A 115,064-nucleotide genomic window follows, 5' to 3' on the forward strand; every position below is an offset into this window, starting at 1 on the left:
GAGATTACAGTGAGGTTGAGGAAATGAGATACTGAGAAAGAGTAAGATCCACATATAGACCATGAGGGGCAAGAGACCCAGAAGTGGGGCTTGTCTGGGCTAACTTGGTCAGGCTCTTCAATCAAATGTGACCCTCGCAGTTATTATATTATCTGGGTGATGACCAGGGGAGGATTCTTAGACCTTGTCCTGATCCAGACACTAAATTTTATCATGAAATAAAGCACACTAATGGTCACATGTGGGGAGAAGGGGCAGAAATCCCAGCACTACTTCAGTCATTAAAAATTAGTAGGGGGCACCTGGATTTGAACCAGGGACCTCTTGATCTGCAGTCAAATGCTCTACCCCTGAGCTATACCCCCAGGCCAGGCTCTACATCTTAATTTCACCTTTACAACTGTGCAGCTGATGGCTGTTTCTGGACTCACAGTCACATTCCTGAGGGGTGTGGGGAGCCTGCCCATGGAAGCCAGGCTCTCACTGCCATCACTTACTCCCTGGTCTACCTGTGAACACCTACTGACCATATTTCATGTGCCAGGCATATCCTTACCTCTGCCACCCCTATTCCATCTGCCCTGCAGTGGGCAGTCACTGGCTGTCCCAGTTTAACAGAAGCCTGGTTTCCCTCCTGCCTTCCTGCACTAGGGTGCTGAGGAGCGGAGAAGTCTCTGCATAGAAAGACTAGCGGGTCTGAAATGAGACCTGGCCACAACCTTAAACCCTGAGACACAAGATGACCTATTGTCCCCCTTTCTACTGCATGAGTCAGATTGTGGGGTTGGTCCCCCACAATAGGCTAAATATTGTGGAGAAGTAAGGTGAACAGCTTCAGAATCCCTTTCAAGAAGAAAATTGATTGGGGTGCTGGGGAAACACTGTGGTCAGTAGCTGTGAGCCATGCAGAGTATGGAGGCTGGGTTTCAAGACTCATTTCAGAGGGCGGGTGGCTCTGCATGGGCAACAAGAATAGGGAGACAGCAGGGGTGGGAGCTTCCTCCTACCCGGACAGCTGGGTCCTGCATGGCGGGGCAGAGCCAAGAGAGACCCCACCACCACCGGTAGACAAGCCAAAAAAGGCTTTAACTCACCTATCAACCCTTCCCAATGCCTCACCCCATCCATCTTCTCTCCCATAGATACAGTCTCCAGTGAAGTCCACGAAGCTCACAAGGACTTTGGGTAAGTAGTGAATTTGTCCAGAAATACTGCGGAAGGTCCCCAACACCCATGGGCTGCTGGTACCAAGTTTGCCTGTCTCTCTGAAGTAATTTCATATTTACCATGCTTTTTTGTTTTCTCAAGGCCACTTCAACATGCCAGAATTGACCGTAGCCTCCCTCTGTTGGCCCAAGGTCGTGATATTTTCAACCAGCCAGCTCTGCTGAAGGAGCTGAAACTGGCCCCTTAGCTGAGTGTCCTGGGCCCCAACCCCTGCCTAGATGGAACCTCTCCCTCAACAGCCTTGCATGGGCACATTTCCCCTGTCAGTGAGGCCACTGGCTGACTCCTCCCCACACCTGAACCTGCAGCCCTCACTCTCCACTATGTCATCTCTTCCCACCCCTTATAACACTGAGTGGAGACTTATTGGAGTAACTCTGCCAGGAAATGTGCCTAAGGGCATGAAGTAGCCAAGGGTCTATGCCTCAGGCTCTATGGGACAGGAGCAGGGAAGGAGCTAACATCAGCCCAGACTGGGAAGACAAGGAAAGGTCACTTTTGTTAAAGGCCTTGTACCTTGATACATTTTGACTCACTACTACATTAAGTTTGGACACTTAGGTTATTTCCAATTCTTTACTATTTGGAGGATAGTAAATGAATTTGTTATGATGAACAATGAATTTGTCAAAGGGTCTTGCTATTGATGCTCTCCCACGTCTCTGTTCAGCAGTGGCCAGATGTGTGCTGGGAAGTAAGGCAGGAACTAGAACAATTTACTTGAGTCCTACCAGATAATATCTGCACATCATCACACTTGGCCCTGGACTTAGAGGACCTTTACCATTCAAAGAAGAGAGTGCAAGCCTGTTGGAGCTGCATATGCAGGACTGCAAAAACATGAGAGGCCAAGTAAACAGGGAGAGAGAATTGCCCCCTGGCACTGGCAAAATATTAACAAATATAGGCCATTAATAAGCTCAGTGAAGGCTGTTTCCATGGATCAGGTGAAAGGAAAACTGGACTGGAATGGGAGGAAGGATGTGAGGTCGGTGAGAACACTTGATTGATTTGAGTGGTTTTTCAGGAAAACAATAGCACAAAAACTGAGCAGGAACTGGAAGGTCACGGAATCAAGAGAAACTTTTAAAAGATGAATGATAGTAATGCATGTTATATGCTTATGATAATAATACCATAGAGAGGGAGCAAATGATACAGGAGAGTGAAGACATCATCATGGTGTGGTCCTTAAGGAAGCAAGGGGTGGAATTTAATTCACAAGTAATAGGTTGGCCTTGGGTAAGAATGGGAACCCTTCCTCATAACAGAGGGAAAGGCAAATTATATGAATACAGATGGAGACTGTTTGGTTGGAATTGACAGAAGAAAGATGGAAGTGATTCTCATCTTATTGCCTTTATTTTCTGATTATTCAAGGTATTTGTCAACTTAAGTAACAGAAAGTGAGACTTTGTAAAAGAAAATGATGTTTATTTGGGAGTAAGTATTGCAATGGGAATACGTGTGCCATAGTAAACTATTTGCATATTCGGGGAGGTAAAGGAAGACAAAGGTTATTAAAGGAAAAGTGAGGATTATATCATTGTTTTGAGATAATTCTTGGCTACAAGGATAAATAACAAAAGCAGCACCAGTGCAAGACTGGACAGGCAGTAACTGAACAGATGTCCCTGTAGAAGCATTTTTGTGTGTGTAAGTTTGCAATGGCCTTTGTGCAAAGTTATGGGTTTTGCAGAGTCTTTTGTGATGGTTCTTGTTATCAGGCATTCTTGCATAAGAACCCTCCCTTTCGCTGGGCATGGTGGTTCACACCTGTAATCCCAGCACTTTGGAAGGACAAGGCAAGAGGATCACTTAAGCCCAGGAGTTCAAGACTGGGCTGTGCAATATAGTGAGGCCTTGTCTCTAGAAAATATTTTTAAAATTAACTGGATGTGGTGGCATGTGCCTGTAGTTCCAGCTACTTGGAAAGCTAAGGCAAGAGGATTGCTTGAGCCTGGGAGACACAGGTTGCAGTGAGCCAAAATTGCACCACTGCACTCCAGACTGGGCAACAGAGCCATAAAATCTCAAAATTTTTAAAAAAGAACCCTCCCGAGTGGCATGGACCCGGGAGGCAGAGCTTGCAGTGAGCTGAGATCCGGCCACTGCACTCCAGCCTGGGCGACAGAGTGAGACTCCGTCTCAAAAAAAAAAAAAAAAAAAGAACTCTCCCTTCCTTTTTATGGCCTTCTCCAGCTCTATTTGTCAGTGTTTATTTATTTATGTATTTATTTAGAGATGGAGTCTCACTCTGTCACCTAGACTGGAGTACAGTGGTGTGATCTCGGCTCACTGTGACCTCCACTTCCTGGGTTTAAGAGATTCTCCTGCCTCAGCTTCCCAAGTAGCTGGGACTACAGGTGTGTGCCACCACACATGGCCAATTTTTTGTATTTTTAGTAGAGATGGGGTTTCTCTGTGTTAGCCAGGATGGTCTTGATCTTCTGACCTCATGATCTGCCCACCTTGGCCTCCCAAAGTGCTGGAATTACAGGTGTGAGCCATCGCACCTGGCCTGTCAGAGTTTTTGATACAAATATCTCCATTTTGATTCTGACAACTTCCACCTTTCCCCTTTTTGATCAAGATCTTTCTCTAAAAGCATTGCTGATCAAATCACTCCGTAGTTAGGATTTTGTTCCTTGGTGCTGAGATGGACCTGTTCCAAATTGCTGCTCTGATCCCATTTTGGAGGGAAATGATTGGCCACAGTGGTGTGAGCCACTGTGCCTGGCCTAAAGATTTTTATTTAGTTAATTGATATTAAAATTATTAGAAGTCCATATTTAAGTGTACTTGTTAGCGTCTCCTCCATGAATCTGATTCCAAATGCTTTTAGAGAACAATCAAAACAATAACTGTGGATGACAAAAACTTAAAATAATCATGTTTAAAAATCTCATATAAGTTCATTATCATCAGCAATTGACACAGAAATTTGGTTATTTTTGTGGCATACAACATAACCCAAATTATGTCTAGTGACATTGTATCTTTAGAAGTTTAACACAATTTTGGGACATTCAGGTCAATAACATATGACAAATGTGGTTGGGTGTGGTGACTCACACCTGTAACCCCAGCACTTTGGGAGGCCGAGGTGGGTGAATTAACTGAGGTCAGGAGTTTGAGACCAGCCTGGCCAACACAGTGAAACCCTGTCTCCAAAAAAAGTACAAAAATCAGCCAAGTGTGACGACACACACCTGTAATCCCGTCTACTCAGGAGGCTGAGGCAGGAGAATACCTTGAATCCAGGAGGCAGAGGTTGCAGTGAGCTGAGATCACACCACTGCACTCCAGCCTGGGCAACAGAGTAAGACTCCATCTCAAAATATAAAAATTAAAATAACATATCACAAATGTGACTGAAAAAAATCTAGCATCACTTATCATCTGGCAATGCATCCCATATAATTTGCCAAACTAGTCTAATCATTTACTATCTCTGTAAAATGAGAGATACATCTTTTGACGCTCTCCTGGGGCTCAACTGGAAAAATCGCAAAGCAAATTTCAGGTCAGAAAGACTTAATTTAGAATTTTTACACTGGGGAAGCCTGTCAAAGATGCCAAAAGTTTTTAAACACCTGATTAAAACAGGATCACAGGTCACTGTGAAATAATAGTCATTCATTTAACCATAGTGATAGTTAAAAAAATTCAAAAGCAATACAGAAAGTTACATGGATTTTTTTGTAGCCTTAAAGCTTTCAAAGCTCAGTTTTCCTAAGTAATCAAAAGCCTAATAAAGACAACATAGAAAATCATCTTGATAAAAGGTAAAATCTTTGTTTCTTAGAATAGTTACCAAAAAGATAAGACAAACATCCTGCAATGTGATTGCTTATTCTTACAGGAAGCTCACTTATATAACATGGAAGTTGAACCTGATGAAAAAGTTCTTTAAACTTAAAAAGACACAGAAAGATTGTGTGTCCAAGGTTATGAGTGTACAACACATTATAGAGGAATGTAAACAAAAAACTAGTACCCTGAGCAGCAGAATGTATGGCTCTTGGTAAAAGCATAGGAAGTTCCTGGTTACATGGAACAATTCAGAAACATCAAGAAATCAAGTTATATTAAACAAAAACATTTGTCTTCTAGACCTTCAAGATAAGCATTTCAGTGTCAGGCCATACCAGCTGAGTTAGAACTAGAGGACTGAGCTGATGAAAAAGTTAAAATTATCACCCCAGCCAGGCAAAATGATGAATACATTATTTTCAAATCACCTGCAGGGAGACACAGCCAAAGTTGAACTTGTGAGATATGAACCTGGGAAGTTGAATTTCTAAGATATGTACCTTGAGGTAGAGGAAAACTCTACCTCAAGAAATAAAATTACCATTCTAAATGATGAAGACAACATTTTCAACTGAAACTAGGGAAATGAAATACATCTCAGGATGAAATGTGACATAAATAGAAACTGTAAAACAGGAAGAGTCTGAAGTTTAGAATATGGCTGTTAAACATTTCATAATTAAAATCAAAACTTCTTGTAATTTTACTTCAAGAAAACCTTGTTCTAACATAAGATACCACATTTTTAGTTTTGTATTAGCATATTTTTAACATAAAACCTCAATATTTAGAAATAATTTTAATAATTACCTAATTATAGCCTACTTGATCACACACAAAAAAGTTCTTTCATAAATGCATCCTTCATAAATCTTTCACAACTTGCACAGACCTTCCATGACATGCTTAGACTTTCTGCTTTGTCCTATACTTTTTCTTTCCCAAATAAGAAGTCATTTTACTTTAGGCCAAAAATGTACCACACAAGATTATTTCTGATATAAAATTATTCTCTTTTCTTTTTAACCTTCCTTACCAAAAATACAGCTCCATACCTATTAGTTTCTTCATATCTCTCTTCTACTTACTGGTTACTTTCTATATTGTTTCTGTTTCATTCCTAAACACATATTTTGAAACAGCCTTTAAATAATCTCTGAATTAGACAAAATTACTGGTTTTCCTCAATAAAGAACACATTTTTAAAACCTTTCTTCTAATTTTTCTCATCAAAACACATGATTTTTGTGCATTTTATAGACAGAATCATATATATTAATTAGTATTTTTTAACTATTAGTAACCTTAAATTCTAGTGAAAACCTAGGAAGCAAAAAATATTGAACTGCCTATCACGTATTAGCATTTTATAGATGGAGAACTATGTTATAATTGTTAGAAATATGTTTCCCCATAACATAATTTTTATTATGTATTAGTAGACCCAAATTTATTTAGTCTTCCTATAAAATTTTAGAAGCCAAGAATAAGCTTATATTTATGTTTTAGTATTTTATCTTATTTAACAATAACCCAGACATTTAATATCACTTAACATACATAATGTTAAGATTTCAAATTGCATGAAAAGTTTAATAAATGTGAATCCCATTTATATTGATTTATTTTAAACAACTATACCCAGATTACTTATGAAAACTAAAATAGTAGACAAAACTAGTCATTATTTTATTTCCCTGTTAGCCCTTTTCTGTAGCCTGTGAATATCAGGTATTCACCTGAGTAACAACCTTAACTTTGCATATGTGGATGTTTTGCCAATACCTCAGAAGATACAACTGGTTTTACTAAATCAATAATGTTAAATTCACCTTATTTATCAAAGAATTACAAAAACAAAGATTATTCTGTTTGGGGGCAGGGCTTCTAGTTTTATTACCTTAAACCATTTAGCAGAGGCAAATATAATCCCATTTGGCCAGGCCGGGCACAGTGGTTCACACCTGTAATCCCAGCACTTTGGGAGGCTGAGGCAGGTGGATCACCTGAGGTCAGGAGGTCCAGACCAGCCTGGCCAACACGGCAAAATCCTGTCTCTACTAAATATACAAAAATTAGCTGGGTATGGTGGCGGACACCTGTAATCCCAGCTACTCAGAACACTGAGGCAGGAGAACTGCTTGAACATGGGAGGCAGAGGTTGCAGTGAGGCAAGATCATGCCACTGCACTCCAGCCTGGGAGACAGAGTAAGACACTGTCTAAAAAACTAATAACGGCCGGGCGCGGTGGCTCAAGCCTGTAATCCCAGCACTTTGGGAGGCCGAGACGGGTGGATCACGAGGTCAGGAGATCGAGACCATCCTGGCTAACACAGTGAAACCCTGTCTCTACTAAAAAAAAATACAAAAAAACTAGCCGGGCGACGTGGCAGGCACCTGTAGTCCCAGCTACTTGGGAGGCTGAGGCAGGAGAATGGCATAAACCCAGGAGGCGGGGCTTGCAGTGAGCTGAGATCCGGCCATTGCACTCCAGCCTGGGCGGCAGAGCGAGACTCCGTCTCAAAAAAAAAAAAAAAACTAATAACAAAATAATCTTATCTGACCAGCAAACCCAGGCAAAAGTATATGCTGACCATTTTGAAGGCATTTCTATTTTTATCAACAAATTAAAACTAGCTTATGTATCAAAGATTTATGTAAGTCACATAAACTAAAAGGTATTTGGGTTAATTATTATATATTTTCTGTGAGTGCTCATTTAATTGCTTTGCCCCTGTGTGGTAAAGCAATTTTTATGCTGGATGGAGACACTTTCCTGATATTATTACTCTGAGCTCAAGGTTTTGACTTGTTTGATCTGGTAGCCTAAGTTTTATAAATATGTAGTTATTTTCCTTTAGAATGTCAATCCTTTAATTAATTGTTCCATCACCTTGAGCAGTTGTTAGTTGGGCAAACCTAAATTTTCATTTCCAAAAGGTATCTAGGTTGTTAGTTGCCATGGAGCTATTGTAATATGTAAAGCTATTAATTTGAAAGCCCTTTAAGACTCCTTTTTAAATAATCTTGGCTGGGGGCTGGACATGGTGGCTCATACCTGTAATCCCAGCTGTGGGAGGCTGAGGCAGGAGGATGGCTTGAGGTCAGGAGTCCAAGACCATCCTGGGTAACATAGTGAGGACTCTGTCTCTACAAAGAAACAATAAAATTAGCTGGGTGTGATTGTACTCACATGTGGTCCTAGCTACTCAAGAGGCAGGAGGATCACTTGATCCCAGGAGCTGGAGGCTGCAGTGAGCTATGATCATGCCATTGCACTCTAGCCTAGGTGACAGAGTGTGACCCTATCTTTATTTATATATACACACACACTTACCTATATCTATCTATCTATCTATCTATCTATCTATCTATCTATCTATGTAGAGAGAGAGAGACAGGCTGGAATGCCATAACCAGTGAATTCATCCTAATGCCAAGAGAAAAGTCATCAGAGTCAAAATAAGCAGAAAAAAGTAGAGAGAGAACTTGGAAGGCTCTACATGTTAACCCTATAGTTGGTTGCAGTTTTCTTAGAGACTGTGAATAATGACCATTTGTGCTCTAAATTTTTATTGGTGTAATTTGCCCATCAGTTTTTAAATGTGCATGAGAATGAACTATAATACAGCTGACTGGAATCCCAAAGGAAGGTTTTTGTGGTATGCCTTTAGAATTTGATAATCACATTCTATTTCTTGTTAATCTCTCAAGGACAAAAAAAGAAAAATCATAGAAATCCTGTCAAAGAATGTCAGTAATTTGAACTGGCATGATAGATAGCAGTGACCACCTAGTAGCTTTTAATTGGTCATCTTATGCCCACCATTTAGAACGTTTTTTTTCCTCTCAGAACATGTTCAGAAACAAACAAGGGAGAAAAGAGCCAAATCACTTACAGATACACGTGACCTAACCAAAATGAAACCAAAAATAAGAGTGCTCATAAAAATTTTAAGCTAGGCATGCAGACTGATATGGTTTGGATCTGTGTCCCCACTCAAATCTCATGTCAAATTGTAATCCCCCATGTTGGAGCAGGGCCTAGTGGGAGGCAATTGGATCATGGGGGTGGTTTCTCATGAATGGTTTAGCACCATCCCCTTGGTGCTATTCTCATGATAGTGAGTGAGTGAGTTCTCTTGAGAACTGGTAATTTAAAAGTGTGTAGCACCTCCCCCACCCAGCTTGCTCCTGCTCCAGCCACATAAGAAGTGCCTACTTCCCCTTCGCCTTCCGTCATTGTTGAAAATTTCCTGAGGCCTCCCCAGAAGCCAAGCAGATGCCAGCATCATGCTTCCTGTACAGCTTAAAGAACCATGAGCTGCCGGGCGCGGTGGCTCAAGCCTGTAATCCCAGCACTTTGGGAGGCCGAGACGGGCGGATCACGAGGTCAGGAGATTGAGACCATCCTGGCTAACATGGTGAAACCCCGTCTCTACTAAAAAATACAAAAAACTAGCCAGGCGACGTGGCGGGCGCCTGTAGTCCCAGCTGCTTGGGAGGCTGAGGCAGGAGAATGGCATAAACCCAGGAGGCGGAGCTTGCAGTGAGCTGAGACCCGGCCACTGCACTCCAGCCTGGGCGGCAGAGCGAGACTCCGTCTCAAAAAAAAAAAAAAAAAGAACCATGAGCCAATCAAACCTCTTTTCTTTATAAATTATCCAGTCACAGGTATTTCTTTATAGCAATGCAAGAACAGACCAATGTACAGACAAAACGAAATGTTAAACTAGGCATGGAGAACCAGACAGAACATTGTCCTTATACTATTTCTGGTAGAAACCAGAGTACTGAAACCAGAAGAACATTGTCCTTATACTAGAAACGGTTTGCCAGAAAAACAAAGTCTTCTGTCATCCCAGGAGAGACGCAAAGTTCTTCATTGAGGAGGCCTTATAACCAAATCAGAACATGAATAAAATAAAAAAGAACTCACCAAAGAAAGGGAGTCCAAAAACTCAAGAGGAGATTCACCAGGGCAGAAAAGGTAACTGACAGAAGCAGAGTGCAAAGAGCTCAGGTGGTACCACACTTGATTCCGGAGCCACCAACCCATTCAAGCTGAGCTCACTTCAGTCCCACTCCTGAGACACCATTTTGTCAAACTAAGAAATACAGAAGGAGACTCTTTAAAAATTATGCTTATTTGGAAATAGAGCATTGCAATGGGAATATGTGTGCCATAGTAACTATGTGTGTATTCATGGTGGCAAAGAAAGACAAAAGTTTTTAATGAAAAAAGTGAGAATTATATAATTGCTTTGAGACAATTATCCTTGACACTAAGGATCAATAATAAGAGAGTGCCAGTCCAAGGTTAGCAGTTTCTGGACAGATATTCTCACAAAAGTATATTTTGTGTGTGTAAGGTTGCAATGACCTTTGTGGAACCTTGTGGGTTTTGCAGTCTTCTGTGATAGTCCTTGTTATCAGGCACTGGTGCAGAGAACCTTCCCTTCATGACCTTCCCCAACTCTAGTCGTAAGGGTTTTTTAACAGAAGTGATTCCATTTTGATTCTGACAACTTTTGCATATTCAACTACAATAGAAGATGATAAGGGCATGTTGAGGATTTGAGAAGAGAATAAAAGAGGTAAAAGAGCCATATCAGGAGGTGATAAGGCAAGTATATTACATAAACTAACAAGCTTGCCTGGCAATGTTAAGTGCCAAGTAGTGGTCACAGGTGAGTCTAGTCAACACAGTTGTATGACTTTTCCCCAGCAATGACCTGCTGTCTCAGATTCCTGGGATCTATAGACATGGCTGCAGCTGGTGCACTGTTCCAAGGAGGGAGGAGGGCGAATGGCCACTTCCATGCATCCAGAAGGGTACTTGCCACCCTGCTATGAGCTGCTGTTGAGACTGGGATGCAAGCACACTGCACTCCCCACAGCTTCTTGCTCACACTGCTTGTCTGGGTGGTGCCCCATTCTCTCTCTGGTCCTAGGCCCAAGATGCCATTTTGAGGGTTTAACACTGGGTTGGGCCCCACCTTCAGCCTGAATTTAAACTGATGGGGCCATCGCCATTGCCCAGTTGAGGGACAAAGAAGCCAGACTCTCCTATGCATACCTAGAACAATATCCAGTGCCCTGACACAGATTTCTGTGAGACTGACAGTCAAGCAAACCACACTCCCCACAGCTTTTTCCCATGCTTTCCTGAGAGGGGCTCCACCCGCTCCGGTCACAAGCTCACAGCTGGCACCATTTTGAGAGTTTAGAGACATTATTTGGCAACGTGGCAGCAGTGGCCATAACAGGCATTTTAGTCTCAAGTAGACATTGAAGCACTTGCTTTGGAATGGGGAAAAAGCCCTCCACAGCCCGAATTGAGCAGCAAATATGGAGATGCACAGCAGTAGGTGCAGGAATTAGGCTCTCTCCTGCTGCAGGCTGCAGCAGGAGAGCTGCTGAAGCCAAGATTTCTCCTGGATGGCAACACAGGGGCAGTTTTGTGACCTGGAACCAGTCTGCGTGTGTGATTTCTGGATGCCCCAGCCTACTCTCTTGGTCAGTTGGGGGACAGTGCCCCAGCAACATTTGAGAAGCTGGAGGGCAGCGCACTCCACTCCCATGGAAATCTAACTCTTGGCGTGGTCCCCTGTAAGAAGGTGGGGAGCACAGTATGTCAAAGCCACCCTCAGGTCAAAGGACATGCAAGCACCATGCTAGCTTCTGTAGAAGGCACACCAAAGACCAGAACAGACATCAAGGGGGGTCATCTCTTACCGCTGGTGCCCCTCCTCGGTGCACTGTTGCATACTCAGCAGTGGCTCCTCCTGTTGGGGTGGAAAGAGACAGTGTCTCCAGCTGCTCCACCCCACTGAAGATGAATGCATGCCTGAAGAGGGCGCCCTTTTCATTTCGACATTGCCTCTACCCCCATCCCCACCTGTCGGCTCTTACTCTTAAGCGCACCTGCTAGACAGAAGCCTGACTTACACCACCAAGCAAAATTACGTCCCTACTACAAGCAACATCTGAGAAAGCTACCTATCTGCATCCAAGGAACAATACAGAGCCATGGTATCCTGAAGGCTCCCAGAAACATAGCCAAGCAATCAATCACACACAATATACACCAGAGTCATACCCCTAAGGGATAAAAGAATAAAATGTCAAGAAACCGCACCCAAATGATAGCAAAAAAAAAAAAAAAGCATCAGCTCTCTCAGCTGAAAAGGAGCCAGCACAAGAACTCTGGCAATACAAAAAGCCAGGGTGTTTCATCACCTCCAAAGCATCCCACCAGCTTCTAAGCAATGGATCCCAACCAAAATGAAATGTCTGAAATGACAGATATAGAATTCAAAATATAGATGGCAAGAAAACTCAATGAGATCCAAGAGAAAGTTGAAATCCAACACAAAGAAGCCAGAAAAACCATCCAAGATTTGAAAGAAGACATAGCTATATTAAGAAAGAACCAAACAAAACTTCTGGAATTGAAAGACTTCCTACAGGAATTTCAAAATACAGTTGGAAGCCTTAACGACAGACTAGGCCAAGCAGAATAAAGAATTTCAGAGCTCAAAGACCACTCTTTTGACTCAACCCACACAAATTTTTAAGCATCCTTTTTAAATGAACAAAGCCTTCAAGAAATATGGGATTGTGTAAAGCAACCAAATCTATGACTTACTGGTATTCTTGAGAGAAAAGAAGAAAAAGTAAGCAACGTGGAAAATATATCTGAGGGTATAAATCAGGAAAACTTCCCCAATCTTGCTAGAGAAATTGACAGGCAGATATAAGAAATCTAGAGAACTCTTATGAGATACTACACAAGAAAGTCATCCCCAAGGCACAAAGTCACCAGACTATCCAAGGTCAAAGTGAAAGAAAAAAAAAAAAAATCTTAAAGGCAACTAGAGAAAAGTATTATATTACTTCTAAAGGAAAACCCATCAGACTAACAGTGGACTTCTCAGCATAAACCTTACAAGCCAGAAGAGATTGAGGGCCCATTTTTAGCATTCTTAAAGAAAAGGAATGCCAGCTAAGAATTTTATATCCCACCAAAGTAAGCTTCGTAAACAAAAGAGAAATAAAGTCTTTCTCACACAAGCAATTGTTAAGGGAATTTGTCACCACCAGACTGGCCTTACAAGGGATGCTTAACAGAGTTCTAAACATGGAAACAAAAGAACGAAATTTGCCTCCACAAAGGCACATGCAAGCACATAGCCCACAGACTCTATAAAGCAACTACACAATTGAAACTACAAAGCAACTAAATGGCAATGCTATGACAGGAACAAAACCTCACATATCAACATTAACCTTGAAAGCAAACTGCCTGTCAGGCGTGGTGGCTCACGCCTGTAATCCCAGCACTTTGGGAGGCCAAAGCAGGTAGATCACCAGGTCAGGAGATTGAGACCATCCTGGCTAACACGGTGAAACACGGTCTCTACTAAAAAAATACAAAAAATTAGCTGGGCGTGGTGGTGGACGCCTGTAGTCCCAGCTACTCGGGAGGCTGAGGCAGGACAATGGCGTGAACCCAGGAGGCGGAGCTTGCAGTGAGCCCAGATCACATCATTGCACTCCAGCCTGGGCGACAGAGCAAGACTCAGTCTCAAAAAAAAAAAAAAAAAGAAGAAGAAGAAGAAAAAAAAAAAGAAAGTAAACTGCCTAAACACTCCACTTAAAAGGCATAGAGTGGCAAATTAGATTTTTTTTAAAAGACCGTTCCTTCCGCTGTCTTCAAGACACCCATCTCACATGTAAAGACACCCACAGCCTTAAAGCAAAGGGATGGAGAAAGATCTATGATGCAAATGGAAAACAAAAAAAGAACAGAGATCACTATTCTTCTATCAGATAAAATCAATTTTATTGATTTTACATAAATCATAATGATAAAGGATTCAATTCAACAAGAAGACTTAACTATCCTGGCCCAGGCACGGTGCCTCACGCCTATAATCCCAGCACTTTGGGAGTCTGAGGCAGGTGGATTGCTTGAGGCCAGGAGTTCGAGACCAGCCTGGCCAACATGGTGAAACCCCATCTGTACTAAAAAATATAAAAATTAGCCGGGTATAGTGGCGCACGCCTGTAATCCCACCTACTCAGAAGGCTGAGGCAGGAGAATTGCTTGAACCCAGGAGGTGGAGGTAGCAGTGAGCCAAGATCACACCACCACACTGCAGCCTGGGCAACAGAGTGAGACTCCATCTCAGAAAAAAAAAAAAGACTTAACTATCCTAAGTATATACTCACCCAACATTGGAGCACCCAGATTTATAAAACAGTTACTTCCAGACCTAAGAAAAGATTTTGACAACCATATAATAATTGTGGTGACTTCAACACCCCACTGACAGAATTAGGTCAGGGAGGTAGAAAACTAACAGAGAAATTCCAGGCTTAAATTTGACACTTGGCCAATTAGATCTAATACATGTCTGCAGAACACTCCACCCAAATTATCACGGAATATACATTCTTCTCTTCTGCACATGAGACATACTCTAAGATTGACCACATGCTTGGTCATAGAGCAAGTCTCACAAAATTCTAAAAAATCAAAATTATACCGAGCATTTTCTCAGACCACAGTGGAATAAAAATAGAAATAAATATCCAGAGGACTCTCAAAACCACAAGAATATATACAAACTAAACAACTTGCTCCTGAATGACTCTTTTGTAAACAACAAAATTAAGGCAGAAATTTAAAAATTATCTGAAACAAAGAAAGTAGAGACACAACATACCAAAACCTCTGGGATGTGGCAAAAGCAGTATTAAATGCCTACATAAAGAAGATAGGAAGATCTTAAATTAAAAACTTAACCTTGGACCTAAAGGAACTAGAAAAACAAGAACAAACTACACCCAAAGCTAGCAGAAGAAAAGATAACCAAAATCAGAGCAAAACTAAATGAAATTGAGACCCCAGAAAACCATAGAAAGAAACAACAGAACCAAAAATTGGTAATTTGAAAGGATAAACAAGATTGATAGACTGCTAGCTAAAGTAACAAAAGAAAAAAGAGAAGATCCAAATAAGCACAATCAGAAATGACAAAGGAGATATCACAACTGATCTTACAGAAATACAAAAGGTTCTTAGAGACTACTATGAGCATCTTTTTGCACACAAACTAGAAAATCTAGAGGAAATGGATAAATTCCTGGAAACATACAACATCCCAAGAGTGAAACAGGAAGAAACAGAATTCCTGAACAGGACAATATCAAGTAATGCAATTAAATAAGTAATTAAAAACCTACCAAAAAATGCCCTGGACCAGATGGATTCACAGCCAAATTCCACTAGATGTACAAAGAAGAGCTAGTACCAATCCCAATGAAACAATTCCCAAAAATTGAGGAGGAGGGACTCCTCCCTAACTCATTCTATGAAAACAGTATCACCCTGATACCAAAATAAAGATACAATAAAAAAAAAACTATAGACCAATATTATTCCTGATGAACATAGACACAAAAATCCTCAACAAAATAATATCGTACTGAATTCAGCAACACATCCAAAAGCTAATTCACCACAATCAAGAGGGCTTTATTCATGGGATGCAAGAGTGGTACAACATATGCAGTCGATAAATGTGACTCAACACATAAACAGAATTAAAAACAAAAGCCATATGCTCCTCTCAATAGATGCAGAAAAAGGCATTTAATATAATCCAAAATCCCTTCATGACAAAAACCTTCAATACACTAGGCATCAAAGGAACATTCCTCAAAACAATGAGAGTCATCTCTGACAAACCCACGTCAATGTTATACTGACTGGGCAAACGCTGGAAGCATTCCCCCTAAGAATTGGAGCAAGACAAGGATGTTCATTATCACCTCTCCTATTTAACATAATACTGGAAGTCCTAGCCAAAGCAATCAGGCAAGAAAAGGCATCCAAATAGGAAAAGAGGATGTCAAATTATTTATCTTCACTGACAATATGATTCTATACCTAGAAAACCCTAAAGATTCTACCAAAAGACTCCTAGACCTGATAAACTACTTCAGTAAAGTTTCAGGACACAAAATCAACATGGAAAAATCAGTAGCTTTTCTATACACCAACGACATTCCAGCTAAGAGCCAAATCAGGAATACAATCCCATTTATAATAGTCACATATGCAAAAATACATCCAGCCAAGCAGTTGAAAGACCTCTACAAAGAGAACTGCAAAATACTGATAAAAGAAATCAGATGACACAAACAAATGGAAAAAATATTCCGTACTCATGGATTAGAAGAGTCAATATCATTAAAATGGCCATACTGCCCAAAGCAATCTATAGATTTAATGTTATTCCTATCAAATTACCAACATGATTTTTCACAGAATTAGAAAAAACTATTCTAAAATGTATATGGGGCCAGGTGTTGTGGCTCATGCTTATAATCCCAACACTTTGGGAGGCTGGGGTGGGTGGATTGTTTGAGTCCAGGAGTGTCAGGCCAGCCAGGGCAACATGGCAAAACCCCATCTCTACAAAAAAATACAAAAATTAGCTGGGCATGGTTGTGTGTACCTGTAGTCCCAGCTACTCAGGAGGCTGAGGTGCGAGGATCACTTCAGCCTGAGAGGTGGAGGTTGCAGTGAGCTAAAATTGTGCCACTGCCCTCCAGCCTGGGTGACAGAGCAACACCCTGTCTTAAAAATAAATAAATAAATAAATTTAACTTAATTCATATGGAACCATAAAAGAAACAAAAAAACAAATACCACATGTTCTCACTTATAAGTGGAAGCTAAATATTAGATACACATGGACAGAGAGATGGGAACAGTAAAGTAGCCAAAGCAATCCTAAGTAAAAAGAGCAAAGGTGGAGGCATCACATTACCCAACTTGAAACTGTACGACAGTCTACAGTAGCCAAAATGGCACAGTACTGGTACAAAAATAGACACATAGCCCAATGGAACAGAATAGAGACCACTGAAATAAAGCCACATCTATAACCAATTGATCTTCAGCAAAATCGATTTTTTTTAGTGGTGAAAGGATAGCCTGTTCAGTAAGTGGTGCTGGGAAAACTGGCTAACCATATGCAGAAGAATGAAACAGGACCCCTACCTCTCACCATAAATAAAAATTAACTCAAGATGGATTAAAGACTTAAATGTCTTATTCTAGAAGAAACCCTAGGAAATACTCTTCTAGACACTGACCTAGGCAAAGAGTTTATGACTAAGCCCTCAAAAGCAAATGCAACAAAAACAAAAAATTGACTAGTAGGACCTAATTAAACTAAAGAACTTCTACACAGCAAAAACCAAAAACAAAAACTATTAACAGAGTAGACATGCTACCAACTGGGGGAAAATATTTGCAAACTGTGCATCCAATAAGGGTCTAATATCCAGAATCTATGAGAAACATAAGCAAATCAATAAGAAAAAGACAAATAGCTGCATTAAAAAGTTGGCAAAGGACATGATCAGACACTTCTCAAAAGAAGACATACAAGTAGCCAACAAACATGCTTTTTAAATGTTCAACATTATTAATCATCAGAGAGATGCAAATAAAAACTACAATGAGATACCATCTCACACCAATCTGAATAGCTATTATTAAAATTTTTTTAAAATAACAGATATTGACAAGGTTGCAAAGAAAAATGAATGCTTATACACTATTGGTGGGAATGTAAATTAGTTCAGCCCCTGTAGAAAGCAATTTGGAGATTTCAAAGAACTACAAATAGAACTACCCTTCAACCCAGCAATCCTACACTGGGTATATACCCAAAGGAAAATAAATCGTTCTGCCAAAAATACACCTTCACTTGTATGTTTATCACAGGACTATTCACAATAGCAAAGACATGGAAAGCCGGGTGCAGTGGCTCATGCCTGTAATCCCAGCACTTTGGGAGGCCAAGGCAGGTGGATCACCTGATGTCAAGAGTTCAAGGCCAGCCTGGCCAACACGATGAAACCCTGTCTCTACTAAAAATACAATATTTAGCCGGACATGATGGCAGATGTCTGTAATCCCAGCTACTTGGGAGACTGAGGCTGGAGAATTGCTTGAACCTGGGAGGCAGAGGTTGCAGTAAGCCGAGATCATGCCACTGCACTCCAGCTTAGGGGACAGAGCAAGACTCTGTCTCAAGAAAAAAAAAAAAAAAAAAAAGACATGGAATCAATCCAGGTGCGCATCATCAGTAGATAGGATAAAGAGAATATGGGGCCAGGCATGGTGGCTCACGCCTATAATCCCACACTTTGGGTGGCCAAGGCAGGAGAATCTCTTGAGTCCAGGAGCTTGAGACCAGCCTGGTCAACATAGCGATACCCCCATCTCTACAAAATTTTTAAAAATAGCCAGGCATGGTGGTGCATGCCTGTAGTCCCAGCTACTCAGGAGGCTGAAGCAGGAGGATTGCTTGAGCCCAGGAGGTTGAGGATACAGAGACCCATGATTGCCATGTTTGCACCACCTGGGTGCAGCCTGGGTGACAAAGCAAGGCCTTGTCAAAAAAGAAAAAATGTGGTACATATATACCATGGAATACTACACAGTCACAAAAAAAAAAAGAATGAAATCACATCATTTGCAGCAACATGGATGCAGCTGGAGGCCGTTATCCTAAGTGAGTTAACACAGAAACAAAAAAACAAATACCACATGTTCTCACTTATAAGTGGGAGCTAAACATTAGATACACATGGACAGAGAGATGGGAACAATAAGCACTGAGGAATCCAAAAGGGGAGAGGGAGGGAGGGGGAGAAGGGTTGATAAACTACCTGTTTGGCAATGGGATCATTAGAAGCCCAAATATCAGCATTATTCAATATACCCATGTAACAAACCTGTACATGTACCCCTTGAGTTTAAAATTTAAAAATTTTTAAACAGGTCATAACTAGTTCATGTATTCAACAAACATTTATTGAGCTCCTACCTATTGCAATCTGTGTCATGTTCTCTGAACCCCTAGCTGATGAAGACTTTGTTTTGGCACTCAAGGAGCTCATGGGCCAGAGAACTGTTCCCATTGCAGATATATACAGAGTACCCAAGAGACAACATGATCATCATCCTAGTCTCAGGCCTCCAGGAGAGGTCTCTGCACCCCAGGCCAACAGCTCTTTTGGGCTTGAGCGTATGTGGAGACCAGCAAAGAAAAATTTTCTTGTGATATCCTTGTCCACAGAATGGGGGAAGGGAAAGAGAAGTATATTTGTTTGTTCTCACACTGCTGTAAAGACATACCTGAGACTGGGTAATTTATAAAGAAAATAGGTGTAATCGGCTCACAGTTCTGTGGGATGTACAGGCTTCTGCTTCTGGGAAGGCCTTAGGAAACTTACAATCATGACAGAAGGAGTATGAGAAGCAAGCACATATTCATATGGCCAGCAGGAAAGAAACAGAGTAAAGGGGGAAGTGCTACACACTCTCAAACAACCAGATCTCATGAGAAACCAATCGCTATCACAAGAACAGCAAGGGAAAAATCTGCCCCATGATCACCCCCCACTAGATCCCTACCCCAATATCGGGGATTACAATTCAACAAGAGATTTGGGTGACAATACAGAGCCAAACCATCTAAAGAGATTGCAAGGGCTTTGGGACTAGACCTCCAGTGAGGCTAATTGTTGAGAAGGAACAATACTCAATCCAGCTCTGTTCAGCACATCATTATTGCAGTAGCCTAGCATCTCTTCCTGTCTTCTCCTCCAACCCAGATATTGCTGCGCCAAACTAGATTTTTTTTTTCCAGATTTCAACCTGACCATATCACTCCCTCTGGTGGACAGTTGTTGATTCTTTTTACCCAGCATCCATTTCTTCATCTTCTTAACCTTTCATTGTTTCTCCTTCATCACCCTTTTTGTCTCAAATACTCTTTCCCAAAAGATGCATTCTAGAAGTGAAGAAAACTAGGGGGCACCTGGATTTGAACCAGGGACCTCTTGATCTGCAGTCAAATGCTCTACCACTGAGCTATACCCCCTGGTGACACTATAGTTTCTATTAATGTTATTTCAGCTTTGGAATCATGGTCTATTAACATGATGGTAAGTGGCAGAGATTAAATTTCAGCTGATAGAAAATCAAAGATAATGTAAATATCAGACAAGAAGCTGACTTCCAGGAACTCAAATGTTCTCAGGACTCTCTCTGTAGCTTTATTCTTTGGTTTCCTCTTAAGTTAGCTTTCATGTCTCAAACCCATCTCTCCACGCAGCTGAGACCCTGCCTCCAACATTTGTAGGTTCATAGCTCCACACCTGCCAGAGAGAGAAAGACTTGAGTCTAAAAAATTCTAGATAAGGCCGGGCGCAGTGGCTCATGCCTGTAATCCCAGCACTTTGGGAGGCCGAGGCGGGCCGATCACGAGGTCAGGAGATCCAGACTATCCTGGCTAACACGGTGAAACCCCGTCTCTACTAAAAATACAAAAAATTAGCCGGGCGTGGTGGCGGGCGCCTGTAGTCCCAGCTACTCGGGAGGCTGAGGCAAGAGAATGGCATGAACCCGGGAGGTGGAGCTTGCAGTGAGTGGAGATCGCGCCACTGCACTCCAGCCTGGGCGACAGAGCGAGACTCCACCTCAAAAAAAGAAAAAAAAATTTTTTTAGAGAAATTCTAGAGAAGGACTCTGGTTGGTTTGGCTTCAGTTCTGTGCCTATCCATGACCAGCCACTGCCACTAGGGGTTAAGGTACGTGAGTGGCATAACCATTTCAGGAGTAAGGTCTTCTAAGAGTATGTCTGCTTACACTCAGAATATATGTCTATAGTATGAGGAGGAAAGTGGTTCTCTAAAAGAAGTCAGGAGTAGCCAGGACATGGCCATGGGGGACCATCACTGCAGCCCTAGGGGTTTCTCAGCATTCTCAGTAGAGTGGAATATATTAAGAAAGACTAGCAACCTACTGCCTCTACTAAACAGAGCCATGGGAAGCCCTGCACAGCCAGATTCCTTGATGACTTTCATGCATTAATTCAACGAGCACTAGTAGGTGCCTCCTGTGTCCCAGATTCTAACAACCACACAATTCCTGGTCTCAGGAGCTAAACGTTTAGTGGAAATACCTGTCATGGCAATACATGATAATAGCTCTTGGAATACAGAGGAGGTGGTATAAATTACACACCTGTCCGAAACTAGGGTAATGGCACGTTCCCTATTCAAAATGGGCCTTGCATTCTGAAGGGCTTACTTAATAAACAAGGGAGGTGGGAAGGAATTCCATGTGAAAATGGTAGCAAGAGCAATGGATTCAGGTGCAGGCTTGACAAGAAAGTTCGAGGGTGGTGATGGCACAGTGTTGGGTGAGACGACGGGGGAGGATCCTGGAGAGGCATCGAGGCCCAAGGGCTACAGTACAGCAGGACCTCCTTGCAGAATTAATAATCAACATGGGCCCTGAGTGTGACCCCAGTGGAGAAAAGGGCCCATAAGACCTGCTGATGTGTTGGGGCCGCAGCTTAGGGCACTGGACTGTAGGTCAAGAAGTTGGGGTTCAAATCCAGGTGCCTTCTCCCTATTCTGGCTTTCGCACATGAGTATCTTCCCATATTTTTCATATTACAGCCCACTTAAGAGACAAACTCTGGTATTCAGGGGTGGTCTTCACTGTGCATGTTTGCCAAGAGACAAGGTCCCTGCTTTGGGTTGAATGGGTTGCCTAAAAAGATATGTTGAAGCCCTAAACTCTGGTACCTGTGAATGGGACCTTATTTGGAAACAGGTCTTTGCAGATATAATGAGCTCAAGATGAGGTCATTAGGGTGGGCTCTTATCCAATATCACTGGTGTCCGTGTAAGAAGAGGAAAGGAGACAGACGCAAACACAGAAAGAATGTCATGGGAAGATGGAGGCAGAGACTGGAGCGAATGTCTGTAAGCCAAAGCACCAAGGAGCGAGGCCACACCAGAAGCCGGGAGGAGGCAAGGAAGAGCTCTACCCAGCGTCTCCGAGGAAGCAGGCCTGACTGGTACCTCCACTTCTGACTTCTGGTCTCCAGAACTGTCCAAGAATAAACTGCTGTTGTTTCGAGCCACTCCATTTGCAATACGCTGTATGGCAGCCCTAGGGAATGAATACAGTGCCCATGCAGAGGGTTCCTTGGTCCCTACATCCAGGGCAGGGACTGCAGAGAAAAGAGTGAAGCTGCCCGACTGGGCCTGATCACCTCCAGGCTGTGAAATTCCAGCTTCTCCAGCCTGGCTGGCCTGCGCAGATGTGGGGGTCCCTGGTATTGTTAGGGCTGCAGCCTCTCTGGTCAGGAAATAAATAGCTTTCCTGGAGACCTTGGCTCCCCAAGGAAGAGGGAGGGCTGAGTAAGGGAAGGGAAGGAAATAGCCTAGATCAGGAGAAAATAAGTGGACCTCCCTGCACGTGGCGAAGTAGAGAACTGTTAGGAATGCTCGGTGAAGGCTGAGACACACACACCACACAAAACGCCATTTCTTACTTATGAAGCCAGGAGGCTGGCCCAGACCCTCATAGGTCCTATTCACCGCCTCTCACCTGCAGGAAGCAAGTGAGGAGGAGGCCACAGTGCTCTGGGAGCGGGACGGAAAGGGCTGCTCTGCAGTGGGATGGGAGTCCTTTGGTTCTCCTTCCTGATGGTCCAGCTGGAGCTGTTAGTGTGGCCGCCTCCTTCAGTGCTAACTGAGTCCTCTTTTCTCTTGAACCTGCCTAGGACTCTGTTTTACCATTTGTTAAATGGAGATGTAAAAGCCCTACAGCGGGACACGGTGGTTCACACCTGTAATTCCAGCACTTTGGGAAGCTCAGGCTGGAGGATTGCTTGAGCTCAGGAGTTTGAAACCAGCCTGGGCAACATGGCAAGACCCCAACTCTACAAAAAACATTTTTTTTAGATTAGCCGAGTGTGGTGGCACGTGCCTACGGTCCCGGCTACTTGGGAGGCTGAGGAGGGAGGAGTGCTCAAGCCTGGGAGGTTGAGGCTGCAGGGGCCCATCGTCACACCACTGCAGTCCAGCCTGGGCAACAGAACGAGACCCTATCTCAAAAAGAATAAAATGGAAAGTCCTGCAATTGTGAGGATTAAATGAGAACCTTCTTTTTTTTTTTTTAACTTTTATTTTAGGTTCAGGGGTACATGTGCATGTTTGTTATATGGGTAAATTGCATATCGTGGGCGTTGGGTGTACAGATTATCTTGTCACCAAATAATAAGCATAGTACTCAATAGGTAGTTTTCTGATGCTCACCCTCCTCCCTCCACCCTCCAGTAGGCTCTCGTATCTGTTCCCTTCTTTGTATCCGTGTGAAGATGTTTAGCTCCCACTTCTAAGTGAGAACATCCAGTGTTTAGTTTTCTGTTCTTTTGTTAGTTCACTTAGGAGAATAGTCTTCAGCCCCATCCATGTTGCTGCAAAGGACATGATCTCATTCTTTTTTATGGCTGTGTAGTATTCTAGGGTATACGTGTACCATATTTTCTTTATCCAGTCTAAATGAGAACCTCTACAGCAGGAATCAGCAAGCCATAGCCTGTCACAGGGTACAGCCCCACAGGCTAAGAATGGATCTTACCCTTCTCAATGGTTTGGTTGGAGGGATGGGAAATGGGACCTCATGGGACTTGGGGAAAAGTAAATGAGACAATTGGTTTTTTGTTTTTTTTTTTAATGGCACAGAGTAAGTGTTCAATAAATATTTGCTGTTGCTTTAAAAAAAATAGTTTGTGGCATTCAAGAATTATATGAAAATCAAATTTCAGTGTCCATAAATAAAGTTTCCTTGGAATACAGCCACTCTGGTTCATTTCTTCAACGTCTGTGGCTGCTTTCCTGTTAAAAAGGCAGAGCTGAGTGGTTACAACAAAGACTATTTTGCCTATAGAATAACAAACATGTACAATCTGGCCCTTTTCAGAACAAGAGTCTGACTCCAGGCTTACAGCCTTAGGGTGGTGCCTGACCCATAGCAAAAGTTGCATAAACGACGGCTAGTGGTGTTATTGCAGCAGAGAGTAAGCGCGGCTCACCGGAGAGCCTAGAGTTCCCTGCCTCCCACTCCAGTTTCCCTGACTTTCTGGCCTCATTCACAACAGCTGCAATCCCAGCTCCCCCTCCTCCCGCCGCCTCATTCTCCAAGACCTCCAGGTAAACTCCTTTAAGATGCTCAAGACTAAAAAGTCTGATAGCACACTAGGGATTCAGGGTGTGTGGGGAACAGACACGTTCCTGCGTTGTTGGTAGGAGTGTACACTGATACAACCTCTAAGGAGGCATCTGGCAAGAACTCTTGAAATGCTAAAAGCACATAACTTTGACCCAGGAATTACGCTTCTAGAAACTAAGAGGTCTATGAACACAATTGTGAAATGATGTCTGTGCGAGGTAATTCCATAGCCACATCATTGTTAATTATAAAACATCAGAAGCAACCTAATTGTCCATCATCTGGGGACTATTAAATAAATTACATACAGCTGTACAATGGAATGCTCGGCAACACTTTACAAATGGAGATGCTCTTCATGCACTGATACGGAAAGATTGCCAAGAAGAAACAGAAAAGCGAGCAAGGACAATGTGTTTCTGCCATAGCCTGCTACTGTTCGTAGATGGGAAGAAAAGGGGAGATGACATATTTGCATTTATGGCATGAAAAAACTCTAGAAAGATGTACAAGAAACTGGGAACATCAGTTGCTTGCAAGGAGGGGACATGGGTGGCTGGGGACAGGAGTGAGAGGAGATACCATTGTTTCTGTGCCACTGGAATTTTGAACCATGTAAATATATTATTGTGTCAGTATTTTCTTACCTTTCTAAAAAGGAAGAGAGTGTAACTAGAACAAAAACTCGCCGGAGCCTTCTCCTCTGCCCCCTTTCCATTGGGCCTCTATGTTCTCATACAAACATGTACCTTTTTTCCTAACAAAAAGTATATATAAAAGTTATTAAAACATCCACAATATTTTTTAAAAGTACTAGGAGTGGCCAGACACGGTGGCTCATGCCTGTAATCCCAGCACTTTGGGAGGCCAAGGCGGGCGGATCACCTGAGGTCAGGAGATCAAGACCAGCCTGGCCAACATGGTGAACCTCCGTCTCTACAAAAATATAAAAATTAGGCCGGGCGCGGTGGCTCAAGCCTGTAATCCCAGCACTTTGGGAGGCCGAGACGGGCGGATCACGAGGTCAGGAGATCGAGACCATCCTGGCTAATACGGTGAAACCCCGTCTCTACTAAAAATACAAAAACTAGCCGGGCGAGGTGGCGGGCGCCTGTAGTCCCAGCTGCTTGGGAGGCTGAGGCAGGAGAATGGCGGAAACCCGGGAGGCGGAGCTTGCAGTGAGCTGAGATCTGGCCACTGTACTCCAGTCCGGGCGACAGAGCGAGACTCCGCCTCAAAAAAAAAAAAAAATATATAAAAATTAGCCGGGCGTGATGCCAGGTGCCTGTAATCCTAGCAACTCGGGAGGCTGAGGTGGGAGAATCACTTGAACCCAGGAGGCAGAGTTAGCAGTGAGCCAAGATGGCACCACTGCACTCCAGCCTGAGTGATAGAGTGAGACTTTGTCACACACACACACACACAAAAAAACAGGAGTAATATGATTCCCAAACCCAGTTGTCTGTATATTATAATAAAATACAAATTAAAAAGGACACATGCTTGCGATGTCCAGGCACCCTAAGTTAGATTTCCCGAAACACTGGCTCTAGCATGAGTGTAGGGATTTGTTTCTTACAGGCATCCTCTAGCATGAGTGTAGGGATTTGTTTCTTACAGGCATCCTCTAGCATGAGTGTAGGGATTTGTTTCTTACAGGCATCCTCTAGCATGAGTGTAGGGATTTGTTTCTTACAGGCCTCCTCTAGCATGAGTGTAGGGATTTGTTTCTTACAGGCATCCTCTAGCATGAGTGTAGGGATTTGTTTCTTACAGGCATCCTCTAGCATGAGTGTAGGGATTTGTTTCTTACAGGCCTCCTCTAGCATGAGTGTAGGGATTTGTTTCTTACAGGCATCCTCTAGCATGAGTGTAGGGATTTGGTTCTTACAGGCCTCCTCTAGCATGAGTGTAAGGATTTGTTTCTTACAGGCCTCCTCTAGCATGAGTGTAGGGATTTGTTTCTTACAGGCCTCCCGCTGGGCTGAGCCTTGGGGACCCTTACCTTACTTGCCTTGTAGCCCCATCTCCTAACACATAGCACATGACTTGGGTTCAGTAAATATTTCTGGAATGATAAAGGCCAATCCAAGCCCCTGGAGGGACGCCTTCTCCAGCCAGCAAACAGAGTTAGCACCTCCTGGGGCCCACAGCCTTCAGGAAACCCCCAGGAGCACCCACAGAGAGAAGAATCCTGTGGGGTGGTGCCGGCAGCCTCCACCCAGCCCAAAGGAAGCTGCAGCTGGTTCACCCTGTCCTATGAGCTGTTCACTCTCCATACCATCAGCAATTGACCCACCGTGAATCCACTCAGGCTGCCATAACAAGATGCTACAGACTGGGTGGCTTCAACAACAGACATTGATTTTCTCACAGTCCTGGAGGCTGGAGGTCCAAGATCAAGGTGTCGGTGGTGCTGGTTTCTCCTGAGGCCTGTCTGTGGCGTGCAGGTGGTCACCTTCTCGCTGTGTCCTCAAACGCCTTTCCTCTATGTGTGCCCATCCTGGTGTCTCGTCCCCTTCTCATAAGGACGCCAGTCCTCTTAGATGGGGGCCCCACCCTAACAGCTTCTTTTTAGCTTCATCACCTCTCTAAAGATCTCATCTTCGAATACGGTTACATTATGAGGTACTGAGGTTTGGGACCCCAACATATAAATTTGTGGGGGTGGCAGGGCAGTGGCTCACACCTGTAATCCCAGCACTTTGGGAGGCTGAGACGGGGCGGATCACTTGAGGTTAGGAGTGGGAGACCAGCCTGGCCAACACAGTGAAACCCCGTCTCTACTAAAAATGCAAAAATTAGCTGGGCATGGTGGCGCCCACCTGTAGTCTCAGCTACTGGGGAGGCTGAGGCAGGAGAATCACTTCAGCCCAGGAGGCAGAGGTTGCAGTGAGTGGAGATTGTGCCGTTGCACTCCAGCCTGGGCGACAGAGCAAGACTCCATCTCAAAAAAAAAGAAAAAAGAAAAAAGGGGGGGAGGGGGAATAATTCAACCCATAATACACACAGCATGAATCTGCTCATGCTGTCACCCTCCAGAAACTTTTCTTGGTTAGTGTTACGGACTGAATGTATCCTCCAAAATTCATACGGTGAAGCCCTAATCCCCAAAGTGATGGTGTTTGAAGGTGGGGCTTTTGGGAGGTAATCAGGTGTAGATGAGGTCATGAGGGTGGGGCCCCAAGGTAGGGTTAGTGCCCTTACATGAAGAGAGACCCCATCTCCACATCTCTCTCTCTCTCTCTCTCTCTCTCTCCTCTCTCTCTCTCTCTCTCTTTTTCTCTTGCTCTCTCTCCCTCTCTCCCCAACATGTTGAGGATGTCTGCAAGCCAGAAGAAAAGCCCTAAGGAGAGCCAGGAAGGAACCTGCCCACATCTTGATCTTGGACTTGCAGCCTCCAGAACTGTGAGAAATAAATTTCTGTTATTCAAGCTGCCCAGTCCATGGTATTTTGTTTTAGCAGCCCAGGCTGACCAATACCGTCAACACAGTACTTTTTGTTGTTGTTTTGTTTGTTTCCGCTTGTTTGTTATCTAGCACTAACATTTTAAGATGACAAGTCTGGTAAAATGGGATTTTCCACATTTTCAATGCTCTCCAACCCTTTTCAAAAGCAATTTTGGCAATGTTGTATTTATTATATTGATTCAGTCGTGCTGCTTCTGGGAATCTATTTTAAAGAAATAAACACCCATGAAAAATAATAAACCTAAGAAGATTATCACTGTATTATTTTTAATTTAAAATTAGAAAAACTCTAAATGTCTAGTAGTAGGGGAATGGTGCACAGCATTCACTTAGTGGAATGTTATGCTGCCATTAGAAAAGATCATGTAACGTTTATGAAGCATCTCCTCTGTGCCAGGCTCGGTGCTAAACGGGATAGACGCAGAGATGAAGAACACGGTGCTTGCTTTCAAAGAATTGACATTTTAGTAGAAAGAGACACGAGGCCGGGTGCAGTGGCTCACACCTGTAATCCCAGCACTTCGGGAGGCCGAGGCGGGTGGATCATGAGGTCAGGAGATCAAGACCATCCTGTCTAACACGGTGAAAGCCCGTCTCTACAAAAAAAATAGAAAATAATTAGCCGGGCATGGTGTCAGGCACCCGTGGTCCCAACTACTTGGGATGCTGAGGCAGGAGAATGGCGTGAACCCGGGAGGCTGAGCTTGCAGTGAGCTGAAATCGTGCCACTGCACTCCAGCCTGGGTGACAAAGTGAGACTCCATCAAAAAAGAAAAGAAAAGAAAGAAGAGAAGAGAAGAGAAGAGAAGAGAAGAGAACACAAAACACTCATTCCATAATTCAAATATTTAGTAAGCACTTACTATGTGCCAGGCATTATTCTAGGTACAGGGCATACAGCAGGAACAAAACAAAATCCCCATACTCACGGAGTAGATAATAATCAAACAGTCAGGGCACAGTGGCTCACGCCTGTAATCCCAGCACTTTGGGAGGCCGAGGCAGGAGGATCATGTGAGTCCAGGAGTTCAAGACCAGCCTGGGCAACATGAGGGACCTCATCTCTACAAAAAATTTAAAAATTAGCCAGGCATGGTGGCATGTGCCTGTAGTCACAGCTACTTGACAGCTGGGGTGGGAGGACTGCTTGAGCCCAGGAGGTCGAGGCTGCAATGAGCTGTGTTTGTACTACTACACTCCAGGCTGGTGGCAGAGGGAGACCCAGTGTCAAAAAATAAATAATTTTTTAAAAAAGATAATAATCAAATAATTAATGTCAGATGCAAATCTGTGCTGTGAAGACACATACGGCAGAGTTGGGGGAAGAGAAGGGGTCCCAGCAGCAGGGGGGTGCTATTTTAGATGGAGCATTCAGGGGTGACATATGCAAGTGATTTGAAGGGAGCAGGGAGCAAGCCGTGTGGATGTCTGAAGGGAAGGGCTCTCAGGCAGAGGACCAGCGAGAGCAGAGGCCTGGAAGCATGGCCAGCGTGGCCAGGTAGGATGGGCCCTTTACCCTGGCCATGAGGGAGGCCCCCAGTGGGCAGTGCAGACTGCAGGGAGCCAGGGCAAGGCCTGGCTGTGAAGCATGATGTTCGAGGCAGGATGGTAGCAGAGGAGGTGGCAGAGGTGGGTGGCTGAGGACTTTGGACGGGATTCACGCCTTCGGGAGTCCCTGAAGACACTTATTCTTTGAGACCCAGCACAAGCGTCATGCTCCTGCAAGCTCATCCCTGACTCTCTTGACAGCCAGTCTCCGCCTCCCCCGGGTTCCCACATCAACGTGTAGTCTATTTCATTATTGCTGCTTTGTATTGGATTTGAGCCATTCAAGCCCTTCACACATCTAACACACGCACACTCACACACATCTCAGAGCATGGACTCTCACTGCAGATCCCACGGATTTGATATTTCTAATATACAGGACTTAGCATGGAAAATGCTACTGAATACATGAGTTATTGAATCCATAAACTCACATCCCCCAACTGCACTGTGATTTCATAGTAAAAGAGCAGGACTCTGTCTGGAACTGCTGCTCTATTCAGCAGTGCCTGGAACAGGCCATACTAGCACCTCCCAAGCACCACTTAGATCAGGAGCGCTTCATGGCATGAACCTGTGCAGTGGCACAGATCCCTGTGCTTAGAAAGACCCGAGTTTGCTATCATGCTCTGCTGTCGCCATCAGGAAACTCATAATCTTACCTTTGAACTTGTGTTTTACAGGTGAAATGCAACAGGACAATGAGCATGTCAGGAGCAGAGATGAGCACAGCATGTTCCTTGCAGCTCAGTTTGCATATAGAGTGCTTGTGGTGCCCCGTTGCATAGAATTCCGGAGGCCCACAATGCATGGAGTCCAGCAAGACCCAGTGGGATATATATAAGGTAAGCACATTCCATCTATGACTGAGAAAGTAGGGTGCTGACAGCCCAAGAGGTCCTACTTTCCTTTGGGACCAGAACTTGGCTCAAATACAGAAAGAATACCATGGTGTATTAGTCCATTTTCACACTGCTGCTAAAGGCATACCCAAGACTGGGCAATTTACAAAAGACAGAGGTTTAATGGACTTACAGTTCCACATGGCTGGGGAGGCCTCACAATCATGGCATAAGGCAAGAAGAAGCAAGTCACATCTTACATGGATTGCAGCAGGCAAAGAGAAAGCTTGTGCAGGGAAACTCCAGTTTTTAAAACCATCAGATTCAGATCTCATGAGACTTATTCACTGTCACTAGAACAGCATGGGAAAGACCGCCCCCATGATTCAATTACCTCTCACCAGGTTCCTCCCAAAACACATGGGAATTGTGGGAATTCCAATTCAAGATTGGGTGGGGACACAGCCAAACCATATCACATGGTGCTCTGAGAAACACAAGCAACCAAGGAAATGTATCAGACACTTTCTTCCCCATGCTACTCATATTATCATACATGTGCTAGCCAATCACTTACTCTGAAAATGTTGGGCTAGAAGGAAGAAGAGAGGGCAGCCCATGGCTCCTTTTCCCTTAGTCCTTCGCTCCTGGTTATACTGAAGATAGAGAGTGTTGGTAGAACGGGCATGGAGCAGGAAGTGAAATGAAAACAATGAAGTTAGTTTTGGGCAGTTTCCACGGTTCTTGTAAGAATGAAATGCATATGCATGTGTGAACTACAAATATTGTTTACTTGTGTGGAATCAAGTGATTCCAGTGGTTCTGCATCCCAGTAAATGTTTTTCTATTTGCATTTAAAACTATCATTTCATAATACAAAGATGAATGGTACATACACTCATAATGTTTTCAGTTATCGTGTTACATTAACAATTAATGCTTTAACTTTACTCAGAATGACATTAAAGAGCAAACAAAAAAACACCATGACAGGTCAAAAGAGATAGTGTGGAAGAAAGGAGACGCTTGGTATTCTAGTACCCTCCATGGTGGTTTCTTTCTGCCTTTGAATGAGGGCCCCACAGTTTGATTTTGCACTGGGCCCTGCAAATTACACAGCTGCCCAGAGTCGGCTCGAAGCTGCAGTTGCCAATGCCTGGTGTAGGGCAATGATAAAGATGAGGATGGTGGGGGTCTGGCTTCCATTCACAACATGAACACTTTGCATAAATGAAACAGCAGGCTCAGGATGCCAACCGCCGACTGAGACAAACTGAATACCAGGTCATTAAAGGCGCTTTGAAAGAGGCTCTCACATCCTGTAGTCACAGGGCAGTCTGCACAGAAGGCTGGAAGAAGACAAGGGACAGCAATGGGCTGCCCAGGTCAGAGTCAGAGTCCACATGGGACAGTGGGACATGGGGTCCAGGATGGGGAGATTTGGATAGACAAGCCTGAGAAATGGGGAGCCCACCCCCACCCAATCTCCCTGAATTTTCCAGATGGTAAAGCAGGGCTAAGGGCGGAAAAGCTATTCTGTTTTCTCCTTACTCCTGCCAGGAGAAAATGGAACAGCTGCCTCTCACCTGGAGAACAAGTAACAGCCTCTTCTGGAGCAGGGCCCAGCCTCGCCCTCCTCCTCAAAGCTGTGCCTCCACTGCCCCATTCATCTCAGCCCAGTGGGAAAGCACAGTCTCCACCCCAGGAGTGTCCTGGGGCCACTGAAACAAAGCACCACACCCTGAGGGCTTAAAACAATGGAAATGTATTCCCTCGCGCTTCCAGAGGCTGCAGGTGTGGTATCAATGTGCCAGGAAGGCCGTGCTCCCTCTGGAGGCTCCAAGGGAGAACCTGTTCCACATCCCTCTCCTCGTTTCTGGTGTCACCGGCAACCACCCTTCCTTGACGGCAGACACGTCCCTCCAAACTCACTCCACCATCACGTGATGTCCTTCTGCGTCTGTGCCCTTCACATGGCATTCTCCTCTTACACGGACACCAGCCATACTTGATTAAGGGGCCATCCTACTCCAGTGTGACCTCATCTTAACTTACATCTTAATTATATCTGCAAAACCCCTATTTCCAACCTAGGTCACACTTACAGGTACTGAAAATTAGGACTTGAGCATATCTTTGGGAGGACACAATTGAAACCACAACCCCAAGCCAGCTACCCTCAGAGCAACGTGGGGCTCTGGATCGTCAGGGACAGGATGGATATGAGCTGGAGAGGGTGCTGGTGTGGACACCTTCCCCCAGGACTCTGGATTGTGCTCTAGGAAGGAAACCCGGAACAGGTCCTAATCAATAAATTGGCTACATGAGATCAGAGGACCTAAAGGACCAGAGGCTCCTCCCTGCAATAGGTGCCTCACCTTATTAAGGTGAGCAAGGCTCAGGTGTCTCAGGGTGATTTGTCTGTAGCTGGGGTTGACCATGGGAGCTGCTGTCACAAAACTGAGCTCCCTGGTGCCAACAGAAATGATGTGATTCCAAATTCAAGAGCTGTCTAGGATATGATGTATTGGTAGCCCATCTTGATAGGACCCAATGCTGTTCTTGGTTCATTTGTACACTTCTAGGACCTTTGTTAAAAAGGAATCATTGAAAGTTAGCTGGATGTGGTGGCATGTGCCTGTAATCCCAGCTACTCAGGAGGCTGAGGCAGAATTGCTTGAACCCGGGAGGTGGAAGCTGCAGTGAGCTGAAACCACGCCACAGCACTCTAGCCTAGGCGACAAACAAGACTCCATCTCAGGACAAGAAAAAAAAGAATCATTTGGCTGGGCACAGTGGCTCACTCCTATAATCGCAGCACATTGGGAGGATGAGGTGAGCAAATTGCCTGAGCCCAGGAGTTCAAGACCAGCTTGGGCAACATGGTGAAACTGAGTCTCTACCAAAAAAAAAAAAAAAAAATTAGCCCGGCATGGTGGTGTGCACCTGTAGTCCCAGCTACTCGAGAGGCTGAAGTGGGAGGATCACCTGAGCCCTGAGAGGTCAAGGGTAAAGTGAGTCGTGACTGTGCCACTCCATTCCTTGTCTCAACAAAGAAATGAATCACTTGATCTGACATTGTCAAGAATAGTAACAGTGGCTCACACGTCACCACCTAGCTAGTTATCATCCCGTATTGAGAAGAGTCATGGTGAAATTGACACATTTTTTTCCCTTGCTTAGTGAGGTAGAAAATAGGGTGTGTCTTACAATCAATGGATCTTAGATTCAGTGAAATACTGGAAATGTATTAACAACTATTATTGAAGGCAGGAAATGGTAAAGATGTGTTGTTAAAATTTGCATTATCAGATCAATGACATTAAAACTGAGAAGCTTGCATCACTTATGAAAACATTTTTCTTCATTCATTCACAAACATAGGGGATTTCCATGTGCAGGGCACAGTGCTGGACACTGAGGCGTCTGCCCTCCAGGGGTTGACACTGAGGTGTCTGCCCTCCAGGTGTTGACACTGAGGCCTGTGCCCTCCAGGCGTTGACACTGAGGCCTCTGCCCTCCAGGCGTTGACACTGAGGCCTGTGCCCTCCAGGCATTGACACTGAGGCCTCTGCCCTCCAGGCGTTGACACTGAGGCCTGTGCCCTCCAGGCGTTGACACTGAGGCCTCTGCCCTCCAGGCGTTGACACTGAGGCCTGTGCCCTCCAGGCGTTGACACTGAGGCCTGTGCCCTCCAGGCGTTGATACTGAGGCCTCTGCCCTCCAGTGCCCATCCAGGCCTTGGTCCTCCAAGCCCACCTGAACTCTGCCTTTTTTTGGGACATTGTCTTGGACTTCAGTCCCTCCAGTACTTCTCTTTAGAGCTTCAGAATGGAAGCACAGGTGAAAATCGCTGTATTTCACCACTGATCATGGGCACCTAGAGTGGAATCTCATCACTGCATCATCACAGACAGGGGAAGATGGGCACCTAGAGTGGAATCTCATCACTGCAGCATCACAGACAGGGGAAGATGGGCACCTAGAGTGGAATCTCATCACTGCAGCATCACAGACAGGGGAAGATGGGCACCTAGAGTGGAATCTCATCACTGCAGCATCACAGACAGGGGAAGATGGGCACCTAGAGTGGAATCTCATCACTGCATCAAAACAAGGTCACAGACAGGGTAAGAAGGGGGAGAGAGGAAATTTCCAATTCCTCATAAATGGTTCCTTATTTACAGAGGTTGTAAGTGATTATGTAAATCACAGAGCTTCCAATAAAAACCAACTCAAGCTACAAACATAAAGTCCAAGGGGCAGTGCCAGAGCCACCTCACTTGCCCGAGTGCTGCTCTCCAGGGCTTGCTACCATCTGCTCGTGTGCCCCTTAATGCGAGGGCAGTGATAGAGACAGCACCGGCCTCTAGTCCTAGGAAGCACACATGCACTCATGTCAAGCACTGGGGGTTTCGTGGGGAGGTGGAGGGGGACACGGGATTATCTGACAGCTGAGAATCTAGAGGATCCTGGCAGAGTCTGGGTCACAGCTAGAGCCCAGTTGTGGCTGAGATCTCCAGTAGCTGAGGGGGAACTAATGTATCAAAATGGGAGGGTCCCAAACTGGCGGGCCACCATAAGGGCCTGCCTGAAAAGCCCTAGTGATTGGCCTAAATCTTCAGACGGTGGGGGGGCCACCAGGATCTCAGGGGGCTTCTCAGCTGCTGGCAGCCCACGTCCAGGTTTCCTACCTCCCTTCTGCTCAACCTTTAGGTGCTTCTGCAACATTTACTGCAGCCCTTGCTGCCTGCTGGTGTCTGTGTGTCCTCTGCCAGGTGCCACCATTGACGTCAGATACCCCTCCCAGCCCCACAGCTAGGAACCAGGCCTCAGTCTTCTTTGTATCCCAGTGACTGGCACAGGTTGGATCCTCAGAAAGCCCCCTTTGCCTGCCTGCTCCAACAACGGCCTGAAGGCAAATACTACACCAACTGGACAGTGCCCTGTGAGAGCCAAGATGGCTGGTCCTGAGCACTGGGCCACAGCCAGCCCAGGCCCTTCTGGGACACATGTCCCACAAAGCTGCCATTCCCAGGTAATGGGGGGCAAGGGGGAGGCAGAAGTCAGTGAAAGTTTCCATGAAACATTTTACAACTCACCAAGGCTATTGGATTCGCATCTGAGGGACGCTTGGGCTCAGCGTATTAAACAGGAGGCTGGGTCTGGCCTGGACTCCGTGCAAGGCCTCCTGCTACCACTGCCCACCCTAGGAAGCACTTTAGAATCTTCACAGTCAGCATCCAGGAAACCAACAGCTATGGCTAAGGGTGAGTACCTTGGATGTCCCTTCAAAGAACTGAGTAATCACATCTCCTAACTGGAACTTTTGTCTCTGAAAATCACTCCCCTAATAGAACAAGGCAAAGCCGGCCACTCCTGCCCACCCCACCTCCCAGCCCAGGCCTTGCCCTCAGTGAGGCTCAGGTGTTTGGGACTGGCCTCTATCCCAGCCACATTCCTGCCTCCCTGCATGCCTCCCTGCCTGGGAGAACAGCCCTCCCCTGGGAAGCCATAACCATGGCCAGAATACTTCGACCTGGCCAAAAAGTGACCCCCAGGAGAGGCCGCTTGGATTTAAGGGGCACCAACTGCCCCTGTGCCCTCAGAGCCCCTTTAGGGAGCTCTCTGGGGGCTACCCACATTCTCCATCTTCACACGAGAAAAAGAACTGTCCAAGGGACTCCCCCCAAGACCTTCCTGATCACCACTGCTCCGCTGCCTGTCCCCAGGGCACCTCCTGAGGCTCAGCTCTGTACCGGTGCCCTCAAATCTGAGTGCGGCAGAAGGATCACTAGTGGTGCTCCCCCGCACTGCATCCCTGAGGCCCGTGGGCGGCTCGTCGATCGAGGCGTCCCTCTCACAAACCAGGCAAAGTGAAGAAGCATGACCAGCATGGCTGTCCTGGTGACGCATGAGCCCGGAGGGACAGGTAAAGCTCTCGCCACACCGGCTGCAAGGATAGCGCTTCTCCTGCGAGTGGCCGCACAGATGGCGCAGGAAGCCGGCTTCTGCGCAAATCGCCTGTCGCACTGGGCGCACTGGAAGGCGCGCTCGCCCGAGTGCACCCTCTGGTGCACGGTCAGGTTGGCCAGGCGCGTGAAGCGCTTGTCGCACTACGCACACTGGAAGGGGCTTCTCGCTGATGTGTGTGTGCCGATGCTCCAGCAGCGTGGACAGGCAGCTGAAGCAGCAGCCACATTGCGCGCACTGGAAGGGCCGCTCTCCCGTGTGCGTGTGTCGGTGCTCCAGCAGCGTGGGCAGGCCGCCGAAGAGCTTGGCGCACTCGGCGCGCACTCGTAGGGCTTCTCCCGATGTGCGTGCGGTAGTGGGTGTGAGCGTTGACTGGTGGACGAAGGTCTTACTGCATCTGGCGCCGGTGCAGGTGCGCTGGGCCACATGCGCCTGGCGGTGGCTGGCGGGGGTGGCCCAATGCGAGAAGCTCTTGGGACACTGAGCACGAGCGAAAGGCCGTGGGGCATGATGCGCGCACTCGTGCTGCACGCTGAGCTCCTTCCAGCCGCAGCTCTGGCCCCACTGGGAGCAAGGTGGGCATTGCTCCATGCCCCTAGCAGCTGGCTCAGCCTGGCTCGGGGGGCCTGGAGGGAGGAAGGCCACCTCTCGCTCCCTGGAGTCAGGAAGCAGACCCCCACAGGTGCTTCCCCGAGACCCCTCCTTGCCAGGCCCCCCTCCAGCAGCCCAGGCTGGCTCGTGGCCCTCGGACCCTCCCTCCAGACTCCTCTTTGCGGCCCAGACAGGTCTCTGCAGGGAAGGGACACAGAAGGGTACAGCGAGTGAGGCCTCCCTGCCACAGGCTCTGCAGCCAGGCCACCCGCCCTTGGCTCTCCTGGAGTCTGAAGCCCGGGGCTCGAGCATCACTAAAGGCCCTGCTCTAGCCTAGCCTCCTTCAGCTCCCATTATCCTCTGCTGGGTTCCACCCTGTGATGTTCCACCTAAGGCTACCCCATTCATCCACCTCTGAGCCTCGGCCCGCGGGTCCTCTCCACCCAGAACACCTCTGGCCTCCTCTTTGCCTCTCACCCAGGCTCTAAGCCCCTCTCAAGTCCCACCTCTCTGTCACGGAGCCTCCCAAGACCAATGTGGTGACATTTTCCCCGGCAGCACCTTCATCTGGGCTGCCTGTGGCCACCAAGACACCCCTTTTACTACAGTTGAAAGAACACCTTCAGCTGTTTGCACATCGTAAGCACAGGTGCTTTTAGAATACTGGCCGTCTTTTGGGTCAGATTCTGAAAGGGCTCTCTGGCTGTAGACACAACAGTGCCCCTTCCCACTGTGTACTGTGTGTTCGTCTTCTCTCTCCTGAGTGGAATCTGTGTCTCACACATTAATGAGCCCCTGCGACGCCCAGCACCATGCTGCCTACAGACGAGTTCATGAAATGAACAGGAAACATGTTCAGGAATAAAAGAATGATTTCTTTTTTTTTTTTGAGACGGAGTCTCGCTTTGTCTCCCAGGCTGGAGTGCGGTGGCCCGATCTCGGCTCACTGCAAGCTCCGCCTCCCGGGTTCAGGCCATTCTCCTGCCTCGGCCTCCCGGTAGCTGGGACTACAGGCGCCCGCCACCTCGCCCGGCTAGTTTTTTGTATTTTTTAGTGGAGACGGGGTTTCACCAGGTTAGCCAGGATGGTGTCGATCTCCTGACCTTGTGATCCGCCCGTCTCAGCCTCCCAAAGTGCTGGGATTACAGGCGTGAGCCACCGCGCCCTGCCAAAAGAATGATTTCATGCAACTGCATGGGAGGACACCACGCAGCAAGCACACAAGATTCTGCAGAGACACAGCCAAGGCTGCGCACTGCCTTCCCTCAGGAGCCTCGCACAGGAGGAGGCCCTGCTAGAGGCGCTGTGAGGCCCCCCGGGGGATGCCATGTCTCCGAAGGCCCAGGGATACAGGCCTGGGGAGACACAGCCCAGCATGCCTTACCTGAGCACAGGTGTGCCACAGTGGTCTCCTGTGGGCCCTGCTGGCTTCTCCCACTTGCCCCTTCCTCTTGCTTGATCCAGGCCGGGACTCCTGGGAGTGTTTCCAGCTGGCCTGTGTCTAAGGGAAAGAGGAAGAGGCCCCGAGGGCAGCAAGTGTCATGGGGCATCTTTCCTCTCACAGCCTCTGTTGGGACCACGACCCCAAAGAGACTCCCAACAGAACTGTAGGTACCAGCAAAGGCACAGCACATCCTGGGGATGTGTGACATGGTAGCGAGGGGAGCTTGTGAATGATGGGCTGTGAGCTGTGACGGGGATGACCAGCCATCTTTCAACGCTATCCACCCCGCTTCAACACTAACAGAGCACTTGGTGTCTTGCTGGGCATGTGGCCACCTAGACCCCAGACTTGTTGCCAGGCCTCCCTGTAAGGAGATGTGCCCTGTGGCTGGTCTGACTAATGGATGTGAGGGCGCTGCCTCCTCCAGCTACGGGATCTTTGACACTGGATTCCGCTTCTCTGTGCCTCCGTTTCTTCATCTATGATATGAGGAAACTGAGAGTTGGAATAAGCTTAAATGGGTAATGTTTATAAAGTAAACATTGCACGGTAAGTACTAAATGTCCAAGAAACCAATGTGTTTGGTTAAAGGGAAAGGCATCAACTAAAAGGAAAAGGGAAAGGGCACCCCCCCCACCCCAGCCCATCCCCTTGCTTCCTTCAACAGGGCCACGGGCATGGTCGCGGGCCATCTCGGACCACCGTAACAAGGCCTGGCCCCAGGAAAGGTGGAGCGATAGGCTGGAAGGAGCCTGGGCCTGTGAGCTGCCAAACAGCTCTGTCGGGAGGGAGACCACCCCCTGCCACGTGGAAGCTGCGGTTTTGGTTTCGTTGTTTTCTTCCGTCTCTGTTACAGCAGCCAAACACAGATCCTACAGTGCCCTCAGGTGGGTGTCCTTCAAGGACTGGGCAACCTCACCAATCTGTGCCTACCTCTAAGGCCTGTCTTAGGATCAGGGAATAGTTACTGCTCCTCTTTCTGCTCCAGGCTTGACACAGGGTAGGCACATTTTTTGTTAAATAAATGGATGAATGGAGAACATTCCAAGACAGCCATATCTAACTGCTGTCCAGTTGCCCAATGCTGCCAGATTTTATAGCCAGGGCACAGCCCACTTCTTTCTGTCATATACAAGGCACTTCTGACACAGCCACTCTGAAGACACCAGCCCAGCCCGGCTGCCACACACCAGGCTGGCTTCACAATTAACCAGGGCCCTGGAAACCGTTTCAGAGAGGAAGTTGATCAAAATGTATCAACGCGAAAAGATCCTTAAGACATATTGTTGAGTGAAAACAATAAACTGCAGAAGATATGTAGACTATATCTGTGTGTTCTTAACCCTTGTGTTTTTCTACAGTACATACAAGTATGTATATGCATGAGAAAATAGCCTGAAAGGTTATGCAGCAAAATCATAACAGTGGCTACCCTGGGAGGGGCCTGGGGTTGGGCGGGTGGCCAGCAGGAGCCGCTTAGCTTTGCCCATGACCTCCACATTGCTTAGTAAGAACGTATTCGTGTAAGAATCTATTTGCATAATCAAAACACAGACACTTTCAACGGCCAGAGGCGGGGCCAGAGTGGGTCACTTTCTGTTCAGAGGGATCTCTGAGCCTTGATCCTCAAACTAACGACACCAGAATCACAGGAGGAAAGTGTTGAAAGTTCAGTGCCCAGACCCTGCTCGGACCTAATGAATGAGCAGCCCGTTTACACTGCTTCTAGAATTCTGGCAGGAACAGCCTGCCTATGGAAACATACAACAGATAAAGCAGTCATGCACCCACACCGTCTGGGGCCTGCAGGATGTCTCGCGCCCACACTGTCTGGGGCCTGCAGGATGTCTCACGCCCACACCGTCTGGGGCCTGCAAGATGTCTCGCGCCCACACCGTCTGGGGCCTGCAGGATGTCTCGCGCCCACACCGTCTGGGACTTGCAGGATTTCTCGTGCCCACACCATCTGGGGCCTGCAGGATGTCTTATGCCCACACCGTCTGGGGCCTGCAGGATGTCTTGCGCCCACACCGACTGGGGCCTGCAGGATGTCTTGTGGCCACACCGTCTGGGACCTGCACACAAAGGGTTTAGAAGCAGCTTTTAGGAGTGAGGCCTAGTCCTGGGAGGTAAACAAAGCTCTCTCCTGGAGAAATCTGGAAAAGCTTATGGAGAGTGGAAAACAAGAAGTAACTGCTAGAATGGCAAGGACTACCTAGATTTCAGGGCAACCCTAACCCCCCTGAGCAGCCCTCATTCCTCCACCCACCACACTTCCTTGAGCTGCCGTCAGGTGCAAGCCCAGCCTCATGGCAGAGTCGTGCCTGGGGCTCTTTGGCCAGGCCCTGCCTGCTGCTTTGCATCCCCCTAGGAGCTGCTCAGCCCTGGGGACTGTGGCACCGGCCACAGCCTCTGAACATACCCCAGTCCTGCCCACACCTGCTGTGGGGGACCAGCCCAAGAGCCGGGGTAGCTGCAGTGCCTGGGCCCAGCTCCCCTCCCTGCACCACAGGGGAGGAGCTGTTGGCCAGGCTGCTGCTGTAATAGCTCTCAGTGCTGTAGTAGCTCTCACAAGAGCCACACTCCGCCCAGTTGGCCTCTCGCTCAGGGCTCCCCAGCTCAGGCTATGTGACCTGCATCCTGCCACACCCCGCCCCTTACGCAACCCTGCTTTCTCTGTGGTGCCCCCATCCCCTGCAGGTGCCTGCAAATGCCACTTTTAGCCTTGGACCTACATGCCAGCCACTCAGTACCCTTGTCAACTCCCACCTTCTTCCCCACTCTAGGCTCACTGTGACTTAATTTACCTATTCAAAGAGTCTGCTTCACAGGGGAGCCTTCCTCCCCAAATCTAAGAATCTAGAAAGCAAGGAGCAGTGTCTTGGCATGACCCGCTGTGTTCTGAGCAACCAGCTCCAGGGTTCCTGTCCTTCAGCCAGAACAGTCCCACCATCCCCCATGTTATATGATTCTGGTTGTCACTGGAATAAAGCGTTCTCGCCTTAAAAAAATGAAAAATAAAAAATAAAAAACTGCATTCTGATCCAATGCTATTATTTGAAAAATGGAGAAAACTGAGCTCCTATTCTGGTTCACCATTCATTTAATAATTATTTATTATTTATAATCCCAGTACATGCCAGGCACTGTGTAAGGTGCCGGAGGAGGGGGATATTACGGCAAGACTCAGTCCCTTCACCCAAGGAGAGGAAGCAGGAATTAGGCTGCAAAGCGAGGAGGACCCGCACGCAGGCACCAAGGGCCCTGGGAGCAGACGCAGCATCAGGGCAGGTCTCACGGAGGCCACCAGCCTGTTGCTCCTCCCGGGACCCTGCACGCACCACGACAGCCTGCCTCAGGTTCCCTGGTATCTGCTATGCCCTCTGCCCTTCCCCTCAAGCCTCCAGAGCGGTCTCAGGCCAAGTGACGGCTCCAAAGGGACATGGAATGTGGGAAATGGCCCAGGTCCTCTGGGTGTCAGAACACCCAGGTCTGGCCCTGACCGCCAGCTGTGAGGCCCAGCAGTTCACTTCCCCCCACCTCTGCCTCTGTTTCGCCAGGGGGGCCTCCTGACACCAGATGCCCTTACCAGATGCACGTAGAGAGGTCCAGGTCCGCCCACACCCTAAGGGACTCACCAGGGCCCGGGCTCTGGCCCCTCTCTGCACTGGGCAGGCTGCAGCTGCCTGCCTGGTGTCCTTTCTCCACTGGCGCCAGAAGATCTGGCTTGGTGGTGGCCCGGCCTGTAGGGAGGAAAAAGGCAGTGGCAGGGCTGTCCTCTGCAGACCTAGAAAGGAGGGTTTTCTGCCAGGCTTGGAGCAGGACTCACTCCCTCTTCAAGGCATGTGTTGAGGGGCATGGAGAGTAGGGTGGGCAAAGCCTCTCAGTTTTCGTGGACTAGAAGTAAGTGCCATGAGACCAAGAGAAAGGGTTCCCATCCATTGCCCACACAGACAAGTCACCTAGTCCAGACAGACGAGGAAACTCAGGCCCAAAAATGGGGCTGGCCATTCCTGGCAGTCAGGCTCAGGCTTCCTGCTGCCCTTCCTTCCACATGCTTCTCCTTCCCCGCCTGAGGCCAGACAGCCTCGTCACCCTGCCTCCCACAGCACACTGGGACCCTCTTCTGAAGGAGGAACCTCTACAGCCAGGCAAAGAGAGGGAAGGCACTGTGTTCTGGGCCTCAGCCTCCCAACAAGGGGAGAGAGTGGACAAAAAGCCAACTGCTCACCTGCCCAAAGCAGTGAGAATTCCAGGTGCATGCAGGGGAGCTTGGGAGTAGGGTAGCTACAAAAACCCATGTCTGATCAAGTCTCACATGAAGACACACACCTGCCTGAAGGACCGAACTTCCCAGGGCTGGCCCTCGTTTTCTGGACCTGGGACATCTTTAAAAGTAGGCCAGGGCCTGGCGCGGTGGCTCACGCCTGTAATCCTGGCACTTTGGGAGGCCAAGGCGGGCAGATCACGAGGTCAGGAGATCGAGACCATCCTGGCTAACACAGTGAAACCCTGTCTGTACTAAAAATGCAAAAAATTAGCTGGGCGTGGCGGCGGGCGCCTGTAGTCCCAGCTACTTGAGAGGCTGAGGCAGGAGAATGGCGTGAACCCGGGAAGCGGAGTTTGCAGTGAGCTGAGATCTCGCCACTGCACTTCAACCTGGGCGACTGAGCAAGACTCTGCCTCAAAAAAACAAAAAAAAGCAGGCCTGGCCGAGCATGGTGGCTCACGCAGCACGTTGGGAGGCCAAGGCGGGCGGAACACCTGAGGTTGGGAGGTCGTGGCCAGCCTGACCAACATATATAAACCCCATCTCCACTAAAAATACGAAATGAGCCGGGCCTAGTGGTACATGCCTGTAATCCCAGCTACTCGGGAGGCTGAGGCAGGAGAATCACTTGAACCTGGGAGGCGGAGGTTGTGGTGAGCTAAGATCACACCATTGCACTACAGCCTGAGCAACAAGAAGGAAACTCCATCTCAAAAAAAAAAAAAGCAGGCCTACAGTCCATCCGTCTTTGCTCAGCAGGAATCACCTGAGAACTCAGTGTGCACAGTGCAGCTTGGGAGTCCTAGGGATGCAGATGTAAACCAGGGGAGGCCCCAGCTCCCCAGGAGCAGACAGGCTGGCAAGCCACAGGTGTGCACGCAGGAGCAGCCTCTGGCACCATGCAAAGGGCAGGACAGCAAGGAGCAGATTCCAGTTCACTTACTCCATGAGACCTGGGGCAAGTCACATAACCTCTGCATTTCATCACATAAAACCTCAAAATGAGAATGACGGATACCTTCTACCTGCCTGAAGACAGAGGGCTGAACAAATGATCTCTACATGCTTCCTGCTCTCAGATTCAGAAGTCTCGTGTGATTGAGTAAAGGAGTAAAACCAAGGTGTGGAGGCCCCCAGAGACCAGCCTCTTACCCAGGGAGCTCAGGGTCTCGCAGCTCCCCTTCACAACACGTTTGTAGAGCTCCTTCTATGAGTCCTCCAGGCCGCCACCCTGCTGCTCTGAGAAATACCCGACCGTGTCTTCAGGAGTCACGGGCACCTGGAAGTACAGGTTGCCTGCACCAACCATGAGTAACAACCATTTCAGGGAGCAGCCAAAACCAACTCCAGTCTCCTCTCCCTTCCCCCGAAGCAGTGGGCATCGCAGGCCAAACTACTAAGCAAATGCAAACTCAACTCCATCACAACGCCTTCGGCTAAAGGGCAGAACCAGTGACTAATGGGATTCATGATCGGGACTCCTGGGTTCTCTTCCCCTCTCCCAGGCACACATATCTCCTACTTGTACCAGTCCTCACTCTTAGAGATCATGTACAACCACTGCTGCACAACCATGTCTCTCCCAACAAACCCCATTCCATCTTCCAAAGCAGACATTTTTCTGTGTCACAATTTCTTCTGACATTTTTCAAGCCCTTGAAAGTCAACTGGTGACTGCCTTGGATGCCCAGAGGTCAGGCTTTGGGAGCCAAGGGGCTCCCTCCGCTATGCATATGGTGACCCTACAGAATCCAGGCAGGGCCTCTCCACCCACACCCAGCTCCTATACCTTGGGGGCCTCCCCCTTGCTGCCCAGGGGCAGCCGCAGGATCCAGAAGTTTCTGTTGCACAGCAGGTTCTCCAGCTGCCTCTGCAGCAGCCCATACTTCTGCAGCAGAGTCCCCAACATGGCCCACTTGCCCTCCAGCCTGAGCAACAGTTTGGTTCCCAAACTTCACAGCCACCTTCTCGCAGTCAGCCAGCTTCTTCTCGGCTGTCCGTGTGCGTCCCTCTAGGCTCTGTAGCCAGGCAGCCTGGGGTTCCATCTTCTCCACCACCTGAACAGCAGCCACCATAGCCAGAAGGTAGACCTCTGCAGATCGGATCTGGGCCTCTCCCTGGAGGTCAGTCTGCATATACCAGTCCTGTAACCAGACACAAGTTGGTGAGTCAGCCACCAGAAGGACAGCAGCCCAGAGCCGTTATCAGACACAGGAAGGTCAGGATTCTCCAGAATGGGGGAGACGTCTTCTGAATGCCAGAGGGCCTTACTGGTCAGACCCGCAAACAGACCCCACCTAATAGTCAAAGAGCAGACACTGGACCCCACAAAGCCCCCATGAGAAGAATCCTGAACCAAGACTCAGGGGCAATGGAAAATGACATAACCAACATTACTATCATAAATGAATAGAGTGGATCCCAGCTCTACCACTCACTGCCTCTATTAGCTCAGCCCATTACTCAACCAACTAGGGAACATGGCCAGAAGCAGGAGCCAAGAAATGGTGAGAAGCCCAAGTCCAGAACACCTGCCAGGGGACCTGGGGTCCAATGCACACCTAAGCAGCAATCTGAGTCCTCAACTTCTTCTAGAACAAGTCCACACACCTTAGTGGGCTCAAGGGGAGAAAGGCCTGTTGTTCTGCCTTGGCGATCTCTAAGGCCCATCCACCCTGACATCTACTGGTGTGACTTCCTGCCCTGCCTGATACCACATCCCCATGATCCAGGTGCCTTGTCAACCAGCCCCAGGAACGTCTCCACCCTCCTAGCTGCCAGGCAACAGGGGCCAGAGAAAGTTGAAAGCAGAAAAGAAAAGAACAAGGAAACATGACAAGGAATACCCTGTTCACAGGAGGCGGAAAATGTATTGTGTATTGCTGGAAATAAAATTTTAAATCCAGGAATGCCTCAGTGGGGAACAGTTGAGGTATAAAGGGAGCACTCCTGGAAATGGAACTCACCTAGAACTTGACTCAGTGCCTCTCCTGCCATCTGAATCCTGCACAACCTGAGGTCAAGCCGCATAACTTATCCAAGGTTCTATGTCCTCACTCACAGGGATATCCTAACTTCCTTCACTCCTAAGGTGTCTGTGTGGATGACACACACTGAAGATATGAAAAAGCACTCAGGGTGTATGACATTAGCACGTTATATGCTTTTTTTTTTTCCTTTAAATTGCATTTATTTTAATGCTGAATTTACTCCCGTGCCATAAGTTTTTGTTTCTTCAGTTTCTTCTGGGATATCTTTTTCTTCTGGGCAACCTCCTCTTCTGGTTTAGGAACAATCTGTTCCTTTTCAGTAAGGATCATCTCAATGTGGCAGGGAGAGCTCATGTATGGGTTAATCCGACCATGAGCTCTGTAGGTCCGTCGGCGCATTTTAGGTGCTTTGTTCACTTGGATATGCTCGATGACCAGAGAATCTACATCTAAACCCTTAAGTTCAGCATTACTCTCTGCGTTTTTAAGCATGTGCAGCAAAAATTCAGCACTCTTTTTGGGCCATCGACCTTGTGTCCAGCCCCACTGCTTGGCCTGGGCACACCTGCCAACTCCACCATTGTAACGTCGGAATGGTACGCACTGTTTCTGTAAAGTGACATCTTTCAGATACTTCGTGGCTTTTTGAATATGCATACCCTTGATGGCCTGGGCAGTTTCACGAGTGTTCTTAAAGTGAACACGAAGATTGGAACCTCTTGATTTGCATGATTTTGTGGGGTTCTCCGGGTCAAGTGAATAGCGAACCATTTTCACAGATTACCTCAGGCCGCTTAGGGAAAGAGAGCACGTTATATTCTTAAAAACAAATATAAAGGCTATGGACCAGCGATCTGAATGTGTTAAGAACCAGAGACTGATTAATCTAATTCTGTGCAACTGAGTTTCTCAGAGACCTCTCCAATAAACATACTCAGCAAAGTGTCCCACACATACAAGTACCAGACACCAGATACCTGGCCTTTTCCTTCCTCTCACACCATAGCTCGCCATCCTCAAGTCTGGCCTCTGTCTGATACAATGAAGTGGAGCCCAGAGGAGGCAGCACCGTCTTCAAATTAGGGGCTAACATCCTCACCTCCCTGCAATGCCCCGCCACAAATGTGCCACCCAGGAATGGATCCAAAACCACTGCAAAGCTATTTATACTAGGAGATGGCCCCTCTACCTTTAAAGACCTATGAAAATCTCAGCAGTTCTTATGCAGGCCAGCAATGGCCTAGGTCAAGCCTGAGCCTGAAGCCCCTAACCAAAAGTCCTCACAATGCAGATCCCTTCAGCAGCAGCCAGAAGGACTTGTCAGGGAATTTTGGAAAGAGTGGGCAGGCATCAGAATCCTCCTGACTGGAATCAGAGCTCAAGTCTAGAGTTCACCTCACAGTCAGGAGCCAGACTCTGGCTTCACCAGACTGCAGCGGACATCCCTCCCCAGGCCATGGCATTGGTCTCAGCTTGGCAGGAGGGGTGGATCTTTGAGATGGTCGACTGGGGGGTGGGGCGGGGTGGGGGCAAGTGCCAAAAGGCGGGTCCTGAAAGAGGAACCTTGGAGAGTCTGGAATGAAGATGTCCACAGTCCACCGTGCTCTCAGAGCTGGGTCCAGTGGATATCAGGGCAGGAGGGACCTCCAAATCTTGTGTTTAGGGCCATTCGCCTTATTCTACAGGCAAGGAAATGAAGAGCGAGAAGGGAGTTTATCGTGTGGCCTTAGGAGTCCTTGTCCTCCTCCTGCCACCCAGGCTGAGCCCTCCCCAGTTCAGGAGGTGGCAGGGGATGGAGGGGTTGGGACATCCTCCTGGCGAATTCAGGACTCGGCTCCACGTCCCCACGCCTCCATGAGAGTCGCCTCTACCGGAGGCGCAGCCGCCTCGGCCATGGCCCTGTGCTGGCCTGCCTGGGCAGGGAGTCGCTGCTGCCATTGTACATGGCCCCACACAAGCCTGGCTGCACAGTTCTCTCCGCAGACGGCGTCAGCCCTGCTTTCCCCGCACGGATCGAGCTCGCGGGGCCACCGGGACACGGTACACACGGAGAACGTGCCCGGGAGGCAGCTGTGCCCCAGGCCCAGCGAACTGCGACCCGATGGGCCCCGCGTGGGCCCCGCCCCGCATCCCGAAGCCAGATCCCGGTTGGCCAGTGCTGGAGGCTCTGCCCCCGCTTGGCTGGCACCTGCGACCCAGTGCCGGCTTTTCATTGGCCAGCCCGGGAGGCCCCGCCCTCACAGCGTGCTCCGAGGTTTTGTCCGTGCCCGACAGGTGTGAGCGCCCGCCCCAGGCTGGTGCCCAACAGCCCGCATGTATCGCCAGCTGCCACTGCCCCGCACGGTCACTCACCTCCCAGAGAGCAGAAACCAGATCACGCGCACGCACTCGTTCATGTCAACAAGTTTATTGAGCACCAATTAGGGCAAGGGACTACCACCTTCACAGTTTTCTTGGGCTTATTAACGTCGTAGCCCACCCGTTTACTTCACAAATGAGGAAGACGAGGACCCTGCTGGGGGAGTTTGGAGCCCAACCAGGGCTCCCATCAAGTCTGGGGCACCCTCAGTTCCTGCACCACAAAGCTTCGGTTGACTCGTTTCAATGTAAAGAACGTTACTTAAACACGTCCGAGTGCTAGGCAAACTCACAAGACCTACCTCAAAGTTGCGCACATTGCTATGAAAATAAGAAAAAAGGAGAATCAGCACCTTCTGATACTTACGCAGGGGCATTTGGCATTAGAAAAATAAGCCCAGAAACTGGGCAAAATTCTTAGCCTGAGGCATCCCCAGAACACCTGAGACTAGCTCCTGCAGCTGAGGGTTAAACTCGCGCCCCTGCACTTGCACACATCCTGTCTGAGCTCTTGCTGACAGCCTGTCTCTGATTTGTGAAGCTCCTGGCAAGGGTTGGGGGACCCCAAAGCAAACATGCAGGATCCACAGCACAGAAGGGCGGTGCCTCTTCCCAAACCCAAGGGAGCCTGGCCAAACTGTCACTGACTTGTATACTCACCCTCCTCCCAGAGATGACAGCAATGCTACCACTGGCCCCCAACTCTGCTCAAGACTTTGGAAGTAGTGTGAGGGTCAGAAGGGCAAGGAAATGGCACATCCAGGAACCAAAGCCCCCAGAAGCAGCCCTGAAGGGCGGCCACTTCTCAGTGCCAGACAAGGCGGTAAAAAACAAGGTTAGCTGGGGTCCCATCACTCCAGCTTCAGAGTCACCCACACCAAGGCTGCTCTACAGACAGCACCTGCAGTGGTGTGATGGGATATCAGAAGCCAGCTGACCTCCAGACTTCTCCATGAGGCCTGATATTATTGCCTGAACTTCTACAGTCTGAATCTCATGTTTTGGTAGGAATTTGTTCACCGAAATACAAAGGACTCCTGGGGAACAAAGCCCCGTGGGCGAGTCTTTCACTGAACCCAGGGGAGCTGCCACGACTCACTCTACAAGATCAAGGTCCTTCCTGAGGGATTCTGACAGGGAAAAAAAGGCTGGAATGAGTAGAAAGGAGGCCCTGAATTTGAAAGGAAGCACAAAGCTAGGCTTCATATTTGTCCCAGTGCCTCTTAATTTGATCCTGACAACTCTGAGGTAGGACACACTGGGGCCATGACCCCCTTTGACAGAAGAGGAACATGAGACTAGCCGTGACTGAAGGATTCCCCCAGATCTCCTGGCCCAACTCTGCCCCAGATCCCGAAGTGCTCAAGGGATACCTCCTTTGAGAGACGGCCTCCCCTTTAATGTGAACAGCAGGCCTGGAGGCCCAGGGTAGAGGTGGCCCTCAGCCAGACCAAGGGCCTCCTCTAGGGGAGGGGCTTCCTAGGCTCTCTCCGCACTGCCCCTCAGGGTGCTTTCTGGGGTCCAGTCACTGGATCTTACACACCCACGAACACTGAGCTCTTGGGGAGAAGTGTCTCCCACTCCAGGCTTCGGTTTCCCCTCCCAGCTGACAGACAAAAGTAAATAATGGATGTGCCTATCCTGTGGGGTAAGGACTAGGAATACTAGGAGTCACTCTGGGCCAAGAAACACACACCTAGGGAGACACTGTGCTTCCGAGACGGCAGCCAAGACATCCCCGTCAAAACCCACCGGCTGGGCCAGGAGTGGGGGCTCACGCCTGTAATCCCAGCACTTCAGGAGGCCGAGGCAGGCGGGTCACCTGAGGTCAGGAGTTCGAGACCAGTCTGGATAACATGATGAAACCCCGTCTCTACTAAAAATGCAAAAATTAGCCAGCAGTGGTGGCACACCTCTGTAATCCCAGCTACTCAGAAAGCTGAAACAGGAGAATCACTTGAACCCGAGAGGCAGAGGTTGCAGTGAGCAACCTCTGGAGATTGCACCATTGCGCTCCAGCCTGGGCAACAAGAGTGAAACTCCATCTTAAAAAAAAAAAAAAAGACCCACAAGCTGGTGGAGGTAGTTCCCCTTCCAGTTCTGCGAGCCCCACATGGAAAAGCCGGCTCTTTCCACTTTGCAAAAGGCGAAGTTCCATTAGCAACTACACACATTTACAAAAGCACTTGAGTCTCTATAACAAGGGAAAAAAAGTTTCAAAATAGCAAAGTAGAAAACTTTCCAGGACCCTTTCTTCAGGCCAACCATCCACTCCCCTGTCTCATGGTGACAGCAGGCAGGAGACCTCTGCACAGAACAAAAATCCCAGGTCCCTGATGTCTCTATCGCCCCCACACTGGAAGGCCATGATCTCTGGTCCTCTTGGCTGTGGTACCTACCAGAGGCCCCATCAAAAATAAGGCATCCCTTAAGCCTTAAGGAATCTTTTACAAGTCAGGAATGCAGAAAAGGCAGCAAAGAGTGCAAACAGGAAACAGAAGGCACCCGGTCACACACACTGCCACCAGAAGGGCGGTGGGCTTCCCATTTGAATGGGTAAAAACAACAAACCTCTCTCCATCCCAGGAAGAGGAGGAACCCGTGTCAGGCACAAGGGAGAGGCCCTGCCAGGAGTCCCCTGTGGCCTACTGCCTGGTCAGCCCTCTTCCGTGCGGCTGGGCCAGGGCAGCGGGGGGCTCCCGTGGCGGGCAGGGGCGGCAGGCAAGTGTGGGCCAGCCTGGCCTCGGGCGTGGGTCTGCATGTGCACAGCCAGGTGGTGGTTCCGGTTGAAGGTCCGGCCACACTGGGGGCACTGGTAAGGCCGCTCACCAGTGTGGATGCGCTGGTGCCGGAAGAGGTCCGAGGGCCTGCGGAAGGCCTTGCCGCAGTAGGGGCAGGCGGGCCAGCCCTGGCCACTGCCAGTGTGCAGGCGCTGGTGCAGCAGCAGGCTCTTGCGCTGCTGGAAGAAGCGCAGGCACTCGCTGCAGTGGTACATCTTGCTGGCCGCAGGCCGCCGCCCCACCAATGCACGGCCCCCCGCCACAGAGTGGCGGCCCTCAGGCTCCTCAGGGAGCCAGCGGATGACAGGGCCAGGCACCACCACCTCCCCCGGCTCCAGCGTGGTCTGGCTGTCCCCGCAGGTGGTAGGCGAGCGGCCGGTGGCCTCCCGCCGCCCCTCCTCCACGTGGGTCCGCTGATGAATCGTCAGGTTGATCTTCAGGCGGAAGCTCTGCCCGCAGTCGGGGCAGGTGAATGCCCGCTGCCGCCGGCGGGAGAGGACTCGGGGCGTCTCCCCGCCCACCCCCGGTGGCCGTGGCTCCCCTGCCCGCACCCTGGGCACGCCCTGGGCCTGATGACGGCTGGGGCCCCCAGGCCTGTTCCTGGGCCCTGGGGGGATTCTGCATTCGGTCTGGCCTCGGGACACCCCCAGAAAGAGCCGCTCAGGCGTCATCTCATCTTCAGACTGTGCCTCTGTCTTGATGGCCACACCACCACCTGGCAAAAGGAGTCTACGTTGGTTTCCAAGTGGACCTCACCACCCTGTCCCCCAGGTCACTCTGCCCAGTCTTGGCTTCCAGCTTCAGCCGCCCTCTCTCCCCACAGTGCTCACCGCACATTGCAGGGGTCCTGCTCACTGAGCCCCGCCACACAGGCACTGCCTCGCACGGCCACTCAGTCCTCATTGTTGTCATCAGCCTCATTCCTGGAGGCCAAGCTAAGGATGTCAGGGGTGGGGAGATCAAGCTGCAAGGCCAGGAGCCAGGGAGCCCGGAGGTCAGGGGTCAGCTGGCGTGGGACACAGAAGCAGAGACCCTGGGCACAGCAGAGAGGGTGGCAGGACCCCACCCCCAAGAGTTCTAGTGACACCAGTTACCATCTGTGAAAGACAATGAGCCCCAGCGGCCCTCGCTGCCCCCAGACCACCCTAAGAGGCCTCTGCGGACTAGGGGTGGTGAGTGCTGCACCCATGCTCAGCTGCTCATCCACATGACAAATCCGCACAGAGCATCCATGACCTGCCTGCCACTACACTCACTGGTGACAGGAGGCGCTAGGACCTGAGATTCTTGCCTGGGTCTGTGTGAGTCTCACTCAACTTCCAGGTTGGGTGGAGCCAAGGAGCTGCTGAACAGCAGTGACAAGGACAACCAAGGCAGTGGTAGGTGGTCACAGCAATGTGCTGGAGACCTGAGACCCCAGGTCTCAGCACCCAGCTCTCAGGGGTCCCTAATGTGAGGGAGGAAGGGTCCTGGCACCACACCCTCTCAGGGAAGCAGAGTCTCTGGGCAGAGGGACACAGACTGTTGACATGGGGGCTAGGAGCCCGGCCACGCCAAGACCACATGAACAGCTTTTCCATCATCATCAGACCACATGCCTGGGATCTGATGCCTGGGTTTTCATGCAGTGCCTTTCCAGCCAGGCCAGACCAGACCACAATGGGGAAAGACCAGGAAGGACCCCAGACTGATCTGGGTCCCCACAGTCCCCAGGGAGATAGCAGCTGGAGAGGGAGGGAGGGAACCCTCAGGAGGAAGCCCCTCACCATGTCCCACCACCCAACCCCAACCCCACCCCACTCCCAAAAGGCCCCCACGCTCCTGTGGGGCTCTGCTGCAGCCACAGGTGCCTCCGCCCTTCTTCCCCTGGCCCCATGCCTGGCAGGATGTCCCTGGTGGAGGAGTTTGGAGACTCCCCATCTAGACTCTCCTTTCGACTTAATCAAGGATAAAATGCTGGTGCTGGCTGGGGGCAGTGTGAGAAAGACTCCGCAAGGGCCTCTCCCAACACCAGCTGCAGGACACCCACGGCTTGCAGCGTGCATAGTCATCTCCCTAGCAGCCCTGGGCATACGCAAGTCCCTGCCAGGGACAGGAGGCCTAGGGCTTCTCTCCGGAGGGCTTCAGAGGTGGGACAAGAGTTACGAAGGCCACGTCCCCAACACTCCTGCAGGCCAGTGCTAATGACCTGTCCCTCAGCATCTGTCACCCTGATGAGCCTCAAAAGAACAGAGGGTTGGGAGGCTCCAGGACACCGTTCCAGGTCTGCAATGGGGCAGGAACACTGCTTTCCTGCCTAAGAGGGCCCCATCTCCCCAACTCCATGAGCAGAGCCCAGACTTACACACTGGCTGGAAAGAGAAACCCAGGGAATGGAGGAAGATCCAGTGGGGAAGACACCCAGAAATCACCGCAGAGAAAGCAACCAGAGACTGCAAGTCGGGCCAGCGGCAGAACCAGGCGGAGGAGCCAGCCCCGCAGAGGAACACTCAACAGAGAACAGAGCTCTGGACTGTTTGCCAAGTGTTCTGCTAAATGGCCTGATACATATTTTTGTGAAAGGACAGGCAGGGACTGCCTTTAAATAAAAGCAGATAAAGAAGTCTGGAAGGATGGCTAAAGCCAGAGCTCCCAGCAGGTCTTCAGAAAGAGGGCGTTTACTGAGAAACACCACGCTGGCACTGCGCTAGGCACAGGATACACACTGCCCTGTGGATGGGACCCTCATAAGAACCCTAGGGAGGCACAACACACCCATCTACCCCCTCCCCTCACTCTGCTGGACCCGTGTGCCCAGGCCCCCAGCACGTGGAGAAACCCACCCGTCTATACAGACTGTTTTCTCATGCTGAAAATGCCAAAACCTACCTTCTTTCAGGCCTGTCTCAGGGGCCCCTTTCCCAGAAAGCCTGTCCAACCCAGCCCAACTAGTCTCCCAGCCATCTCTCCCAGCCCCACGCTTCCAGTGCTTTTCCTCAGCACCGTCGCGTGGTAACCGCGTGCTGCCTCGGGACACTGTTCATCCTGCCGCCTCGCTGTTCTCACTCACCTGCTCCTGGCCCGACTGGGGCCGCTCTCACCTCTGAGTCCTGCTGCTGCTTGGGGGCCTGCCCTTCTTTCAGCTCCTCCTGGGCAGGGCTGAGTGGGCTGGTGAGGTGCTCTGGATATGGAGGGAGGCCTGGAGAATGCAAATCAGTGACACTGAGCACAACACGGAGGTCTCCTGCCCAGATGACCAGGGACCCTCTGGGGAAAGGCAGAGTCACTGGGATCCTGGGGCCTCAGCTGCAGCACAGGGCATGACAGTGAGGTGGACCCCACCGAATACCTGGCAGCTAGATTCCAGTCTAAAGCCTCATGTCCCAGAGAAGGAAACTGCAGCACAGGAATTCAGCAGACAGGAATTCGTGGTAATGATCACCAGGCAGGTCATGACAGACTCCGGCATTTTAAGGCAGGAAAGAGAAACACCATGCCTGTCCCAGCAGCCAATGGGGTGGCCACCACCTCCCACGCTCGGGCCTCCTCCTCCTCCTCCAAGCTGCTCTTACGACATAAGGGACCCAAGGCAGGGCAGAAACACAACTGAAGACATGGCGTTAGGAGCATCAAGGTTTCCCCCTCAGAAGTCTTCTTTCAAAATAACTCCATCCCTACACCTACTTCTTAGAACCGAGTCCATTCACGTTTAATCAGCGCCCGCCTCCCAGAGTGATCGTAACCAACCCAGCTGTCAGCAAGACTTTCAAACGGTAAAGCCCCGAAATGAGCACGTGTCCTCTCACACAAGAAATGAAACTCTGATTTTTTTTTTTTCTTTTTTGAGGCGGAGTCTCACTCTGCTGCCCAGGCTGGAGTGCAGTGGCGTGATCTCGGCTCACTGCAAGCTCCGCCTCCCGGGTTCAAGCAATTCTCTGCCTCAGCCTCCCGAGTAGCAGGGACTACAGGCGCCCGCCACCATGCCCGGCTAATTTTTGTATTTTTTTAGTAGAGACGGGGTTCCACCATCTTGGCCAGGCTGGTCTTGAACTCCTGACCTCGTGATGCATCCTCTCGGCCTCCCAAAGTGCTGGGATTACAAGAGTGAGCTACTGCGCCCAGCTGAAGCTCTGATTTTTTAAGCAAAAAAAGATGATGAGAAAAAAACTATGATGAGCAAAAGGCTGACAGTAAGAGAGCTGACAGAATGCTATCATCAGAGATGAAATCAGCAAATGGCTCACATCGTTTGTCCACTTGATGCTAAGAGGAATTTGAAATTGGATGGGCATCAGATCAGAAGGGAACAGACAAGAAACCCAGAATCATGGGAAAAGTGGCTCTACCTCCAAACCTGAGTTTGAATTTACCACGTTGGATCTTCCTAAACTTAAAACTCCAGAGAACAATGCCTTGTCAAGAGATAAAAGAACAACCAAAAGTGTGGTGGCACATGACTGTAGTCCCTGCTAGTTGGGTGGCTGAGGCAGGAGGATGGCTTGAGTCCACGATGAGGCTGCAGTGAGCCATGACTGTGCCACTTGCATTCCAACCTGGGCTATGCGGCCAGACCCAGTCTCAAATAAATAAATAAATAAATAAATAGTAACCCAAGTGGGGTCCTGTCCACTCTACCTCAACTGAAGTTCTCTTCTAAGAGAAGAGGTAAAACCAGCCAGAAGGTTATCAAAGGGTGAAATACTGGTGAAAAATAATAATCCAGCGGAGTCTATGCCTGCTAACACTACTACCAATTCCCCTTTATGTATGGGAGAGTTATAAACCAACGGGTTTTACTGCCCCTAAAAATGTTCCTTTCATGATAAGCCTAAAGACGGTTGCTTCATCAGCAGATCCTGAAAATTTCAGTGGATCATCCTCTGAAGTTTGATCTTTGGATCCTTTCTACAACAAAGAGATACACATCATCCATCCTACTAAACAGCCCCAAGCATCACAAGGTGGTGATTGAGCAAGAGGAAGCCTCAAAAAAGAATGAGAAACAGAACGGTCTAAGTGAAAATGTGAATCCTGACTGTTCATGAGCCACTAATAATTGAAAATAAGGCCGGGCACAGTGGCTCACGCCTGTAATCCCAACACTCTGGGAGGCCAAGGTGGAAGAATTACTTGAGCTCAGGAGTTTGAGACCAGTATAGGCAACATGGTGAAACCTGCCTCTACAAAAAAATACAAAAATTAGCTGGGTGTGGTAGCATGTGCCTGTAGTTCCAGCTACTCAGGGGGCTGAGGTGGGAGGATCACTTGAGCCCAGGAAGTTGAGTCTGCAGTAAACTATGATTGCACCACTCCAGACTGAGCGACAGAGCAAAACCATGCCAAAAAAAAAAAAAAAAATTTAAGAATAATTTTTAAATATTTGAAAGAAGAGCCAGATTCTGCTGCAGTTGGATTTGGGGGATGGCACTGGCAAAGGAGCAGCACCCCCAGGATAGAGCAGCCTACAAGCCAGCAGTGCTTCTAGTTGGGGCAGTCACAGGCCTCTCCAAAAATGCCACTTCCATCAGTTCCATCAGGTGAAGACCCACGCAGCCCCTTGGCCTCCAGTGCCCCCAGATGAATAAAGGGAAGCACAGGTCAAGAAGGCAACCTCATTGGAGATGATTTTGAATGGCAGGACAGGGCCAGGCGCGGTGGCTCACACCTGCAATCCCAGCACTTTGAGAGGCTGAGGCTGATGGATCACGAGGTCAGGAGATCGAGACCATCCTGGCTAACACAGTCAAACCCAGTCTCTACTACAAATACAAAAAATTGGCCGGGCAGCGTTGTGGTGGGCACCTGTAGTCTCAGCTACTCGGGAAGCTGAGGCAGGAGAATGGCATGAACCTGGGAGATGGAGCTTGCAGTGAGCTGAGATTGCGCCACTGCACTTCAGCCTGGGTGACAAAGTGAGACTCTGTCTCAAAAAAAAAAAAAACCAAGAAAGAAAGAAAGAATGGCAGAAGAGACAGCAGCACCGTCTCCCAGAAAATGCCATGAGCTCACCTGTTACAAGTGACGACACACAAGAGTATGCCACTCAGAATAAAAAATAAATAAATAAATAATTTTAAAGTTTATCTGTAAAATTGGAATTTAAAAAATAAAAGAGTAGACCGTGATGGTGGCAACCAGTGCCTCGAGTAGGCAGGTATCAGCTACAGAGGGATGAAAGAACTGGACTCCCAGAAACAGGCCGGGCACGGTGGCTCATGCCTGTAATCCCAGTACTTTGGAAGGCTGAGGTAGGTGGATCACTTGAGGTCAGGAGTTCAAGACCAGCCTGACCAACATGGCAAAACCCTGTCTCTACTAAAAATACAAAACAAAATTAGCCAGGCATGGTGGCGTGCACCTATAATCCTAGCTACTTGGGAGGCTGAGGCAGAAGAATCACTTGAACCCGGGAGGTGGAGGTTGCAGTGAGCCAAGATCGAGCCATTGCACTCTAACCTGGGCAATAAGAGAGAAACTCCAACTCCAGGAAAAAAAAAAAAAAAAAACTGGACTCACAGAAACAATACATGCCAAAGTTTCCAGGTTTCAGCTTGATAATCTACAAATCTTTTATTTCTTTTTAAGTGGACACATTCTGAATACAGGTTTCGTTATGGAGGCTAAGAGAACAAATGTTTACTTTCATATTTTCTCTGTAAGTAAAAGAGCTGATATATTTTGAATATAGAGTGACTAAAAAAAGGGCGGGGGGGGAAGCTGGGGACAGTGGCTCACGCCTGTAATCCCAGCACTTTGGGAGGCCAAGGCAGGCGGGTCACCTGGGGTCAGGAGTTCAAGACCAGCCTGGCCAACATGATGAAACCCCATCTCTACTAAAAATATGAAAATTAACCGGGCATGGTGGTGCATGCCTGTAATCCCAGCTACTCAGGAGACTGAGACAGTAGAATCGCTTGAACCTGGGAGGTGGAGGTTGCAGTGAGCTGAGATTGTGCCACTACACTCCAGCCTAGGAAACAGAGTGAGACTCAGTCACACACACACACACACACACACACACACACACACCCCTCACTCTTTAGGGACTCGTGGCTCAGAACACTACAATGGGGGCTCCCAAACCCAAATCCTGTACTAGGTTAGTATAGCAGCATCCCCTGGGGAGCACCCCTGGGAGTCTCATCAGTAGGTTTGGGGTAGGCCTAGGAAATATGCATTTTTTAAAAGATTCCTAGAGCAAGTAACATAAATAATTCACAGAATAATAAATTTAAATGGCCCTTAAACATATAAAAAATAGGGCCAGGTGCAGTGGCTCATGCCTGTAATCCTGCCACTTTGGAAGGCCAAGGCAGGAGGATTGTTGGAGGTCAGGAGTTTGAGATCAGCCTGGGCAACACAGCAAGACCCTGTCTCTACAAAAATTTTAAAACCTGCCAGGCATAGTGGCACATGCCTGTAGTCCTAGTTACTCAGGAGGCTGAGGTGGGAAGACACTTGAGCCTAAGAGTTCAAGGCTGCAGTGAGCCATGATTATATGACTGCACTCCAGACTGGATGACAGAGTAACATCTTGCCTCAAAAAAAAAAAAAAGGGAGAGGGGGAACAAGATGGTCGAACACAACCGTCCAGCGATTATCTCCCCACAGAAACACCAAAGTCACTACTATTTACACAAGAAAGCACCTTAAAAAAAACCAAAACCCAGATGAGCAGTCACGGTACCTAGCTGTAACATCATAAGAAGGAAAGAAGCACTGAAGAGGGTGGGAAAGATAGTCTTGAATTGCTCATACCAACCCTCCTCCATACCCCCGCAGCAGCCATGCAGCTCCAGAGAGAGAATGTGTGCGCTTGGGGGAAGGAGAGTGCAGTGATTGTAGGACTTTGCATCGGAACTCAGTGCTGCCCTGTCACAGCAGAAAGCAACACCAGGCAGAACCTAGCTAGCACCCACCCACAGAGGGAGCATTTAGAACAGCCCTAGCCATGGACAGGCATGGTGGCTCATGCCTATAATCCCAGCACTTTGGGAGGCCGAGGCAGATGGATCAACTTGAGGCCAGGAGTTTGAGACTGGCCTGGCCAACATGGCGAAACTTCATCTCTACTAAAAGTACAAAAATTAGCCGGGTGCGGTGGCAAGCACCTGTAATCCCAGTTACTAGGGAGACTGAGGCGGGAGAATCACTTGAGCCCGGGAAGCGGAGTTTGCAGTGAGCCAAGATCACGCCACTACACTCCAGCCTGGGCACCAGAGCAAAACTCTGTATCCAAAAAAACAAAAAACACAAAGTTTACTCAAACATGATAACAGAGTATTTTCCAAACCTAAAGATATACCAATATTCAAGTACAAGAAGGTTAGCAAACACCAAGCAGAGTTAACCAAAATAAGACTACCTCAAGGCATTTAGTAATCAGATTCCCAGAGGTCAAGGATATTAAAAAAGGATCCTAAAAGCAGCAAAAGAAAAGACACAAATGACCTACAATAGAGCTCCAATACGTCTGGCAGCAGACTTTGCAGTGGAAACCTGACAAGTTTTCAAGAGAGTGGCACAACATATTGAAAGTCCTGAAGGGCAGGCAAGTGGCACATGCCTGTAATCCTAGCACTTTGGAAGGCTGAGGTGGGCAGACTGCCAGAGCTCAGGAGTTTGAGACCAGCTTGGCCAATATGGTAAAACCCCGTCTCTACTAAAAATACAAAAAATTAGGCAGATATGGTGGCACATGCCAGTAATCACAGCTACTTGGAAGGCTGAGGCACAAGAATCACTTGAACCTGGGAGGCAGAGGTTCAGTGAGCCAAGATTGTGCCACTTCACTCCAGTCTGGGCACCAGAGGGACTCTGTCTCCAAAAAACTAAAAATAAAAGTGCTGAAGGCGCCCTGCGCGGTGGCTCAAGCCTGTAGTCCCAGCACTTTGGGAGGCCGAGATGGGCGGATCACGAGGTCAGGAGATCGAGACCATCCTGGCCAACACGGTGAAACCCCATCTCTACTAAAAAATACAAAAAACTAGCCGGGCGAGGTGGCGGGCGCCTGTAGTCCCAGCTACTCGGGAGGCTGAGGCAGGAGAATGGCATAAACCCGGGAGGCGGAGCTTGCAGTGAGCTGAGATCCGGTTACTGCACCCAGCGAGACTCCCTCTCAAAAAAAAAAAAAAGAAAAAGTGCTGAAGGCAAAAAGCTTTTATCCTAGAATAATATATCCAGCAAAAATACCCTTCAAACATAAAGGAAAAATAAAGATTTTCTCAGACAAACAAAAGCTGAGAGATTTCATCAACACCAGTCCTGTCCTACAAGAAATGCTAAAGGGAGTACTTCAATCAAAAAGAAAAGGACATTAATAAGGAATAAAAAAAAAAATCGGAAGGTACAAAACCCACTGGTAACAGCACGTACACAACACAGAGTATGATAATACTGTAATTGTACTGTGTAAGCTACTCATATCTTGAGTAAAAGTCTAAAGATGAACCAATTTTTTTTTTTTGAGACAAAGTCCCGCTCTTGTTGCCCAAAGAAATGCCTAAAGACACATGTGCACTATGGGACAGAAAAACTACTGTATGCAAATGGAAACCAAAAAAGAGTAGGAGTAACTAGACTTAGAGCAGACCAAATAGATTTTCAGACAAAACTATAAAAAGAGACAAAGAAGTTCATTATATAATGCTAAAGGGGTAAATTTAGCAAGAGGATATATTAATAGCATAATAAATACATATGCACCCAACTCTGGAGCACCTAGATGTATAAAGCAAATACTGTTAGAGCTAAAGAGAGAAATAGACCCCAATACAGTAATAACTGGCATCTCTGACACCGCACTTTCAGCACCGGACAGATCATTCAGAAAGAAAACCAACAGAGAAACACTGGACTTAATCTGAACTATAGACTAAAGATATTCACAGAACATTTCATCCAACGGCTGCAGAATACACTTTTTTCTTCTCAGCACATGGATCATTCTCATGGACAGACCATATGTTAGGCCACAAAACAAGTTCTTAAAAATTCAAAAAACTGAAATCATACCAGGTATCTTCCCTGACTACAATGGAATAAAGCGAGAAATCAATAACAAGCGGAACTTTGGAAACTATATAAACACATGGAAATTAAATAATATGTTCCTGAATGGCCAATGGGTCAACAAAGAAATTAAGGAGGATATTAAGACATTTTTTGAGGCCAGCTATAATCCCAGCACTTTGGGAGGGCAAGGTGGGGAAACCATTTGCATCCAGGAGTTTGAGATTACCCTAGGCAACATAGCAAGAACCCATCTCTACAAAAAATCAAAAATTAGCCAGGTATGGTGGCACACACCTTTAGTCCCAGTTATTTGGGAGGCTAAGGTAGGAGGACTGCTTGAGCCTAGGAGGCCCAGGCTGCAGTAAGCTGTGATCACACCACTGCACTCAGCCTGGGCAACAGAGCAAGACCCTGTCTGAAAAAAAAAAAAAAAAAGAGGAAGAAAGAAAGAAATTTTTTGAAAGAAATGAAAATAGAGGCCGGGTGCGGTGGCTCAAGCCTGTAATCCCAGCACTTTGGGAGGCCGAGACAGGCGGATCACGAGGTCAGGAGATCAAGACCATCCTGGCTAACACGGTGAAACCCCGTCTCTACTAAAAAATACAAAAAACTAGCCGGGCGCGGTGGCGGGCGCCTGTAGTCCCAGCTACTCGGGAAGCTGAGGCAGGAGAATGGCGTAAACCCAGGAGGCGGAGCTTGCAGTGAGCTGAGATCCGGCCACTGCACTCCAGCCTGGGCGACAGAGCCAGACTCCATCTCAAAAAAAAAAAAAAAAAGGAAATGAAAATAGAAACATGACATATCAAATTAACCTATGGTACTTGTGAGATACAGCAAAGCAATACTAAGATATAAGTTTACAGCAATAAGTGCCTCTATTAAAAAAGTAAAAAAACTTCAAATAACGTAATCATGCATGCTAGAAAACCAGAAAAGAGCAAACCAAACTCCAAATTAGTGTAAAAACAATAACGATCAGAACATAAATAAATAAAATTGAAACAAAAAACAATACAAAAGATCAATGAAATGAAAAGGTGGTTTTCTGAAAAGATAAAATCGACAAATCTTTAGCCAGACTAAGATAAAGAGGACCCAAATAAATCAGAGATAAAAAAGAGATATTACAACTAATACTGCAGAAAATCAAAGGATCATGAGACTATTATGAACAACTATACGCCAATAAATTGAAAAACCTAGAAGAAATGGATAAATTTCTAGACATATACAATCTACCAAGATTCAACCATGAAGAAATCCAAACCTCAACAGACCAATAACAAGTAATGAGATCAAAGTTGCAATAAAAAGTCTCGCAGCAAAGAAAAGCCAGGGACGTAACGGTTTCACTGCTGAATTTTACCAAACATTTAAAGAGGAATTCACACCAATGCTATTCAAACTATTCTGAAAAATAAAGGAGGAGGGAATACCTCCAAACTCATTCTATGAGGCCAGTATTACCCTGACACCAAAACCAAACAAAGACATATCTAAAAAAGAAAGCTACACGCCAATATCCTGATGAACACTGAAGCAAAAATCTTTAACAAAATACTAGCACACCAAATTCAACGACACATTAAAAAGATCTTTCATCATGACCAAGTGGGATTTATCCCAGGCAGGGTGGAAGAATCGTTCAACCTCTGCAAATCAATGAATGTGATACATCTTATCAACAGAACGAAGGACAAAAACCACAGGATTTCAACTGATGCTATAAAAAGCATTTGATAAAATTCAACATACTTTCATGATTTTAAAAAATCCAAAAAATGGGTACAGAAGGAATATACTTCAACACCATAAAAGCCATATACAACAGATGCACAGCCAGTTTCCCCTGATACTGAACAGGGGAAAAACTGAAAGCCTTTCCTCTAAGATCGGGAACAAGATAAGGATGAACAAGATAAGGATGCACTTTCACCACTGTTATTCAACATAATCCTGGAAGTCCTAGCTAGAGCAGACAAGAGAAAGAAATAAAGAGCATCCACATTGGAAAGGAAGAAGTTAAATTATCCTTGTTTGCAGATGATCTTATATTTAGAAAAACCCAAAGACTCCACCAAAAAAAACCTATTAGAACTGATAAATTCAGCAAAGTTGCAGCATACGGAATCAACTACAAAATCAGTAGCCTTTTTATATGCCAACAGTGAACAATCTGAAAAAGAAATCAAGAAAATAATCCCATTTACAATAGCTATACATAAAATACCTAGGAAAAAACTTAACGAAAGAAGTAAAAGATGGCTAGAACGAAAATTATGAAACATTAATGCAAGAAATTGAAGAGGACACCAAACAATGGAAAGATATTCCATGCTCAGAATTAGTTATAATTCCCACACCACACAAAGCAATCTACAGACTCAATGCAATTCCTATCAAAATATCAAGGACATTCTTCACAGAAATAGAAAAAATAATCCTAAAGTATATACAGAACCATGAAAAACCTGAAATAGCCAAAGCCATCTTAAGCAAAAAGAACAAAACTGGAGGAATCTATTACCTGACTTCAAATTAAACTACAGATCTATAGTAACCAAAACAGCATGGCAATGGCATAAAAACAGACAAATAGACCAAAAGAACAGAATAGGGAACCCAAAAATAAACCCATACATCTACAGCAAACTCATTTTTACTGGAGGAATCTATTACCTGACTTCAAATTAAACTACAGATCTAGAGTAACCAAAATAGCATGGTAATGGCATAAAAACAGACAAACAGACCAAAGGAACAGAATAGGGAACCCAGAAAGAAACCCACACATCTACAGCAAACTCATTTTTGATAAAGGTGTCAAGAACATATATTAGGCCAGGCGTGGTGGCTCACGCCTGTAATCCCAACACTTTGGGAGGCCAAGGCTGGCGGATCACCTGAGGTCAGGAGTTCAAACCCAGCCTGACCAATATGGTGAAACCCCATCTCTACTAAAAATACAAAAATTAGCCAGCAGTGGTGGCAGGCGCCTGTAGTCCCAGCTACTCAGGAGGCTGAGACAGGAGAACTGCTCGAACCCACGAGGCGGAGGTTGCAGTGAGCCAAGATTGTGCCACAGCACTCCAGTCTGGGTGACAGAGTGAGACTCTGTCACAAAAAAGAAAAAAAAAGAACATATATTGGAATAAGGACAGTCATTTCCATAAATTGTGCCAGGAAAACTGAATATCCATATGCAGAAAAATAAAACTAAACTCCTATCTCTCATCATATAAAAATATCAAATCAAAATAGATTAAAAACTTAAATATAAGACCTCAAACTATCAAACTACTACAAGAAAACATTGGGGATACTGGTCTGGGCAAAGATTTGAGTAATACCCTAAAGCACAGACAACCAAAGCAAAAGATGAACAAATGGGATCACATCAAGTTAAAAACCTTCTGCACAGCAAAGGAATCAATCAACAAAGTGAAAAGACACCCCATAGAATGGGAAAGAATATTCGCAAATTATCCATCTGACACAGGATTCATAACCAGAATATCTAAGGGGCTCAAACAAATCTATAGGAAAAAATCCAAATACCCAATTCAAAAACAATCTGATTAAAAATGGGCAAAAGATCTGAATAGACATTCCTCAAAAGATGGCATACAGGTTGGGCATGGTGGCTCATGCCTGTAATCTCAGTGCTTTGGGAGGCTGTGGCAGGAAGATTGCTTGAGTCCAGGAGTTCAAGACCAGCCTGGGCAACAAGGCAAAACTCCATCTGTACAAGAAATACAAAAATTAGCTGGGTGTGGTGACACATGCCTCTAGTCCCAGCTACTTGGGAGGATGAGGTGGGAGAATGGCTTGAACCCAGGAAACTGGTTGCAGTGAGCTCTGATTATGCCACTGCACTCCTGTCATACCTGGGCAACAGAGTGAGACCCTGTCTCAAAAAAAAAAAAAAAAAAAAATGTGGCTGGCCACGGTGGCTCATGCCTGTAATCCCAGGACTTTGGGATGCCAAGGCAGGCGGATCATGAGGTCAGGAGATGGAGACCATCCTGGCTAACATGGTGAAACCTCATCTCTACTAAAAATATAAAAAATTAGCCAGGCATGGTAAAGGGTGCCTGTAGTCCCAGCTACTTGGGAGGCTGAGGCAGGAGAATGGCGTGAACCCGGGAGACGGAGTTTGCAGTGAATCAAGATGCGCCACCGCACTCCAGCCTGGGTGACAGAGTGAGAATCCATCTCAAAAAAAAAAAATGTACAAATGGCAAACAGATATATGAAAAGGTGCTCAACATAATCAATCATCAGAGAAATGCAAATCAAAACGACAATGACTTATCATCTCATCCCAGTTAAGACAGGCAATAACACACACTGGCAAGGATGTGAAGAAAAGGGAACCGCGAACACTGTTGGTGGGAATGTAAATTAGTGCAACCACTATGGAGAACAGTATAGAGGTGCCTCAAAAAAACTAAAAGCAGAACTACCACATGACCCAGCAACCCCACTGCTAAGTATACACCCAAAAGAAAGGAAATCAGTGTATCTATCTGCACTCCTGAGCAACACGGTCATGTTTATTGCAGCATCATTCACAATCGTCAAGATTTGGAAGCAACCTAAGTGTCTATCACCAGACAAATGGACAAAGAAAATGTGGTACATATACACACAGAGTAATATTCAGCTATAAAAAAGAATGAGATCCTGTCATTTGCAACAACATGGGTGGAACTGGAGGACATTATGTTAAGTGAAATAAGCCAGGCACAGAAAGACAAACTTTGTATGTTCTCATTCATTTTGGGAGCCAAAAAGTAAAACAGTTGAACTCATGGAGACAGAGAAGTTGAACGATGGTTACCTAAGGCTAGGAAGGGTTGGGGGAAGGTGCGAGGGGGGAAGTAGAGATGGTTAACGGGTAAAAAATACAGTTAAATAGAATGAATAAGATCTAGTATGTGATAGCATAACAGAGTGATTACAGTCAACAATAATTTAATTGTACATTTTGTAATAACTAAAAGAGTATAATTGGAATGTTTATAACACAAAGAAATAAGAAACGCTTGAGGTAATGAATATCCCATTTACTCTGATGTCATTATTACACATTGTATGCCTGTATCAAAATATCTCATGTACCCCATAAATATGCACACCTACTATGTACCATAAAAATTAGAAATTAATAGAAAGAGTTCTAAAGGAAAAAAAAAAAAACTCATCCACACTCAGTAAGAGAGGTGCTATTAAAACTACACTGACATACTTCTTACTATTACACTGAAAAGAATCTTACAAGTTTGTCCACATCCTCTGTTGGCAAGAGAACCTTCTTCACAACACAGATGGGAATGTAAATGATTCCCCTGTCCAGGGGAATGTGGAGATAAATTCTCCCCAAATAACATATTTATTTACCTTTTGGCCCAGCAATCCAACCTCCAGGATTACATCTCAAAGACACATTGGGGCCAGGCACAGTGGCTCATATGTAATCTCAACACTTTGGGAGGCTGAGGAAGGTGGATCACTTGAGGTCAGGAGTTAGAGACCAGCCTGGCCAACATGATGAAACCCCGTCTCTGCTAATACAAAAATTAGCCAGGCGTGGTGGCGCATACCTGTGGTCCCAGTCAGTCCAGAGGCTGAGGCTCGAGAATCATTTGAACCCAGGAGTCAGGGATTACAGTGAGACGAGATCGTGCCACTGCACTCCAGCCTGGGCAACACAGTGAGTGAGACTCCTTCTCACAAAAAATAAATTTTAAAAAAAGATACAGTGGCTCAAGCCTGCAATCCCAGCACTTTGGGAGGCCGAGACGGGTGGATCACGAGGTCAGGAGATCGAGACTATCCTGGCTAACACGGTGAAACCCCATCTCTACTGAAAAGTACAAAAAACTAGCCGGGCGTGGTGGCGGGCGCCTGTGGTCCCAGCTACTCGGGAGGCTGAGGCAGGAGAATGGCGTGAACCTGGGAGGCGGAGCTTGCAGTGAGCTGAAGTGAGCTGAGATCCGGCCACTGCACTCCAGCCCTGGCGGCAGAGCGAGACTCTATCTCAAAAAAAAAAAAAAAAAAAAAGATACATTGGCAAAAACATGAACTGATTTATGCACAAAGTACTCCCTGCAGCATTATTTATATCAGCAAAATGCTGGAAACTCTAAATGTCCAAGGTATAGGCTGTTAAATAAACTATCACACCACAGAACATTCTGAATCCACTGAGGAAGACCTGTACGTAATCATATGAGGTGATCTCCACAACCTACTGAATAAGACAGGGGTGGGAATACAAATATATCTGTGTTACTGATATTTCCAAAAGAAACATGGTAGTATAAACAAGAAACGAATAAACATGATTATCTATAGGGAGAGGGCACAAGGATGGAAACGAGATTTCCTTGAATGTACCATGTTAAATCATTTTGACTTTGCAAATATAAAATATCTTAACGTATTCAAAAATTACGTTACATCAAAACCCAAAAAGAATAATCTATAAAAAAAAAATCTAAAAATAAACAAATGAATGCAACTGTATATCAAGTTGGTGGCATAAGTACATACAGAAAATATTTCAAGTGACTTTAAAAGGCATTATTTTGCCCCTAAGTCCTGCACAGAATGTATACAGAGGACAAAAAGAGCTGCAAAAAAATCCTGTATTTCAATGGAAGTCTAATTGTGAGTCATATTATTGCTTCACTGTTTTGAAATTGTAAGACAAATTATAGGATAACGAAGTGCTAGGATTGGATATAAGATCATTGAAGAAATTATGCAAATTTAGTTGAGAATTTAAGATTTCCACGTAAAAGGAAAGTGATAAACAACATAAAATCAAAGAACCAGGCCAGGCGCCATGGCTCACGCCTGTAATCCCAGCACTTTGAAAGCCCAAGGCACGGTGGCATGTGCCCGTAGTCCCAGCTGCTCGGGAAGCTGAGATGGAAGGATCACATGAGCCCAGGAGGTCAAAGCTGCAGTGAGCTGAGATCATGACACTGTACTCCAGCCTGGGCAACAGAGTGAGACCCTGTCTCAAAATAAATAAATAAATAAATGGGGGGGCACAGGGCGAATTTATCAACTGATAAAGGAATAAACAATATGTGGCATATCTTTACAATGCAGTGTCACTCAGCCACAAAAAGGAATGAAGTACTCATACATACTACAATCAATGTGGATGAACCTTCAAAACATTATGCTCAATGAAAGAAGGCAGGCACAAATGCCACATAATATATGATTCCATTTTTTTTTTTTTTTTGAGACGGAGTCTCACTCTGTTGCCCAGGCTGGAGTGCAGTGGTGCAATCTTGGCTCACTGCAACCTCCACCTCCCAGGTTCAAGCAATTCTCCTGCCTCAGCCTCCTGAGTAGCTGGGATTACAGTTGCACACCACCACACCCAGCTAATTTTTTGTATTTTTAGTAGAAACGGGGTTTCACTGTGTTGACCAGAATTGTCCTGATCTCCTGACCTCATGATCCGCCCACCTCAGGCTCCCAAAGTGCTGGGATTACAGGCGTGTGCCATTGCACCCGGTCGTACGATTCCGTTTATATGAAGTTTCCAGATGGATAAATGCATAGACACAGAAAGCAGATCAGAGGCTGCCTAGGGCAGTGGAACAGGTGGGCAGAGGAACAGGCAGTAACTACTAATGGGTATGGGGTTTCTTTTTGATGGAACAAGAAAGGTCTAAAATTGGATTGTGGCGATGGCTGCACAACTTTGTGAATATACTAAAAAACACTCAACTATAGGACGTCCTAGCCAGAGTAATAAGGCAAGAGAAACAAACGGCATCCAAATAGGAAAAGAAGTTAAACTATCTCTCTTTCCTGACAATGATTCTGTACCTAGAAAACCTTAAAAACTCTGCCAAAAGGCTACTGGAACTGATCAACAATTTTAGTTAGGTTTCAGGATACAAAATTAGTGTACAAAAATCAGTAGCATTCCTACACAAGAATAACATCAGCCTGAGAGTGTATAATCAAGAATACAGTCCCATTTACAATAGCTACAAAAAAAAAAAAAAGAAAGAAAGAAATACCCAGGAATACAGCTAACCACAGAGGTGAAAGACTCTACAAGGAGAACTATGAAATACTGTTGAAAGAAATCAGAGATAACACAGATACATTTAAAAACATCCCATGCTCATGGATGGAAAGAATCAATATTGTTAAAATGGCCATACTGCCCAAAGCAATTTACAGACTCAATGCTATTCTTTTCAAACTACTCGTATCATTCTTTACAGAATAAGAAAAAACAATTCTAAAATTCATATGAAACCAAAAAAAAAGCCAGAATAGCCAAAGCAATCCTAAACAAAAAGAACAAAGTCAAAGGTGTCACACTACCCAACTTCAAACTATACTAGAAGGCTGTAGTCACCAAAATAGCATGGTACTGGTACAAAAACAGACACATAGACCAATGGAACAGAATAGGAAACTCAGAAATAAAGTCACACACTTACAATAATCTGATCTTGGACAAGGCTGACCAAAAAAAAAAGCAATGGTGAAAAGACTCCCTATTCAATAAATGTTGCTGGGGTAACTAGCTAGACATGTGCAGAAGAATGAAGCTAGACCCCTACCTTTCACCATATACAAAAAGTAACTCAAGATGGATCAAAGATTTAAATGTAAGACCTCAAATTATAAAATTCTAGAATAAAACCTAGGAAATACCCTCCTCGATATTGCCCTTGGCAAAGAATTTTTGGCTAAGTCGTCAAAAGCAACTGCAACAAAAACAAAAATTGACAAGTGGGACCTAATTAAACTAAAGAGCTTCTACACAGCAAAAGAAACTACCAACAGAGTAAACTGACAACTTACAGAATGGGAGAAAATATATGCAAACTATGCATCTGACAAAGGTCTAACATCCAGCATCTACAAGGAACTTAAACCAACAAGCAAAAAATGAGCAGAGGACATGAACAGACATTCCTTAAAAAAAGACATGCAAGCGGCCAAACACACATGAAAAAATGCTCACCATCACTAATCATCAGAGAAACACAAATCAAAACCATAATGAGTACCATCTCACACCAGTCAGAATGACCATTATCAAAAACTCAAAAACCATCAGATGCTGGCGAGGCTGCAGAGAAAAGGGAATGCCTATACACGGTTGATGGGAGTGTAAGTTAGTCCAGCCACTGTGGAAAGCAGTTTGAAGATTTCTCAAGGGACTTAAAACAGAGCTACCATCTGACCCAGCAATCCTGTTACTGGGTATATACCCAAAGGAAAATAGATCATTATACCAAAAATATACATGCACACATATGTTCATCACAATGTTATTCACAGTGGCAAAGACATGGAATCAACCCGGGTGTCCATCAGTGGTGGGCTGAATAAAGAAAATGTGGTATATATACACCATGGAATACCACATAGCCATAAAAAAGAATGAAATCATGTGCTTTGCAGCAACATGAAGGTGAAGGCCATAATCCTAAGTGAACTAATGGAAGAACAGAAAACCAAATATTGCATGTTCTCACTTATAACTGGGACCTAAACTATGAGCATACATTGACATAAATCTGGGAAAAACACACACTGTGGACTCCTAGGGGGGAAGGGAAAGAGGGGAGCATGGATTGAAAACTTGGGTACTATACTCACTACCTGGGCACAATACACCCATGTAACAAACCTGCATGTGTACACCTACATCCAAAGTAAAAGTTGCAATTGTTTTTTTTTTTTTTTTTTTGAGACCGAGTCTCGCTGTTGCCCGGGCTGGAGTGCAGTGGCCGGATCTCAGCTCACTGCAAGCTCCGCCTCCCGGGTTCACGCCATTCTCCTGCCTCAGCCTCCCGAGTAGCTGGGACTACAGGCGCCCGCCACCTCGCCGGCTAGTTTTTTGTATTTTTTAGTAGAGACGGGGTTTCACCGTGTTAGCCAGGATGGTCTCGAACTCCTGACCTCGTGATCCGCCTGTCTCGGCCTCCCAAAGTGCTGGGATTACAGGCTTGAACCACCGCGCCCAGCCTGAAATTTTTTTAAGAAGTACTCAATTGTACACTTTAATAGGTAAATTATATAGTATATGAATTATATCTCAATAAAGCTGTTGAAAAAGACTGGGGAGATTTTCATAAGTTTGTTTTTATAGACTTTAGAGACACAAACCAAATGTAAAATGTGGACTTGGGTGTATTACAATTAGGATCCAAAGACCTATAGAAAACATTTTTGAGACAACTGGGGAAAACAAAACAAAGGCTAGGTATTAGATGGCATTAGATGATATTCTGATATTCTGTGGGTATGACCATGGTATTGTGGTTACGTTCAGGAAAAGGGAAAAAACAGATGAAGCGAGTGTGGCAAAACCCAGCGGAGTGCTGAGTCTGGGTGATATCACTTGCGGAGATTCACTGTGTTATTCTACTTTATTAACATTTAATTTAAAAAAAAGCCCCCCAGAGGATTGTGATGTGCAGTCCCCTTTGGAACCACTGTCCTGAATACCAGCTACAAGGACAGGGCATGCCTGGCCCTCCTACCGAGGGCCATGTACACAAATGGAAGCCAGCACACGACAGGCCTTCCTGCCACAGGCTGGGGCTGTGAGACTGCGACGGGGGCACAAGCAATAGCAGGGACATGGACATGCCTGAAGACTCCAGGAGGCAGCAGTGCTGCTGGTAGAGGTATTACTAAGTCCCCACTATATATATATACACACACACACACACACACACACACACACACACACACATATTCTGAGACAAAATCTCGCTCTGTCGCCCAGGCTGGAGTGCAGTGGCGCTATCTCAGCTCACTGCAAGCTCCGCCGCCTGGGTTTACGCCATTCTCCTGCCTCAGCCTCCCGAGTAGCTGGGACTACAGGTGCCCACCACCACGCCCGGCTAATTTTTTGTATTTTTAGTAGAGACGGGGTTTCACCATGTTAACCAGGATGGTCTCAATCTCCTGACCTCATGATCCACCCGCCTCAGCCTCCCAAAGTGCTGGGATTACAGGCGTGAGCCACCGCGCCCGGCCAGTCCCCACTATTACAAAGTGATCAGCATGTACATGCTTAATATTTGTCACTCGGTCATCACAGCCATGTAAGGTGAGTATGATGGTCCACATCGGACAGATACAGAAACCCTATGGCTCTAAGTCTGCCACCCACTCCTGCCCAGGGTGATCTTGTACTGAGTGGTCCCACTTTGGGTTAATGGCCTATGCTCCCTTTCTGGCCTCCCTGATTGTCTGGGAAGCCCAAGAGGGTGGGCGATGGTGCAGCTAGCCCCTGGCACTCCCCCCATGCCACCACATCTCGCTCCTTTACTTACCAGTGCCCAACATCCTTGGATGCCCCACCTCTACTTCATTCTGCTTCTCCTGGCCCCACCCATCAAGACAAGGTTCCTCTCCCCTCTCTATCCGGGTGAGGATGTCCGGTTTGGAGATGGCATAATCTGTGCACAGAACAAGAAATGGGGAAGAGCTGGACCCGAGATGCCCACAAAGATGCAGAGGTGCCCAAAGTACCAAAAGCCGAAACAAAGAAACAGACTGTCCACAGCCAACCCGCGGACAGAGGCCCAGATCCTCCCTCCATGGCCTTACCCAGGGAGACCAGGGTCTCGTAGTTGCCCCTCATCACGTGCTTGTAGAGCTCCTTCTGCCAGTCCTCCAGCTTGCCCCACTCCAGCTCAGAGAAATACACGGCCACATCATCAAACGTCACAGGCACCTGGAACCACAAGTATTGCACTCACTCACCCACACGCTCACAGGCTCGGCCCCTCGAGCTCTCCCACCCGCAGGGTGTCCCACCGCTACCTGGGGGGCCTCCCCCTTGCTGCCCGGGGGCAGCCGCAGGATCCAGAAGTTCCTGTTGCGCAGCAGGTTCTCCACGTTCTCCAGCCGCCTCTGCAGCAGCCCGTACTCCTGCAGCAGGGTCCCCAGCACGGCCCACTTGCCCTCCAGCTGGTTCCCGAACTCCACAGCTGTCTTCTCGCAGTCGGCCAGCTTCTTCTCGGCTGTCCCTGTGCGCCCCTCCAGAGTCAGCAAGCGGGCCAGGCAGGAATCCACCTTCTTTTCCAAGGCCTGAATGGCAGCCACCACCGTCCACAGTGTGATTTCCGTGGAGTAGAGGTACGAGTTCTTCTCAGCAGCTGGCTGGGGCAAGGGTGTGGAAGGACTCTGGTCCCCTGTGTGCTTGTCTGTCTCGGGGACCTGCTCACAAGAAGAGAAAAGAGAGGTATTATGAGAATTATACAATCAAACCTTCCATCTCAAAAACACACCTCAGAAATGACACCTGCAATGGTAAAGCCCCATCTGGGATCCTGAGTTAGCGGCAGCCTTGCGGGAGATGGAGAGGCTAGGGTGTCAGTCCGTCTGCAAACCAGGAAAAGAGCCCTGCCGGGAACCAAGTAAGGCAGCCTGAGCAGACTGAGACAATGACGGTGATTATGGTGATGGTGATGGTTCTGGCTCAGGGCTATGGTATAAATAGTTCATACGGCCTTTTTTTTACCTCCACCTCTTTTATTCCGTTGTCCTTCAGTGCCTTGGAAAAAGCTTCTCAAGTGCCTCAACTTACCCTGATATCTGATTCACAAGCCGTCATTGTGCATGTGCAATGGGCACAGTCCTGGTTGGTGCTGCTAAAAGCCTCGTTGGAGAGACAAATCGACATCTCACCCCTCAATTTCATTCATCCTTCATGGTTAAATCACCACGGAGTACTAACTCCCAAAATTACCTCAAATGCATCCATGTTTCTCCTTCTCCACTGCCAGTGTCTAGTCCAAGTCCCCATCACCTTGCTTGGCCTCAGCCACTGCAGTCCTGCCTACCTGATTTCCCCACTTCCAGCCTTCTCCCCCACTTCCAGCCTTCTCCACGACAATACACTTTCCACAGAGTAACTGGTAATCTTTTTTTATTTTTTGAGACAGAGTCTTGCTCTGTCGCCCAGGCTGGGGTACAGTGACGCAATCTCAGCTCACTGCAACCTCCACCTCCCGAGTTCAAGCGATTCTCCTGACTCAGCCTCCTGAGTAGCTGGGACTACAGACACCCGCCACCACACCTGGCTGGTTTTGATATTTTCAGTAGAGACGGGCTTTCACCATATTGGCCAGGCTGGTCTCAAACTCCTGACCTTGTGATCCGCCTTTCTCAGCCTCCCAAAGGGCTGGGATTACAGGCATGAGACACCGCTCCCGGCCTGGTAATCTTTTAAAAACACAAATAGATCATTTCAGTCCCCTGCTTAAAACTCTTCAGTAGCTTCCCAGTGTACCTGGCATAAGATCTAGACTTCTTCATGGCCCAGCCCACCTCTCTTGACCTTGAGCCATCCAGCTGCTGCCGTGCTCCAGCCATGCCGGCCTCCTGTGGATTCCGAGGACCCAACCGGCCCTCCTCCACCTTCGTGTCAGCTCTCAATATGCATCCTCTGTATGCCTGAGTCCCTCTGGTCTTTAAGAGTCTTGCTTAGACAACGCATCCTAGAGACTTTCACTGTTCCCTCCTTCTTAGCACTAAAAATCTATAATTGCTTCATTCATTCAACAACAATTACTGAACACCTATCATAGTAAACGAACAATGAAGATGAAAAAAAAAACTGATGGGGTTCTTCCTTCTCCAGGAGAAAAATTCTGTATAGGAATACTTATAAATAACAACAGTGTGATAGGATGGGCTAACAAGTTCAGGGCAAATCTGTCCCTTTTGGGAAGTTTCTTGGGATCTCAAGTGCTGCAAGAAGGCATTGGGAAAGGAACAGGTGGACAGGAGTGAACTGAAAGGTAGTAAAGCTGTGAGCTCCAGGCTAGGGGGAGTGGATGATGTCACCTCCTAGGGCCCCCTCTTCCCAGGCAACAGGACTGTAAACCTGCAGAATCCCCAATGTTTTTTCTCTCCCTTGCACTCAGGGAACCCAAAAAGAAGCTCACCACACTCACTAAGAGGAGGGAGAGGAAGTTCTACTTTAATAAAAGCATCCAGAAAAATCAAGGTTTCAAAACCTTCACTGAGGTGTATTAATAACAGTAGGTATCATCTACTGAGCTCTTTACAAGCGTTTTCCAGTATGTCAAAAATGGCCAAAGGATCATAATCTCCCAATTGGACAAACTGCACAATATCAAACCAACATTCTAAAATCTGTTAAACTGGCCTAGTTTATATAGATGAAGATGCAGAAAAAACTGATGTGATTCTTCCCTTCTCCAGGAGAAAAATTCTGTATAGGAATACTTATAAATATAGTTTATTCTTATGAACAAACTTATTCATATAGATATGTATCTAGATAGATAGACAGATAGACAGATATAAACGAGACAGGCACCTGCGCCTGTAATCCCAGCTACTTGGGATTGGGAGGCTGAGGTAGGAGAATCGCTTGAACCCGGGAGGCAGAGGCAGAGGTTGCAGTGAGATGAGATCCCACCACTGCACTCCAGCTTGGCTGAGAGACTCTGTCTAAAAAAAAAAAAAAAAAATACATATATATATATATAAACATTTTTTAATTAAAAAAATTTTAAATGGCCGGGTGCAGTGGCTCTTAACTGTAATGCCAGCACTTTGGGAGGCCGGGGCGGGCAGATCACAAGGTCTGGGGTTCAAGACCAGCCTGGCCGACATAGTGAAACCCCGTCTCTACCAAAAATAGAAAAAGTAGCCAGGCGTGGTAGCAGGCGCCTGTAGTCCCAGCTACAGGGAGAGTCCCAGTTCAAGGAGAATCCCTTGAACCTGGGAGGCGGAGCTTGCAGTGAGCCGAGATCGTGCCGCTGCACTCCAGCATGCACAACAGAGCGAGACGCCCTCTAAAAAAAAATTTAAATAAAATCTGCTACATGGATTTTTTTTTTTAATCTACAATCTCTCTTGTAAACGACACTTAAATCTTTCTCTTTGGCAAAAGTAGAATATGAGGCGTTTTAAAGTGTCTAATCCAAAGTCCCTGCCCCAGCGTGAGGCTCCCGCCTCTAACAGATGCGTGACCCTGGGCCAGTCCCTTCCCATCTCAGCCTCCGCGACTGTCCCGTGGGGCCTGCTGCCCCTGCCCGCCCAGCCTGCTGTGGGGGGCGCTGCGGGGCCTCAAATGGAACAATGCTTCCAAGGTGCGGCCTCCTAGTCGCGGAGCGTGACTCTCAGGGCCCGGGCTGGCAGAGGCCGCAGAAGGGCCAGATCGTCCGTCGCTGACGTCGGGGCCCCGCCCGCCGGGCCTGGAGTTTGGGCCGCCCGGTCAACGCCTTCGACGATGCCCAACGCCGGGCGATGGGCCGGGGGCGGCGAGCGCGGAGGCTGCGCGCAGGGCCCTCTCGCCGGGCGGCCCCGCGCGGCCAGAGTCCCTCGCGCGGGCTCACGCAGCGGCGGCCTGGGCCTTCCCGGCGTCTGCGGGGCCCAGGGCGCTTACCCGGGCAGGCGCCGCTTCGGCCATGGCTACCCGCGTCCCTCGCTGGGTTGCAGTCCCTGGACCCGGCCTCTCGGGCCCGGGGCGGCGCGGCGGCGACAGCGGAGGCGGAGCGGGACCCGCCTAGCCTGGGAGCTACTGCCGGGCGGCCGCGAACTGCGTCCCGAGCCACGTGCCCAGCTGGCCCTTTTAAAAAGAGCTGCGCTCGGCGGCCGAGCCTGAGGGCGCGCACAGCGCCCCCTGCAGCCCGTAGGACCGCACGCCTGCGGCCGCCGCGCCGCGCCGCGCCCACCCGAGGCCTTCAGCGCCCGCGGCGTCGGGGACCCAGGCGCGGCCGCCCACCCACACCCGGGGCGCGGGAGTCGACGCCGGGGCGGGCGTGCCACGGTCTCCATCTGGGCTCCGTCAGGCATAAGCCACTCGCGGGCCAGCGCGGCACCCAACTCCTCTCTGCGTCCCACGCGGGAGCCGGGAGGGCTGGGGGAAGGAGCCGCGCTGGAAAGTGCGAAACCTCGCGAGGGAAAGCTGCGTGGGGAACCGGGGCGTCCCTCGCCGCGGCTTCAGTCCGGACGGAGAGTGTTGCAGCGCCTCCCACGCACCACAGAACTGAGTTGGGGAAAGTAAAAAGGGTATGTGTGTACCCAGGGAGAAGCCAGGGAAACTTACATGAACGTTTTTAAACTATTTTCTGTTTTACAGCACAAAGGTGAAGACTGTAGGATTTTTTTTTTTTTCTCCTAAGCCTGCCCTCCACTCCTGGGGACGCTGGGGTCCCTTCCTCCTCCTGGGGCCCACTCGGGGAAAGTCCTCAGCCACCCACTAGGACCCTTCTGTAGCTTTGGTCCAGGCTGCGGATCACAGCAAGTGTGAATCAGTCCATCCTTCATTTAGGCCCTGAGGCATCTTGAATAAACCGCAGGACCCATTTTCCTCGGCCTGTGCTGAGGCACATTGAACTAAATGTGCTGTATGCAGTTGAAGCTTTGTTTTCTGTCTTTTCTGCATTTCCCATTCATCTCACAGTATTTGTCCAACAAGCTGGCAAACTCTTCCCGCTAGAAATCTGCAGTTTTGTTTCTTTCTGTGTTTGGTTTTGTTTGGGGTTTTTTGGTTTTGGTTTTAGTTTTAGTTTTTTCTTTTTTTTGCGGGGGTGAGGAATTATTTTCACCAATATTTGAGCCAAGCAAAAGCGTGGTCAACTATCAGAAAAAAACACAATCTGATACCCTAAGTAAGGTGCACCCCTAGAGTTTGCGGAAAGGTTAGGACGTGTTACTTTAAGGTAACAAGTCAAATCAATATTTGGCATTATTCATTTTGGAAATGCTTGTTGAACTATCCCAACCTAAGACACAAACTGCAAATATCCACTAAAGACATTAAGAGCATCCCTAGGATCTTATCAGAGATCAGTACAATCTATTAAGGATTATAAAATACCGGTAAGTGGTGACGTTATAGAGTAACAGTTAAGGCCCAATGCAAACAGAAAGGGTCAGGAAAATGGGCCAGGAGCCGTGGCTCACACCTGTAATCCCAGCAGTCTGGGAGGCTGAGGCGATGGATCACCTGAGGTCAGGAGTTTGAGACCAGCCTGGCCAACATGATGAAACCCCATCTCTACCAAAAATACAAAAAATTAACTGGGTGTGGTGGTGAGCTACTCTGGAAGCTGAGGCAGGATCATCGCTTGAACCCGGGGAGGCAGAGGTTGCAGTGAGCCGAGATGGTGCCATTGCACTCCAGCCTGAGCAACAAGAGCAAAACCCTGTATCAAAAAGAAAAAAAAAAGAAAAAAAGGGTCAGGAAAATGGGCTGGAGACAAAAATGCTAGAATTTAATGAGCTCTGTTGAGGAAAGAGTGCTATAATGTTTGACAGCTAGTCTTTGTTTTTTTAGAAAAAAAAGTTTAAGTCAGAGGTACTCAAACTTGAGCGTGCATCATGTTCACTGAGGGTCCTTGTTAAAAACACAGAATGCTAGGCACAAACCTCAGCATTTCTAGGTCTGAAGCAGGAAGGGATGAAAGTGAGGCGAATTTGCAATTCTAACTAGTTCCCAAGAAATGCTGGTTCTATTGGTCTGGTGACCACAGTTCGAAAACCTTGGCACTGTTTATCAGGGTCCCGCAGCTACCTCCCATTCCCATGCTCAGATTCTATAAATATATTTAATAAATGAACACTTTGCACCATAATGTGGTTTCTGAGCAGACCAGCCAGCGTGTCAAGTCAGCTCTGATATAAATTAAAATTACATGGTTTTTTTGTTTGTTTGTTTTAAGACGGAGTTTCGCTCGTTGCCCAAGCTGGAGTGCAATGATACGATCTCGGTTCACTACAACCTCCACCTCCCGGGTTCAAGTGATTCTTCTGCCTCAGGCTCCTGAGTAGCTGGGATTACAGGTGCCCACCACCATGGCAGGCTAATTTTTGGTATTTTTAGTAGAGACGGGGTTTCACCTTGTTGGCCAGGCTGGTCTCAAACTCCTGACCTCAGGCAATCCACCCACCTCGGCCTCCAAAAGTGCTGGGATTACAGGCATGAGCCACCACGCTCAGCCTACATTCATCTTTAATCTGTCTCTTGTGAGTTTGCTTTTTTGGTGATCAGATTTTCAGGACCTGATTATCTCTGGGTGGACTGACAACATCCAGTCCGTGGAGTAACAAGGGTGACTCCACCTCCAGAAGGTGGGGTTGTCACAGTTTGAGGGCCACCAAAGTAGCACCTAGGGTCACTCAAGAGGTCAGCACACTCAAGTGCCACTGTCCCCACCAGAACATCCTCAGCCAAGAGATAGGAGCAGGTCAGAGACAGAATTCCTGTGGCTCCCTCATCGTCCAAACCAGGAATGTAATTCAGATTAGGAGGTGGACCCACACAGAATTATAAAGATGTTAGGAACGGAAGCATTAGTAGAGGGAGACCAGAAGTACAACCAACTCTCCCTTCTTCCATAGAAGGCTTTCCTATTTCAGACACCAAGCTCCCTATTCTGTGAACATCCATTATACTTTCTCATTCAGCAAACATTTGCTGAACACCTATGTGCCAAGTAACTGTGCTGAGAGCTGTGGAGGCTGACAGGATTAAGACATGGTCCCTCCTGAGGCCGGGCGAGGTGGCTCACGCCTGCCTGTAATCCCAGCACTTTGGGAGGCCGAGGTGGGCGGATCATGAGGTCAGGAGATGGAGACCATCCTGGCTAGCACAGTGAAACCCCATCTTTACTAAAAATACAAAAAATTAGCCGGGCATGGTGGCAGGCACCTGTAGTCCCAGCTACTTGGGAGACTGAGGCAGGAGAATGGCCTGAACCCAGGAGGTGGACCTTGCAGTGAGCTGAGATCGCGCCACTGCACTCCAGCCTGGGCAACAGAACAGGACTCCGTCTCAAAAAAAAAAAAAAAAAAAAAAAGACATGGTCCCTTCTTCCCCACAGCATCACATCCTGTGACTGTGTCTTGGTCTTACCTATTGCTCCCTTCCCACTGCAGCTGCACCCGATCAGGTAAGCCCTCACTGACTCTTCCTTGGTCTCACTCGAAACCTAGCATATCCCACACCCCACCCCAACCCCCAAAAAGCACAATATAGTTCTTTTTTTTTGAGACGGAGTCTCGCTCTGTCCCCCAGGCTGGAATGCAGTGGTGCGATCTCCACTCACTGCAAGCTCTGCCTCCCGGGTTCACGCCATTCTCCTGCCTCAGCCTCCTGTGTAGCTGGGACTACAGGCGCCCGCCACCGTGCCCGGCTAATTTTTGTATTTTTAGTAGAGACGGGGTTTCACCATGTTAGCCAGGGTGGTCTCGACCTCCTGACCTTGATCATCCACCCGTCTCAGCCTCCCAAAGTGCTGGGATTACAGGCATGAGCCACCTGGCTAATTCTTATTAGTATTCCCAAATCACAGCTAGAATCGGGTCACTCTTTTGCTCAAAATGCTTCAGCTCCCCATTAGCAACTGAATAAAATCCAGATTCCTTGAAGCCTGACCCAACTCTAACACCCACTACTCTCCTTCTCACACTCCACCCTCCCCAAATTGGATGAACTCCTCTTCTGTACATGCCCCATAATGTCTCCTCACTTGGTCATGTCACCTCCATTTAGAATGTCCTTCCTGCCATCCTTAAAAGGCCAGTTCAGATACCACCTATGGCAAAGTCTACCAGTGTCTCATATCTAAAATGATTGTTCTCTGAATGCTTACAGCCTTTTACCCTCACTTATCTGAAGACATTACTATTCTCTTATATCCCCTTAGCAGCCTGTAAGTCCGAGAGCAAGATTTATCCTTGTACCCCTCTGTAGAATTCTGCACAGGGAGGATACTCAGATATTTGTGAGTGAACAAAACTCCAAGGCAGAACGGAATACTGTCCTCACCTAGGAAAGGGCTGTGCAAAGGTGCAGTAAAGGAAGAAAACTGATTTTGAAAGAATATAAACTCAATAAGGGCAAAGATCTTCATTTTGTTCATTGATGTGTATTTAAAACAGTGCCTAGATAACAAGGGCTCAATATGTATTTGGTCAATGAAAGAAATGGATGAGGGAAGCTTTCACAGAAGGGGCTTATAAACCAAAACAATGAAAAATAGTGTTCGGTTCAGAGAAGGACATTGCAGAGAGAGGGAAAGAGCACAGCTTATTCAGTAAGACAGGAGGCCAGACGTGGTGGTTCACAGCTGTAATCCTAGCACTTTGGGAGGCTGAGGCAGGAGGATTGCTTGAGCCTAGGAGTTCGATACCAGCCTGGGCAACATAGTGGGACCCTGTCTCTACAAAAGGTACAAAAATCAGCTGGGTGTGGTTGGTGCACACCTGTAGTCCCCACTACTCAGGAGGCTGTGATGGAAGGATCTATTGAGCCCAAGAGGTCAAGGCTGCAGTGAGCTGTGATGGCACACTCAGCCTGGGCAACAGAGGCCCTGTCTCAAAAAATTTTTTTTTTTTTTTTTTTTTTTTTGAGACGGAGTCTCGCTCTCCCGGGCTGGAGTGCAGTGGCCGGATCTCAGCTCACTGCAAGCTGCGCCTCCCGGGTTTACGCCATTCTCCTGCCTCAGCCTCCCGAGTAGCTGGGACTACAGGCGCCCGCCACCTCGCCCGGCTAGATTTTTGTATTATTTTAGTAGAGACGGGGTTTCACTGTGTTAGCCAGGATGGTCTCGATCTCCTGACCTCGTGATCCGCCCGTCTCGGCCTCCCAAAGTGCTGGGATTACAGGCTTGAGCCACCGCGCCCGGCCAAAAAATTTTTTAAAAAATGAATGAATGGGCCGGCGCGGTGGCTCAAGCCTGTAATCCCAGCACTTTGGGAGGCCGAGACGGGCGGATCACGAGGTCAGGAGATCGAGACCATCCTGGCTAACACGGTGAAACCCCGTCTCTACTAAAAATACAAAAAAACTAGCCGGGCGTGGTGGCGGGCGCCTGTAGTCCCAGCTACTCCGGAGGCTGAGGCGGGAGAATGGCGTAAACCCGGGAGGCGGAGCTTGCAGTGAGCTGAGATCCGGCCACTGCACTCCAGCCCGGGCGACAGAGCGAGACTCCGTCTCAAAAAAAAAAAAAAAAAAAAATGAATGAATGAATGAATGACAGGAAGCCCAATGTGGCAGCATCATAGAGTGAAAAGAAAAAAATGCAGGGTGACGCACGTTGTCAGAGTCTTGAGTTCTATACTAAAAAGACTGCTCATTATCAGTAGCTGCTGAAAGCCATTGCAAGGTTTTGAGGAAAGTCTACATCCAGTCATGTACAAGGACACTAACTCTGGAATCAAAACGGATGTGACTAAGAGCAGAAGACCTACTGGTTACTGAAAAGCTCAGGTGAATGATGACTAGGACGTTAACTTTGGGAACAAGAAGGGTAGAAAAGGCAGGATAGATGAGTCACTAACATTTGGCATTTAATTCTTCCCTGTTGACTTCAATCTTCCTAACTTCATCACCCCTGTCCTCTGACAGTCCATTTCCTGTTTTCTTCTCAGCACCTGGCAGAACAGGCTTTCAATGAAGGAAGGCGGAAACAGGCAAGAAGAGGCGAGTCTTTCCTATCCCATAAGACAGTGCCTCTGCATGCACAGAACCACCTGGAGAGCTTGTTGAGACGCAGATTCTGATTTGGGGGCCTAGGTGGAGCCTGAGTCTGCACCATTTCACGCTCCTAGGGGATGCTGCTGCTGCCAGCTGAGAGCCCACACTTCAGGGGTTCTTAACCCCTGAGTGACACTGAGTTCTTAACTACAGAAGCAATACCACCCCACAGCCAAGTGTGCAGCTCTGAAGCAAGATGGTCTGGGTTTCCATCACCTCTGCCATCTTACTTCACTTCTCAGGCCTCCTCCCACATCTCATATGGAAAATTAGGTAAAATCATACTCACCACCCAAAACTATGAGGACTTGTTTTCATGGAAATAAATAGTGCCTAGCACACAAGTATTCAACAAGTGTCAGCAGGAGTCCAATTGCTTGATACAATTATTTCCCAGCCTCAAGGAAAACTTAACTTTATTGGAGAAGTAGGACCATATTCTGTGCTTCACTTTTCCCCACAATGCAAGGCCCAAGGCTGGTCACATTAGAATGCTCAACAATTGGGAAGTAAGAGTAACTAAGGACAGGACAGAGGGGCTATCTATAAGGCAAAGGCTTGAGGGTAAGAAAAGACTGCAGAAGAAACTCAGAAACTCCAAAGGTTTTCCTGACGAAGCTACTGCCCACCTCGCACGGTGCCAGCCCTACAAGGATTCCCTCCATGTTCAGTTTCTGTAACAAGACAATCCTATACCTTATAGCAGGGGGCCCCAACCCCTGGGTTGTGGATCAATACTGGTCCATGGCCTGTTAGGAACCAGACCACACAGCAAGTGAGCTCTGCCTCCTGTCAGATCAGTGGCTGCATTAAATTCTCATAGAATGAACCCTATTGTGAACTGCGCATGAGAGGGATCTAGGTTGTGCGCTCCTTATGAGAATCTAATGCCTGGTGATCTGAGGTGGAACGGTTTCATTCCAAAACCATCCCATCTCCCACCACTGTCTGTGGAAAAACTGTCTTCCATGAAACCAGTCCTGGTGCCAAAAAGGTTGGGGACTCTGCCTTACAGCAACTCAAGTTTCCTTCTATCTATTTGTTCACTCTCCCCACGGAAAACTGTAACGTCTTCAACGTGTCTCCGTTGGTCCCAAGTGTCTTACAAAATGTATTGTGTGCATGCATTTTTAATTTATATAAATGGTGTTATATTACAGATCTCAATTTCTTTTTTTTTTTTTTTTTTTTTTTTTTTTTTTTTTGTTGAGACGGAGTCTTGCTCTGTCGCCCAGGCTGGAGTGCAGTGGCCGGATCTCAGCTCACTGCAAGCTCCGCCTCCCGGGTTTACGCCATTCTCCTGCCTCAGCCTCCCGAGTAGCTGGGACTACAGGCGCCCGCCACCTCGCCCGGCTAGTTTTTTGTATTTTTAGTAGAGACGGGGTTTCACTGTGTTCGCCAGGATGGTCTCGATCTCCTGACCTCGTGATCCGCCCGTCTCGGCCTCCCAAAGTGCTGGGATTACAGGCTTGAGCCACCGCGCCCGGCCACAGATCTCAATTTCTTACCTTTTCTCCTCAGCATTGTGTTTAAGATGGATCTAGATGGCTAGGCATATATCTAAGCCAATGCTCCTAACAGCTGCCTGGCACTCCCTGGGGTATCCACATTTCACCTACTCTTTCTACCTCCCGATAGCCATCACCCAGACTGTCTCCAGGTCCCCTGAATATTCTCACCCATGCCACATCTTGTTTTCTGTCCTAGGTTTAAGTGGAAGTGCAGGTCAGGCTGTGCCATCAGTCCTTCCCTGTCATCACTCCAGGTCAGGTGCCTTCTCCTCCACCTTGGCCCCAGGAGAGTGTTCTTGACAGATGGAGAAAAACATCCAGTATGGACTTTTTTTTTTTTTGCTAGTAGCAAGTTTTATTCTAGGCAACTGCAAATCATCCAAGGGGATGTTCACATATGACCCCAGAGCCCACTCCCATCCCCCCAGACAGCAGCGGGGCACACATTCAACACTCCTGAGACAAGCATCTGTGTGCTTTTTCTCTACCCTCTCTGGAATAGGCAATCTCAGAATGCATTTGGAAACTGTAATCTGAACCACCTCAAGTAATGATTGGTGTAATAGGAACAAACTCAAATAACCACTAGTACAAGGTGAACAACCTTAAGTAACAAAGTAGTCTTCTACTCTGGGAGGCTGCAGAACACAGCCAGGAGGAGGTGGGAAGAGGATGGGGCATGCTGAGACACCACAAGCCCCAGACCACAGCCATCCATCAGCAACTTCACTGGAATCTTTCTTCTCAACAGAGGCTGCAGGGTCTACCCCTCCAACTCTTTTCCTCTTGGTCCTTTTCAGACAATTTGAGAGCACCAAGCACCACACGAGGGAACCTAGCACCGTGTCCCCTGCTCTCTGGCCTAAGTAAGCGTCAGTGGGCTAAAAGAGCCTCATTAACAATTCCCTCCTAGAGGGCAGGTCCAGTCCCCAAGTGAGGAACAACTTCTACAACTCTTAAAATGTAAAAAACAAGTGTTGGGCTGTATTCTTTAAAAAATTAACTAAAATCTAATTCCAAAAAAGGTTCTTCAGAGTAGGGTTAAGCAGTTCATTTAAATTATTTCTTCTACTTGTTATTAAACGAGATTACAAAACAAGAAAAAATGGAGGGTTACACTTCCCAGAACTCTTCCAGGCAGCTGCTCACCCCTATGGCCCAACTCAACCCCGTGGGAAGACATGAAATGCCAGGACGAGCCCTGGAACCTGCCACCAGTCCCTGTGGGGTCAGAACGCCAACCCCAGCCCACAAGCATTGGCATGAATAAGAAAACCAGAGACCTGAAGGTGCCAAGAAACAGCAACCTTGGCAGCAGGGTAAAGACCTGGCCTGGACTCTTCTTCCACAGGGTTTTCAGGACAGCCTTTGGGCTTGGCTTGGTACTGGGACAAGGGAAGGCAAATCAGAAACAACTGCCCTCAGGAAGAACTCAGTCCCTGACTGCAGTGTCTCTTTGGGGGAACCAATGCCACCCCCCTCCGCCCCCAAGACGGGCGAGGGGCTGCACACTTAAAGCAGGCCATTGGGCCTTCCGGGCTCCAGGGCCAGCCCGCCCCGCTCCCGCTGGTGGATCTTCTGGTGCTGCAGGAGGTGTTGCTTCTGGACAAAGCTCTTCTCACACTCGGTGCAGCTGTAGGGCCGCTCGCCCGTGTGGATGCGCTGGTGCCGCACCAAGTCAGATGGGTGACTGAAGCTCTTGCCACAGTAACCACAGATGAGGGAACTCCGGCTTTTCCTCCAAGGGATGTGGCCAGGCAGGGCAACCAGGCTGTTGGGTGAGAACCTCTCCTGGACATGGTGGCCGGCACTGGGCCCCTCCTGCAGGTGGCAACGCTGATGGGTCACCAGGCTCACCTTGCAGCTGAAGCTCCTCAGGCACACATCACACTGATGTCGCTTGGCCTTTCTGGTCTGTGGTTTCAGCCGTGGCCTGGGCCTAAGGCTCTCCTCTGGCTCCTCAGGTGTAAAAGACTCCCACCCAGAGTGGCTGCTCAGATGTGTGGCCAGCTGCTGCTTATAGCGGAAGGTGATCTCACACTCAGAACATTCATAGGGACGGGAAGCGTCCTTTTTCAGCTTCAGGCCCTGCCCACATTCCTGGCCCAGTTGTACCTGCCTATGAGATTTTTGCTTCGGGCAGCCCACAGTTCTGCTGCTGCTAGGATCTCTACTACCAACAGGCTCCTGTAGAGTCGAGTCCCCAGGACCTGTTTCCAGGAGGACAGAACTGCCCTGACCGCCCCAGAGCTCAGTCTGCTCCGGGCTCAGGAAAGCCTGCTCTTCAGCAATGCATGAGAACTCTCCAGGAAGATCCGCAGGGCCTTCCTGTGTATACTGTAGCTCCTGTTTGATCATGACCCCACCTGCTGCAAAGTGGAAGAAGACCAACAAAAAAGATCACATTCTAGTACCTTTGGTTTCTTCAGGACCAAACATCTGTCAATTTCAGAAGCACCCCAGGAATAAGTGAATTAGGACAACATAGAGGAGGATGACACTGGCTAGGTTCCAAGACTTGTATAAAACTATATTCATGTATAGTTTTTCCAATGTTGATTGGAAATATGAATGTATGACTCTTATAAAATACTGTAAACTATAGTTCTCCAAGCTTGTCTACAAATTTATATTTAATCTCTGTGAAAAATGACAGAATACACTGTAACAACTATACTAAATTAAAAGTGTTAAAATAACAAATCTGAATGATTAAAGACAAACTAAACCTACAGCTTAAAAATTCATGTCCAGCTCTGTTCTTCCTCCAAAACCTCCCAGATGACCTAGTGACAAGTGCTTTTCCTGCACTGCCTTCCCTCCTGAAGCTCTGACGTGCCCACACTCAATCTCCGGCAGGTTTTGACTACCGCCTAGTATGGTACTGTACTCTGTAGGGCATGAAGAAGAGTGATTGATGTGGCCGTTAGTCTTAAAGACCCCACAGGATGGTAGGAGTTGAGGCACATGTAACAGCTGAACTAACAACAATCATAAAGGAGTCCAGAACAAGCAAAGCCAGATGAGGTTACCAAGTCAGCACCTGGCAGTTCAGCCATGGGAAAGCTCACCCTAGGCTGCAGAGGGCTATGGAAGGGAACAGAATATTCCAGAGCCACTCACCTGGGTGGGCACCACCAGGACCTTCCTCTTCCAAGTCACCCAGCATCTCTGTACCCAACTCTGCTTCTCCCTCTGTCTGGCCAAGGACCTCTGGGTGGGGAAACAGCACGGTGTGAGTCCAGGGGAGAGCAAAAGCTCACTGCACACTGATCAGCTGCCAATGACCACGGTGAACAATGGCAGGGAGGAAATACTAAAGCTTCAACAGATTCAAAGGCTACTGCTCGTGTCCGTTTCCCCTAGCAGTTTGGGACAATTATAAAATTCTGGCCAATCCTAACAACTGACTTGGCTAGCTGCTGCCTCCAGTGCTCCTCCATTAGAGGGCCTGTGGCTCAGGCAGGCAGGTTACAGAGCCACCACTGCTCTTGATGGCACCACCACCCACCTCTGCCTCTCCATGTGTGTGCAGTTTAAGTCTTGCCAATGCTTCCTTTTGGGGGATCTAATTTCATCCTTGCTAAGGCACTGCAAGGTAAGATGGACACCGGGACAAACAAGGAAACAGTCCCAATGAGAGCATGTGACCCAACCAAGCTTACAAGGTCACTTTTCTGGCCCATTTTCTATTTTCTTTACCTCTTACTCTGCTCCAGGCACTTGACACTCCTCTAAGTACCTAGGTTTTAAAAGACTTTGTCTACCAAACAAAACGCATTTATTATGTAATCGGTAACCTTTTGCATATAAAGACTTATACCTATTAAGTAGTACTTCTAATCAACAAGCAAAAATCACTGAGACCACAATGACCAGCTATAATTCTGGCCAAACACCAAGAAAATGCTTTTGGTCAGCCTGTGCTACCTGCCTCATCCAAGGTAACATAGGGTTGTCAAATCATCTTTTTTCTTTTCTTTTAAGCAACAGAGATTTCACTATGTTGCCCAGGCTGGTTTCGAACTCCTAGCCTCAAGCTATCCTCCCACCTTGGATTCCCAGTGTTGGGATTACAGATCTGAGCTACCATACCCATCTCAAATAGTCTTAAATATTTTTTTTTTTTTTTTTGAGACGGAGTCTCGCTCTGTCACCCAGGCTGGAGTGCAGTGGCCAGATCTCAGCTCACTGCAAGCTCCGCCTCCCGGGTTCACGCCATTCTCCTGCCTCAGCCTCCCGAGTAGCTGGGACTACAGGCGCCGCCACTTCGCCCGGCTAGTTTTTTGTATTTTTAGTAGAGACGGGGTTTCACCGTGTTAGCCAGGGTGGTCTCGATCTCCTGACCTCGTGATCCGCCCGTCTCGGCCTCCCAAAGTGCTGGGATTACAGGCTTGAGCCACCGCGCCCGGCCAAATAGTCTTAAATATTAAAAACAGCATGTGAGGCCACGTGCGGAGGCTCACGCCGGTAATCCCTTTGGGAGGCCGATGCAGGTGGATCACTTGAGCCCAAGAGTTCAAGACCAACCTGGGCAATGTAGTAAGACCCACGTCTCTAAATAAAATTTAAAAATTAGCCAGGCGCAGTGGTGTGTGCCTGTAATCCCAGCTACTCGGAAAACTGAGGTGGGAGAATCATTTGAGCCCGAGCTGTCAAGGCTGCAGTGAACTGACATCATACCACTGCACTCCAGCCTAGGTGACAGAGTCTCAAGAAAAAAAAAAAAAAAAAAAAAAAGATAAAACAGGCCTGGCGCAGAGGCTTACACCTGTAATACCAGCACTTTGCAGGGCCGAGGCGGGCAGATCATGACGTCAGGAGTTCAAGAGCACCCTGGCCAACACGGTAAAACCCTGTTTCTACTAAAAATACAAAAATTAACTGGGCATGGTGGTGGGCACCTGTAATCTCAGCTACTTGGGACGCTGAAGCAGGAGGAATCACTTGAACCCGGGACACAGTGAGCCAAGATCGCGCCACTGCACTCCAGCCTGGGCAACACAGCTAGACTCTACCTCAAAAAAAAAAAAAAGATAAAACAAATCAAAAAACAACATGAGGAATCCTAGCCATATCACACTGTAGGGTATATGACATTTTATTTATTAGAAAATACTATCAAGAACAGACTATGTGACCACAGAAAAGAAACACGAAAGGCACAACGCTGAGAGCTTTCCAAAAGTCTCTGTAAATGGGAGGACCTAGAGACTTGCATTTCTCCACCCGTGCAAGCCAACAGAGGAGCCATAGCCACAAGAGCCACAGGTGTAGTCTGAATTACAAGCTACCGGCCAGGAACTGTAGTATGTCTGAGACAGAATTCTAGGGAGAAAACTGCTACTCACTCAGAGAGACCAGTGTCTCATAGTTACTCTCCATCACATTTCTGTAGAGCTCCTTCTGCCAATCCTCCAGATTCTCCCATTCCTGCTCGGTGAAACAGACGCCATCATTCTCCAGTGACCTGGACACCTGGAATCACCAATGGCACACCGTGAGTGCCTTTACTCACAGCTATGACAGAAAAGCCAGCAACTGAGGTGCTTACATATTAAAGGGCTGGCTCCCCCTTCTCTTCTAACTTTTAATCCTCAATGAGACTACCTTGGGGGCCTCCCCCTTGCTGCCCGGGGGCAGCCGCAGGATCCAGAAGTTCCTGTTACGCAGCAGGTTCTCCACGTTCTCCAGCCGCCTCTGCAGCAGCCCGTACTCCTGCAGCAGGGTCCCCAGCACGGCCCACTTGCCCTCCAGCTGGTTCCCGAACTCCACAGCCATCTTCTCACAGTCAGCCAGCTTCTTCTCAGCTGTCCCCGTGCGTCCCTCCAGGCTCTGTAGCCGGGCAGCCTGGGACTCCATCTTCTTCTCCACAGCCTGAATAGCAGCCACCACCGTCCAGAGTGAGATCTCGGTGGTCTGAAAATAGGAGCTTTTCTCTGTTGCTTGTGAAGGAAGTGTGGAGGAAGTTAAAGGTGTGGAGCGTCGTTTTCTCCTGTGCTGAAAGATCAAAGACACAGAGTCAGAAAATGTCACTTCCAAACATCAAGTAAAGAAAGCAATGTTCAAGTCTATTGGTGCTCAGGGTTACCTAGTTTCTTTTAATTAAAAAAAAAAAGCATATGTGGGCCGGGCGCGGCGGCTCTCGCCTGTAATCCCAGCACTTTGGGAGGCTGAGGCAGGCGGATCACGAGGTCAGCAAATGGAGACCATCCTGGCTAACACGGTGAAATCCCGTCTCTACGGGCAGATCACGAGGTCAGGAGATCGAGACCATCCTGGCTAACACGGTGAAACCCCGTCTCCACTAAAAAATACAAAAAACTAGCCGGGCGAGGTGGCGGGCGCCTGTAGTCCCAGCTACTCGGGAGGCTGAGGCAGGAGAATGGCGTAAACCCGGGAGGCGGAGCTTGCAGTGAGCTGAGATCCGGCCACTGCACTCCAGCCTGGGCGACAGAGCGAGACTCCATCTCAAAAAAAAAAAAAAAAAAAAGAAATCCCGTCTCTACTAAAAATACAAAACAATTAGCCGGGAGTTGTGGCGGGCACCTGTAGCCCCAGCTACTCAGGAGACTGAAGCAGGAGAATGGCATGAGCCCGGGAGGCAGAGTTTGCAGTGCACAGAGATCACGCCACTGCACTCCAGCCTGGATGATAGAGCGAGACCCCGTCTCAAAAAAAAAAAAAAAAAGCATGTCTTTTATTGATACTAAAAATTATATGTAGATATTGCATTAATAATGTTGAGAAATGCTGAAGAATAGAAAGAAAATATTACACAAAATATTCTCACACAGAAATAAGCTGTTAGGGCTGGCCGCAGTGGCTCACAACTGTAATCCCAACACTTTGGGAGGCCAAGGCAGCTGAATCACTTTAGCTCAGGAGTTTGACACCAGCCTGGCCAACAAGGCAAACCCTGTCTCTAAGAAAAAGTTCAAAAAATTGGCCGGGTATGGGCCAGGAGCAGGCCGGGCGCGGTGGCTCATGCCTGTAATCCCAGCACTTTGGGAGGCCGAGGCAGGCAGATCACAAGGTCAGGAGATCAAGATCATCCCGGCTAACAAGGTGAAACCCTGTCTCTACTAAAAATACAAAAAATTAGCCGGGCATGGTGGCAGGTGCCTATAGTCCCAGCTACTCGGGAGGCTGAGGCATGAGAATGGCATGAACCCAGGAGGCAGAACTTGCAGCTTGCAGTGAGCTAACATCGTGCCACTGCACTCCAGCCTGGGCAACAGAGCAAGACTTCGTCTCAAAAAAAAAAAAAATTAGCCAGGCATGGTGGATGCATGCCTATAGTCCCAGGTACTTGGGGCACTGAGGTGGGAGGACGGCTTGAGCCCAGGAGGTTGAGGCTACAGTGAGCCAAGATCATGCCACTGCACTCCAGCCTGAGTAACAGAGTGAGACCCTGTCTCAAAACAGGAAGGAAAGAAGGGAGAGAGAGAGAAAGGGAGGGAAGGAAGCTGTTTGAATTTTGGTGTATTTCCTATAGGCTTTTTTTCATCTTTTATTTTTTTCAACAAAAGTGAAATTACAGTGTGCATGTTTTGTTACCTATGTTTTATGCTTAGCATATTCTCTGAGACTCCTGTATCGGTGTTCATTTTAAACCTATTTTTATTTAACGTTTTGGACTATATGATAAAAGATGTCATTTACATCTTATCTTGCCTCCACATCCCTGCCAGACTTCACAGTTGATCATGTCACCCTTGTTTGAAAACTTTCAATGGCTCCCCACAGTAAAGACAAAATTCCTTAGCAGGACCTACGAGATCTAATCCATTCATCTTTGCACTCTAGCAGCTGGGATGGTGAATAAATCCTTAAAAAATATTTACTGAAATGATGTGACTAAGTCTACTGACATTTTCCTTATAATTTTCACTTTAATGAGCTGTCTCTGACAGTAGGAAAATCGCTGTCGTAGAAGCTAAAAGTAATGAAATCAACATTCGGGAAGTCTTCCCCAAGCTGTCCCCCTACTGTCTCCCTGCACGTTCGCTTCAGTCCTAACTCCCTCTGCAAACTTCATGTTCTTTCATGGCACACACACTATTCATGGCTTGCTTTTCAAACCACAGTGAGGCCACCAAGACCAAGACACTGAGAGGAAATATCTTGGAAAGAACTGCTGGGGCCAGGGGTCGTGGTCCGGAGAACATGGGACAAAAGGAAACTGACTGGTGCAGAACTGAACATTTAAGTTTGGCCATGACCTACTCTAGTTACTCAAGTCAGTTAATTCATCATGGAACACATGAGACAAAAGCTTAAATACATCCTCCCGCAAAAGATTAAAAGAAAAGTTCAATGTAAAAACAAATACAAGTGAAACAAAACAAAATATTAAACTAGATATATACATGCCATCATGTTTGTTTTGCTTCTACTTTAAGTCTGTGAGTCTCCTCTTTCTGTGGCCCAGCATTCTGTGCTTAGTAGCACGTTTTCCAGACAGGAACGTAGGTGAGAATCTGTGCAAAGGAATACGCCCCCTCCTCTTCCACATAGTAAGAGGTTGAAAAGAATGATTAAACTAAGTTTCTTCTTGTCTTCTGTTTTGAATTATCTAACATGATGGGAACAATTCACATGTTCACGAACCAGTGAATAGATGAAAAAATTGTGATCCATCCAATGTCATGGGTTGAACTGTGTCTCCTCAAAATAATACAGTAAAGCCCTAATCCTCAGCACCTCAGGATGTGATCTTACTTGGAAATAAGGTATTTCCAAGGGTAATCAGATTAAAATGAAGTCATTAGGATGGGCCTTAATCCAATGACTGATGTCCTTAAAACAGAGGACCTTTAGACACAGAGAGACACACACACAGGGAGAAGATGTCTACTATGGTTTGTCCTCACCAAAACCCATGCTGAAATTTTATTCCCAGTGAGGCAGTGTTGGGAGGTGAAGTCTCATGGGAGGTGTTTGGATCATGAGGGCATATCCCTCATAAATAAATTAATGCGCTCCCACAGGGGTGAGGTGTCATTGGCAGGAATGGATTAGTTCCTACTAGAGTGGGTTGTTAAACAGTCTGACTTCTTCGGTCTCTCCCTTGCCTCCGTCACCATGTGATCTCTACACACATCTGCTGCCCTTCCACTTTCTGCCACGAGTTCAAGCAGCTTGAAGCCCAGCTGCCCAGTCTTGAACTTTCCAGCCACCAGAATTATGAGCCAACTAAACGTCTTTTCTTCATGAATTACCTAACTTCATGTATTCTGTTACACCAATACATAATGGGCCATGTCAAGATTAAGGCAGAGACTGAAGTTATGCTGCCACAAACCAAGAAAATACATGGTACCACCAGAAGCCAGGAGAGAAACACAAACCTCATAAGGAACCAACCCTGCAAACATCTTGATTTCAGACTCGTAACCTCCAGAACTGTGAGACAACACATTTCTGTTATTTAAGCTTCCCAGTTTGTTATACCAGCCCTAGGAAACAAATACACTACATAAGACACTTCATGATATACCATATTAGATATTTCGTGTATTTTTCCTATATAGCTTAGTAGACTACTAAGCCTGCTACTTAGTAGTAGACTACCACTTCGACTACTAAGTCTACTACTATGTAAGAAAAAGGAACCAAAATCACTGACATGTGTAACAACATGCTGAGTGATGGGAATCAGACACAGGTCAGGCATGGTGGCTCATACCTACAATCCCAACACTTTGGGAGGCTAAGGTGGCTCACTTGAGCCCAGGAGTTCGAGATCAGCCTGGGCAACAAAGCGAGACCCCCCCCCTCCACAAATTTTTTTAAATGACCAGGCGTGGTGGCATGTGCCTGTACTCCCAGCTACTTGGGAGGCTGAGGATGGGAGGATCACTTGAGTCCTGGAGTTCAAGGTTGTAGTGAACCATGATTGCACTACTGCACTGCAACCTGAGTGGCAGAGTGAGACCACCTAAAAAAAAAAAAAAAAAAAGAAGGGCCGGGCGCCGTGGCTCACACCTATAATCCCAACACTTTGAGAGGCCGAAGCAGCCGGATCACCTGAGGTTGGAAGTTTGAGACCAGCCTGACCAACATGGAGAAACCCTATGTCTACTAAAAATACAAAATGACCCAGGCAGGGTGGCACATGCCTATAATCCCAGCTACTCGGGAGGCTGAGGCAGGAGAGTCACTTGAACCTGGGAGGTGGAGGTTACGGTGAGTCGAGATCGCACCTTTGCACTCCAGCCTGGGCAACAAGAACAAAACTCCAAAAAAAAAAAAAAAGAATTCAGACACAAAAGGCTACATTTGTTTCATTTACATGTTTGGAAAAAAGCAAACTATAAGGACAGAAATCAGATCAGTGGTTGCCAAGGGCTAAGGATTGTAGCCTGTTAGAATGTCAAAGCAGGAGAATATTATATGAATATTTCCATCATCCAAGAACGTTCTCTCATATCCCTTTATAATCAGTCTTTTTTTTTTTTTTGAGATGGAGTCTCGCTGTCACCCAGGCTGGAGAGCAGTGGCGCTATCTCGGCTCACTGCAAGCTCCGCCTCCCGGGTTCATGCCACTATCCTGCCTCAGCCTGCTGAGTAGCTGGGACTACAGGTGCCCGCCAACACGCCTGGCTAATTTTTTGTATTTTTAGTAGAGATGCGGTTTCACCGTGTTAGCCAGGATGGTCTCGATCTGCTGACCTCGTGATCTGCCCAACTCAGCCTCTCAAAGTGCTGGGATTACAGGCGTGAGCCACTGCACCCGGCCAATGAATTTCAATTCATAAACACAGTATGCAAATCCTTTTTTTTTTTTTTTCTGAGATGGAGTCTCTCGCTCTGTCACCCAGGCTGCAGGCTGGAGTGCAGTGGCATGATCTCAGCTTACTGCAACCTCCGTCTCAGGTTCAAGTGATTCTCCTGCCTCAGCCTCCCAAGTAGCTGGGATTACAGGTGTGTACCACCACACCTGGTTAATTTTTCTGTATTTTTAGTAGAGACAGGGTTTCACCATGTTGCCCAGGCTAGTCTCGAGCTCCTGACCTCAAATGATCCACCCGCCTCAGCCTCCCAAAGTGGTAGGATTATAGGAATGGGCCACCATGCCCAGTCTTTTGAGACTCCATTTTTAATATCTTTCAATGTTTTAACATATTCCCTAGGTATCTATTCCAATCATCAACTCCTGTATGAAAAATAATCCCCAAATTTAGTGGCTTAAGACATCATCTACTTTACACGTGAATCTGCAACTAAAGGAGGTTGGCACATGATGTTTGTCTCTGCTCCACTCTCTGTCTGGTGGGGCAAATCACAGGCAGCCAGGTGCTAGAATCCCTTGAGAAATCCTAAGCCACTTGAAGAGGGTCCATGAAGTGTTCTGTTCCACGGCCTCACCTGCGATCTCACTCTACACACCAGCATCAACCAACAGACACGGAATGCACACATTTTCATTCCCAATAGGTTTTTATTTTTGCCTCCTCTCTTTTGTTTTGTCTCTACACTTTGATATTATATACTGATAGATACATGGATAAAAAATTAATCATTTCTGGCCAGGCACAGTGGCTCACACCTGTAATTCCAGCCTCTTGGGAGGCCGAGGTGGGCAGATCACGGTCAGGAGATGGAGACCATCCTGGCTAACATGGTGAAACCCCATCTCTACTAAAAATACAAAAAAATTAGCCAGGTGTGGTGGTGGGCGCCTGTAGTCCCAGCTACTTGGGAGGCTGAGGCAGGAGAATGGCGTGAACCCGGGAGGTGGAGCTTGCAGTGAGCCAAGATCACACCACTGCACTCCAGCCTGGGAAATAGAGTGAGGCTCTGTCTCAGAAAAAAGGTAAAAATAATCATTTCTGTACCTGTGCTTCCAATATAATAGCCACTAGTCACACGTGGCTGGTTAAAATTAAATAAAATTAGCCGGAGACAGTGCCTCATGACTGTAACTCCAACCCTTTGGGAAGCCAAAACAGCCAGATGACTTGAGGTCAGGAGTTCGAGACCAGCCTGGCCAATATGATGAAACCCTGTCTCTACTAAAAATATAAAAATTAGCCGAGTGTGGTGGCACATAACTGTAATCTCAGCTACTTGGGAGGCTGAGGCAGAAGAATCACTTGAACCTGGGAGGCAGAGGTTGCCGTGAGCCGAGATCGTGCCACTCTACTCCTGCCTGGGTGAGAGTGAGTCTGTATCAAAAAAAAAAAAATTAAATTAATAAATAAAATTTAAAACTCAGTTCCTCAATCATACTAGTTAACATTTCAAGTGCTCAAAAGCCACATGTGACTAGTGGCTACTGTATTAAACAGTGCAGAACAGAACATTTCTATCATCTTGGAAAGTTCTACTGGATGCACTACACCTTTATAATTCTTTTCTATTTGATAAAATACTAAGGTTGTATTAAAATCTCCTATTATAACAGTGAATCTTTCTTGTAGTTCTGTCAGTTTTGTTTTACATATTTTTAGGCTATGTAATTAGGTGCATACAGGTTTAGAAATTTTGCATCTAGCTGGTACATTGAGTCTTTTACCATTACAAAACTAGTAGTAGCCTTCTATCTCTAGAGATACTAAATATATTTAACTTTTTTTTTTTTTTTTTTTTTTTTTTTTGAGACGGAGTCTCGCTCTGTCGCCCAGGCTGGAGTGCAGTGGCCGGATCTCAGCTCACTGCAAGCTCCGCCTCCCGGGTTTACGCCATTCTCTCGCCTCAGCCTCCCGAGTAGCTGGGACTACAGGCGCCCGCCATCTCGCCCGGCTAATTTTTTGTATATTTTAGTAGAGACGGGGTTTCACCGTGTTAGCCAGGATGGTCTCGATCTCCTGACCTCGTGATCCGCCCGTCTCGGCCTCCCAAAGTGCTGGGATTACAGGCTTGAGCCACCGCGCCCGGCCTTTTTTTTTTTTTTTTTTTTTTTTTTGAGACAGAGTTTCGCTCTTGTTGCCCAGGCTGGAGTGCAATGGCAAGATCTCGGCTCACCGCAACCTCTGCCTCCCGGGTTCAAGCAATTCTCCTGCCTCAGCCTCCTGAGGAGCTGGGATTACAGGCACCCACCACCACGCCCGGCTAATTTTTGGTATTTTTAGTAGAGATGGGATTTCACTGTGTTAACCAGGATGGTCTCAATCTCCTGATCTCATGATCCACCCACCTCGGCCTCCCAAAGTGCTGGGATTACAGGCGTGAGCCATCGTGCACGGCCAGTTGTATCTCTTTTAAACCATCTAGTTGGATTCTTCCCCCATCCTGACAATCTATGCCTTTTAACTTGAACATTTCATTCATTTACATTTATTGTAATTGTTCATTAGTTTTTATTTATTTTTATCTTTTTTGTGCTATTTATCCCATCTTTCTTCTCTATTTTCTTGTCTTCTTTTAATTTTTTCTTATTCTATTATCCCTCTTTCTAATCTGTAAATTATACAACCAATTTCTAGTTGTTTAGCAAGTATCCTAGAAATTATGGGAAATATACATAGAAGGCCCTTTAACAAAGCCCTTTAAACAGTTTAATTCTGATCATCTCTTCCTCATATTTACAACAATCCCATCATGTATTTTAATTGTTTTTAACACAACAAGAAATTGTTACTGTTTTATTAAGTCATTATTTGTTTAGATTTAACCATTTCCATGCATCATCACATCTTCTTACATTTTCAGACTTTCTATTTGGGATAATTTTCATTTTACCTGAGGTACGTATTTTAGAATTTCCTTTACTAAGAGTGTACTGGTAGCAAATTGTCATTTTTAATTTGTCTGAAAATGTCTTCATTCTATCTTTGTTTCTGAAACATATTTTTGCTGCATATAAAACTATGGGATTATAGTTACTTTCTTTCAGCCTACTGACAACATCATTTTACTGTTGTCTGGCTTCCATGGTTGCTGTTGAGAAGCTGGCCCCCATTAGTTTTGCTGTACTTCTCATTTCAAGGTAGTCTTTTTTTTTTTTTTTTTTTTTGTTGTTGTTGCTTTTAAGAAATCCCTCTGCCTTAGGCTGGGTGCAGTGGCTCATGCCTGTAATCCCAGCACTTTGGGAGGCTAAGGCAGGTGGATCACCTGAAGTCAGGAGTTCAGAGACCAGCCTGGCCAACATGGTGAAACCCCATCTCTATAAAAATACAAAATTAGCCAGGCATGGTGACGCCTGCCGTAATCCTAGCTACTCTGGAGCCTGAGGCAGGAAAATCGCTTAGAACCTGGGAGGCAGAGGTTTCAGGGAGCTGAGATTGCTCCACTGCACGCCAGCCAGAGCAAGAGAGCAAGACTCTCTCAAAAAAAAAAAAAAAGAAAAAGAAAAAAAGAAAAGAAACTACGGCCGGGCATGGTGGCTCACGCCTGTAACCTCAGTGCCAAGGTTTAACAATTTCCTTTGCAATCATCTGAAGGGCAGACCTTACTTTCGGTTCACCCTCACACAGAATGTTGCCCTTTGAAGTCTCTGTTTCATGGGACTGGGTTAGGGAGCTTCTTAGACTTTCCATCTTAGGCTCTGAGATTTGTGTTCCATTTTGCAGGTCCCTTGAATCATAAACACCAAAGATGATTGTTCAGCCAATGCCCTCAAAGTTGGCTTCAGAACTCTTACCACTTTCGATTTCCCTCTTTCGCTTAAGTTTTGGGGCTCCAAGTATTCTTTACTAAAATACATTTCAAATGCATTTATGTGCAGGGTTTCCCAGCATTTTTAGTTGTTTCATCAGGGCACCTATAATTGGTGTGTCAAACGAGAGACACAGAATCCTCACCTGAAGAGATGTCTGAGAAGAGAAACAGGCTCAAGAACAATTTGAGGCCGGGCGCAGCGGCTCACGCCTGTAATCCCAGCACTTTGGGAAGCCGAGGTGGGCGGATCACGAGGTCAGGAGATCGAGACCATCCTGGCTAACATAGTGAAACCTCATCTCTACTAAAAATACAAAAAAAAATTAGCCGGGCGTAGCGGCGGGCGCCTATAGTCCCAGCTACTCTGGAGGCTGAGGCAGGAGAATGGCGTGAACCCGGGAGGCGGAGCTTGCAGTGAGCCGAGATCGCGCCACTGCACTCCAGCCTGGGGGCAGAGCAAGACTCCGTCTCAAAAAAAAAAAAAAAAAGAACAATTTGAATAAGTTCTACAACGACAAATTCATGTTATTTAAGTCATAGTTTCGGATTATGGTGGATTTTTTTTTTTTTTTTGAGACGCAGTCTCCCTCTGTCACCCAGGCTGGAATACAGTGGCACGATCTCCGCTCACTGCAAGCTCCGCTCCCGCGGTTCCCGCCATTCTCGTGCCTCAGCCTCCCGAGTAACTGGGACTACAGGCGCCCGCCACCACGCCCGGCTAATTTTTTGTGTTTTTAGTGGAGACGGGATTTCACCATGTGAGCCAGGATGGTCTGGATCTCCTGACCTCGTGATCCACCCGCCTCGGCCTCCCAAAGTGCTGGGATTACAGGCGTGAGCCACTGTGCCCGGCCTTTTTTTTTTGAGACAGAGTCTCGCTCTGTCACCCAGGTTGCAGTGCAGTAGCACGATCTCAGCTCACTGCAACCTCCACGCCTCCCGGGTTCAAGCGATTCTTCTGCCTCAGCCTCCCAAGTAGCTGGGTCCACTGGCACACACCACCACACCCGGCTAATTTTTGTATTTTTAGTACAGACAAGGTTTCACCCTATTGGCCAGGCCGGTCTTGAACTCCTGACCTCTTGATCCTCCCGCCTCGGCCTCCCGAAGTGCTGGGATGACAGGCGTGAGCCACTGTGCCTGGCCTGTGGTTTCTTTAAGGCTTCTTCCTAACAATGTCGACTGATGACATGTAAGTAACTGTGGAGTGACCTGGCAGAAAGAACTGTGGCAGAGTCCTCTTGCCAGACTCAAACACTAACTAGATCTTGTGGAAAAGCCAAGTCTTTGACTGGCTCAGCCTAGCTTACAGAAGTCAGATGAGGTTAATAACGTAAACATTTGTGTCTTGTCTTCCCAATTCAACTGTTAACTTCCTTGAAAGCAAATACTGTGTTCTCTAAGTCTCCCAATCCCTCCCTTCTTCGTTCTTAACGCACTTTCTACAAGGATCAGATACAGTGCACCCTGCTCAGGATCCAATTTTCCCACAGAATCTCCTTAGCCCTCCGTTCTCACAAAGATCTCACATGATTCTCAAAGTGTTTCTGGACCAAGCAACACTTCATTAAAAATCAATTCAATTCCAGCTGCCCTTTCCGTTGCAAACCCTCCGGTGTTGTTAAATTAACCACTACTCTGGAATAGTATGAGAATGTCGGAGCTGGAAGGAACCTTAGAGCCTTAGAGATTATCTAGCAACTACTCCTACACTCTCGATTTACAGTTAAGAAAACGAAAGAGACCCAGAGAGGCGAACACAGTTGCCTAAAATCACCCAAATGGATAGCTGAGAGCTGAGTTACGGCTGAACTCGTTTCGTGACTCCACACACATAGGATTTTCCTCACACCAAGCTCCGTATCTTGACATTCCCAGAATGGCGATGGTCGATGGGGGTCGATGCGGGCCAGGGTGGGGGCGGTGAAGGAGAGAGTTTGGACAACTCTACAGCTCTACAAACAAAATACAAAATGCAGCAACTACACTGTAGATAACACCTGTTCCCAAGGAGAAGCAGCCCAGGCTGACTTCAACCTGTGGCTGCAACCCCAAGACAGAAATCTGCAGCACGGGAGAAACGGACAACACACAGGACCAAGGAGGAGGTGGTCGCAGACAGGAAAGTCCTGGGGTCTCCAGGGCAGCGGGAGAGCTCACTCGTAGCGACGGAGACAGTTTCCATCCTGCGTCACCGCTCCAACCTGGAAACGGGCTCTTTTGGCACGAAAGAGAAAATGTGTGGGCAGGGTCACACATCCACCAACCTAAAACAAGCTTCGGAGAAGTTTCTAGGCAAGGGCGCACGGCGCCGAGGCTCCGACCCCGCTGCAAAAGGAAGCGGAGGGAAAAAAGGGCAGAGCACTGGGGTCGCGAGGAGGAGGGTTCCCGTTCACCCGCGCCAGTTGCAGCCCCGGGAAACCAAGACCCCGGCGGCGTCCAAACCGCGAAGCCCCGCCCCGGGCAGGGGACTCCGCCATCCCCAACGCGCCCTCGAGACCGCGCGCCGGGGCCTCTTACCCGAGCAGGCGCCGACTCCGCCATGGCTCCAGTCGCCCCTCAACACCTGGACCAAGCCTCAGAGCCCCCGGCTGCGTTCCTGTCTGCACAGAGCCCCGGAGCCTGCTGGAAACCGCCGCCGCCGCCGCCGTGTTGATGCCAGGTGCATTCTGGGAGCGTCGACCTCCCCGGCGTAAGACAGGCTCCAGCCGCTCTTCCTCACTGCGCAGGCTTTCCATAGTGCCCCCGTGCGGCGGGAGGGAGAACGCCGCTTGGCACTCTCGGCCAGAGTGTGGGCACCAGGAGGGCTCAGTTACTCAAAAGTCAAGACCGGGTTCCGCGTTTCAGGCAAAGCCACGGGACCCTGCTGTCTTCTGTATGTCCAGCTCTCTGCTAAATGCTTTGAGGGAGTCAAAAATGTGTAAAAGTCAGACTTTTTGCTGAGGAAAGAACATGTAACGTTGTTGGAGAAAAGAAATATGGTTCAAAAAGGCAAGTGATTTTATTCCAAAAGTTCACCTGTTATTTGGCTTTTTAGAAACTGAGAACAGTTTCCACAGCAACAGTGTGGAGTGTGGAGGCAGGCCCAGGCCAGCCCTCTGTAGCCTGTTAATTATGGTAATCATGTGCCTTGGAAAGTCCAAGACAACCCTGATTTCAAATATTTTCAGTCCTCATGCTACATGTAAGACGATGTGTTCGGAATTTTTGTTGGAAAGCACAGCCATATTACCATTTCATCGCCATGTACGTTATCGCCAATACCAGCAACACTACTGCAACCATACCTGCCTCATTTATACCATTGTCTCTCCGGAGACAAGCAATGAACTTCCACTTCACGTGATAGGCGTGAATTTGTTTCCTCTGAGAACGAAACTTTTTTTTGAGATGGAGTTTCGCTCTTGTTGCCCAGGCTGGAGTGCAATGGCACAATCTCGGCTCACTGCAACCTCCACCTCCCAAGTTCAAGCAATTCTCCTGCCTCAGCTTCCTGAGTAGCTGGGATTGCAGGCATGTGCCACCAAGCCTAGCTAATTTTGTATTTTTAGTAGAGACAGGGTTTCTCCATGTTGGCCAGGCTGGTCTCGAACTCCCGACCTCAGGTGATCCGCCCACCTCAGCCTCCCAAAGCGCTGGGATTACAGGTGTGAGCCACCACACCCAGCGGAGAATGAAACTTTTAAGATCATGACTGGCTCCTTCCTCACATGCAGGGTTCAGTTCAGATTCTACATCCTCAGAGAGACATCCCCAGACCCCCCTTTCTCCAGCCCCACGCCATCCTCCATCTCAATACTCAGTCTCATTTCCCTGCTGGAAATTTTTCATACTATTTATCACCATCTGAAGTAATCTCATTTTTTCACTCGTTTACATATTAATTATCTATATCTCTTCCACTGAAATGTCTCTCTACTATATCCTCCATTTGTTGTAGATAGAAGTAGTCATATTTGTAAATGATTGAATGATGAATCAGAGTGGAAGGATATGAAACGTCATCTCAAACACAGGCATTATTTCCAGGGCAACTAGATCGACAGGCACTTCATTGGATCATTAATAAATCTAGAGAAAGCATGGGCCAGGCTGCAGAAACCAATCAGTCAGGGAGATTCTGTCCAGAGGGTCTGACCTGATCTCTCAGACCAACAAACTCTTGGTGTCAGATACAGAAAAAAAAAATGTGTCATGAGTGAGGTGGCTCATGCCTGTAATCCCAGCATTTTGGGAGGCCGAGGCAGGAGGATCACTGGAGTTTGAGACCAACCTGAGCAACATAGGCAGACCCTGTCTCTACAAAATTAAAATTAAAATTAAAATGAGCCAGGAGTAGTGGTACACACCTGCAGTCGCAGCTACTCAAGAGGCTGAGGTGGAAGGATCGTTTGAACCCAGTAGTTCGAGGCTGCAGTGAACCATGATTGCACCACCGCACTCCAGCGTGGGCAACAGACCAAGACCTTGTCTTTAAAAATAAAATAAAAATGTTGTCCTCCACAGGCACAACATCAGGACATAGGACGCTCAGGTCATTAAACAGTTCAGTCGTAGAACTCATTCCCTCTACTCTGTTTCTGTACTCACGAGGCAACCTTCTGACAATGCATGTTGCCAGGTAGCTTCTGGGAGGCAAGACGCAGGTGAGGCTAATGCTTATGTCCACACTGTGGCTTATATGTCAGTCTCTTGAAAATGAGCATGATTCAGCATCCCAGACTCTGAGCCTGCAAGTCTGGAGAAAGGTTCAGTTCAAATTTACAGCCTGCAAAGGAGGCAGCACCAGGCACCAGGGTTGCAGTGCCCTGGGCTGGTGGAGATAGTGTGGCGCCTGCAGTCCCCTGGGCTGGTGAAGACAGTGGGGTAGAGCAATTTGCTAAGTGGGGCTGGGGAGTGAGACCGTCTGGGTCCCTAGCCCAGCACTGCCACTATATTAGGGTTCTCTAGAGAGACTAATAGGATATATATATATAAAATATTTTATAAAGGGGAGTTTATTAAGTATTAACTCACATGCTCACAAGGCTCCACAATAGACCGTCTGGAAGCTGAGGAGCAAGGAGAGCCAGTCCGAGTCCCAAAACTGAAGAACCTGGAGTCTGATGTTTGTTGATGTTTGAGGGTGGGAAGGGTCCAGCACTGGAGAAAGATGTAGGCTGGGAGCCTAGGCCAGTCTAGTCTTTTTACATTTTTCTGCCTACTTTATATTCTAGCTGTGCTGGCAGCTGATTAGATGGTGCCCACCCAGATTAAGGATGGGTCTGCCTTTCCCAGCCCATGGACTCAAATGTTAATCTCCTTTGGCAACACCGTCACAGACACCCAGGATCAATGCTTTGCATCCTTCAGTATGATCAAGTTGATTCAGTATTCACCATCACAGCCACTTACTAGATCTGAACTTTGGTCAGGTCTTTAACTTCTTAGTACTTGTTTCCTCATTATTACTGGTGAATAGAAAACAATACTTAGGGCCGGGTGCGGTGGCTCACGCCTGTAATCCTAGCACTTTGGGAGGCCGAGGCGGGTGGATCACGAGATCAGGAGATCAAGACCATCCCGGCTAACACAGTGAAACCCCGTCTCTACTAAAAATATAAAAAACTAGCCGGGCGAGGTGGCGGGCGCCTGTAATCCCAGCTACTCAGGAGGCTGAGGCAGGAGAATGGCATAAACCCGGGAGGCGGAGCTTGCAGTGAGCCGAGATCAAGCCATCGCACTCCAGCCTGGGCGACAGAGTGAGACTCTGTCTCAAAAAAAAAAAAAAAGAAAAAACAAAAAAAAAGAAAACAGTACTTAGCTCACAGAGTTGTGTGAATTAAATGAGTGAATTCAAGTCAAGTACTTAGAACAGTACCTGGCACAGAGGAAGAGATCGAGAAGTACTCATGATCGTTATTGTTGTTTAGTCCCAGATCCTTCATTTACTAAGTGCTGCGGCTTATGCTCACTCTGCCCTAGTATCCTTGTCTTCTGCTGAGAATGTGAACACCTCATCCTAAGGCTGTTGATGGAACAACAACCTTGTTATGTAAGGTGCTTATGTAGTCAAGTGCCCGGCATACAGCAAGCACTTGATAACAGGCAATTTCTTCTCTCTGCTTTACTTTTGCAAGGCCCAAGCCTTGTATTGCAATGAATTCAGCAGGATAAATGTGGCTTTGTTGTGTCTCTTAGAAGCTACCCGTTTGTTTTTTCCCACTGACATTCAAACCTTGACATATGCTGTTTTAAAAAACTTTTTTGAGACGGAATCTTGCTCTCTCGCCGAGGCTAGAGTGTAGTGCCGCAATCTCGACTCACTGCAACCTCCGCCTCCCAGGTCCAATCAATTCTCTTGCCTCAGCCTCCCAAGTAGCCAGGATTACAGGTGTGTGCCACCACACCAAGCTAATTTTTGTATTTTTAGTAGAGAAGGGGTTTCATCATGTTGGCCAGGCTGGTCTCGAACTCCTGACCTCAAGTGATCCTCCCACCTTGGCCTCCCAAAGTGCTGGGATTACAGGTGTGAGCCACTGCACCCAGTCCGTTTTTAAAAACCGTGTGTGTGGGTGTGTGTGTGTGTGTGTGTTTTGAAAGTCTCGCTCTGTTACCCAGGCTGGAGTGCAGTGGCACAATCTCAGCTCACTGCAAGCTCCGCCTCCTGGGTTCACGCCATTCTCCTGCCTCAGACTCTTGAGTAGCTGGGACTACAGGCACCTGCCACCACGCCCAGCTAAGTTTTTTTGGTTTTGGTTTTGTTTTTGTTTTGTATTTTTAGTAGAGATAGGGTTTCACCGTGTTAGCCCGGATGGTCTTGATCTCCTGACCTCATGACCCACCCGCCTCAGCCTCCCAAAGTGCTGGGATTACAGGTGTGAGCCACCGCGCCCTGCTTAAAAAACTTTTAAATGAAGTTCACAGTTATTCCCATTAGTGGCAGTGGTATCTCAAGAATCAAGAAAACAGACATTTAGTACTTGTAGCCTACCATCTCTACATTTGTAGAATATGAATACAATATGCAGAGCTGAAAATTACCTTAGACATCATCTCACCCCCAGACCCTCATTTTTAGTGAAAGAAAAAAGTATTATTTGAACAAATAACATACATTGTTAAAATAATGTTTTAATAATATTTATCTTGGCCAGCTGCAGTGGCTCATGCCTGTAATCCCAGCACTTTGGAAGGCTGAGGTGGGAGGATTGCTTGAAGCCAGGAGTTGGAGACCAGCCTGGGCAACATAATGGGACCCTATCTCTACAAAAAATTTTTAAAAAAATAGCTAGGCATGGTGGCATGTGCCTGCAGTCCCAGCTACTCTGGAGGCTGAGGTAAGAGCATCACTTGAGCCCAGGAGGTCGAGGTTGCAGTCAGTTGTGATCACGTCACTGCATTCCAGCCTGAGTGACAGCATGAGGTTCTGTTTCACAAAAAAAAAAAAAAAATTATCTTATCCTTTAAATTTGTATCATGTGTATGATTTATAGCATACATATTAGCCTATATAAATACATATATGTATGCCTGTTTTTTTCTCAAAAAAGTTTATAATCCATGGCTTCATTCCACTCATTAAGACTCTTTCTGGGCCGGGCATGGTGACTCATGCCTGTAATCCCAGCACTTTGGGAGGCCGAGACGGGCGGATCATGAGGTCAGGAGATCAAGACCATCCTGGCTAACACGGTGAAACTCCATCTCTACTAAAAATACAAAACAATTAGCCGGGTGTGGTGGTGGGCGCCTGTAGTCCCAGCTACTAGGGAGGCAAAGGCAGGAGAATGGTGTGAACCCAGGAGGCGGAGCTTGCAGTGAGCCAAGATCGGGCCACTGCACCTCCAGCCTGGGCAACAAAGCAAGACTCTGTCTCAAAAAAAATAAAAAGGATCTTTCTGTCCCACTGCCATTACTATCCTGCAAGTCCGTACATGGCATGAACCATGTTTTTTTTTTTTTTTTTTTTTTTTGAGACTGAGTCTCGCTGTGTTGCCTGGACTGGAATGCAGTGGTGCAATCTCGGCTCACTGCAACCTCTGCCTCCAGGGTTCAAGCAATTCTCCTGTCTCAGCCTCCCGAGTAGCTGGGGTTACAGGCATGCGCCACCACACCTGGCTAATTTTTGTATTTTTAGTAGAGACAGGGTTTCACCATGTGGGCCAGGCTGGTCACGAACTCCTGACCTCAAGTGGTCCAACCGCCTCAGCCTCCCAAAGTGCTGGGATTACAGGCGTGAGCCACCGCGCCCGGCCGAACCATGTCTTTTGTATTCCTTCCCTCATACTAATAATCCTATGGAGAGCATGCCCTGCTAGACTGCAGGTCAGTGAGAATCCTGGAACAAACACGCCTTGGCTCAAGGTGCCTCCCCTGCTGTTTATGTGTCTGTGGTGCGCACCCACCAACTTCTTCAGCCCAGCATGTCTCCTTTCTTCCTTGAGCATCACACCTCCTGCACTTTGGGAAATGCACCTCCCTAGGTCCTACCCATGTAATTCAAATGTGTGTTGCCATCTTCTTGCATAGCAACTCCAGCCTGGTCTCAGTAACTGCTTGAAGGGTGAGCACTTGACTCAAGCCAGCCCAATCATAGCGCCCTGTGGGCCCAGTCATAGCACAGTCATTAAGCCAGGGTGGGATGTGTCTTGAGCTGGACCAATCCAAGCTTTCCCCTGGGATCTTTCTAACTGAGTTGAGGGAAAAAGCTAATTTCCTCTCTGGTGAATTATAACTATATGAGTCAGGAATAATCTTGTCCTCCATTTTTTTCTTTATAAATTTTTTTGAGACAGAGTCTCACTCCATTACTCAGGTTGGAGTGCGGTAGCGCGATCTCGGCTCACTGCAACCTCTGTCTCCTGGTTTCAAGTGATTCTTGTGCCTCAGCCTGCCAAGTAGCTGGGATTACAGGCATGCGCCACCACGCCCGGCTAATTTTTGTATTTTTAGTAGAGATGGGGTTTCACCATGTTAGCTACGCTGGTCTCAAATTCCTGACCTCAGAGTGATCCACCTACCTTAGCCTCCCAAAGTGCTGGGATTATAGGCATGAGCCACCGCGCCCAGCCATCCTCCATTTTTTTAGAGTAAGTTGGTTTGAAAGAATGATCCCAATACAGTGAAAGGAGCAGAAATGACAGACACATTTTTGTCAGTATCCAAGACTGGTTCTTCATCAGTTCCTTTGAGTCTGTGAATGATTCCAGGTTCCTTCCAGAATGTTCCCTTTTCTTCCTGGTTGGTCAGTCAGTTTCTGTTGATTGCAACCAGAAGCACACTGACTAGCGAAGGAATGGTGGCTCTCTGCATACCCAAACCGAATGGAAAGTCCCAGGGGGCAAGGAGTGCCTCCCATCCTGTCTTTGTGTCTTTCTCAGCCGCACAGTTTCTTGGACTTGGAGATACTTCTAAAAGCTCTGTGGGAAGTCAGGGGAGGGTGTGGCCTAGAGTGGTGAAGAGTCTTCAGGGACAAAGTGGAACCAGAGCTGGGGCTTGAGAGACCAGGACTTGGACACAGCTCCCCTGGCCCAGGACCCATGGAGAACAAAACTGGGAAAAAACAGGGCATGGCTTGGAAGTGGTCAAGAGACAAGCCTGTAATATCAGCACCTTGGGAGGCTGACATAGGAGGATCCCTTGAGCCCAGGAGTTTGAGGCCAGTCTAGGCAACATAGGGAGACCTCCTCTCTACGTAAAATTTAAAAATTTGCCAGGCATGGTGGCACACACCGGTGGTCCCAGTTACTTGGGAGGCTGAGGTGGGAGGCTTGCTTGGGCCTGGAAGGTCGAGGCTGCAGTGAGCTATGAATGCAGCACTGCAGACCTCCAGCCTGGGTGACAGAGCAAAACCCTATAGATACATAGATAGTAGGTAGGTAGATAGATAGATAGATAGATAGATAGATACATAGATACATAGATACATAGAGCAAAACCCTATAGAGAAAGAAAAGAAAGAAAGAAGAAAGAAAGAAAGAAAGAAAGAAAGAAAGAAAGAAAGAAAGAAAGAAAGAAAGAAATGAAGGAAAAGCAAAGAAAAGAGAAAGAGAGAGGAAGGAAGGGAGGGAGGGAGGGAGGGAGGAGGGAGAGAGGGAAGGAGGGAGGAAGGGCTGAGCACAGCCGGGCAAGTTTGGGTAGCAGGCAATAGAGCAGAGAGAGCGTCCACTGACAGGCTAAATGTCTGTGTTGCTATCATGGGGCAGTGTAAAGAAAGAAATGCTCCTTTAAAAACTAAAGGCAGTCACCGGGCACGGTGGCTCACGCCTATAATCCCAGCACTTTGGGAGGTCGAGGCAGGTGGATCACGAGGTCAGGAGATCAAGACCATCCTGGCTAACATGGTGAAACCCCGTCTCTACTAAAAATACCAAAAAAAAAAAAAAAAAAATTAGCTGGGTGTGGTGGTGGGCGCCCGTAGTCCCAGCTACTCGGGAGGCTGAGGCAGGAGAATGCCATGAACCCAGGAGGCAGAGCTTGCAGTGAGCTGAGATCGCGCCACTGCACTCCAGCCTGGGCGACAGAGCAAGACTCCGTCTCAAAAAAGTAAATAAATAAATAAAAACTAAAGGCGGTCAATAGGGACCTGGTGAAATAAATTAGGTTCAGTCAATGAAAACTACAAAGCTGGCAGCTGGACGCGGTGGCTCACACGTGTAATCCCAGCACTTTGGGAAGCCAAGGCGGATGGATCACAAGGTCAGGAGATGGAGACCATCCTGGCTAACACAGTGAAACCCTGTCTCTACTAAAAATACAAAAATTAGCTGGGCATGGTGGCGGGTGCCTGTAATCCCAGCTACTTGAGAGACTGAGACAGGAGAATCGCTTGAACCTGAGAGGCAGAGGTTGCAGTGAGCTGAGATTGTGCCATTGCACTCCAGCCTGGGTGATAAGGCGAGAAAAAAAATAAAAATAAAATAGGGTGGCAGCCGGGTGCAGTGGCTCACGCTTGTAATCCCAGCACTTTGGGATGCCGAGGCAGGCTGATTGCTTGAGCTCAGGAGTTCGAGAGCAGCCTGGCCAACATGGTGAAACCCCATCTTTACTAAAAATACAAAAAACTAGCTGGGTGTGATGGTGGGCACCTGTAATCCCAGCTACTCGGGAGGCTGAGGCAGGAGAATCACTTGGACCCAGGAGATGGAGGTTACAGTGAGCTGAGATTGCATCATTGGACTTCAGCCTGGGCAACAGCAAAACTCCGTCTCAAATATATATATATATATGTGTGTATACATAGACATACACATATACACACACATATGTATGTGTATATATATACATGTATGTATGTGTGTGTATGTCTATATATACATACACACACATATATATATACAAAAATTAGCCAGGCGTGGTGGCACGCTCCTGTAGTCCCAGCTACTTGGGAGGCTGAGGCCGGAGAATTGCTTGAACCTGGGCGACGTAGGTTGCAGTGAGCTGAGATCGTACCACTCTACTCCAGCCTGGGCGACAGAGCGAAACTCCATCTCAAAAGAAAAAAGAGAACCACTTCTCATCCCCAAATCCTTGAAGTGTGGGGCAGGGGCACTGGCTTTGACACTATATGTAGGATGGGGTCTGAAGCAGCCATTTTTCACTTAAAGAATATTGACACCATTGGAATGAAAAGTGTGGGGAAGGCTGGGCGCGGTGGCTCAAGCCTGTAATCCCAGCACTTTGGGAGGCCGAGATGGGCGGATCACGAGGTCAGGAGATCAAGACCATCCTGGCTGACCCGGTGAAACCCCATCTCTACCAAAAATACAAAAAACTAACCGGGTGAGGTGGCGGGCGCCTGTAGTCCCAGCTACTCCGGAGGCTGAGGCAGGAGAATGGCGTGAACCCAGGAGGCGGAGCTTGCAGTGAGCTGAGATCCGGCCACTGCACTCCAGCCTGGGCGACAGAGCAAGACTCCGTCTCAAAAAAAAAAAAAAAGAAAAGAAAAAAAAGAAAGAAAGTGTGGGGACACCCAGACAGTCAACACTGGCTTACACCTCTAATACCAGATACAGGACTTGAATCTTGAATGGGAGACATCAAAGGTAGTCTTTTTTTTTTTTTTTTTTTTTTTTTGAGACAGAGTTTCACTCTTGTTGCCCAGGCTAGAGTGCAATGGCATGATCTGGGCTCACATAACCTCCACCTCCTAGCTTCAAGCTATTCTCCAGCCTCAGCCTCCCGCGTGGTTGGGATTACAGGCATGCACCACCACACCTGGCTAATTTTGTATTTGTAGTAGAGACAGGATTTCTCCATGTGGATTAGGCTGGTCTCGAACTCCTGACCTCAGGTGGTCCGCCCACCTTGGCCTCCCAAAGTGCTGGAATTACAGGTGTGAGCCACGGCACTCAGCCCAAAGGTAGTCTTTTATAACAAAGACAGTCTTATGATAAACCTATAGAAATTATCATGCTTTATTATTTGAGGGGTATATAATTATCTGAGGGGTGATGTGGATTTAAAATATGTCTAGGCCAGGCATAGTGGCTCACACCTGTAATCCCAGCACTTTGAGAGGCCAAGGCAGGAGGATCGCTTGAGCCCAGGAGCTCAAGGCTGCAATGGGTCATGATCCCACCATTGCCCTCCAGAGTGAGCAGCAGAACGAGACCCTATCTCAAAAAATAACACATTAAATTAAATTAAATTATGTCTAAAGAAGTTTGAACAGAGGTTCCCGACCTTTGGGGTACAGTGCCAGCCTCTCACGAGCAGAGTGATTCTTCTGGAAGGAGACATCTGGAACCCTTATCAGCGTGGGCTGGGGGCTGCCTATGATTCTGAACAGATATTTAGGATCTCTCATCTCAAGAATTACCAGTTTAGAGATATGCCTCCCTAGCCGGGTGCCGTGGCTCATACCTGTAATCTCAGCACTGTGGGAGGCTGAGGTGAGTAGACTACATGAGGCCAGGAGTTTGAGACCAGCCTGGCCAATATGGAAGAAACTCTATCTCTACTAAAAATACAAAAAGTAGCCGAGCTGGGTGGTGCACATCTGTAATCCCAGCTACTCAGGAGGCTGAGTCAGGAGAATCGCTTGAATCTGGGGGCAGAGGTTGCAGTGAGCCAATACCGTGCCACTGTGCTCCACCCTGGGCGACAGAGAAAGAGCCTGCCAAGAAAGAAAGAAAGAGAGAGAGAGAGAGAGAGAGAGAGAGAGAGAGAGAGAGAGAGAGAGAGAGAGAGAGAGACACAGAGGATATGCCTCCCTAATGACTCCCTAGGAGTCAGTGGGGGGTGGAATGACAGCCATGGCCTCCCCCAAACTGTCCTGTGCTCTTCCAAAACAGGGTTCTGGGCCTCTAGGATGCTCTATTCCATGTTTTTACAGTAACAGCTGGATGGACCAATGCTGTGAAATTATAGGCACAGGCTGGCTCATCCTGAGCCTGGTATGAAGTTTCCTACTTTTCCCTTTTACTCCCTGCCAACACCCAATACCCAGGGCCCAGATGTCAGACAGCCGGTCATGGTGCCCAAATCCTTGATCATAACTGCCTTTACCTGTGTGTTTTGGGGTGTTTCTCATTTTTGGTGGTGTCTGACTTAAACCAACCTTCTCAAGACTTCCATTTCATCCTCTCTGGCCTCCTTTTCAGCGCTATGCATTCCTTTTCCTGAGGAGTTCCAAAGGGGCTGCAGCTCTGTGGGGCCCAGACCACCAGCAGCTGGTCCACGGCCTCTGGCTCTGCCAGTCTCCTGCCTTACAATCCCAATTCCTGTCTCCCCAGTGTGTTTCACCTTCGTCCCACATTGCCTCCTCCCTCCTTTCCCTCTGTCCCATCCAATTCATCCTCCAATCCCTGACTTCTCCATGAAGTCTCATCTCATGCTTATCGTATCAGGAGCTCCGACTCCTCCCATCAACTCTGCTGTCAAGCAAATTCTACTGCCTTAGGTTGCCAGTTTCCTCTCTGTCGCTCAACTCCAATCACTTGTACCCCCTATGGTGCCCATCCTGGCTAGACACGTGCTAAATACTAAAGAGGTAATTAAGTGAACAAAATGCAGAGGCCAGCATCCTGAGTGTCACCATCTTTGATCAGCTCTGGGGTTGGAGCTCCCTATGGGACTCTCCTAGGGCCTGTGCTAGTGGCTGGGGTGACTCATAGCATAGCTAAGGGGCACTAGTGCATTAGGATCCCCCAGCCCAGGATCCAGGAAACCAGAGACTTAGCCTTGGCCATCACTAGCTCAGTATAGCTTCTTTAGACCAGTATTTTCCCAGCTTCTCAGTGGTATGTCCTGTGGCGAGTCTTCCGGAAGATCAGGTGTGTATTTCTCAAGCCCCCACCCTCATGTAGTCATATGCTTTCTAGTAGTGCTGTTCTCACAAATACCTTCTCTCCTATTAGACGTCGGGCTCCCAGAGGGCAAGGACTAGGTCTTACACTTCTTTGTTCCCTAATAGGTGTTCATGAAACAATAACGATGCAGCCACCCATCCTTCCTCGATCTCATTCTCCTAACACCGTGCCTTCCCCTTTCCATAAAGTAAGGCACAAACTGAGGCCATGAGCATGAAGTTACCTGAGCTATCCACCCACCTCAGGATCTGTTCCACCTCTCTGACTTTTTTGGAGCAGCAACCCTTGCAGAGCACTGCTTGTCGCCGATCATCTGGCACAGTGCTGAGGAAGGAATGCTACAATCCACATGTCCCTGTTAGAACTTCCTAGGCTGATGGGGACAGAAAGCCCAGAAAAGCATATCCTGACATGAGGAAGGAATTTGAATGCCTGAGAAGTTGAACACAGGTCTGTAAGGACACAGATGCAGCTCTCATACTTCCAGGAAGTCTGTTGGGAAAGAGTTCCACTCTTTATTGGTTCCTCTTTTCTTTTTCTTTTTTTTTTTAACTATTCAAATTTTTATTGCAGGCATTGTGGTGTTTTTTTTTTTTTTTTTTTTTTGAGACAGAGTCTCACTCTGTTACTCAGGCTGGAGTGCAGTGGCACAATCTTGGCTCACTGCAAACCCTATCTCCCGGGTACAAGCGATTCTCCTGCCTCAGCCTCCTGAGTAGTTGGGATTACAGTTGTGTGCCATCACACCTGGCTAATCTTTGTGTTTTTAGTAGAGACGGAGTTTCACCATGTTGGCCAGTCTGGTCTCGAACTCCTGACCTCAAGTGATCCACCTGCCTTGGCCTCCCAAAGTGCTGGGATTACAGGCATGAGCCCCCATGTCCAGCCTGCATTGATTTTTAAATTAAAAGTCAATTTAAAAAATAGGCTGGGCTGAGCGAGATGGTTCACACCTGTAATCCCAGCACTTTGGAAGGCCGAGGTGGACGGATCACTCGAGGTCGGGAGTTACAGACCAGCCTGGCCAACATGGTGAAACCCCGTCTCTACTAAAAATACAAAAGTTAGCCGGGCATGGTGGTGGGGGCCTATAATCCCAGCTACTCCGGAGGCTGAGGCAGGAGAATCACTTGAACCCAGGAAGCGGAGGTTGCAGTGAGCTGAAATGGCACCACTGCACTCCAGCCTGGGCAACAGAGTGAGACTCCATCTAAAAAATAAATAAATAAAAGACCGAGTGCAGCAGTTCACACCTATAATCTCAGCACTTTGGGAGGCTGAGGAGAGAGGGTTGCTTGAGCTCAGGAGTTCAAGCCCAGCCTGGGCAACATAGCAAGACCCTATCTCTACAAAAAGTTTAAAAAAAAAAAAAAGCCAGGTGTGGTGATGCATGCATGCCTATAGTCCCAGCAACTCGGGAGGCTGAGGCAACAGACTGCTTGAGCCCAGCAGTTCATGGCTGCAATGAAACATGATTGAATCACTGCACTTCAGCCTGGACAACAGAGTGAAACCCCGTCTCTGTCACCCAGGCTGGAGTACAGTGCTGCCATTTTGGCTCACTGCAACCTCCACCTCCCGGGTTCAAATGATTCTCCTGCCTCAACCTCCCAAGTAGCTGGGACTACAGGCGCACGCCACCATGCCCGGGTAATTTTTTGTATTTTAGTAGAGATGGGGCTTCACTGAGTTGCCCAGGCTGGTCTCGAACTCCTGAGCTCAGGCAATCTGTCTGCCTTGGCCTCCCAAAGTGCTGGGATTACAGGCATGAGCCACCACGCCTGGCCTTTCTGTTTTTAAAAATTGTTTCTTTATTCTAGAGACAGGGGTCTCGCTATGTTGGCAGGGTGGTCTCAAACTCCTGGTCTCAAGAAATCCTCCCACCTCAGCCTCCCAAAGTGCTTGGATTACATGAATGAGCCAGCACGCCCAACCAGATTGCTTCAGCTCTGGAGGTCCAGACTGCAGTAAGCCAATATTGCGCCACTGCACTCAGCCTGAATGGCAGAGCAAGACGTTGTCTCTAAATAAATACATAAACTACATTTCCTCAGGAGGAAAATAAAAATCCACCCCCAAAGCAAGGCCCCAGTCCTGCTTCAGGATGTGGACTCCAGAGTCTTCACTGAGGATCTTCACTGCCCGGGAGCCAGCAGAGGCCAACACCCTGAGTGTCACCATCTCCAATCAGTTCTGGGGATGAAGCTCACTATGGGGCTCTCCAGCAACCTGTGCCAGGGCTTGGGGCGACTCACGGTGTAGCTGAGGGGTACCTGGTGCCATGGCATCCACCAGCCTAGGATACAGGAAACCAGAGAGGCTTGGCTCTCACTAGTTCAGTCACTAGGCCTCCTTGGGAATCTGCCCCTTGAAGGTAAAATAAAGGGGTCAGACAACCTCATGCTCAGGTGTTTTTGTTTTGTTTTTGAGACGGGAGTCTCGCTCTGTCGCCCAGGTGGGAGTGCAGTGGTGCAATCTCAGCTCACTGCAACCTCTGCCTCCTGGGTTCAAGCAATTCTCCTGCCTCAGCTACCTGAGTAGCTGGGATTACAGGAACGCACCATCACGCCCGGCTAATTTTTGTATTTTTGGTAGAGACGGGGTTTCACCATTTTGGTCAGGCTGGTCTCAAATACCTGACCTCGTGATCTGCCCGCCATGGCCTCCCAAAGTGCTGG

General features: G+C 47.6%; 4 protein-coding genes and 2 non-coding genes across 9 annotated transcripts; all 6 read right to left on the reverse strand.

Moving 5' to 3' along the window:
* Positions 1–293: 293 nt before the first annotated feature.
* TRNAC-GCA lies at positions 294–365 on the reverse strand. The gene has a single exon. It is a non-coding gene; the product is annotated as a tRNA-Cys (tRNA).
* A 19,585-nt stretch (positions 366–19,950) lies between these two features.
* On the reverse strand, positions 19,951–20,022 carry TRNAC-GCA. Its single transcript has one exon. It is a non-coding gene; the product is annotated as a tRNA-Cys (tRNA).
* Positions 20,023–33,372: 13,350 nt separating this feature from the next.
* LOC117073729 (zinc finger protein 212-like) lies at positions 33,373–47,559 on the reverse strand. The gene is given in 7 exon segments (XM_033195007.1): positions 33,373–33,914; positions 34,119–36,796; positions 37,983–38,099; positions 41,681–41,785; positions 44,102–44,239; positions 44,241–44,456; positions 47,174–47,559. Coding segments are annotated over 6 exon segments (2,064 nt in total). The 5' UTR covers positions 47,516–47,559; the 3' UTR covers positions 33,373–33,914; positions 34,119–35,650.
* Positions 45,489–46,106, reverse strand: LOC117073732 (60S ribosomal protein L17-like). Its single transcript, XM_033195014.1, has one exon. It carries the CDS (start codon positions 46,071–46,073, stop codon positions 45,519–45,521), a length of 555 nt encoding a protein of 184 aa, XP_033050905.1. The 5' UTR covers positions 46,074–46,106; the 3' UTR covers positions 45,489–45,518.
* A 131-nt stretch (positions 47,560–47,690) lies between the features above and the next one.
* Positions 47,691–76,170, reverse strand: LOC117073730 (protein ZNF783). 2 transcript variants are annotated; one of them, XM_033195008.1, is made up of 7 exons: positions 75,876–76,170; positions 72,275–72,670; positions 72,059–72,185; positions 71,782–71,907; positions 53,490–53,618; positions 51,271–51,375; positions 47,691–51,155 (listed from the first exon to the last, which is right to left on the reverse strand). In XM_033195008.1, exons 1-7 carry the CDS (start codon positions 75,897–75,899, stop codon positions 50,317–50,319), a joined length of 1,746 nt encoding a protein of 581 aa, XP_033050899.1. In that variant the 5' UTR covers positions 75,900–76,170; the 3' UTR covers positions 47,691–50,316. The 2 variants fall into 2 exon arrangements, with proteins under 2 accessions (XP_033050899.1, XP_033050900.1); XM_033195009.1 differs by lacking the exon at positions 51,271–51,375 and having other exon boundaries at positions 75,876–76,147.
* Positions 76,171–83,813: 7,643 nt separating this feature from the next.
* On the reverse strand, positions 83,814–100,810 carry LOC117073731 (zinc finger protein 212). 3 transcript variants are annotated; one of them, XM_033195012.1, is made up of 5 exons: positions 100,613–100,810; positions 89,096–89,485; positions 88,837–88,963; positions 86,609–86,698; positions 83,814–85,854 (listed from the first exon to the last, which is right to left on the reverse strand). In XM_033195012.1, the coding sequence occupies exons 1-5, from the start codon at positions 100,634–100,636 to the stop codon at positions 84,998–85,000; spliced, it is 1,488 nt and encodes a 495-aa protein (XP_033050903.1). In that variant the 5' UTR covers positions 100,637–100,810; the 3' UTR covers positions 83,814–84,997. The 3 variants fall into 3 exon arrangements, with proteins under 3 accessions (XP_033050903.1, XP_033050904.1, XP_033050902.1); XM_033195013.1 differs by lacking the exon at positions 100,613–100,810 and adding an exon at positions 92,839–93,202 and having other exon boundaries at positions 83,814–85,851; XM_033195011.1 differs by lacking the exon at positions 100,613–100,810 and adding an exon at positions 92,839–93,197.
* Between the last annotated feature and the right edge of the window lie 14,254 nt (positions 100,811–115,064).

This window comes from Trachypithecus francoisi, unplaced genomic scaffold (assembly GCF_009764315.1).
Source record: "Trachypithecus francoisi isolate TF-2019V2 unplaced genomic scaffold, Tfra_2.0 Lachesis_group4, whole genome shotgun sequence".
In the NCBI taxonomy this organism is placed as follows: Eukaryota; Metazoa; Chordata; class Mammalia; order Primates; family Cercopithecidae; genus Trachypithecus; species Trachypithecus francoisi.

What these genes read in the sequence shown, in the direction of transcription:
- LOC117073732 (XM_033195014.1), bottom strand. Translation starts at nt 46,073, where the DNA reads ATGGTTCGCTATTCACTTGACCCGGAGAACCCCACAAAATCATGCAAA.
- LOC117073730 (XM_033195008.1), bottom strand. Translation starts at nt 75,899, where the DNA reads ATGGCCGAAGCGGCGCCTGCCCGG. An exon ending in CCGAAGCGGCGCCTGCCCGG is followed by an intron (nt 72,671 to 75,875) that starts GTAAGCGCCCTG and finishes TCTTGTGAGCAG; the next exon opens with GTCCCCGAGACAGACAAGCA. An exon ending in GCAAGGGGGAGGCCCCCCAG is followed by an intron (nt 72,186 to 72,274) that starts GTAGCGGTGGGA and finishes TTGTGGTTCCAG; the next exon opens with GTGCCTGTGACGTTTGATGA.
- LOC117073731 (XM_033195011.1), bottom strand. Translation starts at nt 92,865, where the DNA reads ATGTTTGCAGGGTTGGTTCCTTATGAG. An exon ending in CAGGGTTGGTTCCTTATGAG is followed by an intron (nt 89,486 to 92,838) that starts GTTTGTGTTTCT and finishes TTGATCTTTCAG; the next exon opens with CACAGGAGAAAACGACGCTC. An exon ending in TGAGACACTGGTCTCTCTGA is followed by an intron (nt 86,699 to 88,836) that starts GTGAGTAGCAGT and finishes TTCCCCACCCAG; the next exon opens with AGGTCCTTGGCCAGACAGAG.